The sequence below is a fragment of the Cryptomeria japonica genome, chromosome 1, assembly GCF_030272615.1.
Source record: "Cryptomeria japonica chromosome 1, Sugi_1.0, whole genome shotgun sequence".
Taxonomy (NCBI): Eukaryota; Viridiplantae; Streptophyta; class Pinopsida; order Cupressales; family Cupressaceae; genus Cryptomeria; species Cryptomeria japonica.
In genome coordinates, this window is record NC_081405.1 from 613,172,615 (window position 1) to 613,316,793 (window position 144,179).

A 144,179-nucleotide genomic window follows, 5' to 3' on the forward strand; every position below is an offset into this window, starting at 1 on the left:
ATCAAAAGTTGATAACAATTGAGACTGTAAAATAAGCCCATATGAAACATATCGTATGCTTTGAAATCTTGCTTCTATTTTTTACATCGATCTAATGCCATTTAATTGTTGCCCAAAAAGTATTTAATCAAATAACAAGAACTATAAATGAAAATAATTTATAGTATAATTAGTTCAAACAATACATTTCCTAGGTTCTACATCGTTCCAAAATAATATTTAAAAAAGGCTAATTCTAAACAAGCATTTTCATTGCATGTACATAGATATAGGTCTAAATAGAGATGAAATAATCTCAAATTGGAACCGCATGCATGCAAATAAATACCAAGTACCACATTGATCACACAGTTGAAATTGAAGCTTACCATGAAGAGGGAGAAATTACTCATAATGAGAGACACAAGACATAATAGAAATGAATGAATGTGATTTTTTATTACAAATGGGACTTACTAATAGTGTGCATTTATATAAACTACAAATTCTTGCTAGATGTGATCTAGATAACAGATGGGACAAAAAGTGTGTACCTCCACATTTACATGATGTTGCACTTTAGTTCATAAACACAAAGATAATGTTTGATAAGATGACCATTCCCATTTATAGTTAAATGCCCCCAAACTATTCATTGGCACCAAAACAATTCTAGCATTTAATACATAGTTACAAACCATTGCAACTATCATTTTTCAAGGCAACCCTCGAAGATGACCATTCAAAGAGTTGTAGGAACTAAAAAATCCTACCTAATCTCTTGCATAAAAATTATACTTTAAAGTACACTACCACACAAAACCAAACCCACTCCTTGCTCTTGTTCCTATAGGAAATTTTACATTTAACATACATGACTCAATTATCCATTGAACTCTCAAACTTTGAATAAAAGAAATGTAGCCACTACAAGGAAAGTCACTAACATTATTTCAAGAAGACATGAAACACATAAACTACGTCTTCATCAATGAGATGAGCTTGATGGGACCAAAGCTATGATTATAGATAGACAATAGACTACACAAGACATTTCCCCACCAACTGTACTTTGTGGCATATCAATAATTTTTCTAGTTAACCATGCCTGACTACTATTTGTTATGGACAAACTTATCTATACATCACACTCCAATCCCAAAATGTTATAACAATGTTTTACAATAATGTTTTACAAGTGTTACATTATAAAACATGTTTCATTGACAAGGTGACACTATAACTCAAACACAATTTCATGAAACATAGCAAATCCTACATAATGCAAATCCAATCCAACATAACTAGTAACAAATAATGAGGGACAAACAAATTACTATAAACAATTAAACAAAAAGAATTTGACAACTCAATGCACATTTTTGTTGCAAATGATCAAGTGACAAACACTATAAAAGTGCTCAAACTATTAAATATTCCAATTGCACCAAGTACTACAATAAACACAGAAAATCAAGCACTCATACTAATTGCAACCAACTTCAACAACTACTAGTGTGTAAAACTCAATGTATCATGCTAACAAGCATATGAACTCGAGCAAGATTTGTAAGTGGACCATAGATATTGTTTTCAAATTTGGCTCTAAACCACCAAATTTACCTTTGCATGTCATAATAGAAATTGATAGTAAAAATAGTCAAGTATGGTACAAAGTTGACCCAAAAACCATACCTATAATGCCCATACCATTAGGTAAACGTACACAAATACCACTATATGTGGCATGTATCTCAAGGTGTAAACACTTATAAATAAAGCTACAATTGGTATGGACAAAATAAAAAAGACAAGGCTTAACATTCAAACCATATCTAGAGTTAAATAAACAAATAACGTCCCTATAGAACTAACTTTCTCCTACAATCACTATAAAATACAAAATAATTCATTTACAAATATTTTAAAAAAACAATTCGCCTAAATTATTTTTATTATAACAAATCGAGGTATTTCCATCCACCCTCTTCCTAGTATTCTTTCAGAATATTCTTTTCATTTTCCTCTTAATTATATGACTTATGAAACCTCATTGCTTAATTAATTCATTAAAATCCTTGTGACATGTAGGCGGATAGTTGCAAATAGAAACCCAATACTAAAAGAGATTGCCCTTCTTATCCAACCTATATGTTTTTTACTTCATTCAAATTCTTTAAGATACATTAACTTCTTATTGTTTACACTTAACAACTTTATAATAATAATAACCAAAAATTTATTATTTTAGTTTAAAACAATTGTTTCCATGCAAAGGAACAAAAAGAATTACAAACAAATATAACATAACAAACTCATGTACCAAATATTAAAGCTTAACCAAAAGTAATAACGATAAATGATAATTAAAATCGAACAAATCCAAAAGTCTACCAAAAATAACCCATCAAAAGATTATAATCAAATGTATGATACAAATATATTTTGTACATCAAATATACGTTGATCAGCACACAAGTTTATTGTACTGCTAATGCACCTAATTTTAAATATTATTTTTTATAAATTACATTTGTAAATCAGATACTGTCTTTTACTTTACCATTGTTCCTCCTTACAATGCAGGTGCTAGTAAGGTAATTGTTTCCTTCCATATATAATTGTCCAAAACTATCTAAACATTTTAGTTCCTGTTAAAGGTCATTATCTTTGGATGGTTTACCGTTATATTCACAAAAGGAAAAAAACTTTCTAGTAAGCTGGCTTTTAAGAAGAATTTAAGTTCTTCGATCATACGTTTACGTTCACCTTGTGATGGATGCCTAAGTGATGCAAATTTCATATGCCCTGTTTTCAAGACAATAGGAATGGTTAAGCATAGTCTATGACTAACTGCTTTAGCTAATAAGCTAATTTATTTGTCTGAATTTATTGACAGTGGAAAAGTTTCAAGGTATTTTGTTTCTCTATTATCAGCAGGCTATTTTGTAGCCCTCCTGGAAGTTAAAAGTTCTATCTTTTTTTGGGGGGGTCGGTAAAAGGCCAAAAAATGACGTCCACGAGTTTGGCAGTCTTAAGATATCATGAGTATTTTTTCTGATGTCCACTTTTTTATTATGAATCTTGAGCAAACAAACCAAATGTTTTTTCAAATCTTGTCTCCTCAAATAGCTCATTGTGAAGTTCCTTGAATTTTGATTGAATTGATTACACTCCACACTTAAGACGGTTGCACCTGTTCATTAAATACCCGGATTCAAAACCTGACCATGAAGGAGTCTCTCCAAGCTGGCACCACAGGTGTATGTTACTGCAGTGATTGCACCCAGGATAGATGCAGTCACACCGGATCTGGGGTTTGCTTCAACCACAAACAAGAGCGGGGGACACCGTTATGTAAAGCCCATTCCCTTCCATGAACCCTAGAAGTCCAATACTGTCACCTCTGTGTACCTGGCAAAAAGGGTTTGCCATATCCAACTGGTTATTGGAGAGCTGTGGTTAGTAGTAGATTGGCAGGAATTTACCATTGCTGGCCCAGGTTGGAGTCTGGGGCTCTGCCTGGAAGCTGATCCCGAAATAACATCAGATGCTGGTGTAACAGAACTTCGAGCTAAGAAAAGGGTTTCCCTTAACCATCTACGATTCCCCATACTCAATCTTTAAAAAGTCCTAAGGAAATTCACGTAGTTGCAAACAACAAATATGGTGATTCTGTATCATTATAAAAACGAATGCATATTTTCTAAGCCCACGGAAGTCCCTGTTAAATTATTATTAAAAATAAAAACCATATGTAAATAAAGACGAGAAACATTTTTGAGAAAGGCTTCCACGACAAACCACTTTAGAGTCGATGTTCAAAAAAGTTAGAAGAAAGACTGAAATTGATCTCTCATTAAAAGAAAACAGTATTTTCTGATTGTATACCTCTATAAAACTAGATTAAAAATGAATAAGTTTCACTTTTTTCAGTTAGTGTATGTAGTCTTTTGTATTGAGAATTTGAAATCAGTAGAGAAACACTGTGCATATAATTTCTGGTTAAAACCCTTTTCAATTTTTCAAATTGTCTATTGAACTTGAGTTACTTATAAAAATGAACCTACACAAGATCAAGAAAAATTGTTAGCCGAGGCTTTTGAGTGCATTATTTCCCTCACTTCATTCACAATGCGAGGAAACTCATAGAAAATAGAGCTTTTTGTCTCTAAATCATCCCTACTATTCTTGCCAGGTAAGTTGTTACAAGTGAAACCACCAATGATAAGATCAAAACCTCCTACAGTGTCTACTAAGTGCTCCAGTACTTCTGTATTCAAATCTTGGACATCTTCCTTCTGAATCAAACTACCTGTCTGTTGGGTTTTTGTCCACCAGCTATTAAGGACAAGCCTGTTCTTTTCACATATTTCCACAGATACAACACAACTTAAATGTATCCCAAGTCTATGCAAAGCAACCTCTGCTCCACCAATACCAGAAAACAGAGAAAGAACTTTAATGCCATCAGGATATAATGCTTTCAAAACAGATAAGTGGTATGCAACTGTATCTATTTGGAATGCATTACCCAAACAGTGCAAGCGATCAGTCGCACAAGAAGTTCCACGAGTGTGATCTTTTTCAAATCCTAATATAATCTCTATCTCGTCAACCTCTAGAGGAGCCACCTGACCTGGCCCCACCCAAACCAAGTTCCATTCTTCGCACTTTTCAAGTATGTATTTTTGTTGACCATCTTGCAGTTTCCCTCGTGAATTTTCAATTATAGTACAGAGTTCTTCACGAATGACACTACCACATCGTCTAGAGTCTATGCAATTCAATTTTTTTCTCTGATCCCATGTAGGCCAATAGTCCTTTGTCTGAGGAAGTGCTTCCTGAATAGTCATGGGGGGGAGAGGTAATGCTTGAAATCGCCCTTCTATTGGGAGATTGTGTACATAACCTCTTGGTCTTCTCGAAGCTGAAAAGTACTTCGAATCCACCACCTCTGGTTCCACACCATAGAAATTTTCGGATATTGTCTTCCAAATATCCTTTGATGCAAAAGCATCATTTTCATAATAGAAAAACGGCGGCCCTTGCATGAACACATTGATTTCCTCCAAGCGCTGCCCAATAGGTTTCCCAGGAACTCCAAAACCAGTTAGTCCCTCCGGACATAAATTAGAGACCACATCACCCTTTAACACTTTCCTCTGCTTTTCTCCAATTGCTCTCTTCTGGGCCGCTGATGAGCTTGTTTCCATGTCATTCAAGATAACGCCTGCTTGCTTTCTTTTACGAAATTTACTTCCACACGACTCTTCAGCTTGCGTCTTCTGCTTCTGCACAGATATAAATTATAATTTAGGCTCAGATGATTAAATAAAATAAGCATATGTAAAGAAAAGATTTAGTCATTAGATGTTACATATTATTTGACGGAAAGATCCTAGATCCATTTCTTGGAGAAAGGAAACATCATTGATAATCTTTTTTTCAAATAAGAATCACAATCAAATAAATTAAAAATGTTTTTTGTAATTTTTAAAAGTAGAACTCATGCAATGCTTTCTGCATTATGAATGAACGGAGACAATAAAAATTAAATTAATTTAGTGAAAAAGGAAAAAGTTATGTTACACCAAGTCTCAGGACAGGGATGACAGGGTGGGGGGCATGTTTCCAGGATAAATATTTTGGCAGACAGTTTTAGCAGGCGGCTGTTAGAAAAAGTGGGAGGGATAATTTTTAAAAATTGAAAAATTTTCAAATATTTATAATAAAGGCCATTCATCTATACATTATAGAATCTTACTACGTAACATTAGTCAATACACAAATTAACAAAATTTCATTGCTTTCATGTTCAATGTGTATATATATTCATTTATATATTTACTACTTTCTATAATTATGTAACTTCCAGATTTACCAAGATTTATTCAGTCTCCATGTTGATTTTGAGTCCTTACAGAGAGGGTAGCAGCTGCAACGTAGAAAACAACCATGTGGCTGTCTTCATAACATGCAATTAACAGTAAAGAAGAAACATTTAACATAAGTCAAAAAACTGCTATAAAACTATTATCACAGAATGAACAAGAAACCCATTGAAATCATTCGCAAAGGTTGACATTTGTTTTTCTCTCATATTCAGATATATTCTGCTTTCCAATAATCAGAAAGTTGCTGTATGTTCCATTTTCTACATTCATGTATTATGTATATCTTCTACCTTGAAATGCAACTGCATCAATAATTTTCGTATGGAAAGGTTAAAAGTAAAACACATGCTCTGGTAGCAGCTCCACTAGTGCTTTGAAGGTGACCTACTATCTGTTTTATTGATCTTGTTTGCTTGCCACCAACTTAGCAGTTACTTGCTCTTTATTATGGCAAATAAAATACGGGTGGTTTTGCTTGAATTTTCTTTAACAGGTCCTCAAGAGTATAAACTGCAGAATCAGGTTGTCTATAAAGAAATCAGAATTGAGTATACTAATTTTTTTTTCTTAAATTATGTTTTTTAGAGTGCTGGGCTGTATGGGACAGCTGGTCATCCCCTGGCATTTCTAGTTTTCATATCCCGTACTGGGGATGTTTCCTATTTTTTTCTAAGCCTAGTGAATGGTGGGAGGAACTTCCCTACCCTATCCATGCATCCCTGAAACGTTTCTGGTGGGGGATGGGGTCAAAAAACATAGGGGACACATTCCCAGGGTAACTGGGGAAAAAGTCAAGAAAGAGATCAAAAAGTTGCAATAAGGAATCTAATCTAGAGAATAAGAGCAATGCCCCCAACCACTACAATGGATAGGGGTCAACGCAGAGATGGTATTCTCAAAGCAATCCAGGCATATCAAATTGTGATATTTTTTATCTGAAAAATGGGATTTGTACAACTCAATCTAAGAATCCCTTTATGTCACCACTGTGCCTAGCACATAGGTATGCTCAATTCTTAAAAACGATCACAACTCCTGATTATAGACCTTTTCTATTCAGGTCAGCCATCAAACAATCTTGTATAACTTGCATATAAAAAAAGCCGCCTGATAAGTAAAAAATTAAGCATCCAGTCAAAATATCAACAATACTGATACACCATAGTTATAGCCAAGCAATTTGTAGCTGCAGAGATAATCTAGTGAAGAACTCTTCAAGATAATTTAGAAAATTCAAAATTTTGCATTTGGAAGAGGAACCAAACTTCTCTATACTTTGGAAACAAGCAAACCATCATTCCTCAAATACAATTCATCCTAATTTGGTTCAATAAAAGTAAATTAGACAATTTATGTTGAATTTTGTTGCATAGCTGCTTTATTTCATAATAACAGATATTATTCCATCAATAATCTCTGATTGACTTGTAGTTTAAACAAGTATTTCTACTGGAATTGAAGGGCAAAGAGATAAATAGATGGGCATGTCTTCCCATGCATATCTTAGATCTCAATTCAACACTACTTAATGTTTCCATATATTTTGTTTTTTATTCCCAGTTCCCTAGAAGGTTCAAAAACTCTTAATAATCTCTTCCTTGCCAACTAGGAGATCACTCAAATGACCTGTCGATGAGAGGAAAGTCTGGAAAAGTTTTGAAACTGAGTATCACACATAGATGGTCAGTCCTGTGCCAGGTGCAATTGGCTAGAGACCAGCTGCCAAGCTTGTATTTTTTAAAGCACACATGAGCTGCTTATCTTGAATAAACTTACTCCAAGAGACTAAGATTGTAGGAGCCTCTAATAACTACAAAATGAGAGACCATTTTAATTCTACACAAGAGGTTTCCAAAGTGCTTCCCCTTTTATCATTCCCTGCTAGGGACATGTGTTCTTATGTTAGTAATATTAAATCCTACTTTTATCTTTGGCCAAGGTACATAAATAAGAAATTCCGAGCATAAATCTTTGTCCCCTCAATGTTTTCTAATTTCTTCCATAAGAATCCTCAAAGAAAAAATTCGAACTTGATAGATGCTACCATGGAGGGGGATTGGAGGTGGAAAAATCTTGGTATAGCATTTATTACATATTTAGCCACCACCATCAATTTTATTGCGAGGGAAAGGTCCTCTATCAGACCTTGAAAGACCTAAGATAGAACAACATAGAGGTCAATGGTGAGGCTGCATATGCATGACTCTATCAGTATGTACCTCGCAAAGCTCATAGTCTTGTTGATTAATTGTACTTAATTTTTAGTTGATATGAATGGTGTACACTGGATCATTGTCTTGGTTTCTTATGATCTATTTTAACCCAGGATTAATTACACTCAATGATAATCCTGTATATGTATTTACATAAATCAGCAGAGATGCCTCCTGTTTATGATATTTTCTGTTCCTGCGGAGAGAGTAAGTGAGACAAAATTAAACATATTATTTAGAGTATAGCACTTTCTAGTTCATTGTGTAATCGAATGACTGACTTTGCAGCAAAATAATGCCCAAGTTGCAAAAGGAGTATCTGCAGGGACAAGGTTTCTGAGACAATAACAAATGGCTTAAGGAAAACCCTGCTGTGGAAGTTGGAGATTATATGATAATGTATCTTTGGAAATGATGGTGAAAGCAAAATACTAAAGGAAGAATTATCTTCTGCAACTTAAAACTAGTTCAGCGAGAAAGTTATAGCTTTGGCAACTATCCAATATTCAGGTGCAAGTTTGACATTTTTAACCGTCATATTACATTACAGAACATGAAATGTATCCCTGATAGGAAACAAAATATTTTAACATCTAAGATAATACTGACACATCTTGGTCATTTGAGTATTGCAAAATAGAAGCAAGAGTGCATTATTTTATAAGGGCATAATCTATTCATCTAAATGTCCCACTAATATTTAAATAAATGAGCTTCTTTTAATTGAAACTGGCATGGAAATAAACATTTAATTTCATGTTAAATACTATGCTATTATTAAAAAAGAATGTATTTAATTCTGTTAGCATCTAGAACTGACATTTGTGATCGTGAATGCAATTGAACATTGGAAGTTAAAACTCTTGCATCGATGTTGTCCAATAAGCTTCAAGTAAAAACAACATCAAAGGCAATGGCATCCTTAACAATATATCAATTTTGAAAGGTATATTCCCAGCTATATTCTGTTCCTTGTCATGCCCGCATGCATATAAGAAACCTAGCTTATGTATTGAATACTTATCAATAACACTATCCACTAGAAACATATATCAGATATAATCCTTTCATGACAATCTATAGATAATTAATTGTGCATTCATGATATTATTTAATTATTCTTTTTGTGAGCATGCATGCCAGAAAGCTATCTGTACACACCTTAACCTGATGGTTTGCAACAACTGCATCTTTCGCATATTTGTTGCTTTCTTTCCCACATAAATGAGCGTCTATGAAGTCAACCAATTCATCTATAGGAGTATCAATCCCTGCAACCAAAAAGGTAATAAATTTTTGACTCAATATCACGTATACACGCAAAACCACCATTAAAAACAGATTGAAGAAACCTGTGACTCGAACAAAAATGTCCTCCCCAGACCCAAAAATTGAAACAAAATACAAGAAACTTCTGAGAGGGAAAGGAATAGTAACATTAGATTAAACTAAAATAAGGACAAGATATGTATTCTCAAATGCACAAATGGAAATTGAGTGATCACTACATTAGGGTCAAACTGTAAAATTTTAGGGAAAACGTCTTTTTTCAATTACAGTAAACTAGTTGATAAACATAAATCACTCCATCGCTCACCACTTAAGCTATTATGCCTATTTTAAAATTTTGCCAATATGAAACCTATAATAACATCTGGTTTCTGACTGATATTCCATAAATGAGGATTTTTTGGTACAGATTTAACAGATCTGGCCTCTCATAACTGAAAAATCAAGTATGATTGTATGAGAGATACATTTATTGACTTTACCTTCTTAAGTTCACTCTTTCTAATGCCATTACCCATTTAGCATATAGAAGGCATCTGCAAATATCTGCATTCTAACTAGTCTAAATGTCATGCCCCTCGCCATAAGAGAAGGTGATAGAAATAGAACACAGAAAACACCCTAGCAAACCGCAGCTTTAAAAAAATAAACCTAGGTTATTAAGGGATGTAGGGGCCGACCCAAAATAAAGTAATAAATATTGCCAATGATTATTTCAGGCAGGCCAACTAGATTAAGGGTAGTGATCTCTCAAAGGGAGCCGAATGGGATTTATCATTACCTTGATCGGCATTTATTAAGGGCAGTGGGTGTTAATGAAAAAGCAGCAGGTAGCGGGTGCATAAGAAGAGGGGCATCTCTTCATTATCAAGGGATGTGACCCTCTCACTTGAGGATTATAAAAGAGAAGAAGCCTCATTTGAAAGGGGCATCGATTGATCAAGAAAATAAGCAAAGAAAAGAATTAAAGATCAGAATTGAGTAAGAACAGAATATAAATAAATTATTGTAGCAGATTAGATCAAAGATAAATCTATGAATATAATGGAATTATAGGAATATTTTATGTCCACGCTATAGTAATATTGGCATCAATTAATGATCTTTGTAAGTATCTAAATGTTCCTATATATTATAGGTTGTAAGGGATTTGTTTAATAATCTATTTTGAATTTAGAGAAATGGATTGCACATAGGAAGGACGGCCAGCCTTCAGAGTTCACAAGAACCAAGTACGCCACCCTGAGATAAATGCTATGCTCGCAGGCCAAGGGGCTTAATGTGCCCTTGGGCTTGAAATCCCATCAAGTACGCTATCCTCGGATGGAATGGACAGCTAACTTTCCATACCCGTGGTCCAAGAGGTGGAATGGAAGACCGGCCTTCCATGCTCTTGGGCTTGAACAAGGTGACTTGAGGGATGGAAGGGTGGACCGCCTTCCATGCTCTCACAGTACATGAGCAACCAACCTTGAGACAGTGATTTTCAAACATTTCAACTAATTCCTAATTTCCTAATGAGGTTATGAAAGATTCCACTCAAATTTTCCCAAAATTATATGCACAGATATCAAATGACAAATATAGGAAAACTTAAGATTTATTGGCGGATTTATTCATTGGTCAGAACCTCATGAAATACATCAGAACAGAATGTGCAGAAATAGTTAATAATTTTCTATTCAACACAAGCATCTTGAATAACACTTCTGGAATGTAAACTCACAGAGGAGATATATATATATATATATATTATTGACAGTATGATTAAATAACAGTCTGTTCTATCAGACAACCTGAAATTATATGGGGCCAAAACAAATAATATTCAAGACTTATGTCATACTTGGATACTTGTGACCTGTAGTTGATTGAAATTGATTCCAGCAAACTGTAATCCTCAGATTGCTCCAGGTCAGGTAACCATTTGCTGATGCTGGTTGGTGTGCCTGGCGCCTAGTTGGATGACAATATTGGTGCCTTGGAGTGGTGTCAACTCCCTGCCAAACTTCTTCACCTACGACTGTCGTGAATAACTAGTGGGAATGGTTATGGACTGCTATCTCCTTTCTGTAGTTGTACCGCTACCCTCGCACCTACTGTCTTTGGCTATTGTTTTCAGAATAAACTCCCATGCCTTGTCCAAGGGAGCTACCTGTATATGTATCAATTTCCCACTCAAGTCAGCTCCAGGAAAACAAAACCACCTTTGACATGTTAGGGTAGGTACGCCCAGTTGGCCATGCAAATTATTTATTATTTAACATTTATTACTAATTTTATTTACTATTTATTTGCTAATTTACCCTAGTCAGCCCTTTCAGTTATTTAATTAAAATATTGGTGCTGGCCAACCAGGGACATTAGTCCTCCCATCCCAAGTTGCTTGTCCTCGAGCAATTCATACTTCTATACCAAATCAACTGCCCTAAAACAAATACCAGGTTCCCATATCATCCTCAGAGTCACTGTTCCGCCACTCCATTGCGCTGCTCTGAGAGAAATATCTCCCCTCCAAACTCAATCAACGATCTTATCACTTGTGGAGCAAGGAAATTTGAATGTTTCCTGGCCCACCTCTATGTAATTGATATTTAGAATAACGGGGGTTTCCAAATAAACCTGCAACTCCACTTTATTTCCCTCGATCTCAAACAACCCAATCTCTACAACATCACGACTAGTAGTATTGCGTGGACCAATCATTCACCTATACTGTGAATCATCATAATAAAGTGCAATTATATCCATACCTAAAGTTTGGGTTGGTGTTGCTTGAACATTACTATGTTCTACCATTGAGTAGTACTCCCATTCAACATCTTGAGATTCTGATATTTCTTTCTTCTCTACTATCATCACTTCTTTCTTGTCATCCTCTTGTGTTTCTGAATTCTTCACCATCTCAAGTTCCACCTTTGATGGTTTTAATTGTTCTTCCTCTTCATGAATAGTGGGTTGAGGCATGGTCTCTTGTAATGAAGCACAATAGTCTTCTATTGTCCCCATCAAATTCACAAAAAAAGGGAAAGACATTTTCTCTTGCATATCTTCAATCTTTTCGATAAGATCAATGTATATCTTACAACAAGAAATTACATCACCTATGTTGACAGGATCTTTCTCACTCTTGATTTACCATTTCCTTTGTGAACTCTTCCTTATTAGTTCTTCATATTTTGAAAAGGAAAGGCCTGGCTTCATTCTTTTCAACTGGTACATGTATTTTTCATACCTTTCAACAGTCTCTGCAACCTCAGATTTACGGTAATTTACCATTGTTGTCTCTTCTCCACCCTTGCCATAAAGATTCATTCCAAAATATCTCTTAAGGCGTGCCATGACCATTTTCCTCTTCAATCTGATTCACAGGCTAGCAGGATCAGGATTCCATCCCTAATACCTATTGTGACCTAATCACACATCACCCCATTCCAAATGAGGACCCCTACTGTTTAGGTCCTCTTGGTCTTGTGGTTTTAGTTCTTTGGGTCTTTTCGCAGCAGTCCCTTCAGTCTCCCCGGTCTGCAAGTCGTTTGAGCGAATTTGGCAAAGTCTGGAGCTTGTTTTGCCTATTTTAGGGTTTTGCCCTTCAGACTTAGGTTGTCGAGGAATTCCACCCTCCAAGCCAGATTCCTGCACACATGGAAAATAGCGCTTTAGAAAGGGATGGGCACCAAAACTAGGTTGTGGAGGAATTTTCCTCCATGACACATCCTCCATAGCATGCAAATTGCGCCAAGGTAAGGATAATGAGCACTAAACCCAAGGCAGGAGGGAAAAGTCAATAAAAGTCAAAAGCCTAGACATAGTATGAATTGTGCCCAAGTTGGAATCATGGCACCAAATTGAGGGGAGATTATTTGAAATTGTTGCGATAAGCTAATGAAGTGATAATCTGTGATAAATTGTTCTCTGATGGTGTACACTTGTGTTATTTCTTAGCTTGCATGGTTTCACTTTCCTCACTTAGAGTAGATTTATTTTAAGCATTTAGATGAACGGGATTGATGATATTGTTTATAGTGAAATCATACATTTTGCAAATAGATGATTTTTATTTGCAGTGTAAGGTTAGTCTAATCCATTTTATGTGAAATTTAACTTCGATCATCGGATGAGCATTGTTCTTTGATGGTGTTCATTGGTGTTACGAAAATCTCTTGCACAACTTTGAAGATTGCACCACCTTTGTATAGTTGTACGAAGTTGGTGAAACAAAGTGTGATTGATTTCACTTAAGCAATCATTGTCCCCTATGTTCTTAGATTTAGAGTAGCTTTTCTTAAACCCTTCCTCATTTACATTCAATATTTTCAAATTGAAAAGTCCTAAAAAAAGAGCCTTTCATAGCCAAATCATTCGAGAACATCCTTGAAAATTCAAAATTGCAAAATCTTCTCAAGTGTGCGTAAGTCCCCTTGGATTACCAGCATTTCACATCAAGCAAGCTGAGTTCACTTCCATTGAATAATCGAAACCTTGGAGTCAATTGTTTTAACTTATCGCAATCTTAGCATACAATTGAACTTTGATCAAGGGAGGATAAAGTGACCATTGGAAATCTTTATTCTTTGTTGGTGTGTGTAGTCACAAAATGCACGTCAATAAAATTGGCACTAGAAAGAGGGCTTGCTGAAGAACTTTCACTAAAGAAGAAACCAACTGTTCAAGGAGAAATATTCATATGAACCAAGATGGTGTTGTCGCCTAGAGGATCACCACCCATCCTGCAACCTAGTTTGGGATTCAATGATCATCAAGAAGATATTATCTCAGGACTAGTCTATCTTGCTTGGAAATTGAGTACAGGTGTACCTCAGTATACGGAAGTTTGCCTCGTGTTGCGAGAAGAACGAGCGAAAGCCATAGAGATTGGAGTGGCAATTGAAAGAGAGCTCCTTAACCAAAGATTTCCACTCGCTCCACTTTCTCCGCGTCGTTAGTAAGTTGAGAAGCTGAATTTGAAGATACACGCTATATCACATTAACTCTTTCTCACTAGAAAGACATCAAAGGATTCTGAGGTCCACTCTAGGAGCAAAAAAATTGCAAGAGTTGAAGTTTGCTCCTAAGTCAAAACATGGGAAGAAAGAAGCTTCAACAAGCCAAGATTCACTGAGTGTGGAAGATTTAACTCATTTGTTTCAGACTCCACCACCTCAGCAACCAGTGCAAGGAGCAGCTCGTGTAAGTAATCAGCAAAGACCTATTCAGATACCAACACCAGCGGTTGTTCAACAACCAGTTCAAACAATGGCTGCTTGGCGTCCAGCAAATGCTTCTCCTCTCAGGGAATTCACTGCCTATCATGATATGCCTAAGATCCCGAAACAATCTATTCCAAATTGCATGTCAATGATATTAATCACACTGCTGATGAGCATATCAAGATGTTTGAGGATACTCTCTAGAATAGAGATATCCATCATGAGGATGTCACTTGTAGATTATTTCCATACTCATTAGGCGAAAAAGCATTCTATTGGTATATCAATCTGCCTGTAGATTCAATTACAACATTGCAACAAATGAAAGACACATTCTTGGGAAAGTACAAATTGCCTATTTCTCCAGCAGAGATATACCAATAGTTCATTGAGGTAATAAGGCAAGAACGGGAACCAATTAGTGCCTTCAACAATAGATTTCAAAGGGCTTATTCAAGGCTGCATACGTCATACAACATGAATGATGAAGCAGCCAAACAAATCTATTATGCAGCCTCGGATTGTTTTACTTCCATGTTCGTTCAGCAGGACAATCCAAATACTTTGAAGGCTGCCTATCATGAGGCTCTCAAGATTGATCTCCGTTAGCCAACAACTGCTGCAGGGACACTTGCTTACTTAGGACAAATTGGCACAACCAATTATGTCCCGCTCCTGCGAATCAATTGGTGCCACATCCACAAGCTCCGATGTCACAAGTGCTGCCACCACAACCAGTTTATCTGCAGAATACAACATCTTCATCCAAGTGTCAAGAAGAAAAAGATGAAATGAAAGAGCTGATCGAACAAGTGTAAGTTGTCAACTGAGGTGACTTACCTTAGGAATCAGAACAACCAGATGCAGAATATGCAAAGGAATTATCAGGCACATCAAGGTGCCAATAGAGGATATCAAAGTAATCATCCAATTACCAAGAAAACCATCAAGAACACAATTCTGGACATCAAGATAATAATCATGGTTTTCGAAGATATAATAATCAAGGATTCCACAATAGAACGTGGAATACAACACCAAACAACGAAGGAGTGCCTTCACCGCTAGATAATCCACAACCCTCAGACAACCGACCAGTAGACAAATTTTTCCTTGCAAAAGTTGCCTTGTCACATTGGTGCAGACTCCACAATACTGATCAGCACTCTGAGCTACAATGTCGTGAATTCCAAGTAGCTGCTGATATCTTTAGAAGGGAGATGAAGAATTTTGAAGTCCCTGAGAATCCTCCAACGACGGGATATGAGTTAGTCCTAACACCAAGATATGATCAAGCTTTAATCATATAGAGGATTTCAGATTTCCACCTGAGTTCAAAGACTACATGCCACCACAAGGTAATCAAATATTCTCGCCCGAATCAACAAATGGCCCTGTGGAGGCGCCAGGATATCAAGATCCATCAATCTCACCAAATGAACCTCTAGAAAGGGATGGATATGTTTTTCCTCCATTCTACAACGTCCTAGTGGAAGGAACAAGTGAGGTTCAAGTGTTTCAGCAGTCATCTGGAAATGACAATCCAAAGTCTTATCAAAGGAATTATTGGAATCATGATCCGTTGACTACATCAATTCCTTCGAATAATTTTTCAACTCCTCTGAATCCTGGAAACAACAATCCAAAGGCTTGTCAAAGGAATTATCAGAATCAGAATCCATTGACTACACCAATTCCTCCGAATTTCAATTCCTCTAAATCCCAATGCAAGCAATGTTCCAAGTCTTCCAAGACATTCGCCGAAGTATAGACAACAAGCTGTCCCGTAGAGCGAAAGAGGACAATAATCTGTTCAGCAAGCAGAGCGGAGACAGCAAGAGAATCCTCCTAGAGAGGAACTCAAAAGGTTAAGCTCCTATGTGCTAGAAGAGTTCAAGAAGATAAAGGTGAGCTTACCTTTGTTTGAGTTGATGAGAATTCCGGAGATCTGGGATACCTTACTAGGGAACCTGAATGATGCTCACATGACAAGAAGTATTCCTAAAAGCATGTTGAACATTCAGAGGAATGCACCTAATAACTCCTAGCCTAATCAAGCACATAATACAAATGTGGTTCAGGGCACATCACAAGTGACTTATAACGCATTTGATGCTCTGCAGCAGCCCCAAAGCTTCATAGGAATGGTGTAGAGTTAGCCTGATGCTCCGAAGAGTCAGAATGCCAAGGCAAGTGAACACGCGCCACAAAGTGATCCTGCAACATAAAAGAAAGAGACAATTAAGAATGCCAGTGAACCTATGGGGCAAGCTTCTACCAATGTTGTTTAAGCACAAGCTGGAAACCATGAAGCTCAACAAGAAACAAGAAGTCAAGAGGTCAACAATACCCGTGACCTAAGAAGAAAGCCAACAATCTTCTACCAAGAAAGGGATGAACCTGCTCCTTTCTTGGTTTCAATCAAAATCTTTGGTAAACTCTTACATAACTGCTTAATAGATTTTGGTGCTTCGAGTAATGTGATGCCTTTAGCTGTATGCAGAAGGTTGGGATTGATGCCTATTCAGACTAACAAGAAGGTCAAACAACTAGACAAGACAAAAGTACCAGTTGATGGAGAGTTGAATAATATTCACATGTAGTTAGCCCCCGACCCAAGAGTCCAGAGTTGCATTGATATTTCAGTTGTTGACAACATGCTCTTGAGCAGAGACTGGTCAAGAAAGTTAAATGGATACATATCTACTAACTTCTCCCACATGCGGTTGCCCTAGAAAGGAGTCTCGAACCAAATAAAGATTGAAAGCACGCCAAGGCTACGATTGATGATCACTGAGTATGGTGAGGACAATGAAGTATTGTTTCTGGAAACAGACTTAAGTACATATAGGCCCAAGGTAGAAGAAGTCCTAATGTTGCATGGCTCAACAAATGGAGAACAAAAAGAAGAGACACTTGACTCCACCAAAATACTTATTGAAGATGATCCAGAGAAGCAACCAGGTGGAACTGAGGATATGTTTGAAAGTTTTAGAGACTTCGTCTTGAAAAGTGTTAGGCAAGAAAATGAGTTGGGTAAAGGCACCTGTGTCCGAGACTTGTTATTACCCAACTGGTGCAGAATTCACGTCTTTCACCCTGAATTCACTTGTGGAATGTGCAAGATTTTCTATTGAGCAAATATACTAAATGGTGCCACAAGCCCCAGCAATGGAGAATACTGCAAAAACTAGTAATGCTCGGAATCATTTTGAAGAGGTGTGCCAGAACCTGAAAATGGAAAAGTGGAGATTTCTCAAGAAGGAAAGAAGAAAGAGGCTGCTCAGCCATCTGAAGCTCAAGCAACTGATCAAGTCTGGACACTAAGGTTTGATGGATCAAAATCAAAGAGTGGAAATGGAGCTAGTATTGAACTCAGAGTTCTGTGACTCGCCATGACTCGCCAAAACTCGGCGAGTCACGGGCCGAGTCACCCTTAGCGAGTCCTGGGTGGCTCGGACCTGGACTCGCCGAGTTTTGGCCGAGTCATGGTGAGTCACGTGACTTGGTGACTCGGCTCGGACCCGGCGAGTCCCAATCCATGACTCGGCCGGCAGAAAAGAGCATAATTTTAATTATATGTTATTCAATTTGTTATTAATTATTAAATGAGGCTGATTTTTTTTTCCTTTTTCTCATCTCAAATAGGTGGTGGCAGATGTTTGGTCCTAAAACACCAAATCTTCAATGGGTAGTGTTGACGTGTATTTTGTACACAATCATACACAGAATAAAATACCCAAAGGCATCTTATCCTCTCTTGAATAAAGTCGCTAACTGCTGAAGATATCGCAAGAAGGATCAGTTAGGATGACTCCAATGTCCTTTTTAGTAGGGTCTCTACGTGTGGATAAGCACCAGTGGTCGTTGTGATTGCTGTGTCATCAAGGGGCCTTACGTCGCCGAAGATTTTTCCTAAACTAAACAAACTTTCAAAAAATGCCAAAAGAGGAGGGTTTGCGAGAGGTCTAATCTAATCTAACCCTAAGAATGACTTAATGTGGACAAGGCTTGGTGAGATTCTACCAACTTCAATATTGCCATAAATTAACAACTCAATTGAAATTGATGCGATCTTCTAAGGTAATAAATGATTTTCAATACATCAAAGATCAAGGACACTATCACGAAGGTACATATCCAAGATACAACAATGATTGAAGGTTTAAGCGATTCAAATATCTCCAGCCGACCACGCAAGGCGTTCCTACAATCAGCAAGAAGCTAGTGGTTTGGAAAGCGAATCCTACCAAATATCAAGTCCAACACTTTGTCCTTCGAATTAACACACTACTTTGATTGAGAGTGATTCAAGAAAAATGAACAACCATGAAGATAACCAAGAGAATTGCAACAAAACACCATAACTTCAATATTTCATTGATCTCAAAGCCATCATGTACAACAATTGTTTGAATTCCTTTCTCAAAGCTCAATCTTGCTATAAAAGTAAATTGCTTCTAAACTCTCTTATTTCTCCTTAATCTCTAATTTTTCTAGTTCTAGTTTCTAATTATTACAAAATGAAAAGAAATGAGGGTATATATAGCATCCTCAATTACAATGAACGGTCCAGATCGAAAGAAGATCAATGGCCAAGATTATGACACCTAAACCCTAATTAGGGTTTTATTACAAAAGTTCCCCTTTTATTTCACAACATTAAATGCATAGCCAATTATTAAATTTGGCACGAAAATCTAGGAGACATCAACCAATGACAATTAAGGTGCCATGTCATCTATAACAATCTCTCATCTAGAATCTTATTCCCTTTCCAATGCTCCTTTTTAGCATATGCAATGAATCTAGACACGATTCCTTCGATCTCAGCAATTGGAATCTCGGGAAGATTCTTCATTCTCTCTTCCAAGTGGATGACTTGATCAAATGCCTGGAGAAGAGCAGCGTCCCAACCAGGTTCAAGTTCCTTAGTCTTCTCAATCAAGAGCATGGTAGCAAACATCCAGTCCCGTTGCTCATCTGTGATAACATTAGCATCCTTGCAAAAGATGATTTTGACTTTATCCTCCAATTCCTGCAAATCCACATTTGTCTCAACTTCGATCCTCCTGCCAAGAATGGTACGCAATACCTCAAATACTCTGTCCTGGATTGGGTGGATAACCTCCTCAACATGATTGCACCTAGAACTGATGTCCTCGAAGAGAACTTCCTTCATCTGGAGTAAGGTTGACCACTGAAGCAAACTATGAGGTCCTCCATCCATTATCTTTTCCTGTGCCAGGACCTTCCTTGATGTTTGTCTGATTACTTGCAAGACAGGAATGATAACATCCTTAGTATGAGCAAAAGCGGCTACCGTTATCATCAAATTGTGGATAATCTCAAGAACCTGAATAGCTCGGTGAATGGTCTGCATCATCCTTGTTGCAAATTCCATGGCGACTGTATGAGATTTGTCAATCCATGAGCTCATAAGCTGGACTAAACTCCTGACTCTCTCTGCCTCACCAATTGATTGAAGGGGAAGTGCCTGTACGGGTGATCTTGTTGGATCCTGACGTCCCAAAGGTTGATTGAGATGGCTGAAGTATGTTCTCCATGCACCGACCTCTCTCTCAAGCTTTCTATTTTTCTCCATTTCTTCCCGAAGCTTATCTTTCAATGCCTCAAATGAATCGGTGGCATCATCTAGTGTCTGCTCGGCTGTGAGTGGACCAAGCTCAAATGTCTCTACATCATATTCTTCTGCAAGGATCTCACCTTCATACTTGTCCACGGCCGGTGTAGCTATCTGCAATATTCTGGATCCAATCTCATCTCTAATCATCTTGGACATCTTGGTAGCTTTTCTCTTCTCTGTCACTTCCTGGGAATGTCCAACAAGGCTCTCCAAATCAATCACATTGTCCTCATCCTCGATTACAATCACCTTCGTTAATCTTTCCTTTAACCAATCTGGGATGGCAGATCTTGTCTCTTTAACCTGCATCTCCTTAAGCAATTCTTCTTTTCTGGGAGGAGATGTCACTTCGTTATCTTCCCTATCTTCATGCAACTCATTATCTTGGAGAGATCCACCTGGTGACCTTCGAGGTGCCTGTCCTTCTTTATCATTTTGTACCATTGATTCTATGGATTCCTCTATCTCAGGTGTCTTCTTCTCCTGTCGAGAAGATGTGTCGGATGAACGATCTCGGTTGGCCTCTTGCTTCTTCTTGGAGGATTCCCTTTTCTCAGGTCTTTCTTTCCTCTTCGAGCCTCTAGGATGGAGATTGCCTTCACTTGCGCTTCGAAGGTTGCCTTCACTTGTATTTCTGGGATTAGGATTACCTTCGCTTACACTTGCCCCACCTTCAACTGGTCTCTCCTCCAAGGTGAAAGTCATAGCTATGCCCTGCTCTCTCAACTTTTGATGCTGCACATCAACCCATCTGCGAGTACAAGACAAGACTGGAGCCATCAAGGCATCTAGATCCACAACCTCGGGCTCATTCCAATCTAACCTCACTGTTTTGCTATCTCGATCATAGGATGATTGGAGATGTCTGCCACTGTCCTGAGCTTGGTCGGCCACTCTGTAAATCTTGCATTTCCTCAACTGAATTTCCTAATATGATAGGTACAGGAACTCCATTTCCATGTCTGTGTCTGAACGCCTTCGCATAAGCTGCCAACTGTCTAGTTACTTCAAGTAACACTATTCTGTCTGTCGGATATCTCGGCAACATGTATGGAGGTGAAGGACATCCATGAACTCTGATATAAGTAAATTTCGGAAATTGGATAAACCAAGCACCGTACCTCTTTACTAGTTCTTGTGCATCCTGTGATAGCCTATGGTGAATCCCACCTTGCAACATCCTGGTGATGTTCATCATGAAGGTATCATTAACTAACTTGTAGTTACTTCCTGGTGGATGATGCAAGTGGACATAGGAATCACAAACTCTGACCTCACCGGGTCCTCTTCCAATCACTCCTCTGTGAGGTAGTCCTGCGTACTCAAAGCTTCTGATTAAGGCATATATGACATATGAACTCATGTGGAAGGACTTGGTAGCTTTTCATCTCCTCAACTGTACGTCCAAGCAATGGCTAATCATTCTAGCCCAATGAATTGTTCCTTTTCCCTGAACTATCACTTGGATGAAGTAGAACATCCACTTCTCGAAATAGAAGGCTTGAGGGGCTCCTGTGACTCGGTTGAGCATTGTTATCAAATCTCTGTACTCCTCCTAGAAATCGATCCTGTGTGGTGTGTTCGGGATCTTGCTCAGGCGAGGACGACTCTTAAGTAACCAGTTCTTGTTGATGATGCTTAGGCAAGCATCTGGATCATCTTCGTACATGGACTTGGCTCCTTCTAAGCTTTTATAAATCATATCTTTATGTTCTGGTAAGTGAAGAGCTTCACTTATAGCCTCCTCTGAAAGATAAGCAAAAGTGTTCCCTTCCTTGGACACGATCGTTCTGGACTGAGGATCGTAATGGCGAGCACACTCGATCATCAACTCATGGCACTGGACTGTTGGAGGGAAGCCGGCCGCCTTAATGAAGCCACTTTCAATTATCCTCCTGGCGACAGATGATGGCTTGCCAATATAAGGGACCTCTCGAAACTTCTTCGTACTGAAGTTGCCCAAGTTGGTATCTCCAATGTTGCTCCACTTAGACACGATCTTGGTCTCCAGTTCTTCGGTCTTTTGATCTTCTTTCATAAGAGCTGGACGACTGGTGGATGCTCCCGCCTTCGGGGTCGCCATTGTAACACCTACACAACATTTCACAATAAGTAACTAGATTTTGCAAGGTATAACTATAGATTAGAGATTAAATTTAGGAAACTTCATGATAAGTCTTTGAGTTATCATTTCCTAAAAACGATTAAGATACTTGAAATTCAAAATTTAAGGATATGACGATCAAAATTCAAAATTCAAGACAAGGAATCACATCGCCATACCTTACTTGAGAGCTAACTCTAAAAATGCAAAATAAAGAAATTCGCCTAGGCAAAAATCAATGTTTGGAAGATTTCAACGTAATCTCTCTCAAACGAACGTCCTCCTTAGCAACTCCGCCACCTTTGGGGGGTCTTCAATGTCTTGATGGCAAGTTCGCTCAACTCCAACCAAACTTCGCACTCCTTTTGATGATGTTCGCACCTTGTATTCTTGATGAAATTCGCACTCCTCTCTAATGATAATTTCGCACTTCCTTGTCTTCTCCAAATCGCATGCAAAAGAATGTTCGAATGATGATTTGAAAATGAAATAATTTACCTCCCCTTTATAGGCACTCACCCTTTCAATTACCTCCAGGCCGACTTTATAAAATAAGGTAATTAAAAACAAATTTTAAATAAAATTAAGGGCCGACTTTATAAAATAAAGCAAATAAAACCCAAGCGCCCCAATTTTTATTTAAAATAATAATTAATTCATTTAATGCCTTCGTTTTTAATTAATTCGATTTTTTAAAGGCAAAAAATAATTAATTAAATGTTCATGCACAATTTTAAATGCCAATTTTAATTAAATATTTCAATTTTCATTGATCTTAGCATTTAATATAATTTAAAAAATGTCATTAGCACCAAAATTTGGGAGATGAAAAATACAAACCATATCGCTCTGGTCCCTGGGAGAGGGACAGGAGCGAACTTCATTTTGCTCTTGATTTTCACGTCCTTTTGCGTTTAAAACTACCTTCTCCACGTGGAAACTGGCATCTTCGTTGGGTACCTCGAGCTTGATCGACTCAACTTTGTGGATAAATGCCTCTTAAGGTCAATATCGCCCTGGTCCCTTGGTGAGGGACAGGAGCGAACTTTGTGTTTCTCCTTGATCCTTGTTTCTTCGATCACCAATCTTCATCACTAGGCAAGTAACAACGTTATCCCTTCATAGCACGCATAATTTACTTGTCTTTTACAAGGCACATTTGATGTTTGAATGATTTTCGCCCTGGTCCCTTGGTGAGGGACAGGAGCGATCTTTGTGTTCTAGCCAAAACTCGTCATCTCTTTACCTTAACTTCTCGTTCATGACCTTTTAAACAATGTATTCGATCTTGTGTACCCTTGCTTGACATGATCTTTTGGGACGAATGATTGATTTAATTAATATCGCTCTGGTCCTTGACTGAAGGACAGGAGCGATTTTGTCTCCTTGCTCAAGTTGATCACTTTTTGACGTTTGATTTCTCGCATATCACCTTCTCAAGAACACTTTTGCCCTTGTGCAACCTTGTACGTCCTTGCCTTGACGTGATTTTTGAAAGAACTGGCTAGTGTAGTGAATATCGCCCTGGTCCTTGCCTGAAGGACAAGAGCGATCCTTGTTGTCTTGGGCTCATCCTTGTTCCTATCAACTCTTAATTGCCTTCACAATGTAAAACAATGTCTTTTGGTCCTTTGTGAACGTATGAAATGTGATTAACATTCGAAACTTGAACCCCCATAGAGATTTCGCTCTGGTCCCTGACTGAGGGACAGGAGCGAATTTGGGCATATCGTGTAAATCCTTCATCATATTGACTTGCAATTGTCTTTGAGGCGCAAAATGATGTTCTTTACTCCCTTTCGAACACTTGAAATGTGAGTGGCAACTTAAATTTGGACACATTTGAACATTTCGCTCTGGTCCCTTGGAGAGGGACAGGAGCGAACTTGGGCATTTAGTGCAAATCCTTCATCTTTGGCGATCTTTGTAACTTCATTCTTTGTTGAGGCGTTCCAGACATCATTGCTTCCTTGTACCCTGACTTGGAGTGATTTAAAACTTAGAGGAAAAGCCACATAACTAATATTTCGCCCTGGTCCCTGGCTGAGGGACAGGAGCGAATTTACACTTGTAGGCTCAATCGTGCTTTGCTAACTTCCAAATTTATCTTCAACGGACTCGTTGTGCCCCCTTTCACTTATCCTTGGCATGGCATTCGTTTTATCTTGTTGCGAATTTGATCTAAGGAAGAAATCGCTCTGGTCCCTGACTGAGGGACAGGAGCGCCTAAGCAAATATGGGCCTCGCTTCGGTGTCTTGCAATCTTCAATTTGTCTTCAATGGGTCCGTTACACCTTCTTTGCTTGCTTCAAACTTAATCTTCACTTGATCTTCGCCCAAATTTAGCCCTATAAGGAATTTCGCTCTGATCCCTGGGAGAGGGACGGGAGCTATCATCAAATTTCACCCTGGTCCCTGACTGAGGGACAGGAGCGATTTTGCTTCTAAGTCTAATTTTCCTCATGATGACATTTCCAAGTTATATTCAACTGCCAGGATGTACTTCCTTGGTTCTCCTCAAATCGCGAAATTGTTGAAATCTTGCAAGGACAAGGCAATGTTAGATTTTAAGCTCTGGTCCTTCAGTGAGGGACAGGAGCGATTTTTGCTCTTGGCAAATTTCCATGTTCGCGAAATTCTTCAAATTATATTCAACGGAAAGAACATGCCTCCCTTTATCTCTTCCTATCCGAAAATCATCTTGATCCTGCAAGGACAATAAAATTTTGAGAAACAAGCTCCGGTCCTTCAGTGAGGGACAGGAGCGATTTGTCTTCCACAGGCCAAAATATCACGATTTCAAGGGTTTAATCACTTCACAAGGCACAGTTAGGTCATTTCCAATACCCAGGATCAATCATCAAAATTCCAAAATTTGGTCAAAATCATTCAATCATACAAGATTCCATAACTCATCATCAACACTTAGGCAAAAATTGGACTCTGCATCAAAATTCCGACTGAACCTAGACCAACTCACTTGACCACCTGACGAATTCACCCTATTCAAAATTGCATCCTACGGGAGGAAGCTCAATAGCTCTCAAGATTAACTGGACCCTGGCCTGAAAACACTAAAACGGGAACCCTAAGGCTTGACCCTAGTCCAGACGACTGACTCACTAACCCAAAACCCTAAAAAGCAGAGAGAAAGGCGAGCACAAAAACGAGCAAAAAGAGGGAGTCCCCATTTTAATGGGGCGATGTGTGAAATGGTCACAACAGGTAGCCATTCGTATTTTGAGCCAACCATGCAGTGCTTCCGGTTGTGGGCGCAATTGGAGTATGTTTGAGCACATACACTTCAAGAGGCCCAATAGGCTGTCTGCGGAGAGGTTGAATGATCTAATCTTTGTTCATTACAACCTCCGTCTTAGACAGAAACAGGTTATGGACAATGACAACACCCCGATCACGCTAGAGGAGGTTGATCCAGAATCTGAGTGGATCAGTGAGGCTACAGATCCTATCTTTAGTGATGAGGACTTAGATTGGATCGACCAAGTAGATAGAGAGGTTGAGGTTGTAGCCATGATAGAGGAGGAGGTTAGAGCACGAGCAGAGCCAGAGCCAGAGCCAGAGCACGAGCTAGAGCCAGACATAGCTGATGTTGGTGAGGGTGGAATGGAGTCACGGGCAGAGAGTATGGCTGCTGACGCATCCAGGACCTACCTTAGATGCCTTCATAGGAAGGACTCCTCTGAGCTATAGAATTGTAGTTGATTTACTTTTGATATATGCGTGGAACTGGAACATTTGAATTTTGATGTCATGGATTTCATATTCCATGAGTTTTGTAATATTTTTTACATTTGACACTATATATATATCTATGGTTATTGGTTGCTATTTCCTTCAGCTACAATTTGCGTTTATACTAATGTGATCGATGTATACTTGTGTATGTGATCAAATTAGCTTCTATTTGATGATGTTATTGTGTATTTAAGGTTTGTTTAATAAAGGGTGCATGAAACAAGTTTTAAATCCTTAAAAATCGCTAAATTTCTTGGGTTTTTCACTTTGCTGAGTCCTGGCTGATCCAAGTCCCGAGTCCCGAGTCGAGTCACCCTTGCCGAGTTCGAATCCCGTTTCTATGATTGAACTGATTAGTCCAATTGGAGAGGCCTACTTGGCTGCGCACGGACTCTAATTTTCTTGCACGAACAATGTTGCAGAATATGAATCATTAGTCCATGGATTGCTTCTTGCTATCATGAAAGGTGCAAAGATCAAGCATGTGTTTGGGGATTCCGAAATTGTTGTCCGGCAAATAAGGAAGGTATATGCTTGTCATGATAAAAGGTTATGCCACTACTGCAACAAAGTGTGGGATCTCATTGAATGCTTCGATGCATTCAACATTAAGCCAGTATATAAAACAAGTAATTAGACAATGAATGCATTAGCACAGGCAGCCAGTTCATTAGAGCCTCTTGCCATGGAAGGTTTGTAGAAATTCACTGTGGAATTAACTTCAGTTCCCTATATACCTAGTAATATTACAAATTTTCAAGTATTTGAGGATGACAAGCACATTCTGGATTTTCTCACAAATTCGGGCGTGTTTGCCACTCAGGTCATTGATGAAGAGGAACTTGAAGACGCTGAGTTTGATGCTGAAGGGATGTCATGTCCCCTCCTTGATCGTTATATATATCCTAAATGAGGCAAGTATTACTATTGATTAATATAATGATTAACAAATGATTATTTGAAATTTATTTATTTATTAAATAAATTATTTAATTAATATATATTAATTATTATTCGTGAAAATTGATAAAGCCAATTATTAAAATGATGTTAATATATTAAAAAATGGAAATATGAATTATTAAATAAACGAATCAAATAATATTAATGTTTAATATTAAAGCATGAAACGGGAGTAAGCATTGGGTAAAGAAATTTCTTAAATACATTTACGTGGAGATAACCCCCTACGTGGAGAGCTAACTCCACGGTGGCCCCTTCCCGGCAGGAAGTGGTGGGACGGGGGTTGCAGCTGGGCTGCGACCACCGTCACACCCCTTCCTACGGAAGGGACCCCGTGGGGGGATGCGACCTTTCCCCTCCACGGGGTATTAAGGAAGACCACCGCAGAGCTAAGGAGGGGCACAGAGGAGAGGGAGTCAAGAGGACTTCAAACAACCACCGCCAATTGCGAACTGCAAACTACAGGCTGCAGTTCACAAACAGGTAAGACAATTACTGGTCACAAGGTATATATGCGTGTGGACGTGTGTGCCACACACACACATATATATTAGTGAGTATTTCGGAATATATGTTAATTTCTGAATATATATTAATGAATATTTCTTAATGTATATTACTAAAGATTTCTGAGTATATATTACTGGATATTAATTGATGTATATATAGCAATGAATATAGGTATGCATACAGAATATTTATGTATATCTAGGATCAATAAAGAGGATTAAGGAATAGGTAAATGTAGAAGTAAAATATGGGATGAAAAATGATAATGAATTGTAAAATGTAATATGAAGAATGTGATTATATGATGGAGGCTATTGGGAGGAAATTCCCTTAGCCTAATGGAGGGATTATGATAATCCCTGGTAGGCAGTATCTACTAAATATCTATATGCATATATGTTATGGCTTGGTTGACAAAGTTCATCCAAGAAGAGACGGATCTGGCCGGTCCTTTCTGGTAGACTTGGATGATGAGATGCATCATCCAAGGCAAGGAATTGATCATGTATGATGGTCCTCCTTGGTATGGCTTGGGTGTAAGAAATTACATCCAAGACAGGAATCGAATTACCCTTCGATTTCCTGGTATGGCTTGGGTGTAAGAAATTACATCCAAGACAGGAATCGAATTAACCTTCGATTTCCTGGTATGGCTTGGGTGTAAGAAATTACATCCAAGACAGGAATCGAATTAACCTTCAAATTCCTGCTATGGTTTGGAACCAAGATGGGTTCCAAGAAGGCGAGCTTCACAGCCGCCTAAGGACATGTCCCAGTACTGCACTCGTATCCTTTTATTAAATAAGAATTGAGATTAGTGTTAATTAAGTAATTGAAGTTTAATTGCAAGTTAGATTAGTTATATATATATTTGTTGTATTCTAACAACCTGTTTTGCAGGACAGTGATCTCTAACTAGTAGGTACATTACATGGGATCATGAAGCTGAAAATGAATACAATTCCCCGAGGAATGATTGAGCTAGAGAGAATCTTTGATCCCGACAAATTAAGTAGAAATCAAACAATTGAAGGAAGCAAGTGTGCAGCGGTGAACCTGGGAACAGACGAGCAACTAAATAATGTTTTTTTTCGGAAAGTCTATACACCAAAGGACAAGGAAGGTATCCTGAAAAATATGAGAGAGTTTGTCGATGTCATTGCGTGGGGATCGAGGATCTAAAGACTTGTGACACTTCTCTCTTCACACATACAATTCCACTTAAGCTAGGAAGCAATCCTTTATGGCAAAGGCAGAGGCAAGTTAATCCATTGCTAAAGCCATTGATAAATCAGGAAGAGATGAAATTTCGTTGCTATATCAGGAAGTGAAGAAATTGCTCTCGGCAAGGATCATCTTTCCAGTTAGGCACTCCACATGGGTCGCCAACTTGGTTTTGGTAAGAAAGAACAAATAAATAAGGTTGTGTGTAGACTTCAGAAACTTAAATAGAGCTTCAGAGAAAAATAATTACGCGTTGCCATCACTTGATGAAGTATTACAGATTGTTAAAGGTTCACAGATGATGTCATTTTTGGATGGCTATTTCGAGTACAATCAAGTCATGGTGGAAGAAGAAGATAGACTAAAGACTACCTTTGCCACCAAGTGGGGCACTTTTGCCTACAAAAGAATGTTGTTTGGCCTCATCAATGCAGAAGCCACCTTCAAGAGGGTGATGGACATTGCTTTCCAAGACTTGGTTGGAAAATGCACAATAATATACATGGATGATCTTACTGTGATTTCCAAGAGAAGGGAAGATCACATTGATGATTTAAGGAAGATTTTTCAGAGATGCAGAAGATATGGGATATTTTTCAATCCCAAGAAATGCGTGTTAGTGTCACTGAAGGAAAGGTCCTGGGACACATTATTTCTGAAAATGGAATTTCCATTGATCCTGAACGCATAGAAGCTATCTCAAGAATTGGCCTGTCCGCCAGTCAGAGAGCACTGAAATCATTCTTTGGTAAGATTAACTTCGTAAGGAAGTTTATTACTAGATTTGCTGAAATTGTGAAGCCTTTGAATGATATGTTAAAGAAGGGAGCAAAGATAGAATGGACAACTATAACAAGGACTTTTGAGGAAATCAAGCAAGCTATTGTGAATGCCCCAATCCTAGTCAGCCCTAATTATTCCCGACCCTTCTACCTATATTCCTTTGATTTGGAACACACATGCGCAACGGTTCTCATTCAGAGAACAGATGAGAAAGATGAGCATTCCATTGTATTCATGAGCACACCACTAAAGGATGCTAAGCTGAGGTATCCAAATGCTGAAAAGAAAGCCTATGGCTTGGTCAAGGCTATCAAGAAGTTTAGACATTACCTCCTGAGAAGCAAAGTGTATCCTATAATTCTTGATGCGACAGTGAAGACCTTATTGATGCAGAGTGAGTTGGGTGAAAGAAGAGGCAAGTGGGTTGCCACAATTCAAGAATATGACATAGAGATACAACCAATGAAGATAGTTTGTGGGCAAGCCTTAGCTCAAACAATTGCCACAACAAGACCCGGACTAGTGCAACAAACTTATGTCTTAGATAAAGTATCTCCAAGAGAGCGGTATGACAACACTATTTATTTTTTGTTGAATCACAGATGTCCTCCCCATTTGAGCCTCGTTCAAAAGAGAGCCCTAAAAATGAAGAGCCAAAGGTATATGCTTCAGGGGGCCATATTGTATAGGAAAAATCATGAAGTGATCTACTTGATATGTGTTGGGAAAAGAGAAGCTAAGTAGGTCATGGAACACTTTCACAGTAAATTTTGAACAAGTCATGGAGGTGGTATGGCAACTGCACATCAAATTGCAAGAGTAGGATACTGTTGGCCCACGCTTTTTAAAGATGCATATGAACATGTGAAGGCATGCCACACATGTCAAGTGGCCATTGTTCATGAAAAGAATCTTGCCATGCCACTTCAACTTGTCATTGAAGTTTGGGCTTTTGCTAAGTGGGGACTAGAATTTATTGGGATGATCAATCCACCTTCTTCAACTCAGCATAAATACATCCTTACTGCCACAGATTACTGCACAAGGTGGTCAGAAGCCCAAGCCTTGAAACTTTGTGTGATTGATGTAGTAATCAAGTTTTTGGAAGAGAATATCATTGCAATGTTTGGATGTCCTCACGCATTGGTGTGCGACAATGGCCCTGCATTCTCATCTCTGAAATTTTCTAACTGGGCATTTGAATATGGAATCACATTGAAATTTTCTTCAAACTATTACCCACAAGGTAACAAACTGGCTGAATCAACGAACAAGAATTTGTTGAGTGCAATCAAGAAGCTGTTGGATAAAAATCCTAAGGACTGGCATACACAATTGAGATTTGCCCTTTGGGCAGATAGGACACGAACGAAGATTTCCTTGGGAACATCTCCTTACCATCTGGTTTACGGGCATGATCCAATTTTCCCTCTTCAGTTAAGGATCCAGACTCTGCAATTTCCACAAGAATATTTAAATGGTGAAGACAGAGTTCAGACACGTCTCTCCCAACTGTTGCACCTAGAAGAGAAAAGAGATCAAGCTTTGGAAAATTTTGTGAAGCATTAGGGAGTGATCAAATGTTGGTTTGACAAGCAATCAAAGATTAAGTCATTTAGGATTTTTGACTTAGTTTTATGTTGGGATAAGGCCCACGAACAAAGAGGTGATCATGAAAAGTTTGACAAGCTATGGATGGGTACTTTTCGGATTTCTGAAATCCTAGGTGATAATGCATTAAGCTAAAGACTTTGACAAGAGAGAATATTCCATTGCCCATCAATGGACGGTTCCTCAACCATTATTTCCAGTCATAGGTTTCCTTTCTAGACCTGCATTGTACTATATTAGAATAGGTTTCTCTTTTGTTTGCGTTGTTTGTTTTCCCATTGCTTTCTGGTTTTGGTTTGTTTTGTTTCCCTTTCCCGTTTTGGGCTTTTTGGCTTTGGTTTTCAGCCTTTGTGTTGGTTTCCATTGAGCTTGTCCGCTCATGTGGTTTTGCTTAGGTTTGGGTTTTTGAGTGGCTTGATTGTTTGGAGTCCCCATTTGTGAGTAGGGTGATGATGTTTTCCCTTGCACAAGTCTGGTTGTATTCCACTCATTTTATTTTTACACAAAAATCTTGAGATTGTCATACTTTACACACCTAATCAATTTCTCTAAGTCATTTAGATCTCTTGGGAGAAGTTATGGTCGATGAAAACCTTACATCTTGCTTCAGTGCCACTGAAATTTCCAAACCCTTAGTAGGCTTCACTGCATACAAGCCAAACGAATTGACAGAAACAAAAATGCAATATCAAAAGAAAAAAAAAGATGAAAAAATGAAAAGAAATATCAAATTTTTGGCTTTGGGAGTATGCAGATAACTCCACCGAGGCTATGGACGCTCGACTGGCAATGGAGCAATATTCGTGGAATTTTAGAGACAACCTCATCGGAGCTATGGACGGTTTACTGGCAGCAAGCCAATGTCTCGGATGCTTTGAATTATAGATACCTTTAGGTTGCCATGACTAATCTTAGGAGTTTTGGATGGTCTTTTGAGATGGAATTAATGCATATGCACACTTAAACAATCTCGGATGAAAGTGCTTTTATCTAGGTTCTAGCCCTGAAGTGTTTTTCAACTCTTCCCCATGGAGTCGCAAGATGTTGTGACCTAATCACACATCACCCTATTCCAAATGGGGAACCCCTACTTTTTAGGTCCTCTAGGTCTTTTGGTTTTGCTTCTTTGGGTCTTTTCGCAGCAATCCCCTTGGTCTCCCCAATTTGCAAGTGTTTCTGATGAATTCTAATCAAGTCTGCAAGTCGTTTGAGCAAATTTAGCTGAGTCTAGAACCTATTTTGCCTATTTTAGGGTTTTGCCCTTCAAACTTAGGTTTGAGGTCTTTTTCTTAGGGTTTTGGAAAAACTGGACATAAAATGAAGTCAGAGCCCTTCAGAGAAGCTACCAGTGAAATTTGAGTGAATTTTGAGCACTTGCTATTTTTAGTAAGTTTCAATACATCTCGGATTGTCTTTATTTGGCCAAAAATCAAACTTACTATTTTTGCAGCTTCTATTTTTAGTAAGTATCATCCTGCCCCAATTTGCCCTAATTTTGACATTTTTGAAGTACTTACTATTTCTAGTAAGTCTATTTTTGGGAGGTTCTTTACAAGAAGAGGTCCCGACACTTAAGACAGAGCATTCCTGAAAATATTTGTCTAAATCCAAAAAGTCGAAAAAGCAAGGTTTTGATCAAAGAAATGGTTGTGTGAAATTCCTTCCTAAAGTGGAAAAAACTCGAAAAAATGTCCTAAGGAACGGAAAATATACTTTAATCCCAAAACGGCATCCCAATCTAGAAAAGTGAAAAAATGGCTAGGTCTGAAGGAAAATCAAGCAAGAATCCTTCACCCCATGGAAAATTCATTCTAAAAGAAGATGGGCACTAGATGAGAGTCTTGGAGGAATTTTCCTCCAAGACAAAGAATTCTCCACAACACCTAAGTGGCGCCCAAGCAAGTATATAGAGTGCCAAAGTGAGATCAAGAAGGAACTTTCCTCCTAAGCAAAAAACCTTCACCATATGAAATTAGCGCCCAAGCCAGAGATATAGCACCAAATCCACCTCAAGGAGGATTTTCTTTTTCGAGGCAAATTTCCTGCAAGGCATGAAATCCACGTCCAAGTTAGAATATAGGGTGCTAAAGTAAGGTTGTGGAGGAATTCCACCCTCCAAGCCAGATTCCTACACACATGGAAAGTAGCGCTTTAGAAAGGGATGGGCACCAAAACTAGGTTGTGGAGGAATTTTCCTCCTTGACACATGCTCCATAGCATGCAAATTGAGCCAAGGTAAGGATGGTGAGCGCTAAACCCAAGGCAGGTGGAAAAGTCAATAAAAGTCAACATCCTCCATATAGTATAAATAGTGCCCAAGTTGGAATCATGGCGCCAAATTGAGGAGAGATTGTTTGAAATTTTTGCGATAAGCTAATGAAGTGATAATCTGTGATACATTGTTCTCTGATGGTGTACACTTGCGTTATTTCTTAGCTTGCATGGTTTTGCTTTCCTCACTTAGAGAAGATTTTATTTTATGCATTTAGATGAACAGGATTGATGATATTGTTTATAGTGAAATCTTTTGCTCATACCTTTTGCAAATAGATGATTTTTATTTGCAGTGTAAGGTTAGACTGAGCCATTTTATGTGAAAGTTTAACTTTGATCATCGGATGAACATTGTTCTTTGATGGTGTTCATTGGTGTTATGAAAATCTCTTGCACAACCTTTGAAGATTGCACCGCCTTTGCATAGTTGTACAAAGTTGGCGAAACAAAGTGTGGTTGATTTCACTTAAGCAATCATTGTCTCCTATGTTCTTAGATTTAGAGTAGCTTTTCTTAAACCCTTCCTCATTTACATTAAGTATTTTCAAATCGAAAAGTCCTAAAAAAGAGCCTTGCATAGCCAAATCATTCAAGAACGTCCTTGAAAATTCAAAATTGCAAAATCTTCTTAAGTGTGCGTAAGTCCCCTTGGATTACCAGCATTTCACATCAAGCCAAATGAGTTCACTTCCATTGCATAATCGGAACCTTGGAGTCAATTGTTTGAACTTATCGCAATCTTAGCATACAATTGAACTTTGATCAAGGGAGGATAAAGTGACAGTTGGAAATCTTTATTCTGTGTTGGTGTGTGTAGTCACAAAATGCACGTCAACAATACCACTGAAAGATTCCACTCAGATTTTCCCAATATTATATGCACGGATATCAAATGACATAGGAAAACCTTAGATTTATTGGCAGATTTATTAATTGCTCAGAACTGTAAACTACATACATACATACATATACATATATATATATTCAGGTTACTGACAATACGATTGCATAGCAGTCTGCTTGTCACGCCCCCGAACTGAGAATGAATCAGAAACTGTGTTCATAATTCATATAATTAAGGCTTGAGAAATATTCTTTTAAGAGGCTGACCAAGATAAAGGAAAAATGATAATAATTAAAACAAACTAATAGCAAGGGCCGAGCCCTCTATTGAAAACCAAATTAATCCATTTTTACTCTTGGCCAACTTCCAGATTACAGCCCAAAGATAATATTTGAAATTAACAATCTTGTGAAGGCTGACTTCAAGAGCACACAGTTATACAACAAATTTTACCAAATTAAACTTTTTCAACTTCAATCACAAGTATATAACTTATCTCATTAACATATTCATCGCATATCAACATTCATATCTCACCTAACTAGTATGAACACAAATAGAACACAAGATATATACGTGGAAACCCTTACGGGAGAAAACCACGGCAAATCAATGCTTTTATATAATTCTTCTTTTACAATGTTTGTAGGCGCCAACCTACTAGAGGCACCAACCCCTAACTCTATTTGTGAGCACCAACCCACTGGAAGCACCAACTCCCACTTCAGATTTTGTGAGCACCAACCAACTCCCACTTCTGTATTTGTTTCCACCTTCTAAATGTTGCTACTACAATGGGTGATGAACATCTAATTTCCATTTTTATTCTCCTCTTTCTCCTTTAAACATGCTATAGAGTCTTTCTCAAATCTGCTATAAAGTCTTCTTCAAATCTGCTATAGAGTCTTTCATAAATCTGTCAAAACTAATCACTATCCCTTCTTAAATCTGCAACAAAGCTTCACACAATCTCCTCCTTGATTCTGAAAACTATATCCTCGTATATGTGTATTCTCCTTTGACAATTTTCTTTTCAAATGACCTAGGTGCATAAGCCTTTATCTTCATTACACACACCACTTATATCTCCTTCAATAAATCTGCCTTAAAAGAGGATATTTCATTATTCACTTTATATTCTTCCTTCAAATAATCTTTTCTCTACACATGAGACTGCTGGTGCATATGAGATATATTCCTTTTATAATACCACACTCATTTCTTCCCTATCACGCATCCACTCTCTAAAAATATATTCTTTTTTTTCCTATACTCCACACTCTTGAATCAATTCTTCTCTTTATGGTTTTATATCTTTCAAATGCCCTTTCACATGAGCTGCGATCTTATTTCATGAATAGTCACCACCATTTGTTAATACTAATTTTTTTAATGAATTGATTCTTGTCTCTAATGAATGGTTTATTGACTTTTCCTTAACTAATTCATAATATTAATCTTGAGCCTTTGACCACTATTCACTTCTTAACAAACATTCATATATTTACTTTTATTATTGCTGACTAATCGTTGTCCCCTTTATTATCAACGCAGTCTTCCTTATCAACCAAATTAGCTGCTTATTATATCATATGAGGTCACGATTATATTTCTTGATATTACTTTAATTATAATCATTGCAATTTATTTCATATACTAATCGCTGTATACAATGAATTTTCATACTCCAAACATTCACTGCCCAAATAAAATCGTTGTTTTTATTATCTATCATTGCCACGTCTTCCAGCACATAGAATGACTATATGATCACTGATTATGTATAGTCATTTGACTCTTCTAACTCCTTTATTGCTGTTTCATGTATGCTGGCCATCTCAATAGGATGTAGGAATCGCAGAGGCTTAATATGAATCGGCTGTCTTCTTATCTTCAAGCACTTTCACTCTTTTATGTTAATCAATGGCAATGTAGTTTATTTTAATCACCGTTATTAATAGGCTTCATACTTTGTTGTCTTTGAGTTATGCCTCTTTTGGAATCACTGCATTATAAATAAAATAATATAATCGCCATAGTTCTTTGTAGTTGGCATATGGCTGATTGCTGTTGTTTGTAGATGGTTTTTCTTCAAACCACTCAATCATAGCCCAGCATTATGGATTAATAAGAGAGTGGACCACTGTCTAGAGACACTTCCAACTTGTTACTGTGTTCTATGATCGCTGCATCATTATCATAATTACTTATTAATATATCACTGCATCTTAATTACTGTGTTTGTTCAAATCGTGGTTCATAAAGAATTTATTTATTACTCAGCACTATATCTTTCTTTAAGCGCTGCAAATGATGATTTCTGCATTAACTAATTAATGCTGTGTAAATGTAATCGCTGACTTTTCTTATATATATTCAAATCGCTGCCAATGCATTAGTTACTGAGTTCGCCAATATATTAAGCCTCTTTTAATATAGTCTCCTCCTTATAGCGACACACATACTTGAGCATCCCATCAGATCCGAAGTTGCCGACTTATTTGTATGAGTCAATCATTCTTGATAAAGTTGTTGTCATGACCATCATATGTAGTCGCTACCTTCCCTTATGCACTTTTGTAACATGTCTTATGTTCTGTACTTTTGTCTTCAACCTTCCTTATTGCATAATTCATATCTTTATAAGTTGTACGTGCACAGCTCCTGTAGTACCACTTCTAACAACATCGAAGAAAGCTCGTCTTCTACTTCAAATATGTTATCTTTACTCATACTCATTTGTCATTCATTAATTTTCTCAATGATATTTATGTCTTTCATTTTTGACATCAATGACAACTATTCCAACATGACTTGGTAAACAAAATAAGGTCAACTTCTTGAAAGGTTGCCTCCTTTCAAGGAAGAGGTACGAAGGGGTATAAAAGGAGGGTAGGATAAGGAAGGGGGAGCCAGAAAAAAGGAAGAAAAGATAATCATTATAGAGAGCAACCTCTGATTAAGAAGCAGACATCATATTCAGAAGAGCAGTGAATTCACAAAGGCAGCCATTATTATAAGTGGTGATTATGATTAAATCTAAAAGGGCAGCAATCTCATTTAAGTATGAGAATTAAAATAATAACTAAGTTTAAGCTGCAACTAAGGGGAAGGGTTGTGACTCTTTCAGAGAAGCATACCTTGAGAAAGCGGCGACTCTTCATCCCTTCTCAGGGTATATATATATATATATATAAGGAGAATCACTTCATGGGAAGAGGGAAAAATAAGGGAATGTCATTCTAATTTTTGAGTTCAGAGCAGGTATAAAGGAGAATAGATCGATGAAGAAGTTAATCTGATATAAGTGAAAAATCTGATATAAGAAATCAAGAAGACCAAGCATTAAAGCGGAGCAGATCAGATACAAATCACTAGATTTCAGTCATACAGAAGCTAATATTCTAACTGAAAATTGGGCAAACTAGGGCATTTAATAGAAAAGGACATTACAAGTGGTATTAGAGCATGTTCCTGCCAACCTGAGGGAAAGCAGTTAATGCAACTCAGTCAGCGAGCAATTAGGGCTCTAGAAAGGGAAAAGAGGAAGGCTACCGACCAAAACAACACAAAGGACTCAGAAATGGAGTATGAATTGAGGGGTTTCATGGAAAGAAATGAATAAACAACCCAAGCATTACTTCAGGCCCTTCAAAACATAAACAATACTCTTAAACCAAACCAAAGGCGAGAAAGGGAAGATACCCCCTGCCAATCCGAGAACAATCATGAAACTACAATAGGGTCAAACCAAAGCACAAATATACCCCCCTTCTTAAATGAGGAGGGATCATCAAGGGAAAATAGAGAAATCAATAACCCAACTATGAGGGAACTTGCCATGGAATATGCAGGATTGGATCCTGAGGTGAAAATAAGTATTCCATTCACAACACATTTTAGGCTGGAATGAGGAGCATCCATAGGAAAGGAGATAACTGGCCTAAACTAAGTGTACAAAATAAAATAGGGAAATTGTCCATCTCAAATTTTGATGGGTTAGGGAAGGTTACAGCCCATGCATGGCTGCAAAAACTAGAAACACGCCTAACCCTTTGTCCCATGACAGAAAGGGATGCCATCACATTTGCCATTTTACACTTAGAAGGAATGGCACACGATTGGTGGCATCATGGCCTAGTTACCCAAGACCACAAGAATATAAAAACCTATGGTACGTTCAAGAAAAGACTTGTTGAAAAATTTGATCAAACACATCCCAAAAAATATTTCAAGGAACTTACAAGGATCGGGCAAAGGGGGACTCTTGAAGAATATATCACAGAATTCCAAAGGTTAGCCGTTATTGTTCCCGGGATATCTAAAGAAAGGTTCACCTACCTATTCATAGAGGGACTAACGAATACAACCCAAGGACTAGTGAGTGCTTTGGATCCCTCTTCTCTCCAAGAAGCGATCCTTAACGCTACTTGGCTGGAGGCTACCCAAACCAAGGAGCGAGATCACTCTAACAAGACAACATGAAAGGATAAGCACTTCCATGATAGGAATGACTGTAAGAGGACATTCATTCCTCATGATGAACGAGAGGAGCTAAGGAAGAAGGGTCTATGCTTTGACTACAAGAATAAATGGGAACCAGGACACACTTGTAAACAAGATGAAATCAAAGAGAAAAAGGTGTGCTACAAATGCAAAGATGAATAGAGGCATGAGCACATTTGTAATCCAAGGGACCTAAAGCAGAAAAACTTGTGTTTCAAATGTAAAGAAAGATGGGAGCCAAGGCATAAATGTGGGAATAGAAGCCAAGCCCATAATATTGAAGCGATATCCAATAAAGAAACAAGACATGAAGAAGAAGGATGGTAAGATGGGGAGAAATGGCTATAGGATTCCTCACTAGGTACACCACCTCATATGATATGGCAGAAGGTCACATGAGGCCAAGAGGGATGGTATACCTGCTCTTAGGCCTAGGGTAGAGGATCTCTTGGGTACTTTATCATGCCTCCTTATCCTAACCCTTTATAATTGAACGCCCTTAATAAAACTAGATTGGAACTTCTCGACTCTTGTGGGCTAAGTAATGAGTTGATTACCCCAAGAGATAGATCTGCTGCTGGTTGGACATTTTTGCCTCTTTTGGGCTAAGTAATGAATTGATCACCCCAAGGAATGGATCAGGTATTGATTGGACATTCCTGCCTCTTGTGGGCTAAGTGATAAATTCATTACCCCAAGGGATGGATCTGGTCCTGGTTGGACGCTCTTGCCTCTTCGAGGCTCCGGCTAAGTGATAAATTGATTACCCCAAAGGAAGAATTTGGTCCTGGTTGCATGTTCCTGCCTGTAAGTCGGCTAATTAGTAAATAAGACTTTTTAAAAATGTATTAAAAGAAAACAATAGTTTAAGTCATAACTAAGGGTTAGTTGTATGACGGTTGATGGCCTAACCAGCCGCAAACTCTTTATATGCAGACTTGTAGCACATTTGAAGGTGCCAGATTGTGGAAATTAAGATGATATATCTTTGTGTTGCATATAGTACATTATTGCATACTATTTTGTGATCGATTCATGTTCCATGTCGGTGTCGTACTATGTCATGATTGTTGTAATTCAGATCAATGTTCTGTATGCATATAATTCAATCCACTTAGGCTACTAACATTTTGGTGCCATTGCCTAAGTCGAATCCGGAGGTCTCAGGAGGGAAGGCTGGCAAGATGGAAGCATAATGGGTCGTTCGTTCGACCAAAGCGTTCTTGTAGTAGACAGTGACGTAGAGGATGATACTGAAGTAACCAGGGAGGATCAATTGACACAAGACCTGATTCACGCGTGGGACGTTTTTGTGTACCGATACATACAACGAGAAGTGGAATTGAGCATTGTCTCAGCCGATACGGTACGGGCAGAACTCAATGTGAACTAGGCGGTACATGATCTCCTGGGTAGTCTTCCACGGTTGTTGGCACGTGTACTCCTGGAACTTGAAGAGGAACGAGAAAACGTGCAAAGAGAGTGTAATGTCCCTACTATTTAGAGATCATTTACCTGCAAAACAGATTGTTAGAACACAACATATAGATATATATATAAATAAACCATTTTAATTAACAATCTATTTTTAACATTAAATTAGCATGTTCATAATTTTTATCTAAAAAAGGATACGAATGCCATACGGAAGTATGTCCTTAGGCGGCTATGAAGCTCACCTTCTTGGAACCCCTTGGTTCCAAGCCCTTCAGGAAATCGAAGTTGCGTTCGAATCCTGTCTTACACCCAAGCCCTTCAAGGAAGACCCTTGTCTATTCCTTGCCTTGGGTGATGCCTTCATCATCCAAGTCCTCAGAGGGGACCAGCCAGATCCGTCTCTTCTTAGTTGATGTTTAGTCAACTAAGCCCTATATATGCATATCAACCTTCAATATATACTGCCCCTGGGATTATTATAATCCCTCCTTAGACTATGAGAGTTTCCTCCCTATAGCCTCCCTTGTGTGATTTCATTCATAATACATTCCTTTGCATTTTCATTTACTATTTCCTATTTCATAATTCACATGTACATAGTTTGTATTCATTACCTATATTCATAAAATGTCATTAACCATTACTCACATGTATTCCTTACATACATTCCTATTACCCTGATATGTATTTTTCCTATCATTCTTTACTATTTAAGATTCATTCATCATATATGCTTACAACAAGTTCTTCCTATATATATATATATAATGTCCCTATCTATCTTTATGCATTTGTACTTATCAATGTATATATATTAATTATAATAATTCATTACCTATCTTATATCTCTACATTCATTATTACATCCTATCCCTATTATCCTATATAATACATATAGGATAGCATTTATAAATCTTAATGCACAAACCATTATTATATTCAACTCCTTACCTAGTCTGCACGTAACCTCCTCTGCAATCCCTCGTCGCCTCTGCGCTCCCTCCTTTTTCTCCCCCCCCTTCGACAGCCTGCATTGGGTGGGTTAAATACCCTCCCGTGGGGAACGGGGTGACGGTTCGCAGCCTAAGCTGCGGCTACCGTCACACCATTTCCCTTCCAAAAAAAAGGGGTGTGGCGGTAGACGCAGCCTGGCTGCGTTTCCCGTCCCACCATTTCCCTGCGGGGGGGGTGGGCCTTACCAAGCACTTTATTAAAGTGTGTTTCATAGTGCATAAATATTAATAATAAACTTTTAAATATAATAAATGAAATACTAATTTCTTAATCCTTAATCATTTAAAATATTAAATGGAATATATTTAATACACCTTAAACTTTTAATTAAATTACATTAATTAAATATCAATGTTAACATAATTAATTTTGTCTTTTATTTATATATATATATATTTTTAATAAAAAGCAACCTTATATTATGCGATGAGATGGGGATATCACAGTCCCTCCGTCTCAACTTTGCTTGTCCTCAAGCATCTTTAAGTCCTCTTTTTCCCAAGTGGCATCCTCATTGGGAAGATTCCTCCATTTAATAAGATGTTCAATGATAGTTCAGTTCCTGAGCTCTCTTTTCCGTGTCTCCAGAATGATCTCTGGGTATAGTGTAAGTTTCCCTTCATCATCTAGTGGAGGTAGTTCGCTGCAAGGAACTACGTGTTGCCCGAGAACCCTTTTAAGTCGGGAAACATGGAAAACATTATGTATTTTGCTGCTTTTGGGAAGTTCAATCTCATAAGCTACTTCCCAAATCCTTCGAATGACTGGGTAGGGCCCATAAAATCGAGGTTTCAATTTCAATGTCCCATTCTTCTTGAGGGATGATTGCTTATATGGTTGTAACCTTAGGAATACTAGATCTCCGGCCTCAAATGTCCGTTCTACACGTTTCCTGTCGACGTAGAGCTTTTGTTGATTTTGAGCTTGTTGTAAATTTTCTTTCAAGATCTTCAAGATGTCTTTACTCTGTTGCACAAAGTCTTGCACCCTAGGTACTTTGCTTTCTTGGTTTGTTAGTTCCCCAAAGCTTGTGGCCTCATAGCCGTATAAGGCTTGGAAAGGACTCATCCCTATTGACATGTGGTGAGTCGTGTTGTAACAGTGTTCTCCTAGGTGTAACCACTTAATCCAAGCAGTCTGTTGCCCTGTAACATAATTCCTTAGATAGCCCTCTATCCATTTGTTTACTATCTTTGTTTGCCCATCGGTTTGAGGGTGATAACTGGTACTAGGGGTTAAATCTGTTCCCGCCATTCTGAAGAGTTCTTGCCAAAACTGGCTAATAAACTTGCTATCTCTGTCACTGATAATATTTAGAGGGAGGCCGTGGAGTCTGAAAATTTCTTTGAAGAATAGGTCTGCTATCTGGTGGGCTTTATATTCGGTGGAGACTGCGAGGAAGTGGGCATACTTTGTGAGTCTGTCTACTACCATGAAAATGCTATCCTTCCCTTGTATCTTTGGCAACCCTGTTATGAAATTCATAGAATACTCTCCCACTTTTGATTAGGAATAGGTAATGGTTGAAGCAATCCAGCTGGGTGGGTAAGTTCAGTTTTGTTGCGTTGACATGTTAAGCATTCTTGGACATATTTTTGGATATCCCTCTTTTGGTTCCTCCATGCATATCGTTCCCTAATATGCTTATATGTTTTGTAGTATCCTGGGTGTCCTGCAAGGGGGTTATCATGAAATTCTTTGAGAATTTTGTCTTTGAATTTGATCTGAGGGGTCAGGTATATCCTCCCTTTATACAAAATGAGGTCTCCTTTAATCCTGAAATCTTCATTGGGTAGATTCCCGGCTAAAATTTCCTTTGTTTGGGGATCCTGGTCATATTCATTAAGGATCTCTTCCCTCCAATCCTTTGAGATACTGGTAATGGTGTTGATATGAGCTCTCCTGGATAGTGCATCTGCTGCCCCGTTGTTCACCCCTTTCACATATTCTATATCAAAATCGTAGGCTTGTATTCTGCTCACCCATTTTGTTGCCTGTCATTTAGATCCTTTTGGCTCAAAAAGAAGGGTAGACTGTTATGATCAGTCTTTACACCAAACCTACCACAGACCAGGTATTGGCGAAATTTAGCCAATGTGTGCAATATGGCCAGCATCTCCTTGTCATAGACAGAGTAGTGTCTTTCTGCATCGGTGAGTTTTCGGCTCTCAAAAGCTATGGGATGTTTCTTTTGCATAAGTACGGCCCCAATTCCTTCCCCTGATGCATCACACTATAGTTCGAAAGGAATAGAGAAATCGGGAATGGCCAATACTGGACAAGAGCTCATGGTTGTCTTAAGTTGTTCAAAGGCCCCTTGGGCTTGGTCATTCCACGTGAAAGCCCCTTTCTCAGTTAGGTCAGTGAGGGGTGCTGCAATCTTGGAGAACCCTTTTACAAAGCACCTATAGTAGCTGCATAGCCCCACAAATCCCCTTAATTGGGTTAAGGTTCTACGGGTGGGCCATTCCTTGATGGCTTTGATCTTTTCTTCGTCCACACTTACTCCTACCTCACTAATTTTGTGCCCCAAGTAGATGATCTCTCTCATCCCAAATTCACACTTGGAGGCTTTAGCATACAATGATTTTGACTCCAGAATACTCAATACCTCTTCGATGTGCAGGAGATGCTCTTCCCATGTTTTGCTGTAAATGAGTATATCATCAAAGAATATTAGAAGGAACTTCCTCAATTGTTGTCTGAATGTATGATTCATGCATGACTGAAAAGTGGCCGGGGCGTTAGTGAGACCAAATGGCATAACCAGGAACTCAAAATGTCCATAGTGACATCTGAATGCTGTTTTGGGAATATCCTCTTCCCTCATTCGGATCTGATGATACCCTGACCTTAGATCAATCTTGGAGAAGTATTTTGCTCCATGGAGTTCATCCATTAGTTCATCAATCCACGGAATTGGGTATCTATTTTTTATAGTCTTTTTATTCAAGGCTCGGTAATCTATGCACATTCTCAGTGTCCCATCTTTTTTTTTGACGAATACTACCGACGAGGCAAAAGGGCTGCTGCTGGGTTGGATGTGTCCCATCTCTAATAACTCTTTTATGGTTTTTTCAATCTCCTCTTTGAACTTGTGGGGGTGGCGGTAAGGAGTGGTAATGACGGGTTTTGCTCCATCCTCTAATTCAATGGAGTGCTCAAATCCCCTTTTTGGGGGTAATCCCGGGGGAATATCCTCGAAGACCTTTTTGTGTCTTCTCAAGATAGGTTGTATATCATTCTGAATGATCTGGTCTTCAGTTGGGGATTTATCCAGGACCATGCATTGTGCGACCCACTCTCCTTGATCGTGTCTAAGAATTTTCTCCATTTTGTTGCATGATACTATTTTTGGAGAGCCGTCAGGAATTCCTTTCAATATTATTTCTCTCCCTTCATGTTGGAAGCATATCTCCCGATTTGGACTATCCATGGTAAATCGTCCCAACGAGTTTATCCATGGCATGCCCAAAATGATGTCATTCTCTAGGTTTACCACAAAGAAGTTTCTCGTGATGGTATGTCCTCCCAGGGTGACTTCCAATTGGGGTATAACTTTAGTGCATTTGTCTATGACCCCGTTGCCCATGATCACTTCAAAACCTCCAAACTCCTGGGTTTTTAGTCTTCTCTTTGCTGCTAAATGTTTGCTAATAAAATCATGTGAAGCTCCGGTGTCTACTAATGCGATTACTTTTTGTCCCTTGATAATCCCTTTTAGTTTGAAACATCTATTCTCATTTCCTTGAGTGATGACTACCAGGGTACTGGGTATGTTGTTTTCAAACCTGGTTCTTTTATAGGGTCTTCCTTCATCCTGCATTTCCTCGGTGTTATTTAGCTGTCCTCTTTTACACTCATGGCCTCTCACCCATGGGGTCTTGCATTTGAAACATAGCCCTTTCTCCCTGAGTTCATCTCTTTCCTTGCATTGGTGATTATAAACTAAGATCCTTACCCACAAGATGGCAGGATTATGCTCTGATACCACTGTAATGTCCCTACTATTTAGAGATCATTAACCTACAAAACAGATTGTTAGAACACAACAAATAGATATATATATATAAATAAACCATTTTAATTCACAATCTATTTTTAACATTGAATTAGCATGTTCATAATTTTTATCTAAAAAAGGATACGAATGCCATACGGAAGTATGTCCTTAGGCGGCTATGAAGCTCGCCTTCTTGGAACCCCTTGGTTCCAAGCCCTTCAGGAAATCGAAGTTGCGTTCGAATCCTGTCTTACACCCAAGCCCTTCAAGGAAGACCCTTGTCTATTCCTTGCCTTGGGTGATGCCTTCATCATCCAAGTCCTCAGAGGGGACCGGCCAGATCCGTCTCTTCTTAGTTGATGTTTAGTCAACTAAGCTCTATATATGCATATCAACCTTCTAGTATATACTGCCCTTGGGATTATTATAATCCCTCCTTAGACTAGAGAGTTTCCTCCCTATAGCCTCCCTTGTGTGATTTCATTCATAATACATTCCTTTGCATTTTCATTTACTATTTCCTATTTCATAATTCACATGTACATAGTTTGTATTCATTACCTATATTCATAAAATGTCATTAACCATTACTCACATGTATTCCTTACATACATTCCTATTACCCTGATATGTATTTTTCCTATCATTCTTTACTATTTAAGATTCATTCATCATATATGCTTACAACAAGTTCTTCCTATTTATTAATATATATATATATATATATATATATATAAACTATTCCTCTATGTATTGACGTATATATATATATATATATATATATATATATATATATATATAATGTCCCTATCTATCTTTATGCATTTGTACTTATTAATGTATATATATTAATTATAATAATTCATTACCTATCTTATATCTCTATATTCATTATTACATCCTATCCCTATTATCCTATATAATACATATAGGATAGCATTTATATATCTTAATGCACAAACCATTATTATATTCAACTCCTTACCTGGTCTGCATGTAACCTCCTCTGCAGTCCCTCCTTTTCCTTCTCCCCCTTCAGCAGCCTGCATTGGGTGGGTTAAATACCCTCCCGTGGGGAACGGGGTGACGGTTCGCAGCCTAAGCTGCGGCTACCGTCACACCATTTCCCTTCCAAAGGAAGGGGTGTGGCGGTAGACGCAGCCTAGCTGCGTTTCCCGTCCCACCGTTTCCCTGCGGGGGGGTGGGCCTTACCAAGCACTTTATTAAAGTGCATTTCATAGTGCATAAATATTAATAATGAACTTTTAAATATAATAAATGAAATACTAATTTCTTAATCCTTAATTATTTAAAATATTAAATGGAACATATTTAATACACCTTAAACTTTTAATTAAATTACATTAATTAAATATCAATGTTAACATAATTAATTTTGTCTTTTATATATATATATATATATATATATATATATATTTTATAAAAAGCAACCTTATATTATGCGATGCGATGGGGATATCACAGGGAGCAACGTAGACAGCAAGTGCTCCAACAGTGCGAAGAAAGGAATCGAAGGGAAGAAGAGCACAGGGACACAACACGGCGACGCAACCCCCGTAGTTCCAATAATTAATGCCAAACATACTCAACAAAGATCGAAGATGACAATCTCGGGAGGAGCAAGAAGGGAACCAAGAAGACATAGTGAGGAGATCCCTGTGCATTCAAGAGCAACCAGAGAGACGCCTGAAACTCTATCAGATAATTGAAGGAGGAGGGAGCTCGACAGAAGGTTCTGAGCAACATACACAAGAGTGGGATACGAGTCACAACAGCCTGCAGGCAATAGCGGTTAGTGATAATTGGGAACAAACAACCGAACCAACCAAGTCCTTCAACAATCCCCAGAGTAACCCTGGGAGTACGAGAAAGATGGCACATATCCCTCAAAAGAAGAAACTTCCCAGATTCAATGGAGTAGGATCAGAGGATCCCACCCGTCACTGTAAAACTTGCGTCACCATATGGCAGGCCAATGGCGAGGATGATGAGGACTACTGGCTGAAAGCATTCCCAGCCACCCTTCGTGGAATTGCCATTGACTGGTACACGGACCTGCCCACCACTTCAAAGGATACTTGGAAAAATCTTACTAAGGCGGTTCCAGGAGGCGTTTCGGTTACTTCGGGACGATGACGAGATCGTAGCAGAAATATACAACACCAGACAGGGCAAGAGTGAGACGGTAAGATCCTACTACCACAGGCTGAAAGAATTGATTGGAAAAATATACAATACCCCAGCCGATGGTCTAAAGAAGCGATGGTTAATCGAGGGGTTGAACCCATCCCTACGGAGAAAGATGAAGGTAGTACCTCCATCTACTTTCATGGACGCGTACAATAGAGCCATGGACATTGAAAGCGGGAACAAGACGTCGAAGGGTAAGAAGCACACAAGTGACGAAGATAGTAGTGATGGAGAAAGCGAGGAGTCTTGGACGATACAAGCACTCCGGAAGGATATGAGGCGGATGATGTGGGAAATGCGGACTCAGAAGGAATAAAGTAGGGAGGGCATGGAACTCTGGTGCACAGAGTGCAAACTGGAACTGCCAAGTGTTGGGACATTCCATTAAGGAATGCCCCTACAACCTGAAGGCAAGGAGTGCCCAGGTTCTCTACAAGCAAGAGCAGGCAATACCACCAACTACACCCTCAAAGAACACAAACTCGAATGCCTCACCAGGTGGCTATAGGAATAGTCGGAGGGGTAGTAACAATAAGAACAATAATAATACCCCACGCAATCGCATCCAATATGATGCAAAAGGCAGACCAATGATACAATGCCGAAGGTGCAACGAATGGGGCCATTTTGCATGCGACTGTCAGAGTGGTGTTGGACAAGGAGGAGGGCTACTCTGCAAATGGTGTGGGCAAGGCAACCACGAGGATGCGGAGTGCCCAAGACAAAAGGGCATGAACATGCTAGAGGTAGCTCGGCCAGAACCATAAGTACTGGCCATTACCCGATCTCAGCAAAGAAACTAACGTACCCTAACCTGAGTACAGAAAAGGAAAGGTTGAAGGAGGCACAGAAGGAAGTAGAATCGGAAATGAGTGAGGAACGACGAAAGACAGTATCCAACAAACCCACCAACACCATACGAGCCACCTCTGAAGCAACCATAATGAAGCAGCTGCTACAAACCACCGTGGCAGTCCGAATAGCGAACTTGTTGCAGACACTGCCACAACTGCGAATAGCTATAACCCAGGTGGATAATCAAATCACATCAGAGGGGACCAAGAAGGAGGAAAAGACGCCAGGCGACAAGGAGGACGTGGAAGAAAGGAACCACTCGAAGGAGGCTGCTAACCCTATGTTGATGACAGTAGGTGTGGGCAAAACACCAGCTGTAGTAGAAATGGAAATCATGGGCTACAAACTCACCAATACGATTGTGGATGGAGGATCAGCAGTAAACGTGTTACCCAAGGAGACATGGAAGGCCTTGGGGAAACCAACACTATGGCCACCCACATTCCACCTGGTAGGAGCAAACCAGCATGGAATAAAACCAATCGGCACACTCATGGGACAAAAGGTAACCATTGGAATCCAACAATTATTTCTAGATTTTATGGTTATATCTTTAGAAAGGAAGGGATATGATGCACTCTTGGGAAGAGGATGGCTCATCATGGCCAAAGCAGATCACAATTGGAAGAAAAACACTCTCTCGATCGAAAGTCAAGAAGTGGCTTCAGACTTTGGGTCCGAGAAAGATACACCGGGGAAATGGTGAGATGGAACCCGATGAAGAGGGAGTACTCTGCTTAGGGAATTGCTCGGAGGACGAGACAAGTTCTATCAATGGGCTATTCCACTGCAAATGGAGGATTATGAAATCTTCCACCCAAAGTGCAATGTGTTGGAGATCCTTGAGATCGAGGAAGACAATACCTACCCGCCCCAATTTGCCGAGTACAAGGAAGGGGAGGCACAGGTAGATGGGGCCCCGGCTCAACAATTTGGAGAAAATGAGGTCATACAATATGTGGAACCGAAGGTACGACAAACCAACCTTGGGGAAGAAAAGGATCCAAAAGTAATACTAGTGGGGGATGATTGGGCCCCCGTACTGAAGGCAGCAGCATTTAAAATATTCCTCGAATATAAAGATGTGTTCGCTTGGACATATAAGGATTTGAAAGGGGTACCTCCAGTATTATGCGTACATTGTATACCATTTATACCAAGGGCCAGGCCGGTACGGAAACGCCCCTACCGCATGAACAAGAATTATGCGGCTAAGGTGCAAGAGGAAATAGAAAAGATGTTAGAGGCCGGAATCATATTTCGGGTACAAACCAATGAATGGGTCTCACTCATTGTGATTTCACTCAAGAAAAAAGGGAATCAGATCCGTATCTGTGTAGACTTCAGATGTTTAAATGTTGTAACTGTCAAGGATCCGTTCCCGATACCTTTCACTGATAGTATACTAGAAGAAGTGGTGGGGCACGAAATTTATTCCTTCATGGATGGCTTTTCGGGCTACCACCAGATCAGCATAGCAGAAGAAGACAAGCTGAAAACCACATTTATTGTGGAGGATGGAGTTTACGCGTACAACCGGATGCCATTTGGATGGTGCAACACCCTGATTACATTCCAGAGGATCATACTGCATATCTTCGACAAGATGGCAACTAGAAATTTTAAAGCATTCCTTGATGATTGGTCAGTATACAGCAAGAAGAAGGATCATTTGAAAATATTGGGGGAATGCATGGAAAGGTGCCGTCGAGCACGACTTGCCCTCAATCCGAAGAAATGTCGGTTTCTCGTTCCACAAGGAAGGTTACTTGGCCACATAGTCTGCAAAGCAAAGCAGGGTTGAAGATTGACCCAGATAAGGTAAGAGTCATCATTCAAATGGAAAGCCTGATGGATGTTACAGGAGTAAAATCCTTCCTTGGCCATGTGGGGTACCATTGGCGGTTCATTAAGGGATTTGCTGAGGTCTCTTGTCCGCTGGAAAAACTCACGAGGAAGGGGGAGCCATTTGTATGGCACAGAGAGCAAGAAGAAGCCTTCAAGGAACTCAAATCCAAACTTGTAAGTGCACCTATCCTAATATACCCAAATTGGGACAATAAATTTCATGTGCATGTAGATGCCTCCAACTTTGCCATTGGCGCCACTTTGGCACAGGCAGGAGCCATGGGCTTGGATCACCCTATATACTTTGCCAACCGCCTATTGTCAAAAGCAAAGAAACTATAGCACCACAGAACGAGAGGCCTTAGGGATGGTGTATGCAGTGCAGAAATTCTGTCACTACCTCCAGGCCACACCCTTGACCTTCTTCGTGGATCACCAAACACTCATGTACCTGGTTAATAAACCGGTCATCCAAGGGAGAGTAAGTCAATGGCTGATCTTACTTCAGGAATTTACCTTCAACATTATGGTACGACTAGGAAAAAGCCATGTAATGGCTGACCACCTCTGAAGAATAAAAACAGGAGAACAGGCAGAAGGGGGAGTGAATGAGGATTTTCCAGATGGCCACTTGTTCCAAATAGCAGTCTTGCCATCTTGGTACGAGAAGCTTGGACAATATCTCTCCACAGCAACATTCCCTAAGGAGATGCCCCCAAGCAAAAGAAGGAAGCCGGCACTAAAAAGCACAACGTTCCAATTGATCCATGGGCTTTTATACAAAATGGGCCCTGACGGGATACTATGAAGGTGTGTCTTGGAGGAAGAAATTCCTGGGGTTCTTAGGGAATCACATGAAGGACTTGCGGGAGGGCATATGGGCCCAGATGCTACGGCAAGAAAAATATTGCTAGTAGGGTTGTGGTGGCCTACACTCTATGCAGATGCGCAAGAATGGGTGTCGAGTTGTGACACTTGCCAAAGGGCAGGTAAGCCACTCAAACGAGATTTTATGCCTCTTTTGCCATCCCAACCTCAAGAGTTGTTCGAGAGGTGGGGGCTGGATTTTGTAGGGCCACTCAGGACAAGCAATGTGCATAGATGCCAATACATAGTCGTGGCTACAAAATACCTTACAAAGTGGGCAGAAGCCAAAGCTCTCCCGGATAACACAACACTCAATACTGCCAAGTTTCTATATGAACAGATCGTAACTCGGTTCGGAATGTAAATGTTTTCAATTTTCTATTCAATGAGCAAGATGTATAATGTTATTGTATCTTTCATGTAATTGTCAATTCACTATATAATAAATCTGATTATTATATTGTATGTTGCAGATGGAGAGAGAGCATTAATAAATTTCGATGATCTTCCAACATTCACCGATCGGTATATATGCATGTGAGCAAAGGAGATCAAGTAATACCTTGACCGGTCATGTCTATTAGACATGACCGATCAAGATATTACTAATAGACATGACCGATCAAGATATTACTTGATCGTACCTCTTCAAACCATAATCATAGTTAACCGATACCAATCGGTGTGTAGTATTTAATAAATACAACCGATACTAATCGGTGTTTTGTGCATTACGATTTATAACCGATGTTAATCGGTATTTAAGCATTGGTTAAGAACCCGATATTAATCGGGATTTGTTTGCAAGGTTTTATATATATATATATATAAATTGAGGAATACGATCATAGCAAGATCGTGTATGTGAATATCAACATAAGTTTAAATGATCATGCAGACGATCATCATTATTGGTATAAGAAAAACCGAAAATAACATATAGAAGAGTAATTATAATAATCATCAAACAAAGGAATGATAAATGAAGTCTTATCATAGTCTATCGATGAGATAGATGATTGAATGAGATACTTCATTTATCTCTCATTCAATCATTTATCTTACCGAGGCTATCATGTATCAACACAGAATACCCATACAAATCACCAGTGATAGGGGTGTGCATTTTGTGAATCAAGTGATACGCACCATGACAATGGAATTCAGAATTTTTCACACGCTGTCAAGTCCGTACTACCCAACGGCGAATGGGCAAGCAGAGTCAACAAACAAAGTATTGGTATCCATTCTATACAAGACTTGCGAAGTAGAACAAGGGGACTGGGAGGAAAGGTTGGGTGTTGTGTTGTGGGCCTATCGTACTGCTTACAAAGCCACCACTGGGCATACTCCATTTCAACTCATGTATGGGCAGGAGGCTATGATGCCAGTATAGTATACTGTACCCAGCTTGAGGATAGCTGTCCATAACCGATTAGGAGACGAGGAGAGTCTACAGGAGAGACTAGCTACATTACTTAAAATGGATGAACGTCGTACAATGGCACAATGGGCCACGGAAGTAGCACAAAGAAGAAGAAAATTCTGGCATGACAAAAATCTACGACGGGTGAAGTTCTCACCGGGACAGCTAGTACTCAAGTATAACAGTCGGAATGAACAACAGCCTAGGAAGTTTCGAATCCAATGGCTAGGACCCTATAAAATAAGTGAGGTAGGGACAAATGGAGCTATAAAATTGTCAACCCTAGACGACAATCCTATCAGGGACCCGATGAATGGATCAAAACTCAAAATTTACAAGGAAAGAAAGCATGTTGCTATCAATATGTTGGGGTACGACTTGACAATAGGTCAGAGCAATGAAGACGAAAGTGATTCTAAACTACAAAAGCTAGGTACGTGGGCCCAAAAAATTTCTAGAAATAAGGAAAAAATTAAAAAGAGAATGGAAGTCAAAAAAATAAGAATGAAAAGATAAGGAAAAAAGAAAATAGAAAAAATAAAAATCTAGTCAAAGCAATATGGCCTAAGTATTTTTAAAAAGAAGGCAATGAGGAGGAAAAAATCAAAAAGGGAAAACTAGAAGACAAAAATCAAAGAAAAAAGGGTTGGATGCATTTTAAAAAGAAAAGTAAAGGCGTGAAGAGAGCCCATGAAGGGGAAAGGCGCGTGAGGGGAAGTGTGCGGGTGAGTGAAGGCATTGGAAGGGAGGCGTACGCCGAAATTATAACTGTAGCAAAGAGAGACTTCGAACACGTAGGGGAAGCAAGCCGAAGGGAGTGTAGGGAGGTGTAAGCGGTGGAAGGTGATGTAAGCGCAGGGTCCACAAACAGAAGAAGCCAGGCGGAGGTGCACGTCATGGAGGTGTACGCCCAGGCGGAGGTATACACAACAAAGGTGGTGTACACGGAAGGAGGCTAGGGAGAGGTGTACGCAGTGGAAGGCATACACAAAGAGGAAACCAAAGGAAGGGGTCGTGCCAAGGCGTACAAGGAAGTGGCAGACGAAGGAAGCCCTGGGAAGGTGTATGCGAGCGGAAGCCACGCAGAGGTGTACACAGTGGAGAGCGTACGCATAGAAAGCAAAGGGAGCGGTGTGAAGGTGGAAGTGGTGTACGCAAGGGAAGGCGTACGTAGAAACAAAGCAATTCTGCAAGGAGGGTGGACGGTGGGGCATAACTCCGCATACAAGGAGAGTGCATACGAACAACGAAGCGGAGGTGGCAGCAAGCGCAAGGAAAACACAAGCAGAGTGTTCACACAAAAGGTGTGTACACCTAAAGGAGGGTACGCCAGAGAGTTGAAGGCGGAAGAGCGAGGAGACATGGTGAGAGGCAGCCTTGGAGACCCTAAAAAGGGTAGTTATGAGATAAGTTACAAAGCCAGTACTTCCAACAACAAACAGACAGGTATAACGAACATGGCCACTCCCAAGACCAACAAGAAAAGCCAGGAGAAAACGCAAGAACCAGTGACTGTAGAGAACCTGCATTTGAAGGCGTTACTGGAGCCGAATGTAGAAGGTGGTGGGGAAGCAATGAGGACGAGCACCCCCTGAAAATTGCATTATGAAGAGCGGAGGTGGACAAAATCCTTTTCATGCCTATCTTCAATCTAAAAGAATTTGAGCCCATATTGCGAGCTCTGGTCCATGGATATGAGCAGCACAAGCATAGATCAGTGATTGACTATTTGGGACAGACGGTGGTCATTTCTTATGCGCCCAAGGAGTTCAAAAAGGTTTTCGGCATCCCAAGTAATGGGGATTCAGCGAAGAAACCATCTGCCAGAATGCCTACAGAAGAAAAGAAGAGGCTGTTGGAGCACATATGTGGCAATACACTAACAGAAGAACAATGGGGCAGTTTGTGGCAGAACAATAATAGAAGAGGCCTGAAAAAGTCATACACGACTTCACCAGAATGGAGATGCATGATGGACGTCCTGAAGAGCAAGCTGACCGCGGTAAGCCGAGCATCAGATGTTGCCATATGGATGCTACGCCTTATGTACGGACTGAGCAACGGCAAAATATACAACTGGGGTCGGGTCCTATCCAGTCGGGTAAAAGAGGCTATGCTCCAGAAGCATAAAACGTTGTATATGCCACACCATATCATTGCCCTCTTCTTGGAAGCATTGAGAACGCAGGTGGCGCCAAAACATAGAGGGGATTTTGTGGCCGTGAATCGGGTGGAGCCCTACAAACCAGCCATGTACCACTGGCTACACCTGGACACTTTTGCAGTAGTACACATGGAAGCACTCGGGAAGAGGAAAAGACAAGAACCATCAGGCATGGAGGTTATGAAGGTTGGAGTGGAAGAAGAAGACAACTCCCAGTAAGAGGAGGAAGAGGAAGAAACAGACGAGGAGGAGGCACTTATAGTATCCTCATCTTAATCAAACGAGGACGAAGGGGAGTTCCGCTTCGAGCGGAACCAAACCATCCTGGAGAGGGAAGAGAGAGAAGAGAGTGAACAGACAAGGAATGCAGAAGTCACGGGTATGGCACAGACAGATGAAGGAGCGAGACTGCAAGAGGCACTAGGCACATCAGTGGCACCTGGATGGGGAGAAAAGAAAAGAATACTTTTTAGGCCGCCACAAATTCCGACCACGGCACAGCTGGTGCCAAGGCCGCCACAAGTTCCGTCCACGACACACTTGGTGTCAGGATTCCAGGGAGCCTCATCCCAACCAGACTAATGGATTTACGGCGACATAATGCAGGGGCCCACACCCTCCATATAAACACACCAAGGGGTGTGGAAGCAACGAGAGCCAAAGCATTGGTGGTTACACCACTAATTGGCCTAGTTAGCAATCCAACCATGGGCGGAGGGGACACAAGAGAAACACATCAGGAAAAGGATATGGAGGGTGAAGTAGAAACACATCAAACACATCCAAGAGACTCGCATCCAAGAGAGGAAAAAGATATGGAGGCGGAAGCTGACAGCCTACTGGCTAGGTTCCAGATGGATATAGAGGTGCCACCACCCTCACCATCGTTGGGGTTTGGCCAACAGGAGGAGAGCCTGAGCATTGGAGAAACTGCGAAAGGGCACAGCACGTCTTCACCAGAAGAGGGTGCCAGAGGGTTTGAAGTGGTTGCGCAGCAAATTTTTTCAAAGTTGGAAGTAATGAGGACAGCTACACAGAGGATGATAGATCATTCTCGAGGATCCGATGTGGGTGCTATAGTGAAGGCAACAGAAGCCCTAATGGCATTTATGACAGAGGGTTGTGAAAGGGAGTTCTTTGAGAAAATGAGAAACAAAGGTTGGCCTGACAAGGAGACTTTGGAGATGATAGCAAACTGGGGGGTGCCACAGATTCTTAGAGGGCATACAGTAGATCAAGAAGTGAAGGGGACCCTCACTAACATGGAGCGGACCTTCCATACTACATTTTTACAGCTCCAAGGGGTGACATGGAAAGCTAGCAAAATGGAATTGCTGCGTCCCGATTACCACCTTTTGTGCCATGAGGGTACTGAGGGGTTTGATATCGTGTTGATCCGCACCGACCAGGTGGAAGGTTGGTGGCCAGAGTGTAGGCTTGTCGAGGCTTCACCAAGTTTCCTCCGATAGTACGTTGACTCTAGACCCACCATCAACAATGGTGTTTCTGAGCTTTTGTCCCATTATATCCATCTCCACTACTATCAGTTTCTGTCCAACGCCTATCGCAAGTAGCATAGGGTTCATGGCATCCGTACCAGGTCCCTTCACCGGGTCCATACTACATGGTTCCGTCAACGTTTGGTGTTCCTGACCGAGGTCAATGTCCCCGGTTACATTAGTCAGAGCCATCCTCAACTGTGGCATGGTCTGCAGAAGGTTGGACACCCGTACGGGCATTGTGGTTTGTAACATCTACTTAATGATAGTTTTCTCTGGTGCTGACCAGAGTGGTGTACCAGCAGCCAGGTGCGAGGCCCTCCACTCTTCTGCCATCGCCCGCTCCATATCCGCCCTTGCCTCCTGAAGCCTTTCTTTTTCTGTTCGAGGGTCAGGATACATGGCTTTCTTGTTTTGCACCCTTGTGATTGCCAATACGTCTTCTCTTGATCCTTCCACATCCAACATATTCACCCCTTTTTGCTTTGGGCAATCTATGTCCTCGTGATTTCCTGGACCGCACCACCTGCACAGCAAATTTCCTGCATCACCCCCGTTTTGGCATTCCCAGGCAAAGTGACCCCATTCATTGCACTTCCTGCATTGAATCATGGGTCGCCACTTCGCGTATTATTGAATTCTACTCCTTGGTGTGGTATTATTGGATCTATTGTTACCCCGCCGGTTGTTTTTGTACCCTCCAGGGGAGGCGTCAAAGTTTGATGTTGGCTTCGGAGGTGTCGCCGGCGGTGTGGCTTGGTCGGGTTGGGCATAGAGCACTTGTGTGCTCCGTGCTTTCAAGTTGTATGGGCATTCCTTAGTGGAATGTCCCATTAATTGGCAGATGTCACAGAAAACTTTGTGGGGACAACTTCCTTTAGTGTCCTCTTCAATCTTGCAGTCAGTGCACCATAGTTCTTTTCCTTCCTTGCCACTTTCCTTGTCGCCTTTTAATTCCTTCATCATCCTCATCATATCCTTCCGGAGTGCTTGCACGGTTTTGGACCCCCCATCACTGTCTTCGTCTATGTTGTCACTGTCGCTTGCCCGTCGCTTCCCCCAGGATGTCTTGTTTTCACTTTCAATATCCATTGCGTGGTTGTATGCTTCATCGTACGATGGCGGAGGGACCACATTCATCGTCCTTCTCAGGGACGGTACCAATCCCTCTACAAACCACCGCTTCTTGAGGCCATCCGTCGGCTGGTTCTCCATTTTGTTAAGTAGTTCCCTGAGCCTTCTGTTATATGCTCGCACACTTTCATTTTTTCCTTGTTTGGTGTTGTAAATCTCTGCCACAATTTCGTTGTCATCCCGTAGGAGTTTGAATTCTTCCTCGAAGGCCTTCTTCAGATTGTTCCAAGACGTTTTATGTTGGGCATCGAGGTCTGTATACCAGTCAATAGCTATTCTCGCAGAGTGGCCGGGAATGCCTTCAACCAGTAGTCCCGGTCGTTCTGGCTATTTGCTTCCCAGATGGTGACGCATGTCTTGCAATGTCGTACGGGGTCCTCTGACCTGTCGCCCATGAATTTTGGGAGTTTCTGCTTCTCCGGGGTGTGTGCCATCGTTCTTTTCTATATGGTTTTATGTAGTGCCTGGAAATGGCTATATGTTGGGAAGGTATTATGTGTCTGGGAGGTACCGTACGCTCCTGGTCCAATTGGACTCCTATCAGTCGGGCTTTGATCACCTTCGCTTCTATAGTCCCTCCTTCCGAGGGTTTCCGGATCTGACCCTCCTATTTTGATGCCCTCTGACAAGGACAAATTTTTAATGCCAGATAACATTGCTTCAAAAATAGTGGCCATTTCCTCGTGCAGGTTGTTCAAAATATTATGACGAGGTGCTTTGCGCCTCGGCTCCGGAGTCCTCTTCACTTGACGTCGAGTGTGGGGCTTGGTCGGCGAGATCTTCCTCCGCTACGTCTGGAAGTGGCAGGTTCCTAGCAACCTCGGCCAACTCCTTCCACGTACACGGTTTTTGCCTCTCCCGACTACGACTCCAACTCACACTCCAATTTCCGTTGTTTTTCTCCAGACTCTTCGAGTCGGCAACCTCCCTTAGTCGTCGTCTCCTTTCAGCCTGTTCTTTTATGCGAAGAGATCTTCGTACAGTTCCCTCATTTACTCCTTCAATGGTAGCGGTACATCCGTCTTTGTTTGGCCGTAGGGGCATCAAGTGCCAGAGGTATGACGCCGACTAGCCTCCCTCTCCTCTTCCTCCCTACGACTCCGCTCCTCGTACTGTTGAAGGACTTGTTGCCGCCGAAGTTCCTTTGTCGTCTCCTCCCTTTGGTCTTGGAGTGCAATCAGATTTTTGGCGAGTAACCTTGGAATACTTCCGAGCAGGTCGAAGACGGGGGTGTTGACGGTGAGTTCACCACATACCGTGCCTTCTAAGACGGCTCTCTCCTAAGCCTCTCGCTGCACATACTGCGTGACCAACACGTCCCACAACTCCAAGTTTGTCGTCAGCTGATCCTCTCAGTCTTCTTCTGCGGTGCTCTCTTCATGCGTGTCGCTGTCCACGACAATTAATTGCTGGTTAAATGGCCGGCCCATTAATTGCTTCCGCCTGCTGCCATAGTTATCTCCAGGTTCGTTCAGGCAACGGCGCCAAAATGTTTAGTCCTAAATGTATGGCTGGTGAAGAAACAGATAACACAATATTTCCCACATGTACCAAGTATTCATATAACAAAACAATCGCACATCACACAGAATAAATGACAATGATACTAATTAGACCAGAAGAATTATATCTTTATTCCAGTGTCCAGAAATGTCCATACATTATTCCCCCTACCGAGGTTCTAACCAAACAATATAAAGACCCGACGGTTGGTCAAGTTGCCAACCATCACCAACTCCCAACTACCCGAGCACCTCTCGATGACAACATAAACATAGCATAACATAACACACTTACTAACATGCGTTATCTACCCCTAACAAAATCCAATGGCTGCACTCCTTAGGGAAATATTACCAACATTTCCAGAAGATGGAGCTTTGTTTTCAATATAAGGGCAAATAAGTGACCTTACAAGGTTTATTGAGTGGGGCACCAATGGTAGTATCATCCAAAAGAACGGAGAGAGCCATTAGACATGGACAAATAGAATTGGCTGCCCAATGTATGATACTTGACAAGTCTTTAACCAAAGGAAAAACTATGTGTAGATATCCAACCTATCTTGAACAAGCACAAAAAGACTTTTGGTGACATTCCTTTGGGACTTCCACCACAAAGGGGCTTCGAACACAATTTTGAACTTGAACGACCAAAACTCGTTGTCACTACACCCTATTGCCATCCAAGAAAATATAAAGAAGAATTTAAGAAAACCATAAAAGGAATAATTGGAAATGGATCATATTCAGCCTACCTATCTCTAGCCCCTTTGCTTCCTCCATAGTATTAGTAAAGAAGAAATATAGTACCAAGAGGATGTGTATTGGTTATAGGCCCTAAATAAAAAGACTATTAAGAACTAATACTCCATACCTAGGGTAGATGAGCTAATTGATGAGCTTCATCGGGCACTATACTTCTCAAAAATTGGCCTACGTTCAGGATACCACCAAATAAGGTAAGGATGGAGGATGTACACAAAACAACTTTTAGGTGTCATTTTGGGCACTTTTGAGTTCCTTGCCGTACCTTTCAGACGACCAATACCCCTGCAACCTTTCAATCTTGCATGAATCACCTATTTAGCAAACAAATAAGAAAATTCCTCTTGGTATTCTTTGACAACCTCTTATATATAGCAAAATTTGGAAGGAACACCCAAGACACCTAGATGAAGTGTTGGGAATACTTGAACAGCAATCATCATTTGCCAAAATGTCCAAATGTGAATTTGGAATAGAGGAAATTTTATACCTATTACACAAAATCAATGCCAGGGCGTCAGCATTGATGAAGAAAAGATTAAAGCCATAAGAGATTGACCAAGGCTAAGAACTTTAACACATCTAAGAGGATTCTTGTGACTTTGCAGCTACTACTAGAGATTTGTTTAAGGCTTCTAACCACCCCTCTCACAAACTTGACCAAGAAAGGTGCATTCTCATGGAGTACAAATGAACTGCTGGGAATACTTGAATAGCAATCATTATTTGCCAAAATGTCCAAATGTGAATTTGGAATAGAGGAAATTTTATACCTAGAACACAAAATCAATGCCAAGGAGTCAGCATTGATGAAGAAAAGATTAAAGCCATGAGAGATTGGCCAAGGCCAAGAATTTTAACACATCGAAGAGAATTTTTTTCGGACTTTGCAGCTACTACAAGTGATTTGTTAAAGGCTTCTCAAAGTCAACTGCCCCTCTCATAGACCTGACCAAGAAAGGTGATTCTCATGGAATACAGAGGTCCAGCAAGTCGTTGAAAAGCTAAAGAAAATAATGAGTTATTGCCCAGTTTTGGCCATCCATGACTTCCCATTACCATTTGAGTTAGAATGTGATGCTTCAAAAGGTGTTGGAGCTGTATTATTGCAAAATAAACATCCAATAGACTTTGAGAGGAAAACTAAAAGAACCCAAAAGGAACTATTCCATATATGATAAAGAAATGCTAGCAATCATGCATGCCCTAGCAAAATTTAGACAATACCTAGCTTGTGGGAGGGTCATTGTAAAAAACAATCATAATAGCTTGACATTCTTCTTAAGCCAAGAAGATTTATATGACAAACAACAAAAATGAGCAAGCATATGACTTTTACATTGATGGCATGAAAGGGAACAATAATGTTGTTGCCAAAGCCTTATCACAAATACCCCATCAATGTTCCATGATAGATGTCTCCATCGAAATGGAAATATTCCATAATTGCAAAATATGCCAAGGACACACTCTCAAATGATATATTACAAGGAAAGCTACAAGATGAAAGGTACCAAGTATTAGATGAGCTCATCCTCTACAAGAATAGAATATGTATCACTCTGGGATCAAAGATGAAGGGGAAAATTACAAAGGCCTATCATTACAATCAGTTGGCAGGACATTACAAAACTTACAAACAAATAAGAGAGAGATTCTTGTAGAAAGGCCTCAAAGCAAACGTCCTAAAACACGATAGAGAGTGCATGGTGTGTCAAAGGAATAAAGAACATACATTTCCTATACGATTACTTCAACCCCTACCTATACCTAATTAGAAATGAGAAAGTATTTCAATGGACTTTATTACATGGATTCTTAAAGGTACAAGGAAATTATTATGTATACATTGTGGTAGACCATTTTGACTAAGTATGCACATTTTCTTACAATATCCACCAAGTATAGAGCCCCTCAAGTAATTGATGTCTTTTTCAAAGAAATTTTCAAATTATATGAATTACTCAAAAACATTATCAACAACTGGGATAGCAGATTCCTTAGTTTGTTTTGGCAAGAACTTTTTAGACTAGCAGGGACTAAAATCACCCAAAGTAGAAGCTACCATCCACAAATCGATGAACTGACTGAAATTCTCAATTAAAGACTTGAGCGATATCTAAGAAACTATGTCACTGAACAACAAAATCATGGATCAAATGGTTACACTTTGGGGAATATTGCTATAACACTACCTATCATATGTCAATAAGAAATGATTCCTTTCAAACTCTTGTATGGGTACAGGGAAGCCTAATTTAGAGATTTAATCCTCTCCAAAGCTCGAGTACTAGGAGCTTGAGACTTAGTGCAATAAAATGTAGACATTATGAATACACTTGAAGAAAAATTGTACCAAGAACAAAATCAGCAAAATATGCATGCTGGTTGAAGAACTGAAAGAACATTCGAAGTTGGGGACTTAGTCTTCCTAAAATTGCAACCCCATTAGCAATCACCAATCAAAGTAAGTGGAGCCGAGAAACTGAAACCAAGATTTTATGGGCCTTAAAAGATTATGAGGATCAGTGAAATTGCTTGAGTTGGAATTACCAGCATGTAGCAGAATTCATTATGTCTCCCTTTGTAATGTCCCCTTCTCCTTAGCACGTGCACTGTGTCGAGGTTGGCCTATATTTGACCCTCGTAGGCCAAGGAGTTGTTTAGGGGGTCGACATGGCGGTGATTGGTGACTTCACATCTCTTTATTATTTGTTATTTTGATGTTATAAGGAGATAACACGTATCAGGAGACGTGTTAATTTTATTTAATTATTATATTAAAAGGTACACTAAAATATCATGTTTAATTAAATAATATAAAGTGTACCTAAGCTTATCTTCTAGAAGGTGGTTGTGACATACTATGTAATGGATAAATAGAAGAGAGGAAAGACATGTTGGGCATCACTTGTTCATGTTATCTCTTGTTGGAGTTGTGGAGCCACAGGTTGTCCGCAGAAAGATCCTAGGGAACGATACCTCCCTATTGGTCAGCATAACTGAGGGGGTGAAAGAACCTCAGAAGGGTTGCGAAGAGAGTGGTAAGCATCCAGCTTTTCATACTGAGTATAAGGAGTATTTAAATCAGACCTCGTTTGAGCTTCAGGTTTTCAGAACTTAACAGTTTGGTTCATAGTTGATGGCAGAAGTATTCTATATGTGATTAGAAGGTAGCAATTTCATTCAAGCATAAGGGCGATATGCATTGATGATTAGAAGAGGCAAATCGAAGGTATGAAGTTATATTCCCATTGCTGTCCCAGACCCTAGTGACCACGTTTTGACTCATATCCTATCATTCATGTATCGATTTTGATTACTATTGGTGCGCAAATATATTTGAGGACAAGGCGATTATTTTGTAATCTTTTATTGGGGAATTTGGTGTCTATATTATTTCCTTGGTGAGGCCGAACTTCTGCAGGTTCGGTCCCTTCTTGCACCTTCGATTTCATCATTCAATGATCAAATTTGTACCAAGGTGGTCTAGAAAGCTGGGCGCTATCCTCCAGAAGAAGATCAGATTATCAAGAGGCACGATAGGAATGTTTGAAGGCAACTTGTCATTGTGTTCTCAGATTCACATTCTTACAGCAGTAATGGCAACCTTTTAGATGACTTGACTCGGCACTTGGAGGTTCGTTGTTGGTTGGAGATTGCAAGCTTCATCACCACAGACTGCCAGGTTCTTAATTATCAAGTCTTCGTTGCATTTTCAGTTGGTTGTACTATATAATGACAGTCATATGTCCTCAGACTAAACTGAAAGAGTCCATGTCTCATTTGTTGATATGGTGAATGTATTAGATGGTCAAGAAGCCTTGATTCCGATTGTCACTTTTAATTGATGTTTGCCAATTGTTTGACTTAATGACAGACTGCTGTACCTTCTTATTTCTGCATAATATTTGATGTTAGAAAGTCCAATCTTCAATATTTATGATTGTACTCTCATCATAGATTGTTATCTAGTCATAAATTCATTTGAACAAGAGTTTATAGTATCAAAACACATCTAAGGTGTCTTGGAACAGTATAATGCCAAGTGTTTGACAAAATTTCCCTAAGTGAAATATTAAGATTTCATACCAGAATTTAGTAGGGACACTAATTAAATAAAATTAGCAGGTCTCCTGATACGTGTTATCTCCTTAATAACAAATAATAAAGAGATGTGAAGTCACCAATCACCGCCATGTCGACCCCCTAAACAACTCCTTGGCCTACGAGGGTCAAATATAGGCCAACCTCGACACACTGCACGTGCTAAGGAGAAGGGGACATTACACCCTTCTGAAAATGCTATTTGATAACCTCTATCCTCCAAGGCTGAAATAGATATAAGATTCCTCTTGATTCCTAGCACGAATAAGACATCAATTAGATGAAGAGAAATTCTAGATTCTAGGTTGAGTGATGTAGCACCAAATCCTTTCACTGAATAGCGTGCATCATCTCCAATGATCACTTGGAGATTAGACTCCCTTTCCACCAAATCCGAAAGATGTTCTCGATAGCCTGTGATGTGTCGAGAAGCTCCACTATCAATTAGCCAAGTGTCGCTATCCGTGGGAAAATTACTTGATAAGGCAGATATGAAGAGGAATCCATTAGAGTTGTCTTTTGCTTCCTTTTAAGTTGAGACTTCATTAATGTTTGCCATTTGTTGCTTAGGCCTTGTCAAACAGTCTCTTGCATAGCAACCAAACTTGTCACATCTAAAGCACTGAATGTGAGAGAGATCTTTCTTCTTCTTCTTTGAATCAGGTGTAGAATCTGATCTTTGATCTCTATTCCTCTTGAAGTTGCCTTTCTTCCAATTTCTTCCTTTCTTGGTAGATTGAGTGGCAAGAACATGAGTGTCTTCATTTTGAGAACCTTTGGCAACTCCCCTTGCAGCCAATCTAATTCTTCTTGGATGAAATCTGTACGAAGACGATCAAATTTAGGCAATTTGGATCTCCCACTTATACTTTGAATAAATGGCTCCCAAGAATGAGGAAGGCCATTCAATGCCAACATGACAAGATCTTTGTCTACCACTAGGTCTCCAATAGCGCTTAGTTGATCCCTCGGTTTTGAGATCTTCATGAAGAATGACATGGCTGATTCTCCTTTCACCATCTTGACTTAATGAAGTTGTTGCCTCATGCAAGAGCCCTACTTGTGTTGTTAATCTCATATAGGCTTTCCAAGGTCTTGAACACGTCTCTTGCAGTTGTCATCTTGGAAATGAGAGGCACTAAGTGGTCCCTTACGAAGTTAATCAATATCTTTTTCGCTTTTATGGCATTCTTCTTGAATTGAAGTTTCTCCTCTTGATCTTCTGGCTCAGATAAGTCCTTTTCCTCCACAAACTGAAGAAGATCATTTTCTTCAAGTGCAATAAGCACTCTAAACTTCCACGAAGTGAAGTTTGATGCACCTTCAAGCCTATCCTCGACTTTAAGTCCATTCACCATTTTCACTTGCAATGAACTACTCCTTAGAATAAGAATAAATCACTGCTTATAGAAAAATCTGATCACGATCTAATTCACCGTGGCTCTGATACCATGTTAAGTTTTATGATCAAATAAGATAGAAGATAATTTAATCAAAAAATGCACAGCATGTACCCTGGGAAAACCTTCCAATTTGAAGGTGAAAAACCCAGCAATGAATGTCTCTGATTATATTTATCAAATATGGATATGATCTTACAAAATTGCTTCACTCCTTGAAGCTATATGAACAGATAGTATTACCCTAGACTGCTGTAGATGCACTCTGAATTGAGGAATGATCTGAAACTCGCCAATCTGACTTGTAAATAATGTTCGATCTGCTGTAGGATGACTTACTATGCTGAGGGATGAATTTGCTATAGACTGAAGAAGGAATTTGATATGATTCTCTTTCTTGCTGTATGTGTTCGACCTGCTACTGTATATATTCGATCTGCTTGAAGAGATTATGATTAATGCCGAGGAAGAGGAATGCACCCTTCCTTTATACCGATTGAGGGTGACCCTTCCTCAAGAGTCGGCTCCCTTCAAAAAGTTACGTCCCAATGCAAAGGTGGCGGACTTTCAAGTCGGCCTTGCTTGATTAATATAGATAATAATTACATAAGCAAATCGGCTTATTTATATTTAATACATCAATGCATGCAAATGTTTATGAATCGAACCTATAAAATGTCTAAGGCCGATAGGCCAATTAGACATTTATATTAGCTATGTCGGCCATAGAAGGAATCCGACCATAGCTATAAACATCAACAGTACTCATCATTTTTAATGGATAGAAAGACTCAAAAAATCACCCATTGATCAATGTAGTTGTCGCGTCCCCTAAAGGGGCAATGTTTTCGAGGGCAGTAGATTGTTAAGGAAAGATGAAGGATGGCGCATTTATTGCTACCATTCTTTGTAAACCCATTAAGGAAGTGGGCCTTCAAAATGCAATACAAGTTATAACATACAATGCCAAAAAACTTAGGGCTGTTGGATTATTGGTTGACGAAGATTATTCACACATATTTTGGACATTTTGTGCTGTCCAGTCCCTCAACCTAATGCTACAAAAAATTGGCACCAAGATTGATAGGATCAAATAGGTGTATGCTAAGGCCAAAGACATCCAAATATTCATCACCAATCACCACATGTCACAAGGCATATTTACATCATTCCCATAATTGGAGCTGTTGAAGGTAAGTTGGATAATAAATATGTTTTACTTTAGTAAACTTTTTAATTTAATTTTTATTTTTGTAAATTGAATTTTTATTTTATTTTCAGATAGGTTTTTGAGACCAATTTTGCCTCCCCAACACAATTGTTTTAAGATGCCTTGTGAAGGTTTGTGAGGCACTTTCTAACATGGTCATCAGCCCAAATTGTTCCATATGGAGGCAATCTAGCACTAAATGGGCAAAAAAGGTTAAGCAAATGACCCTAGATGACATTTGGAGCCTTGGAGGGATTGTGTTGAGTGACATTTTAATTTCACTGAGACCATTTGAGCGTGATCTGTTATACCGACATTGAAAGGACTTGTTTGGGTGAGGTATATGTAAAGACCTGAGCTAAAACTATACCAAAAAAAAAAATCTTACTTTCCACAAAACTCAAAATAGGTACTTTGTTAAACAGTTCATGTTCATATTTTGATAGGTTTTCTGTTTTGCAATATATCATAATAACAGTCTAGTATTTGGCACCATCAAAGTAATCATAAACAGCAACATTCAACTATAAATTCACTACACATTCACACAGATTGCCAACTCAATGGTAGAATTTCATTTGCTGTATAGAAAAGGTTACAAAATGATAGTTTGCGAACTTTTTAGAGCAAAATTACAGTTATAGATTTATGTGCACGAGACTCAACCAATTGTCTTCAAGGTGTGATGCTATTCTGATCCCAAACAGCCCTTGGAGACACCACTCGACTTCCCTCAGCACCTGCTATTTGCTTCTCAATTCTTGGTGCCAACGCAGATCTCTCATTGCAGCCTTAATCAGCCCCCAAAAAGGCTCAAACTGTTCTTCCTTTTGGACGCAGCCAGTAGAAAGGAAGTCTCATGCTGAACAAAGGGCATTAGGCACTCGTCCAACACATTGAAAAACACACCAACAAGGGTAAACAGCACCCAATATCTGCAATTTGTAATCACCCAGCAGCCTCATTACTTACACCATCCTTAGTCCCAATTTTCCACACTAGCAAGAACAATAGCAGCCATAAATTTGGAACTCAATTGCCTAGCAAGAATAATTCTCATGCCAAGCTATTACTCAAGCAATCCTCATGAAATGAACTTCATCTTCTCGCTTGGAAATTTCTTTCAAATATTCAATAAATTATCTTGCCTTCAAAACTTCACAAATGATAAATTTTCCATCGGTAAATCCCTACGTGAAACCTGTGATTTCATTTGCAACTAGCTAGGGAAGATATTTCACCACAAAAAATGATTTCTCTTAGGGTTTTCATCCTAGGGTTTCCTCAAGCATAAGCTCAAAACTACACAATAGAAGAAAATAACAAGCATACCAAATGAGCTCTCAAAATCCTATTTTTTATAATAATGTTAAAATAATCTCAAAGGGCTTTTCGAATTCCCACTTAATATATATTTCTTGAGTGGTGTTTTCTTGCCTTGTTGATGTTGGAGCAATATGTTTCATGTATGTCACTTCAACCTTGAATAAGATAGTTTTATCAAAAGCTTCACATTTGGTTGTTTGTTTCATGGAATGAGAAAAATAGCTATCCTCCACACTAACTAAGATTTCATTGAAACAAATCAGCTAACATGAGAACAACTTAATATCAAGGCATGCAAAACCTTATCTAGCTGCATACATTCCAATTAACATAACTTAATGAATTCGCCTCAGTTTATTTGGAAGAACCATGTATTAAGATTTCCTTTTCATGACGAGGCACAATTTCTTGATATTCTAAAATTCCTTATTAAATGGAATCTACGAGATAAATTTAGAAAGATCAAAGTTAAGGTTCGAATTCAATACAAACTTAACTAAAGCACTAAAAGTTCTCACCGTCACCTGGAAAAGAACATACCATTTATTTCAATTGCTGAAGAGACTTCTTTTTCAGAATAGCCCATTTCCAACAAAAAGGCTATGATATTATCTGCCTTTAAATCTTTTGATCGATCTTCCTATTTAATTTTAGAGAAAAAATATCAAAAACAATGGATATACAAAATATATTAATGTGAACAGTGAAACAAATGTTTTATATCCTCCTCATCCACTAACATGGTCAACTACAAACTAAATTACATCGAACAAAAAAATACTACACATGAATGGAAAATTAAATTGTGGAATAGTCATTTCATACAACCACTAGGCAAAGCTTAATAATTCTTAAAAGACAGGGCGATAAGCATACACATATAAGCTTATGGAGAAATTATAGAAAAATATTCGACCAACAGTTACTGAGTTAAGATAAATTAGGTCAATCTTCATACACACTAAAGTCGAGCACAGTTTGTCCCAAGCAAGTTTCTCAACAGCCACTTATTCCACATTCTTTCATGACCACCTTAACAAACAAAAACAACAATTATGATAGTTGTAATATGGAATACAATCCAATAGAGAAAATATCCTAACAAAACCCTCTCACAATACCCAAAAGGAAAACTTGCAAAGAAAAACTACTGCCAAACAGCATTGTAAAATTGATCATTATGAGATTGCAAATTTCCTCTAGATCATATTAATATGACTTAGATATAAAGGCACAATTAAAACATTACAAAAGATGGTTCTACAAAATTTTAAAATGCAGACAAAGGAAAACCTAAAACTCATTAAGAATGACAACTACCCTGGGGCAGAGATTGTTGGGATTTCCTGCTTGATGTTGGTAAATTGATACAGTACAGAGATCTTCAATGATGCTTTTCTATCCCTTCTCCTTCCAAAACTGCCCCAAGCACCCTATTTCAATGTCTTCAAACAAAAAGCCTATCCTATACCATCCAACACCCATTTGGATTGGAGTCCAAGTTTCCAACTATTGCTCACTGATAAACCAGAAAATAGTAATACTGATGATAATAGCAATCCCATTCCCAATCCTACTGATGACTATACAATGTATTCCACTAGACATTTTAAATCCATGGTCTCCACCATCCACATAGCTTTAGTCAATATCAATGACTCCCTAAGTGGCCTTCTCAAAGATATTGAACTCAAAAAAGCTGAGCAAGAATATACCTCTCATCTCTTCAACCTGCTTCTAAGCAATTTGTAGGTTATTCAAGACAAACAGAAGGCCAAAATTGGATCCCATAACAAACAGAAGAGGGTCTGGCTATCCTCAGGAATTGCCACCAAATATTCTCAATAGAATGGAAGCTATAGAGAGGATTCTTCACATCAATCATCTTCAAAGAGAGGGAACTGCTCCTTCCTAGCATTTCCAGAAATATTATACACCAAAATGGTCCCAAATTTCAAAGAACGTGAATGTCAATGGACCACTCAAATGGAACCTTGAAATGTATGTGTGGACATGCCTAATGAAGATGCAATGGATGGAACTTAAACACGGAAGGACATCCTCCTTTGCAGATCAATACAAGGATGTATCAATGCAATCCTAATAGGACCATACGATAGTCAGGAGTAGTAGTCGAGTAATCTTCTCGCTCTGCTCTTTGTATTAAATCTGAAACTTAACTATTTTGTAATACATATCTAGAAGATGTAGCTTACTAGGTTTATTTGACTGCTCTCAGTTAGAATCCAGTTTAACGGTTTCTCTATGGTCTCAGGTTTTATAACTTCACAAGCTGAATGCTTCCAAGGAATTTGTTTAACACTAAAAGAAAACTGAATATACATATTTTAAAAAAGTTAAAATATGTTTAATTACACAGCTTGCATGGGAGTAAAAGCAGGAGGATAGATCATGAGGTGGAATTCATTGGGGTTGTGGCAGCATTGATGCCACCAACAGCCCTCAATTCCCTTAATATCTTATTATTTGTTGTTTCATTTGCTTTGCATAATTGCGAACAATCCAAAAACAGAGTGGATATTGGAAATCTTGCCCCAGATTCAATAAAGGCTTCGGCAAAGTTTTGTAGCCATGGATGGCCAATGGGACATGCAACAAATGCACTTGCAAATGGATCCACCAGATGAGAGCAATTGGGGTTTCGGTATAGCCATTTCAGCATCCAAACAGTGCTAACAGATTTGCTGAAAAACCACCCAGTCTAACCAGGCCTAAACATGCCCTGCCCACTTGAAAGCAAAAACCAGCAAGTCTTTGACAGACTGACCAAGTTTGAGTAAACTTGCGAAACCCACTGACAGTTCTTGCAATTGATGAGAATACCCAAAAAAGCACACAACTTTAAATTCAATCAACCCAAACACTAAGAATCCATGGCAATACTATTTTCCTTCTTAGTGGCATATGAAAGACAAAGAATTCAAGGAATTGACATAATGATACAAGGCCAGGAGCTTGATCATCTGGCAAAAATTCAAATCTATGGAATACTAAGAAGCCATACTTCGGAACAAAAGATTTATAAGTAATTCACATTAAATCATTAGCTGATGTAATGTCATTGTCATAGAAAAATGAACATGTAGTGTGCAAGTAGACTAAGATTTCTGACAAGACTCCTTACAAAAGCATCCTGAATGACAATGTCAATGTCAAAATAGAAATTGTTACTTTTGCCATCACAAGTATCTTCTGTAAACCATCGAGTGATGAGATGCTATCAAATCATTTCTGTATGATGATAAACATAATCAATAACTAAGAAAAAATGGGCAATTTTGCTAAAATTTCTACCGTGATTGCAAGTGGATATTTACATACAGCTGTACCTTTCCATATCAATCATTTAAAACAAATAATTTTGGGCATAAAATCAGATATCTCATTTATTTTAATTGCGTTTTTTGACTAGCACTTGTCAAAGAAGATTCAGACACAGTAAACTAGATTGATAATTTCATAATACAGATGCCTAAGCTAGTTTTTGTGGATTGGTTTTATCCATATTTTAACCAATTAAATTGGCCCTGGATATCCTAAGCATGATTTTGTACACTGTAACCACTTAAAAATATTTATATAATTTTAAATCATGTTTCTTTAAGCTAAAATCTACTTCTGCACTCATTTTATGTATACTTGTGTGTGTGAGCAAAGTAGCATGTAATTGACTAGTTTACTTTTTTATGATGGAAACTTTATGAAAAAGTATAGAGACAATACTGAAAGGCCTTTTAAGTGAATGTTGAAGCACTTCTCAGCAATTACCAAGACCCATTTTTGTGGCCAAAGATGCAACAAGAAGCCACAAACAACTATTGGTGGACACAAATGCTTTCAAGGCCAATATGTTAGGACAACACACAAGATGATCAATCTATTTCCTACATAACCCCATAAGAGAGAAGCATGCAGACAAGTAAACAAAATAAACATATGCAAAAACCAAAGATATATCACAAGGTAATATAAGATATACCCTATGAAAGCTTTCAAAGAGAGAAAATCCTAGCCTCTAAGAGCATCCATGCTCAATGTATACACTTACAAAGTCTTCATGAACACTTTCGAAACATCAAATCTCTCCAATGCATCATCCACGTGTCCAAGCATGAATCCACGCATCCCAAGCCATGATTCACATATGCACTCCTCAAAAGCAGACTTAGTACGATGAAAGCCAAACTAAAACCCCAACAAGCCAATCTAAATCACTAAACATGTGGTTGCTTTTATAGACTCAAGCTCACACAAATACAACCAAGTGGTAAGGTAAAACCTGTTGGAATAATGGTTGATGTTTGTATTACATTGTTAGCAGTGATGTAGTTACACGATGGTGCAGTTACAACTGTTATACAATTATGTGAACTATACATCTCCTTTGTGTATATATCATCCTCGCATCTTCAAATAACATATCGAAAAAGCATTTACATTGCTCTCCTTCATTTGGTATCAGAGCACAAATCTAGAGGCAAGACATGGTGTGAAGTTCATGTAGTTTCTGTGTAGAGGCGTAAAATTTGCAAATACGTGCAAAAGGTGTTTCACAATAAGAAGACTAAGATGTGAAGAGCATATTTTTGTTAACACATTTCATTTTGCTTAGACATTTTCTTCATTCTTTGCATGTTTGGGGTAGATCCAGTGTGTGAAGATTATTGGTGCCTCCGATCCAATACGTAAATATTATTGGTGCCTCCATCCTGCACCGATTCAATAACCCCCAAACTATTGGATCTTGCATCTTTGGTTTTCTACACCGGCACAAGTTCATGAACAATTTTCTAGCATTGTTTCATTACTATTTTGTCATTTTTTAATTCACTGCCAATTCGCTTGAGAGTTCACGGTGTAACAAGTGAATTTAGGCATGACAACAATCTAGTGGTATAGATGATTCATTCATGTGCATTGATACACCTCTTAACATAAATCATCTGTGAGACAAGTTATGTAGCCACTAGCAAGGAAGGAAAGAATCACACCTTCAGTAATCAAGTTTTCACCATTCTATGCTTTCATATGGAAGCATACAATCAGCACATAATAATCTTATAGGATTTAAGGAACGTAAGTTTGATGTTTTCTTAATACCCTGTGCTTGAAAGAAGTCATTCTACTTATGGTACCATCTTAGAATAGAGAGCAATTTTATCTTTTTATTTATGAAGTCATGTGAAAAAATATTGATGTAAAAGGAAAAACCATAAAGAATGAAATAAAGGTGGTTGAATATTTCAACATTTTGGAGAGATAAGGTTGATATTAATTGTTAAAATAGATATTCCATTAGACAAGTATTGTAGATTTAATTTTCACACTTAGAGAATGAAAATTCAAATGCAATTGATGAATAAGAATTTATGGGGTATAGTAAGTGGAAAGGAGAAACCACTTACAGATGCAACCAAGCTATTAGAATAGAATAACAAAGATGATAAAGTGAAGGCTATTATTGGTCTTGCTCTTTCTAACACTTAATTGAATCACATAGATTTACATAAATCATCAAATGAAATCTGGGATAATTTGAATAAATTGTCTGGAGCCAGCAATCAATGCAAAATTCTCTCTAAAAATAATGTCAAACCATATAAGTAATTTGAGATCTCTAATTAGATAGTTTGCAGAGGTCAAGGCTCATGTAGATGATGATGATGCTAAAACCATATTGTTAAACAGCTTGCCTTCAAAATACAACAATGTTGTTTTCACACTTAGTCAAATACCATCACAAACTCCAGAAGGTATGATTTTGGCTCTTCTAGCAGAAGATAAGAGAACAAAAGAAGAATCAAGTCTTTTTATTGTAAGAAAAAGGGTCACACAGCTTGGGATTGTAGAACTCGGGCTAGTGATGTGCTTAAGGGAAAAGTAAAAGAACAATCTGATGAAAGCAATGTTGATAGCATTGAAAATGAAGATTCCACAAATGATGAATGTATTATTAATGACTCTTCTCTTGGTGTCAATGGTACATTAGTACTATAAAATTTCAAATCTTGGAGACTGGTGGCACCGGAGGATGGAGGATTTTCATCATCTCAAGTTAGCTTCTCGCTGTAATGTCCCCTTTCGCTTAAAGTCAATCATGATTAATTTTGCTAGCCTTAAGTATTCCCGAAGGCTAGAGCAAAATAAATTACAAGGGAATTAAATATGGAGCTGAGCCAAAGCATAAATTATATTTTGTTCATATTTAATTATTAAGGTGGGCCCCTTTTTTTAATGTTGAGAGCACCTAAGTTATGGACAAGCTATTTCTCCCAAGTCGAAATTAAGTATTTATTATATGACTTGAGCGGCTTATGGAAGGGACATAATTATTTCATGCTTTTATAAAATCATTATAGAAGCCCAACCTTGTGAATGAAGAGGTTCGTTTAAGCCAAAATAATAAACATCATCGGGTGTGACCAAAGTTTGGAACAAAAAGAAATAAATAAAGGAAAAGAATATTTTATTGTGTATAGTCGGTGATGCAAAAGGGAAGGCAAAATATAAATGATATCGAATTGCTGGGAGGAATCATCTTTTATTTTCCACAATATTTCTTCAAAATGAGTTCTTTCAGAGCAAGCTACTGTAGCTCAAAGTAGCCTCAAACCCTAGCCGCAGGTGTCTCTGGACGTAGCCCCAGAATGCCTAACATGATGAACCCGCAGGTTTAGAGCGAGCCCCCGTGTCTTTGAGCTGGACGCGACGCCCAGCAGTCATTCCTGTGCTCTCATTCCCTTGGTTCGCAATGGTGGCGTCTTATTCAGCCATTGAAGGCCAAGGATTCCTCTATACCGTGGAAAGGGGACATTGTTCTGGACGGCCTGCATTAATGTTCAATTCCAACAAGATAAGCCAGCATTGAAGCTAGGAACGGAAATATCTGCACCTACATTGTGATTCGGTGGAGTGGAAGGAAGCATGACTTGTGGCTTACCTGTGCTTCTGCGAACTAAGACCATTTGCAAGTCATCCAGCTCATTCCAGTATCGAGTTGCTTTCATCACAGACTTGGGTCTACATCCCGGGTATGAGAGGAAATGATTATGCTTATATTGTAGTATGTTAGGAATGCTATGTATTAGACTGCAGTCTGAAGTTACATTTCGAAATTAAGTGTATCAGTCATAATTATTCGAACCGTAAGCTCTGATTTGAGCACCTCATGTTGCAAATTCCTTAAGTGTCTATTCTCTAAATTATATGCAAGTGTTAAACAAGTTTGAATCTTCCCCTCCATAGATTATTTTATGGTTTAGCATCAAATATAAACCCTCAAACTCAAACAATAAACAAGAAGCCTGACAACAAGACATTTAATGCAAAGTATTTGACGAAATGTCACATCCAACAAACTGAAAATTTAAGGGCAGGACTAAAATAGTTCCTTACACTCGCTTTGAGATGATGTTTTTTTGCAAGAGAAGATTTTTTGGTTTTAGTCTTTCTTGTTTCTTTGTCTTATTTGTTGATGCTAACAAATTTGAAGAATACGTGTTGTGAAGGTTATATTTTGGAGACAGGTTTGGGATTTGGTGTTGAGCTCAATATAGATTGTTGTCGAGCAAGCTTTAGAGTATATGATCGAGAATTATACCCTTTCGCGGTCATTAGACAATGATAGAGATCTGTCGTATCTTTTAAGAATCATTGTTGAATAATTCAAGACTATTATTCAAGAGTTCAAGACCGAGAGCTTAAGAACACAACTCGAAGCAACACCTTTCCAAGGGTCAAGAGACAACTTGATGGAGCCCCGCTTGGTTTAGGATTTGCGTTTTCAAGAGAAGATTTTCTAAAAATTATGTATTCATATTATGTAATCGGCAAGTTTTGTTCTGTAAGCCTTAAGGGGGATCTCTAGGGCAAGGTGGATTTTATGTTTCTAGGATCAATGTAATAAGAGGGAGAATGTTGGCGTAATGGTTAATGTTTGTATTACATTGTTAGCGGTGGTGTAATTACACGATAGTGCAGTTACAACTGTTATACAGTTATGTGAACTGTACATCTCCTTTGTGTATATATCCTCCTCACATCTTCAAATAACATATCAAAAAAACATTTGCATTGCTCTCCTTCAAAACCATGTGCCTTGAAGCCATGAGTTCACAAAACTATTGAACCCACATTTACTTTTTATTCTAAATTTCTTAAACATTAATTTTTTTCCCATTTGCAACCCACATTAAATATCTAACACAATGTTGCATACAACTTTACAAGCAGCCCCAAATAAATATTTAATGTGGCTAAACACATCACATAGGGTGCACTAAAAACAAATATTTATTTATTTTACATAATTACATTAAACAAATGTTGTGCAAGGTGTACAACACATAATTCTGACACAAACAGAGATGATTGGACACAAATGAGATGAGAAGAGGTCGGTGGAGTAACTGTCAAGTAGAAATATTTACAAGCCTAGACAAATCTTGCTATCTCCAGCTTTAGTAAGACCACAACTACTATGATTGATTTTCTTTAAAAGGTCCAAACTGAGCATAGCAGTGAAGGAAATAAGTTAAGACAACTACTTACAAGGCTCCAATCTGGAATATAAAGTGTATGACACCAACATTGGATTGGTATTGGCATCTGTGAGCATAAACAAGCCTATGAAAATGCTGGAGTTGATTGTTGAGATGAATGATGCAAAACATGGACATGAAACCCAAAGCAAAAATAAAATTAGTTGGTCTGCAAATTTGAAGGTTTTGAAATTGAGACTTTCCCTTGCCATATATTTTTAAGAGATTTCATATGGTCTGATCTATCAGATTGAGGAACGATGGTTTTTATAGATATTGGTTGGCAATAGCTGCAGATTTGATGCTGGAGTTATGAAACATAAAATTATAAATTTCCATGGTGGCAATAGTTATTTTGGAAATGATAACTAGAATTAAACAAAATGCTCATATTAGTTTATGAGAATCCATCTTCAATTGATCCTCATAATCCACTGGAGCCACTCGATTCTATTCTTTGCTTTGTTGAATTCTCAATGTGCTACCAGTATTACTCTGTAGTTCAATGATATGGATGAAAAAAGACTGAGTTTCAGCAAGTTTTCTTATTTTAGGTATGGTACATAAAAATACAGATGGTTACTGCTTCTAGTGGAAGGTATTTCTTTGTTTTTAAAATCATGTCCCAGATGCTTGTTTTGATGGTACAGAGTAGTTTTTGGGAAAGGAGGAAGAGAGTTCTGTTTAAAAAATTATTTCCTTAGGTGTGCTGCTGCATATTGTTCATCTTCGCATTGCATGAATTGTTAGGAAACGTGCATAGACACATGGATAGTGTTAAAAATAATGTTTGTTTGAACTACTGAAGAGGTGAAGCAATATTGGGACATTTCCTTTTTTTTTGTGCTCAAATAAGGTGGTAAAAGTGATATTCTTGGTGCTCATCTCCTATTGATGAATGCATTTTCTATTTTTCTTACTTTTCACTTTGAAATTTAATAATTTACACTTGAAAAATACCTTGGCTTCTCCTATGAGTTCATATTATATTGTGTATGGCCCACTGAGCCCTTGATAATGACATAGATAAAAGAAATGAGATGTCTGATGTATTCATTCTTTTTATTTATTTGTTTGATTAAGTATATCCCTCTTTCTTGCAAGCAGACCTGAAAATGGAACCTAGTTCACAAGGATAAAAGTCTAACGAATTTACGACCACATCACAATCCATCTGACATTGTACTGATAAATTAAACACTTGCAGGTATGAAGTTCTTATGTGACGTTACATTAGATAACACCTAATTTTTCATTATTTTCTAGTGATTTTACCTATGTCTCATGGCATTTCTGGAACAGGGATGGTGGGCAGCAGGGGACACGTTTCAGGTACAGCAGTCCAAGGGCCATTTTTCAGGGACAGAAAGGGGATTGCAATATGTGTATATATAGAGGGAGGGACGGACGGATGGAGGGGTAGGGAGGGAGAGAGATGTACTCAAATTTCTACAAGTTAATGAACAGCAGTATAACAGCAGCGATATACATGATACTGTTAAAATGATATAGGATGATGACTGCAGAAGCCTGCATGCCAACCACATTCCAAAACTAAATTGTTTGTTTGCACTTCTTACACAATACGACAATGTACCTGACCATAGCCAATGCACCTTTAATTTCTTTTGCAACTGACAATAATAACTGCATCTAATGTTAAATCAAAAATTTTGAAGATTGAGACCTTTTTGAACAATGAAATCAGATATCCAAATTATTGCTGTTAGTGTTAAACTGTTATATAGTTATATCATTAACTATGGATCTGAATCATGATATATTTATAGATGTTAATATGTTATATTATAGTTGTTGCTATCACTGCAGTCATGATTAATCTAATTGTTGTTATACTGCTATCATGATATATATACTGCTGCTGTTATAATGATGTCATGATATATTTAACAGTCTTCTTTTAATATTATGGGCAATTTTTTTAAAAAACATTATAAAAAATTGCTTTGACGTAGGGGATGCCTGGCCATCCTCAAGATGGGCAAGAGACACCTGAAACATCCCCAGATGCCTTGGGGACGGCCAAGCATTCCCTAACTGTTTTCTACTATCCCCTAAAATAAGGACACCTTTCTAAAACGTTTCAAGAATTCACTTATTGGTGGGGTGGCCAAGGGACATTCCTTGCTGTCCTCAAAACACCCAAGGGGATGGGAACGGAGGTTGAGGGATCGGGAGACATCCCCATGCAACACAGTATTCTACTTATCACCTTCAATTAAATGTCTTAAATAAAAATTAATACTAACCAACTAACATGGCTCGTGATGGAAATCACAAACACCCTCTCCTAGTATAGATTTTGTTTGAGCCAAGTGCTGGACTAGTATGGGTATTTATGTTCTAGTTTTTGTAGCTGTACTACCCTGTATCATATAGAAAGTAACCACATTAATTTAAAATTTTGAACAAGATGTGGTCAATGGAATTGCTCCAAAAAATCATTTACACTTATAAAAAGAGAGTGCCCGAATCCTCCATTTACACTCTAAAATGTAAGGTTCCTGTTATCTGTTTTGCACTTCCACAATGTACAATCTTGTTATGGAGGGCTCTTGATAACATCATTTTACAACACAATAAAGAATTAATCAAAAAAATGTGAAAGGCATAACTTCAATATTATTGGTTGTTTACTCCCTATTTATTAAAATTCCTTCAATCCCCAAAACATAAATAGGTTATAGAGAATAATCGCTGGATATAATAAGACCAGTAAAACCTTTGTGTAGCATTTTATATAGGCCAAGGAAATGAATTACTATAAAGAAAGAAACTATATCAATGTCCATGGATGACCAAAAGTAAATCAATAGGGCTCAAGGGCATATCAGCATATAACAGAAAGTTCTAGAAAGAGAAAATCCTCGAGAGGCCCAAAAAAAGGAAGGAATGAGAACAAAAACACAATACAACTGTCATCTAGTCAGAGCTTATTCTATTATAAATGTGATTCAAATGTAAGCTTCACAATCCATTTAGTAGATGTTAAATATGTGTGGTCTACTTTGCATGTTTTACAACCGTTATGTACCATACACCCCACCACAACCATGGGATCCAGGGTATCATGCCATCTGAGGGTATGGGGAGCTATCTGTTGCAAGGTGTGCACCCTTGGTCTCCTTGTGCTGTGATGTGATGTGCAAAGCAGCACTTAGGTTTGTGACATGGCTTAACCGCCTCATGTGGATTCTATAAGTCTAGTGGTTGTATTGGGCATTAACAAGTCGATCTTTTGGTGCAACAGCAACCGCACTTGTAACAAGTGGTAACAGAGCTTGGTCTCAGGTTCAAACCCCTCGCTTGCTTGCGCTGGGGGGGGATTGTTGCAAGGTGTCCGCCCTTGGTCTCTTTGTGTTGTGCAACGTAGCGCTCGGGTTTGTGACATGGCTTAACCACCTCCTGTGGATTCTATAAGTCTAGTGGTTGTATCAGGCATTAACAGGTCGATCTTTTGGTGCAACGGCAACCGCACTTGTACAACTATCAGTCACCCATTAAGGATTTTGGGGTGGCCCCAAGAAAAAATTGTGAACCCTTATAGATAGTTTTTTGGATCCCACTTTTGGTATTCATTTTATTGCAATACTGCTTGGCAGTTTCCTATACTTATGTAGCTATAAACAGTCACACATTGATAACAGTTAATCACAAGTGCAAGGTATCTTAAGTATTATGAATGGTTGAGTTAATACAGTGAGCAAACATTGCTTTTACTGGCTTTTTTCCCAAACAATTTCCTACCGTAAATTCTCATGTTATATCGTAAGTGTCCCACTATTTTGTATTTTCTTTATTAGTACATTTAAGGTTCTAGAACAATGCCTCTCCTGCGTGGAATTATCAGTGTTTTTTCTCCTCATTAGATAGGGAAATATTTAATAAGAATCAAACTAGATGAAGTAAACATCAAGGCCAGTACTGGAAGCATGTTTGAAAATCTTTATAATCATAGGAAGCTTCCAATGATTACCTGGGGATCCCCATGTTCAGCAAATGTGTCTTCACCTTCAACTTTCTTCTCCCCGAAATTGGATTCATCATCACCCTCTAATCTCTCAGAATCAACAGTTGGATCCACAGAAACAAGATCTAAGGAATAATCAGCAACCTATAAATATTTAACAGTGTAGTTAAGACCAGGGCTAAAAGACAATTTACCCCATTCATTTGTAAAACTACAAACAAAATAAAATTGAATCACTCACTTTACAAGCTAAGAGGTACTCTAGTATTTCATTACAATTCTCTTTTCCTGACACAAGGAAAGGAGGATATTGTTAGGAGAGACTAAATGATCAATATATGCCTAAATGTATTCCCATCAAAGTGGACTTTTATAATAAGACAGTTTGAATCAATCGATCAAGAAATGTACTTATACCATGTATGCTAATAGCTTTTTCAACCATAGTAGAAGAATATCCCATGTCTACAAAGTCCCATTTAATAGAGTTTGATGATGTGTTAAATGCACTTGCCTGTAAGCAAAAAAGAAACATCAAAAAAATAAGCTTTTCAATTATACCCATTTTAGGAGATCGTATTTCTTTTAAATGAAAAAATTTCATGTTTCTCAATGTCAGAAATCTAAAGATCTATCAAAGAGCATCAAAGGATTTAAAGAAAAAATTAACGTGAATTGTGTCAAAATAGTTGACTCAGTTCACTAACCCTAAACAGCATGCTATAGCTTAACAAAAACTGAACTGTTAGCCAAAAATAATTAGGTCAACCACTTTGATGCTAGTAAAATTAGAAAATTGATAAATTCAGTTAGAATGTGGTTTTCCAGTAAAATGGTAGGAGTTTATCACTAACATGTCAGATCCGTTTCTCTGGGCTACTTGCGGGCTGTGAATCCCTGAGTGACACTACCCCAGGGGTTTGCCTTTCCTCATCAAGGAAAAAAGGTTTCATCTAACCCAAAAAAAAAATATAGAAGTAATAATATCGAGTTTGACACATTAATAACCCAAATCTGATAATGAAATATGAATTTAAATTATTGTCCCTATTCTCAATTTCTAGTCAAATGACTAAGTATGTAACTTAAAATGCTCTCAAACAACCTTGATTTGCTGATTTTCAGAAAAATAAGAAAATAAAGTTGCACAATGTTCTATAGAGGCTGCAGATGCTGCAGATGGTTCTGAAGTAAGGCAGGCACATTTGAGTCAAACATAACGGCGGCACATTTGGGGGAAACAGAACAGAAAATGAGTACAGTTTTGTTAGTAAAAAGCCACCAAAAACATAAGTTGTGTTATTGGAATCAGCATGGGCAAAGTAATGTAAAGTATTTTCAAACCCATTTCATAGAATAATAGTCCTGAAATTCAATCTTCCATTTGTGTGCCCAACTAATAAATCTAGCAATCAATGCAGTCACAACATTGTCTATTGCTAATTATGTTCTTATTGTAGTGCATTTTTGAGTCATCCCATACTATATTATATTATTAAATAAGAAAGTATTATGAAACCTACCTTTCATCATTCATAAATCTGGGTATCAATGTTAATTTAAAACCTGTGAAGGGAAATTTTGGGTTTGATGTATAAGCTGTTAAGGAATCCTCGGTTATTGCTAAACCATGCTAAAATACATAAATCCAAAGTATATCTATCAGGTTGTTATTATTAATGTGTAAATTGTAAAAAAAAATTGGCTTGCTAGACTTGAATAAAATAGGTTTAGAGTTTGTTAGATTAGGGAAAAATAATAAAATCTTAAGCATAGCACTAGGCCATTAATGTTGCTATATAAACATTAATATAATGAAAAATCTAGAGTATTATAAGGTTTTGGTTTTAAATATTTAAACCCAAATTTAAAATAGCCATAATATCTGCCTTCACATTCAACTTAAGACATTATTGTCGTATCAAAGTCGTCAATTAAATTAATATCTACAGATGGCTTTGAATATTATTTGCATAAATATTTGTCAAGTACATAACAAGGCTCTAATACCAAGCAAAGCAACCACTATGCCAAAAGCCTGAACTAATAGTGAATGGCACCCACAAGCGTTAAGGGTGAAGTTTTTGTCCCATCTAAGCTTTTGGATAACCAACCCACTTGTGAACATGTGGCTTCTCAATTGGGGTATGGTTCTAGCCTTAGGTTTTGCATCCAATAAGAATCCACCACCATCATGGCAATGTTGGGTTTTCATCCACCAAGGGCATTACAAGCCCCCCAATCTCTGCAAGGCTCAACCTCAAGATGTCAACTCCAATACCAAGCTAAGCAACCTCAACGCCAAAAGCCAAGACTACTACTGAATGGTGTCCACCAACATTAAGGGTGAGGTTTTTCATCCCAATATAACACCTATACAACCAACCCCTCATGGACACATGGCTGCCTGATTTGGATGTGGTCCTTGCTCTGGATTTTGTGTCAAGTGGAAATCCATCACCATCATGGCCACATTGCATTTTCATTCAACAAGGGCATCACAAATTCCTACACATATAAGAAATTGATGGTTCAAAAATATGATCAAAACAGCTGACAACTATCAATTGGCCAAAAGAATCAGCTATGTGCTTTTATTTCTGTTATTACCTGATTTTGAAGTTCTAGTACATGATCTGTCCCAACTCTAAATTAGACAATTACTTGTCTTATACATAAAACCTGATTTTTGGTAACATGAAACTTATATTTCTTTACAATGTCGTGCAGGTTGGATATAAATTGAACATATTAAAACTTAGTTTTCAGGGCTGTAGATCTCAGGTTCAGACTGATTTATGCTTGTGAACTTTTCATATTTTTAATTGCCAGCAATAGCACCTATAGGTGCAATATAACACTTGAAATGAATGGCCAAAGAGATTTTGTGATAGAAAATTCAATTCAGGGAAAAGGATCTAAAAACTTAAAGCATCAGCCTTTTGTCAAAGGCTAGCATATGAAAATCTTAACCAAAATAACAGTTATCATGTATCACTGAATAAATTAAAACATATAGAGTCAATAAATACAAATCATCAATCAAAACACATCTATTGTCTAATGTAAATACCACTCCGCATTATATAAAGCCTTATCCTTTACTCTCCATTTAAATTGTTGTTAATTTGGTTAAATGAAACGTTTAGTATAAATTAGACCATTATTATTACATAAAACTTAGCCTTCCATAGAAAATAAGCATTAATTCCTCTCAAATACATAAATCTATAGAAACCACAAGCCAAAGAGGGTCCACGAACAATTATATCAAACATGAGCAAGGAATAGAGAGGAACTAACACATCAAAATCACATTATATATTTTGGTGGATGTAATGTCCGCGATATAATTAAATAGTCAATTTAAATAATTTATTGTACAGCCCCGTATTTAATAATATATTTCGGGCCCTTTTTATTAATTAGTTAGTTATAAACTATTTGGTGTCGGCCCATTTGTAACCCTTCGGGAAACTTCCTGGAGCCCATATATATGGCTGAGTTAGTCATTTTTGTAGGTATGTGAGTTTTGGTATTTTTCCTTGTATGTGCGAATTCCAGTTGGAATTCAGTTATCAGCCATTTCGGAGGTGGAATATCCTCCCTACTTGGCATCCACAATTTCGGTGGGAGTAACTCCTCACCCTATTCTGCTTTTGTTCGAAGTCTGTGTAATCTGTTGTGCTTTCATTATCAATATAATTCCTCTTTGCATGTGCGAATCTCCATTCTGAAAATAAAGTCTCGTGTCTGGTATATTAATAATTCATTCCATTACCCTTCCTCTGTGCAATACTAAACTGCTGAAGTTAGAGGGCTCGAGGGGTGGGACTCGGTGGACAATCACTCACCGTACGGCCCAGCACCACCGTACATCCATCACCAACCGTACGATCAAAGACCGTACATACCGTACGGCTTGGAACAACCTCGCCGTACGGCTGGCACAAACACCACCGTATGCCTTCTTTGTGGTCCTAGCACCTTGTCGGAGGGGTTTTTGTGAGCTGATCACCTCGAGTACATTACAGTGGTATCAAAGCTGGTGATCTTGCCAGCCTATCGGGTAGTGGATGCAGGTGTACACCAGAAGGAGGTACCGTTCTGCCGATAGAATGGGAGAACCACAGGATCCTGCCAAGGAAGTTATGGCACTATTAAGGGAGCTAACCAAAAGCCAAGCTCAGCTCAACGAAACAATGATCAAAGGGGAACAACAACAAAAACTCATGGAAGATACATTGTGTCAATTGGCATCGGGAAAAACAAATGGAGAGAGCAATAATTCAATCAATGGAAGGTCAAACCCACAACGTTCAAATTCCCAACCGCTGATGCCAACTTTTCCCCAAAGAACTGAAGCATCACGTAGGGAGCAAGAGCCCACTTTCCAGGAGTTGCAAGCACAGTTGAATCAAGATTGGAGGGATGCAAACCTCGAGAGAGACATATCCTTCAAGGATTATGTCGAGCTCCGAATGAAATACTCAGGCGGCAAAAGTCGTGGCTACTATGGCTACTATAACAATGATATCAAACGGAAGGTTGGTAAGATTAATTTGTCACCTTTTGATGGGACCAGAGCAACCTCGGCACGAGCTTGGGTACAAAAAGCAGATACCTATTTCCAACTTAACCCAATGCCTGAAGATGAGGGTATCAAATTTGTTGCACTTCACTTGGAAGGAGTCGCTCACGAATGGTGGCATAATGGAAAGGTTACCCTCGGCCACGATCAGATAACTTCATATGTCGAATTCACGAAAAAGGCTTATAGACCGTTTTGACGGAAGAGATCCTAAACTCAACTTCAAAGAGTTGGCTCAACTGAAGCAATTTGGACCGGTGGACAATTACATTACAGAATTCCAGAGACTGTCCGTGTTGGTAACAGATATCTCGGAGAGGAGATTGGTGGTCTTATTCATGGACGGGTTGATGAAACCACTGAAGGGTTGGGTGAAAGGGTTCAACCCCAACACACTCTTTGAAGCGATTAAGAAGGTGCATGACATGGCGACCTCATCTTCTTCCTCCGAGAGTTACTCGCATGACAAACCACCCCTAGCCCCAAAGAAGCCATCATTAGATGACGCCACACGACAGGAACTCAGGAGAAGGAAACTCTGCTTTATCTGCAAGGAGCCGTGGGAACCAGGGCACCGATGCTTAAGCATTGAAGTGGTGGCCGACAGCGAAGAAGAGAATGAGGAAGATGGTCAACAAAGCACAAGGAAGGCTAAGGAAAACATAGATCATGTAGAGAGAATTTCCACACTGGTCCGTAGGGGAGGTGCCATTGCCTCTCTGACCAGCACTCTAGAATGCAGTGTGTTTCGAGTTCGCGGTACACTCCTAGGGCAACAAGTCGTAGTCATGTTGGACAATGGGGCCACTCTCAACTCTATCAACTCTTCACTCGTCACCAGGAGGGGTTTGCATACAGAGGAGCATGAAGGGTTCGAAGTCAAGGTGGCGGGAGGAAATCTATTGTCATGTACTCATTTGGTTCCACAACTCAGCATCACCATGGGGAACTACACAGTGACAAATGATTTCTTCGTGATTGATTTGGATGATACAGATGTCATCTTGGGCATTGAATGGATGGAGACACTCAACCAGTACACACAAAGCTTCAAGAAGATGGAATTCTCATTCGAAGTGGATGGCAAGAGGGTGGTACTAAGGGGAATGTCCAATGCCGGCAAGAGGGAAATTTCGGCCAGACAGATGGAAGCAATCTTCAGACATGAAGACATCGTCTGGGAGAGCGAACAGATCGGGGAGCATTGGAGTCTGCAATTGCTTGAGGGCAAGCCATTTTTGGGCCGGGAGAACTGTAATGTCCCCGATATAATTAAATAGTCAATTTAAATAATTTATTGTACAGCCCCGTATTTAATAATATATTTCGGGCCCCTTTTATTAATTAGTTAGTTATAAACTTTTTCGTGTCGGCCCGTTTGTAACCCTTTGGGGAACTTCCTGAAGCCCATATATATGGCCAAGTTAGTCATTGTTGTAGGTATGCAAGTTTTGGTATTTACTATTTTTCCTTGTATGTGTGAATTCCAATTGGAAATCAGTTGTCAGCCATTTCGGAGGTGGAAGATCCTCCCTACTTGGCATCCGCAGTTTCGGTGGGAGTAACTCCTCACCCTATTCTGCTTCTGTTCAGAGTCTATGTAATCTGTTGTGCTTTCATTATCAATATAATTCCTCTTTGCATGTGCGAATCTCCATTCTGAAAATAAAGTCTCATGTTTGGTATATTAATAATTCATTCCATTACCCTTCCTTTGTGCAATACTAAACTGCTGAAGTTGGAGGGCTCGAGGGGTGGGACTCGGCAGACAATCACTCACTGTATGGCCCAGCACCACCGTACGCCCAGTCATACGTCCATCACCAACCGTACGGTCAAAGACCGTACATACTTTACCGCTTGGCACAACCTCACCGTACAACTAGCACAAACACCACCGTACACCTTCTCTGTGGTCCTAGCACCTTGCCAGAGGGGTTTTTTTGAGCTGACCACCTCGGGTACACTACAGTGGATTTTCATTTAAAACATGAAATTAAACTAAACTAACACATGATCATCCTGCTACCTTATCTATCTTTTTTTTATTGATCCAAAAATGAAAATCACATGGAAATTCTAAATCCTATTGTATAACAACTTCGATATAATGAAACAGATATTTAGCTAGATTTAAAAGCTAGTCTCTATTCAAGAAAATTCTAAAACTTTCAGCTCTATTTATCAATTTAGGTTACAAGTTGTTATGCAAAACATGACATTTCCAAATATTTACTATTATTGCTGAATGAATGGAGAGGCAGGGTAGAACTCTAGTGTTTTTGCACACCAAGCATGGACACTCTCAGTAGGCTAATAAGGGAGGTCTTTTTCAAAACCCAAATATTTCGATGTGGCAACCCCCTGGTCAGACTTGGGAGGATTTGTCAAACGGAAGGTGAAGAGCTTTCCCTGCTAGAAGGCAGGAACCTGTGGATCACCTACAACAAGCCCTGAATAAGTGAGGCTTTGCAAAAATCTTCTCGAGCGTGGGAGTGGGCTTTAAACTATTGGAAGGCAAAATGTGGAAGTCGAAAGCACAATCGGTGTCAAAGATTCGAGATCAAGTGCGTATTGAAACGAATCAAAGTCGAGTGATTCTTGTTCAGATTGATAACCTTGAATGGCAAATTACTGTTAAATTGTTTAGCGAGAAAGCCTTTTTTATGAAATGGGCTGGAACTAGCCTACTTTCTCCAAGGTGAGGAAATGGTGTGACGATCACTGGGGTAAGAACTCTGTGTTGAAAACCCTCTCAAATGGTTTCTTTTTGGTTAATTGTGAAAATGCTCGTGAGAAACAATGGATTTTGAACAATGGTCCTTTCATGATGAGTGGGATGTGGTTCTATATTAAGGATTGGGTGCCAAATTTTGATCCCACTAGGGCATCCATTGAAGAAGTTCTAGTTTGGATTCAGCTAAATAATTTACCCCATGAGTACTGGGACTTGGAAACTCTTAAACTCATTGGGAACAAGCTAAGTAAATTTGTAAAAGCGGATGAGGTATTGGAGAATAAAGATTTTAGTATGTATGCAAGGATTTGCATACTTTGGAAACCATTTCCCCCACCTCCAAAAGCAGTAGAAATTCAAACTCGGGAAGGGTTTTGGTAGCAACAGATTGAGTGGAAGACATAGTAGAGAACTGTAAGGCATGCAAAGAGGTAGGAAGCACTATGGAGGAATGCCTCAAAGACAAGAAAGGTAAAGGGTTGGAACAAGATATGCTTACTAATAAGCTGGCAACTCTTGATAATGGAGTGACCAACCCTCAAGCAAAAGAAGTGCATCAAAGTGATGTCCAAAGGGGACAATCTCATATGTCCCTTGCGAGATGTCCCAAGGAGGCAGTTGTTGCAGGGAACCCTCTCAGCTATTGTAATGATGAAAATGTGGAGGGGTTTTAATGATTTGCCAAATATCAAGCCATTGGTTGTATAAGTACTGAAATGTGGGACGGTGCAACCCCTTTTGGGTGACTCAATGGCCCCAGGTGAAGCTATAGAGACACGGGACTCTGTTGGGGGAGATGCAAACAAGGAGTGTAGAGATACAAGTGTTGCTGAGCTTGTGGTGGTGGCAGAGGATAGCTTTGAAAAGCGGTCAGCATCGGCAAGCTATGGTAAGGTGGACCAAGTTTCATCTCCCGATAAAGAGGACATCCCTTTGGTTGATAGTCTCAAGCAATTGGGTGAAAAGAAAATGCATGTTGATAAATCGGCAGATACTATCTTGGGTTCTCAAAAAATTGTGGGAGACAAGGAAGTTCGGGATACAAAAATTCGCCTCTTCAAGATATTCAAATATCTCCAGTCAGATTGCTCACTTTTAACTGTGACTTGGGTGAAGAGGATTTCTCCACTCCTAGAATTACATAGGATGTTACTTCCCCCCAAGTGGAAGAAGTTGATGTGTTTGGAATGGGTGATCTAGCAGGGATTCTTGAATAAAGAACCATTAAATAGAGACTGAAATTGGTAAAGTGAATATTGAAGAAAAGAAGAAAAGAAATCTAAAGACCAATAAGATGAAACTTGAAATTGCTAGGAGTGCCAAGGGTCAAAGCAAGCTTAGATCAGAGAAGGGATACGCCCATCCTTGTAAACAATGAAAATCCTTTTGTGGAATGTCAAAGGCTGCAATGCCCCTGACAAGAGACATAAGACCAAGCATAGCCTTGATCAAACGCAATTAGATGTGGTCCTTTTGCAAGAAAGGAGATTGAATGGGGAGGAATAGGCCAAAGCAAGCTTAGATCAGGGAAGGGATACGCCCATCCCCATAAACAATGAAAATCTTTTCGTGGAATGTCAGGGGCTGCAATGCCCCTTACAAGAGGCATTAGACCAAGCGTAGCCTTGATCAAACGCAATCAGATGTGGTACTTTTGCAAGAAAGGAAATTGAATGGGGAGGAATCCAAAAAGTTTACTAGTAGTTTGATATTTTGGGAATGTGTTTTTGTTGATGCAAAAGGTGCATCAAGTGGTCTTGGTTGTCTCTGGAATACATCTTTAGTATCGGTATCTCAACTTACGCATAATAAGTGTTGGCAAATTGTAAAGGTAATGTCCTTTCCGCTATGTGGAGAGGTCTTTATTGTAAATGTCTATGGCCCAACCAAAACATACCAAAAGGAGGTTTGGTCCTAGATTTTTGAGGCACTAGAGGGTTTGGAGGACAAGGAGCTTATAGTGGGAGGAGATTTTAACGCGACTTTGCAATGGACTGATAAAAAAGGAGTATAGGGTTGCTTGGTGTTATTCAGAAATATTTTCAAAATTTTGTGACTACAAATGGCTTTATGGAGCTCAAATTCAAAAGTAGAGATTTTACTTGGACTAATCGCAAAAAGGGTTTTCTAAATATTGCTGAAAAATTGGATCGCTTCTTTTTAGCTAAGCAGTGGGCGGAAAGGTCTTGGATTTATGAGGCGAACATTCTCCCCTTATCAGGGCCTAATCACTACCTAATCTCTTTGCCAATTCAAAATGATTTGGCTCCAACAAGGTGTCCTTTTAAATTTGAATAGATGTGGTTTGGGTAGAGGGTTTCAAAGAGTTGGTCTCTAAGCGGTGGCGCAATGCTCCAGTCAGGATTGGTAATAAGACCTTTGTTTTCTTCAAAAATTTGCAGTATCTTAAATCTTGTCTTAAGGAATGGAATAAAGAGGAATTTAAACATATTTTTGCTGAAAAAAGGCTTTTGGAACAAAAGTTGGAAGATCTCCATTCCAAGATTATCCAAAAGAGAATGGTGGAATTTGATTTTGAGAAGTCTATAAATGCTCAGTATATGTAAATCTTGGCTCGTGTGAAGGTTTTTTGGCATCAAAAATCTAGAGAAGGATAATTAAAGGAAGGTGGTCGCAATATGAAATTCTTTCATAGCTCAGTGAAAGCAAGACACTCGTGCAACAAAATTTCCTCAATCAAAAAAGTCGAAGGCCTATTGTTGCAAAATATGGAGGATATAAATAAGAAAGCAACAAACTTCTTTCAAAACCTCCTCATCAATGGGGAGAATCGTGATGACTCATATGAGGATGTTTTGAATGTCATCCCTACTTGTGTTTCTAAGGAGCAAAATCAAATGCTCATGGAACCTGTGAAATTGGAGGAAGTTAAATGTGCTCTTTTTCTCTTTGAAAGGTGACAAAGCCCCAAGCCCAAATGGTTTTCCAATAGTCTTTTTCCAAAGATTTTGTGATGTTTTGAAAGATGAGATGCTGGTAGTTGTGGAGGAATCCAAAGCATGCAATTTTGTCTTAAAAGATTTGAATCACACTCTAATTGCCCTTGTTCCAAAAAGAGACAAAATTGAGTCTTCTGAGGATTTTAGACGATTTCATTGTGCAATACGATTTACAAGGTCATTCCAAAAGTTGTTGCTAATAGGTTGAAGAGAGTTTTGGGTTCTATCATTTTTTACGAGCAAAGTGGTTTTGTTCCGAATAGATCTATTGTGGAAGGGATCACTATTGCCCATGAGGCAATCCATTCCATCAGGTCCTCAAGAACAAAAAAGATGTTTGTGAAGCTCAATATTAGGAAAACATATAATCAAGTTGACAGAAACTTTCTTTTACAAGTTTTGAAGAAGTTCGGCTTTTGCCCAAAGTGGGTGGAATGAATAAAGAGTTGCATTTGTGGTTCACACATTTCGGTGCTTGTTAATAGATGTCCTCAAGATTTTTTCCAATCCTCTAAAGGGATAAGACAAGGTGACCCTATATCTCCCTTCTTGTTTATAATCATGGCTGAGGTGTTGGATAGGCTTATAGTAAAAAAGAAAAATGATGGCCTTTGGAAAGGGGTGATGGTTGTGAAAGGTGTAAGTGCCACTTCCCATCTTCAACTTGCTGACAATACCCTCCTCTTGGGTGAATCTTCAAAGAGAGAAACCCGTATTATGAGAGCAACTTTGGACCTTCACAATTCTACCTCCAATCAGAAGATCAATTGGAGGAAGTCGAAGATCATCTTTTTCAATACACGACTGGAGTTGCAAAAGGAGATTCCAATATCTTGGGCATCATAGCAGGTTCCTTCCTAGTATGTTTTCAGGTATATGCCTTTATTTGCAGGTGAAAATAAATCAAAATTGTGAAAGAACTTGGTTGACTATTGTCTCAATAGGCTAGATGGGTGGAAGAGTCGGTGCCTAGCTTCGGCTAAAAGAAATCTAATGCTAAAACCTGTTATTTCAGCAATCTCGATTTTCTCTATGATGTACCTTAGGATTCCAAAAAAGATTATCAAAGTTATTGAGCAAAGAATGAGAAAGTTCTTCTGGAATGGTAATTTGGATCAAGACAAAATCCCCTTGCTTGCCTGCGATAAACTATGTAGGTTAAAGCACACTGGTGGGGTTGGTTTGTGAAATTGGCAATTGATTAATGAAGCTATGGGAGCCAAGTTAGTATGGAATATGCATGCCAATCTTGATCATATGTGGGTGAGGATTAAAAAGGCGAAGTACTTGGATAATTCTCAAAGAGAAAGAATTTTTACAATTTAGAACCCTCTTCGAGGCTCAACAATTTGGAATTTTCTGGTCTCTTGTCGTCCGATGATTGTTAATCACATCACATGGGAGCTAGGAGATGGTAAAACAACCAAGTTTTGGAGTGATTCTTGGGAAGGGTTTCCAACATTAGAGGAGGATGCTATATTTGATAGGGTGAAGCAAATATATTGTGAGCATTGGGGATATTAAGTGAGTGACTACATGAAGAAGATGGTAGTGCATGGCAATGAGGAATGGGGATGGAAACCAATAGAGGTTTTAAGTCTTGGAGTGGATGATGAGAAACTTTTTCAGAACATTTTTTTAGAAAGTAAGATCTTTCTTCTTGATGGTAAAGATGATATTGTTTGGTGTGGATCCAAAGAACAACGATATTTGATTAAGATAGGGTATAATTTATTAGAGATGACAGTGATTGAGGAAGATTAGCCCTTCAAACTATGTTGGGATAGCAAGTGTTTATAGAAGGCAGGGTCCTTTTCATGGTTGGCCCTTACAGGTAGGATTCTTATAGGTGATCGGTTACAAAAAATTGGTTCTTATGGCCCTTTTAAATGTATATTATGTGGTGAGAATGAAGAGACCTCAGATCACCTCCTAAATTGCGAAATGGCAAATTCTTGCAGGAGATATGTTACTGAGAAATTAGAGTGGTCTTTTCCTTTTCCTCCCTCTTTAAAGAAACACTTTATTAGATGGAATTTGATCAGTTAGAAGTCTATTTTTTCAAGGTTTGGCAGATTTGCCCCTCTACTATTATTTGGGAAATTTGGAAGGAGCGTAACAAAAGCTTAGTTCAGGACAAATGGGATCCTTTCCTCGATTGTGTGGCGGGATTGAAATCACAATTTCTGAATTGGCAAGCGTAATGGCCTCTCATTGGAGTTCTAGTAAGGCAGTCTTTGGAAAGGAGGATAGCTTCATTCAATCAAGATGGCCCAACAGCAGATTTTGGCCTATTAATGGGCCTTCGAGGGTTAATCCTTGTTAGAGGTGAACAGGAATGTGGAATGGAGTAAGTCGAAGGAGGGCTGGTTTGAAGTAAATTTTGACGATGCATCACGAGGAAACCTTAGTCTATCGGGAGTTGGTTGTGTGGCACGAGATTGGACGGGGAGCATTATTGCATTGGGGGTGTCTAAACTTGCAAAAGGGACAAATAATGAGGTGGAAGCTCAGGCAACGTGCTTGTTGGCAATCAAAATAGCTAAAAGATTAAACCTTCCCATGATCCATCTGGTGGGTGATTCTCAAATAATCAAAAATGCTTTGATTAAATGTGAAATCGGGGTTCGGTGTATTAATAAATTGGTTAAAAATACAAGGGCATTACTTGCAACATTCACAAAATTTAAAATTCAACAAATCGTGTGAGGGTAATTCAATAGCCGATACACTCTCCAAGGTGGCAATAAAACTTAATGAAGAAGGTAAGTGATGTGGGGGGATTTTTGTGAGTCAAGTTGGATTTTTGACACCTTGTATGACATCATTTCTATATTACTCACGCCAAAAGAAGGTTTTAAATGCGCCTTGAAAGGTGGTATGATGAGTTGTTAAGGTTGCTGGCTATTATTACCACCATAGGCATTGACCAAAGGACAATGTGCTTGGTGGTGATCGGTGAGGAAGGTCTACATCATGGAGCCCAACTTCACCCTCATAACTATGAGACAATAGTTGGCTTTTTGGGGGCGGGTATCGGAAAAGCGCATGAAGAGTTTATGCAAATTTGATGAGCCTATTTTTCTACAGATAATGGAGGTCCTTTTGGGAGAGGAATTTCTGCAAGTTGAACATCGTTATCGGACAAATGTCGACATTATCTCAATGGTGATGGCTCGGGGGCTTGAATTGGGAAAGAAAGAATAGGTCCCATGGGTAATGCAAAAGTGTTTTGATGAAGACTGGCTCTACGGAATGGAATTATTACAAAGTAATTGGTAAAAACTAAATTGAATTAATGAATGATCAAACAATCATTATATAGATTAAAAGAGATCAAAGTTTCTTATAAGAAACAAATGATAACAGATGCAAAATTAGAAACTACTAAAATTTACAAATATATTACAATATTGACCATTAAATAACTGAATAAAGATATTATTCTAATACCCTCCCTTAATGGTCAATCTATCTAATACACCAAGTTGCCCCTTGAACTTAACAAACTTATCTAGATATAGGGACTTGGTGAGGATATTTGCAGTCTGGTCCTCAATAGGAACATACTGCAAATCCACGAATCCATCTTCAACCAGCTTGCGGATGAAGTGACAATGAAGCTCAACATGCTTGGTCCGCTCATGGAAGACTAGATTTTTGGCGAGTTTCAGCACCCCTTGATTGTCGCAGAAGAGGGGTGTAGGACCTGCTTGAGACAGCTAGATGTCTAAAAGAATCCTTCGAAGCCAAACTGCCTCACAAACTGCTTTGACTGTTCCTTGATATTCAGCTTTGACCGAGGAAAGAGCTACGACTTGCTGCTTCTTACTGGTCAAAGTGACAGAACCTGTGCCCAAACTGAAGACATACCTCGATGTGGATTTTTTGTCATCAACAGAGCCTGCCTAAATTGAATCTGTGAAACCGATGAGTCTGGGATCTTTGGTCCGTCCATAAAGGATACCAAAGTCTAAAGTGCCTTGACATAGCGCATGATCCGCCTCGCTGCAGCCCAATGTTCTGATGTAGGAGTTGTCATAAAGAGGGATATGTAACTCACTACATAGGTCAGATCAAGTCTAGTGGAGGTGAGATATATTAAACTACCCACTAGTTGCTTGAAATCGGATTCGGCCGACAACTTTAGGCCTTTCTCCATAGGTGTAGATGTAGGTTTGCAATCCTACATTTGGAACTTGTCTAGTAGAGCCCTGGCATATTTGGACTGAGAAATGAAGATGCCATGAGACTGCTGCCAAACCTCAACACCTAGGCAATAGTGTAAAAGCCCAAGGTCGGTCATGTCAAAAGACTGACATAAATTCTACTTGATTCGCTAAATGAAAGATGTCGAACTGCCAATGATGATCAGATCATCAACATATATAACCAGAATGATGATATCACTGCCAGTAGTCTTGACATACAGATTTGAGTCAGAAGGACTCCTCTGGAAACCCTGATTTGTGAGGTACTTATCAAATTTCATGTACCATGCCCAAGAAGCCTGTTTCAGGCCATAGAGTGCTTTCACCAGTTTGAGTACTTGGTGCTCTTTTCCAGCAACCTTGAATCCAAGAGGTTGCGTCATGTAGACCACTTCCTGTAACTCACCATTCAAGAAGGCACTCTTGACGTCCATTTGATGGACCTTCCAACCACACTGAGTTGCCATGGCTAGGACTAATCGAATGGTGCTCATCTTTGCTATCAAAGCAAAGGTCTCCTCGTAATCAATTCCTTCATGCTGAGAGAAGCCTTTGGCAATGAGATGAGCTTTGTACTTATCTAAAGTACCATTAGCCTTGTATTTGAACTTATAGACCAATTTGCATCCAATGGGTTTCTTCCCGAGAGGAACATCTAACAAAACCCCAAGTGTTATTTTTCAGCAAGCTCTAGTGCTCAGTTGCCATAGCTTGTTCCCACTCAAGTACCCCTTCCGCCCCTGTGTATGTTTGAGGTTCATATACACTATGAATGTTGGCCATGAGAGCAAAATTGACATAATCAGGCGGCTTGCTCTTCTTCCAAGCACTTCTACCCTCAACGAGCTCATCATCATGAAGATCAACAATTGTCTTAGCCCACCATTTAGGCCAGAGAGTAGAAGTGCTAACATCAGATGCAGGAAGTGCAACAAGATTAGGTTCATGAAACAGAAGATCGGATGACTCTTGAGGAAAATCAGGTGGAGCAGCTGCATGTCTAGGTGATCTTGCAAGAGAAGGAACCGGTGTAGGTACAGGAGTTGGAACAGCTAGAGCCCTCCCATCAGGTAGACCTAATGGAAGACGGACACCCAAGTCTGAAGTCTTCAAAGGCTGATCCTTTGAATCCATAAGAGGAGAGAGCTGAAATGGCCCTTGTTTCTCATCAAAAACAGCATCACGACTGAAGATGATATGATGTCTCAATGTCAACCAGTCGATAGGCTTTGTGCGTATCACTGTAGCCAGTTAGCATGAGTTAATAGCTCTTGGCATCAAACTTGGTGCGCTTAGCATCAAGGATCCAAACAAAAGCAGTGGAGCCAAAAACTTTCAAGTGACTGATTCTGGGCTTGCGACCTAACCAAGCCTCTTCCGAAGTCTTCTTCACAACCACAATAGGAGACCGATTCAGAAGATAGACTACAGTGTTAATTGCTTCAGCCCAAAACTTCTTCGGAACACTCTTATGTTCAAGCATAGACCGGGCCATTTCAGTAATTGTGCGATTTCTCCGCTCAACGACACTATTTTGCTGAGGAGTGTAAGGTGTAGTGAGTTGGCACTTGATGCCATGTTGTTCACATAAATGGGAGAAGGCAGAAGAACAAAATTCTCCCCCATTATCAAACCAAAGAGTAACGATATTTTGCCCAGACTCTTTTTCTACTAATGCTTTGAACTTTTGAAACACAACAAACACCTCTGATTTTTTATGAAGAAAATACAACCACATTTTTCAACTAAAATCATCAACAAAGAGTATAAAATACCTGGACCCAGTGACAAAGAGAGTAGCCATAGGTCCACAGATATCAGCATGGACCAATTGTAGTACCTTAGAAGCTCTCCAGGAGTCGCCATCCGAAAATGGAGTCCAATGCTGCTTGCCAACCTGACATGCTCCGCAAACTCCGAGGTTTTGGGTCTGAATTTCTAGCAATCCGATGACGAGCTTCCCAAACAAGCTGAGAAAGATAGTGTCCATAGCGCTAATGCCAGAGTTTACTAACAGAGGAGCGCATGGTTGCCATGGCAAGCTCCTGAGAATCGCCAGAATAAACTAGTCTAAATAGACCATGATCCTCAAGACCCATAGCAACAATAGACTGAGTTTCCCAATCAATGATACTGCACTGATGTGAACTGAAGGTCACGTCGAGCCGAGGAGAATGTCTAAGAATCTGACTGACTGAGAGAACGTTGAGTTCCATTCCTAGAACATGGTACACGTTGAGGAAAATCAATTTCCTTCCTCCAGACTAAAACTGCACATTGCCCTCTTCGACAACGGTGTATTCTTCCCCTCCATAAATAACTGAATCTGAATAAGGCTGAAAATCAGTAAACCAATCCTGGCGATGAGTGAAGTGGCGTGAGGCACCTAAATCAATACACCAGGCAAAAGATTTTACATGGTCTGCAGGGCTGTGAACCACTTTGCTTAGCCTGTGCAGCGAACCGTTTACAGCACTCAAGCTTCATGTGACTAAATTTATGGCAGTAATTGCACTGAACATTTTTCTTCTTCCAGTCTTCTAATGACGAAGCAGAGGGTTTCTACTGAGCAGATTGAGAAAATTGTGATTTGCCTTTATCCTTATGAAAGGATTTGGCTACAAATGCTTGTTCTGTAGAGGATGAGATGGTACTACTACCGAACTGTTTTTCCACCGATCCTGTTGTAGAAGTTTAGTGCATAGATCAACAAACTTCAAATCAACACCAATTGAGGTGATGTTGAGTGTTTCGACAAAATGCTCGTAGGACTTTGGTAAGCTCTTCAAAGTGATCACGACCATGTCCTCCTCCATTTTCTACCCAATGGCTTCTAACTGGTCACAGATGTCCTTGATCCAATTGAGATGATCCTGGAGGGATTTTCTCTCATCCATGACAATAGAGAAGAGCATCATATTTTTCAGAAAAAAGGTTCTGCTCTTATCAGACGACTCATTCAGCGTCTTGAGATGCTCCCATATCTCAGTAGCTGTTTTGTCAGAAGGTATTTGAGGAAGCTGAACATCGGTAACTGAGAGCATGAGCATGACAACTTCACAATTTTGTTCATCAAACTTGGTCTGATCAAGACCGGCTGCAGTGGGATGAGAGACCTTTTCAAGAACCAACTGATCAATAACGCGATACTCAAAAATTGTGAGCATTCGTTGTTTCTAGGTATTGTAATTTTTGTCGTTGAATTTCTGACCCCCCTCGAGCAGAATATTCGTCAGAGATGCCATCATTGAAAACTAAGGTCAAAGTTGGTTGACCAAATAATGGCACAAATATCGAGGCAAGAGATTGTCAACGCAACGCGCAAAAAAATTAAACTGAGACAAAATTTGTGCACTAATTTCGAGGCAAAATTGAAAAAAAATCCAGACACAGATCGCAATGTATGGACTGTTGAAGACCCATAAAATTCTGACAGAGACCCAGATGAGTTTTCGAAAAACATAGATAGTAGTTTTCTGAAAAACCCTAGCCGCGAAAAAAAACCCAGAAATTCTTTGTGACTAGCTGCTAAAAAACATAGAGGGTTGAAAATAAACCCTAGGCGGCAACAGGAACTGAGAAAAAAAATCTACAAGTAGCGGAATAAACCCAATGAAAATTGCAAGCAAAGGCATAAACAGCAAACTCAAGCAATCAAACCCTTGCACGTCAGAAACACACAGACCCACAACCAAAAATCGCCTAGGCTTTGACGAAATCGTTGTTGGAAATAATAGAACACACACAAGAAAGAAGAAATGTCGTCGCGCACAAGAAAAAACTGCAGATCGTGTGAACAAAAAAATCGCACAAGCCAAAATCCACAAAAGAAATCGAGTCGCCACAAACCCAGATTGTGCGGAACCTGACAATTGCAAAGTCGCGTGATGAGAAAACGCGAACAAATGACGGATCACGAAAAAAATCGTGTTTGCAGGTGTTAAAAAACGAAAAAATGCAAAAGAAAAATTAGTGTTTAATCACCCATGCGAACACAGGATGATGGAAACCCTAGATGGATTTTGTAGGAAAAAACTGGAACAATTTCGAAAAATTTCACTAATAAAATTAGGATTACAAAATTTTCTAAAAAAAGTTCTCCTATGCTCTAATACCATATTACAAAGTATTTGGTAAAAACTGAATTGAATTAATGAATGATTAAACGATCATTATATAGATTACAAGAGATCAAAGTTTTTAATAAGAAACAACTGATAACAGATTCAAAATTAGAAACTACTAATATTTACAATATATTACAATATTGACCGTTAAATAACTGAATAAAGATATTATTCTAATAGGAATCGCTCCTAGCAAAGGCTCATGTTATAGCGGGTTTTTTGGTAGACGAGGACACTATGAATTCGGAAGAGGACAAGCCCTCTGTGCTTCTTCCTTTCAACCATTGGAGCTTGAATTGGAGCGCAAGGAGGTGGCGTTGATCAATTGGGACGAGTTGAAGGCCCTTCTACAGAGAAAGGAAACGGAACAAGGTGGCAAGAAGGGAATTGAAGTAGGCAAAGGCAAGGAGAAGGCGGATTTTGACCTCAAGGATTACTGGGTGAATGGCCCAATTGTGTCTAGTGAGAAAAGAGTTTGAATGCCATACAAAAAATTTGTAAATTTTGTGAATTTTTGTATACTCTGTGGACGGATAAAGCAAATGTATGTATCTAGTAGGGTATTGTAATGTCCCCTTGTGTTATTCTTTATGGATTGGGGAACAATTACTCAACCAATCAATTGCGAGAGACTTGTTTCCTTAAAGTCTCTCTTTAACACTAAGAATGATGGCCTCTGATAGCACTTATGAATGTTTTTGTATATAATTGATAACTAGATCACTGCTACCTCTGATAAGTAAAGTGGAAATGTGCACAGCGATTAAGTCTCTATGTATATATATAGATGTGTGTAATCTGTATTTGCTAATGCAAAAACTGGATATAGATTGCAGTTGTAGCTGAGATGGCTTTAAGGAATTATGCCAAGTAAGGTATTCCAATCTGCCGAAAATTAGAGATCTCTATTCTTCCTGCTGTATTAATATAAACTATGCAATGAATCTCTTTTTGAAGATAGCAATAAAACTATAAAATGTCGTGTCTAATGTATCAATCTACTGTGCAAGTATGAGTCCACTGCTATGTCTGATACGTCAATATAATTATGTAATTAGGAATATGCTGCGATGTTTAATGTATTGATAGGAATGCACAGATGTATTTGCTAGTATCACTTATTGTGATATGTCACTGTCCCTGATCTGAAGTTATGTGCTTGCAACCATGCTTAACGGTGCTCTTCCTGATTTCGATCTTGTTTTCTATGCAACCTTTATTGTCACTTGGTCAATCTTCTCAACTTGGGCGATCCATAGGATAAGAAATAAGATTATATCTTGTGAATCGAAGGAAGTAACTCCCCCATCGTTCTTCCCCATGACAAATTGGTTTTGTTATACGAGGGATAAAATTGCTGTTAACTAATCTTAATGATTATTGTAAATTTGATGGTCATTATTAATTAACTGATTAATCATCTTTCCCTTAAATAGATATTGCAATTACAAGTCATTGTCTTCATGATTAAGATCGAGGCATATGACTCACTTAACATGCTCGGGTTATTGATACGATCAATCCTCTTGTTATTGGTGGTTGAGATCACTTGATCTTTATGGGTTTGAGGTTCTGATTGAAATACTATTTCTATTATTAATTTGCTCTAATTACCATCGATTATAATGATCATAGTTATTTGTGCTCTAATCACTCTGATCAGGCATTGATAATTTGCTCAAACAAGTCATTGAGTCTTCCTTCGAGGGATGGTCTAGTTCTGATCATTTTCAGCGGGAATGAAGAACACATATAGATGATTTCAAAATAAAGAAAGATTGACATCAATCTTATTGTTGCTTTATTTCACCTTTATCAATCCTCCTCATGTGTTGATAACGTGTCTTGATCTAACCGAAGAATTCTTAATAACCACTGGATCGATATGCTGATATTAATACTTGTCTAGATGGTGTTGATGAAGACACCATTCCTCTTGGCCTCCAACTTATCCTTATATCTCATAATGTTACTAAAGGAAAATCGTTTGACCATAGGGATTGATTATTGATCCTAAGTTTCTAGCATAATAGACTTATCCATATATGATTATTGAAAATTTGTCTCTTTAGAGACTTCACTAAATTGGAATGCATGGTTTCCCTGATGTTAGAAGAGTGGGAATATTACAGATCATTTATGTCCTGAAATGGGGACATTATAAGTATCTTGGTATAGGGTGTTGAATATTTTGTCATTGATGTCAAAGGATGATGATCATGGTTTTCTAGCAATTATATGTTTGAGCTACTTGGTTGCTTGGTTGAGCTACTTGGCTGTCTGGTTGAGCTGCCTGGCTGCCTGGTTGAGCTGCCCAGTTGTTAGTTTGAGCTGGCTACTTGTTCAAGTCAGCTGCTTGCTTGCATATTTTTGTGCCAAGTCAGATTGACACATCATCAATGATATATTTAATATTCTATTATTTCACAACGTTTTTGGATTGCTTGGCGTTTTTATTTGTAATGAACTTCATTAAATTATTCTCTATTGGAAGTAAGTGGAGGGAGCAGTATTGATTATAATTTCTGACAAAAGTCAGATCCAAATTTATAAAGTTTAAGTGACGCAGGTTGGGAGTAAGGTCGTGTAAGAATCCTCTTTGGTGTCGGACTTTGTATAAAGTTTTCTGAGTGCTTCATAAAACACGAACTTTTATTTGCCAAAAAAAAGGGTAAACGTGGCCATATGTACCAAACTTTGTGGGTTCTATTTTAGGTTGCTGACTATTTTGTAGAGTGTTGTTGGATATTACGAAGAGGAGTATATACTATATATATATAATGGAGTTTGAATGAAACATATGAAGTGAGAAGGAACGGAGGTTGAAATTTTTTATCTTCAACTTGTTGGTCAAGTTATGTGCTGATTAAACATATGGAACATTTATACACAGGCAGTAATATATGGTTTCAGGTTCGGAGCATGTAGATTGGTATTGCAGTACAAATAGAGAATGTGCGTAAGGGTTTTTATGGTAAGAAATTAAAGCAGTTGTGGGTCACTCTCATATATGTTGTTGAGTATGTTATTTTAAGATGTGTGTATTTCTGAGTTGGTGCTCATCAGAGTAGGTGCTCTTTGGGAGTTGGTGCTCTCTGTGAGTTGGTGCTCACTTTTGTAATCTAGGTTGGTGCCCATTTTGTGAAGGGATACAGTTTTGATCGGATGACAGGGAGGGTTTTCTATGGAATTATCAAAATATCTATTGTAATTACTTTTTTGATACTACTAATAAATTAAAAGCATATTACCGACCTATGACATTTCCAAATCTATTTTCCAGTTATCCTTTGAGAACACAATAAAGATCTTATATTACAAGATTAATCATAGATTTCTAACTTACCTACAGGTGAATAGGAGACCTAGGAATCAGTATGCCAAATATTGATGGTTGAGGAAATGTCATGTGGAGACCACAAATTTCTCTCAATTTATGTGCAATTCATTAGAAGGAATAAACAATGCAATATGCCTTTTGACATTGCTAAGCTGTAAAGTCTTTTGACTGGATCCTATAATGATACATTACCCTTTTTGTTGGTAAGAATTTTAATATGGATGGATGCTGAAATGTTTGAGAGTACAGAGGTGATGTTTATAAAATTGTACCTGGATCTTTTACACAGCAGCTCCCTGTCTTAACTTCTTGACCATGGGCTAAAGACCACATTAAGTTCAATTTTTACTTCACAATATTAATGATGCAGGTACAAGATAACCTTCTATGGAGACCTCTTGACCTAGAAAAGGAATTAGTGAATTTCAAATCAAAATTAAACAATCATAATTTAACACAAAGGATGTTGTTAGGACAGAGACTAGATAGGAATTCCATTGAGGGAGCTACCTCTTAAATTTCAAAATCTAGATTATCCCATGAAAGGTAAATATATTGCAGAAATCCAAAACGTGGAATATTCCCACAAAAGAGGAGCAACTAAGGGCAGCTTCCATGGATAGGGCCACTGCTTCAATTTTTACACCAAAGGTAACTCCAAAAGCTACAACAGGAATGAAAACTCCATCTCACATAAGACCATTTTACAGGAAAAGACAATACGCAAGACCACTTTACAGGAAAAGAGGACCAGTAAGTAACAACTGAAGAAGAAAATTTACTGTGGCTACTGGAGGAGGCTTAAAGTATGCAGAAGCTGTTTATGATTTTTATTGTCAAAGCACTGATGAAAACTGCTGCAAACAAAATAATTAAAAACAGCAGCTCAAATGCAATATTTTGCAATGTTCCACAGAGATGCATCCCGTCAGCACGAGTGCTGCCACCAATGTCCCAAGGACTTGGAGGCTTAAAGGGGACATCAACTTTTTCAAGACTGAACAATCTGCTCCAATTGGTGCATAAAAATATAGAAAGATAACTTTTCAAAGAAAAAAATTGCTAAAAACCCTTAAAAAGCTCAAAGGGGACGATTGTAATTGAAAATTCAGTACACTATTTAATTTTTAAAATATTGGTTGCTTGTAGTTTGTTTAATTTATTTTATAAAGGTCAAAGTTCGAAAAAGTTTTGCCATCCCCAAAACTATATCTCCCATCCTAGAACTCAAGGCAACGAAAATATATTGTGGAATCATTTCACTACCAAAGCTCCTGAATCAACTCAGCGGCACCTGTTGGAAAATTTAAGAAAATTGCTCCACCGGAGGATTGTGCTCTCTAGGGCAGGTTTGTGATGACTTGTCCTGTGAAGGCTGCTTATTTGGAGTTCCAAGAAAATATAGAATAATGAACTAAAACCCCGGAGCAATGATTTTATTTTGGCGGGCAAAAATTGTATGGCTAGTGGAAACATGAACAAACCTTGCAGTCCCATGGCAGGGGAGTATTAATGTATACTCAGCAGAGATCACAAAGAGAATTTTGCAAAATCTTGCAAGTATAGTTCATCTGCAGAATAAATTTTTCACTCCAGTACCAGAATTTCAGACTCGACATGAAAAAGAGCCCTCCAATAACCAATTATATAAGTAGCAACCTTAAATTACATGTAATTGCTGGTAAGGATACTCTGCAAGGTACTCTAAGTCTAGGAGGACTGGCAAGTTTCAGTTTACACTTTACACTGAAGCATGTCCCTAAGGTAAAAACCTGTGGGTGTGAAATTAAAACAACACATCATGCTAATGGAATGAAACTTATAAGATTCTTGCATATAACCAAAACTTAGGTGCACCAAACCCAAACAATGCAGTGTGCAAATGAAAAGAAATATCCTTGTCAAGCTTCATACAGTAAATTGGTTTAGCTTGGCCATCTCCTACAACTTCGAAAAAAAATCTTAGCTATAAAATCTTAAGAATATCTCACCGGATACTATAAGTTTTTAATGGCTTCATCAAACTCTCTCACAAGAAGATGAGTGCTCCGGGGTTTAAGCTGAAGATTTCATTATTTCCTTCAGCCTCTATTACAGAAGATCCCATGCTGCCACTTAGCTAAGTTTATTTAGCAGACAATTCAAAAATATTTAGGATTTTTTTGGGAAATTTCCTTTTTAATTTAAGCAATTGTTAAAATAATATCATTTTGTAATTACCAAATTTTGAAAATAAATTTAAAAGCAAATGAATAGTGAAAAGAAGGCAAAATGTGCAGCCACATGCCAAATTTGTAGTTAAACAATGATGAAAAATAACGGCTGCATAACTTCAAGTTTCAACCCCCCGCTCTATCTACATCTGAATTTTCAAATCCTAAATTATAACTACTCAACTATTTTTTTTAAATTCAAATTATAAATTATGTTAATTAAAAAATTATATTAGACCACCTGCACCTTAAAAAATTATGCCACAAATAGCCACATGGGGTCAGCCTGTTCAAGACCTTTTGCAAGGTCAAACTGCATGATGAAAAAAGGAGCAATGGCCACCTCCTCGTTATCCTTTGTTTAAAATAAATTTATTGCCAAATGGGTATTAAAAAAATGCAGTACAAGAACAGAAATATTAATGCATCATGGTATCGGTTTACCAGCAAGATGTTCCTAAATCCCTCCCACAGGATGACAACGACAATTTTCTAATGCTAAAGCTTCAACTCTTTCATTTATGGCAGAATTCATGAAATTTCTGAAAATTGACGTAACAGGGCATAAAATTTAATACAATATGGGATCATTTTAAATGCGAGATATTCTTAAATTTTCTCAGGAGCACCTGCTAAATAAAATTGAAAAGGTCCCCATACAAGAAATAGGTTAATTCTCCAGAACTTGGAGCTAGAGCTTAAACTTTTCTTGCATGCTCATTTTTTTCTTCATTTGATAAAAACCCTTCTTATTCAGAGACTTTAAAGGTTAACCCATTTACTATTTCAGACTTTCTCACATATGTTTCATAACAACAACACCTGGATAATACCTACAAGGAAACCCATTTCACATTGCACTACATTTTTCATGTTCTTTCCCAGAATCACGTCAGGGCCTCAGGAATTGAACCTCGTAAGACTTCTATAAAGTGAAACCCACATTACAACTAAACCTCATTGCTCAATTTTGGAAAATACATCTGTACTAGAAAAATATACTGCATTATACAATGTAAAGAAGAACGACGAAAAACAAGACCTCGGCTGCATGTGGCGAAAAATCTTCCCACGTAATTCTGGGAACAAACTCTTCATTTTCAATTTCGTTGGGAGCTACTTGTCTTAGAGGTAGAACTTGCTCAATTTGAATATCATCTCTCTTGGCAAATTCTTCTTCCTCGTCACTATCTTCATAGCCCACAAGATTTTCCTACCATGAAAAAATTGCATATATATAAACACATTTATATTTTAAAAAAAAATTGTGAGAAACAAGCTGAGAAATGTGTATATACATGCTGCAACTACTACAACTCCGCCATAATAATTGCATACCACTTTCATTGTGAAATTATCCTCTGCACTTGTGAGTTAAAAAGCACTGAAATGACTTGATTGTTAAATTATGCCTGGAAACTTTACTTCTACACTTTCGCCCAGCTATTTAATGATGCAAACTACACCTCACCGGCCGTCTCCTTACCCTTCGTCATTATTTTACAAGTCATGTCAGTCATATCGGTCAGAGTAACCGAGTACATTTTGAGTTTGGAAACACAGTTGGATTCTAATGCTGAAAATTAGAATTAATTTGGTTTTAAATGGATTAATAAAAATCATTCCTTATTTCTATTATAATATTATTTTGATTTTAAAAGTACAAAAAAAAAAATTCAATCACACCAAACAAATAAAGAGCTATGTAGGAGAGACAGTATATAAAGTTAAATTAATTAGTAAGCTTCTATAGATGTGTGGCATTTTATTAATCTTCCACATATATTTCTAAAGTGCATGTGTTGGTTGCTTGAATTTATTATTTTAATAAGGGTTTAACATTAAAATTTTATTGAGCATAATAATTATAGAAATATTGTTTTTAATATACATTTCAATATTAAGATGTCATTTTTATATATTTGAATTTGAATTTGAATTTCTATCATAATTTTTAATAGTTTTCAATTGTAAGGTTTTAAGAACAAATGTATTTTTATCTTCATGATGTATTAGAGAGAGAAGATGTTTGGGATCATACCTAATTTATCATTTAGAAGATGAGCTATTATTATCTATCATCTTTGACATCTCCTCCCATTAATAGATCATAAAATGTTATTCAAATATTAACATAAATATTACAACATATTTTTTTCGTAAAAAAGTTACAACTCATTTACATATACTACAAAAATATCAACCCATTTAATCACATCACTTTTAATTACGTCAAGAGGCATCTTCTACAACTACAACATGGATTTAAGGAGTCGATGTACATAAAAAAGAATTTTGGACAGTTACAAACAAAATGGACTAGTGGTAGTTAGACATGTTTAGTAGCGATGTCTTCTTGAGCGATTAGAAGGTGTGGTAAGACATTTCAACTTTTGTAAGTATGTTTAAAATAGTTTTCTCGCATTTTCATTTGGCATTCCCCCTTCACATTAGAAAGCCATGTCATGTGGCTTCAAGGTCTTTGGAATTTCAGTTTCTTCTTGAAACGGATTTTTCTCAAAGTTATAAACATTTTGTTTGTATTTTTTAATACTATTCTCCTAAGCATGTATATTTTAGGATGCCAAAAATGAAGTCTTTGAGATCTTCTTCAACAGGCATGTTGCAGACATGCATGTAATGGTTTTATATTTGTCCAGCTACAATCAGCACTAATTGAGATGATAAAAATAAAAATATAAGGTTCAAGGTTATGGATGGTGAACATTCTTTTTTGTTTTAATTAATCAAGAAATGGGGGGAAAAATGGGTCTGCTAGAGAATTCTTTGTTATTGTTTTTAAAAACGTCGTGCATTATTTATTATATCATTTTTTTGTGAAAGGTTCAAATTGTTTCATGCATAGATCTAAGATATAAAAATTAAAGATGATCCATTTGCTAACTATTAGAAAATGGAAGAAACAAATTAAAAAAACTAAGGAAAGAAGAGAGATTTGATATCATTTGAGGGCAAAAGAAGATATGAGGAAGACAAGTAGTAAATCAAATACAATCATTTACAAGAAGATGCAAGAGATAGGCAGAGGGAGGTTAAAGAAATTATTCACAATACATTTATTTCATACAAAATTAATCTAACTACCTAAGATCTTGAAGATCTATTTTTGTAATCAACCAACTTATGCCTATGTACCACCCTCGTGAAGCTATTATGATTTAATTTTAAAAAGTTTAGTCTTGTTAGTGATTAATTACGTCATTTCCACTATGATTTTTAAAATTACATTTCAAGGTTGTATTTAGCAGCAAGGTTTGATAGTCTTCTTTTGGATCTTTTGGACCCTCGTAACTTTACTACATTAACATTGAAATGTTGTAAAACCAATTTTGAATTAGAATAAATAAAGAATATAATAACAAAGAATTGTTTAACAAACAATGCACAATATGGCATCCCATTAATAAAGTAATTAAAAAAAAAAACATTACTAGGTGTGAAGTTGTGCCTTGGTCTCCACCTATGTAAGGATTTTGTAATTTATCTTTGATGGTGTTGAGAGAGGTTATTGAACACAATCCAATGTAGGGACCAATCAACATTAAGTATATGTATTAGATGAGGTTTGATCGTTATGGGTAATAAGTCAAATAATGAAATAGAAGTTTTGTTTATTATAGAAGGGCTCGAGATGGCAACTTCTTTGGCCTCCAAAAAATGGAGGTGGAAGGTGAGTGCATGTTTTTCGTTCAAGAAATGCAAAAATTTCTTTGGATGATTAGAGATTAAAAAATGTCATCAAATATTTATCTTGATTGCTCAACATTTCAAAGAGATTTCTTTCAAGTGTTGTTAGAGAGAAGAAAACACCTACCAATGTTAGTGTCAATCGATTCCCATTCATTACAAAATCAAAAATCATTTAGATGAGTTGGATTTTTTTTCATTCACTCAAGTAGAAATCTCTTCCTCATACAATAATCTATCTAAAGGATGTAGCATGGTTGTCAATAAATCAAGGCAGTGGGAACCTCTAGAAGGATATCTCTTGGTGTGTGTGTGTGTGTGTGTGTGCGCTACTTGATATAACATTTCATCTTATGCTATAATCTAGAATATTTCACATCTATTTTTTGGACTGAAAGAGCTTTAGATTTAACATATACTTGGGTATTATTGAAAAGATTAATTAGCATACTTATATTTTTTAAAATCCATGTAAAACACGCTAAGGCATATCCTTTTCGAGCTAGTGTATATGTAAACAATGGATAAAAAGTGTATAAAATAGAAAATACAGATAGGATTTTACAACCTTACAGTCGCTTCCCTCAACTATGAAAACATCCATACACAGAAAAATTCAAATATTAGAAATTGCAAGTCGTATGACACACCTAATGTCCATAATTAGTTTATTATTTCATTTGAATGTTAAGTAAAGGTATTTAAATTTATTTATGTTGTGGGATGTGTAGGTGAATGTTTACCCTAAAGTTATGAATAGAAGATTGTTAGTTGATAGCTCAGAGAATAAATAAACAATCTCTTATATCACACACTTATGGATACATAAAGTGGAAGCCTAAATAAGGCACATGAGTTGTTTAACAAAATGCCTCAAAATAATGTGCCCTCAATAGGTTAGAGCAATCTATTACATTGAAACCTCGTCAAAAAGCAAAACATTTGTATTGTGCACAACCAGCAACATTATAGCTCTTGCATGTTAAGAAACAAACTATTAATTAGAAGATTGAGATTTTCACATGTTTCCATGGTTCTTAAATCTTTTGTTTTGCCTTTGGATAAAAATATTGGATCAAAAATGAAAAAATTCTTACTTCTTTAGGAGAAACATTGAGACAGACTTTAATTTTGTCCTTATAAAAAATCATCAATTATTTGGCGGGAGCCTTGGAAGTTCTACAATTAAAACCCTGCCTCATATTAGAAAAGTAATTCTTTGTTCTCAATACCTTGCACCTCTAATGAATGTCTAGTTATTAGATACCTACACCTCAGAAATCTACAAGTTACCACAATATAGAAAGCCTCAAATCCTAAAATCCAATAATTTTAAACAAGGTAATAGCCATCAAAACTAAGAACTTCATGAAACAACATGATTGAAAATTCATTCATTTCCCCTTGTTGATCCCCTAAACATATCTACACAAAGTAGAAAATATCGATAGAGGAAAAATTTACCCCAAAACCACCTTGCAAATACAGCCCCATTCCCCAATGTTTGACATGTACCAAATAAGAACGTGTTGTGACATTTTCACACATCGCCCCATTGCAAATGGGGACCCCCTTTGTTTTCGCTTTTTAGGGTAGTGTTTTAAGTCACCAATGATCCAATCTTTGTAATTCTAGAGTTAGGGGGTTTTTTAGAGAGTTTTCTAAAAATCCTCAGGTCAATTGGATCAATTATGATCAAATGAGCAATTTGACATCTCAGAAGTGCCAAGGCAAACCAAACGACAAAAAACGCAACTACTTAGGGTCAATTCTAACAACTTCCTATTTTTGTGGAATTCTATTTTTTTGCTTGTTGCTTTTTCATTTTTGGCACTTTGGGACCTATCCAAGAAGCAACTTTTTCGCCTGCTTTTTTGTTTTTTGCTTTTTTGAGCTTTTTTGAAAGTTGACCTAGGATTGGGTCATTCAAGTCCTGGCAACAAGGTTCCTATCTTCGAAATGAAAAGTTTGTATCTACAAGTATGAAAAGCAAGGGAAAAATCTCCAAACAAGGTGTTGATCCAGAAAGTTGTAGATGAACATGACAATGAGCAAGAAAATCCACTAAGCGTTTATGACAAAGAGAAAGTTTCTAAATGGAGAAGGCAATGTCTTGTGCCATAGAAAATTTCACCAAATGTACCAAGAAAATGGCATGACAACAAGAAAACTTTATCCTACACATAGAAGAAATGGTGTGACAACAAGCAAACTCCAGCCTACACATAGCAAAAATGGTGTGAGAACAAGCAAATTTTGCCTAAGAAAGGTTGATATTGGCATGGTAATACATGAATTCTGCTTAGAAACTTAGCAAGAAATGTCTTATGCCACGATGAACTCTACCCAAACACCAAGAGGAATGTCCTAAGACATGGCAAAGTCCTCTTATCACTTGTAGAAAATGTCTCAAGACAAGGTAAAGTCAGCTCAAGCCATGAAGAAAATATCTTAAGACATGATGAAGTACGTCCAACATGATGGAAATTCTTTGTCCAAGTAACAAGTCCACCCAAGGAGAGGATAAGAAAATTGGTTGTGTTGATACCTTGGGGAGAAAAAGAAATTAGAATATTGGTTGTGTTGATACCTTGGGGAGAAAAAGAAATTAGAATATTGGTTGTGTTGATACCTTGGAGAAAATAAAATTTAAAAATTTGGTTAAGTGTCAAGGAAATTCCCTAAGCAAGAAGCAAATTCAGCCAAGGAAGATGAAGGAAAATTTGGCTAAGTGTTGGTGGATTGAAAGAAAAGCTAAAATCAAGTGTCAAGTTTGCCTAAGAATAACAAAAGTTCCTTGTCCAAATATTAATTTCGCCTTAGGAATAAGAAAAATTCTCTGACCCAACATCAAGTCCGCCCATCTCAAGGTAAAAAAATGTCTTAAGGCATGGTAAAATCCTCCTCCCACATGTAGAAAATGTCTTGAAACATGGAAAATTCCATCTAAGCCTTGTTAAAAATGTATTACAAACACATGAATTATTCCCAAACACTTAGAAAAAATTTCTCAACCACATGCAAAGTCTACCCAAGAAATGGGTAAAGAAAGTGGTCAAGTGTTGGCATTTTTGAAGGGAAAAGTCAAAATTTTGGCTAAGTATAAAGAGATGTGAAAAAATTCTAGATTCAAGATGAAGTTCGCCTTGGAAAATTTAAAAGTTTCTTATCCACACATGAAGTCCACCCTAGGTGAATAAATGAGAATTTTGTCTAAGGGTGAAAGGAAATGTGGAAAGCAAAGAGAAATTTGCCCAACTATTGAAAGGAAAATGGAAAGATGATTAAAAAAAAGGTGAAGAGCATAAGGAAATTCACCTAAGTCTTGGATGGGGAAGAATTTGAGAAAATTTGTCTAAGTATTGAAAAAGTTCAAAATTGCAAATTTCCAAGACATCTTTCGCGAGAATTTCAAAACTGATACCCATGCTTGAGATCAAAATTGGAGTGATTTAATAAAGAATTTTTCAAACTTACAAAACAACTTTCACTTCAAATGTGTTCAAATTGTCTTGTTTCTTTGTGCTTTTTAGGGGAAAATGCTTCAATTTCCAATTTTTTCATAAGTTAAAATTACCTTTTGAAGATTTCTTCAAACTTTGCACTCCAGGATGGGAACAAATATACAACCCGCTTATTATTTTTTAACTTAGAAAGTTTTCATGGTTTTTAAGAGGTGGATATCAACTCAAGGAGGACTTTCAAGGAAAGTTCAAATGAAATTCGCCAGCAAGGGAGCATAGCCAAAATCTAAAATCACTTCAAAATGGAAGAGGGTTGGCAACACCAACCTTGGTCATGTTGAATTCAAAGACAATCAAGGAAATATTGGAGAGGGGAGAAGAAAAGAAGAAACAATCCAAGCAATCCAAGACAAGGACATGGACATAGAAAGCCAAAGTTCATAGCAACTTCCTCGCTTTTATAACTCCAATCCAGAAGTAGCATTTTTAACAAGGCATCCTCATTTCCATCCATTGAGGATGGTTTTCAAAAACTAGAAATAGATTGGATAACCACTTTTGCCACATGTGAAGATGAGATGGATATTTTTCCAAATTTCACAATGGAAGAGGTTAATCCTCTTATGTCCAGGTTCATCGAATATGTCACCATAGAGAAGGCATAAGGATGCATTCTTTTAGAAGAAATATCCTTGTGCCACATGTCTTTCTTTTGTTTGCTCTTATTGGATAACTATTGTAAACCCTATTTAGGGTGTATGTGTTTTGATCTCGGTCATTGATCTCTGTTTGATCTGGGCCTTTCATTCATTTTCAAATACTCTACTACTCTCATTTGTATGGGAGAGATTGGTGAAATTGTCGCTTAAGATTACTAAGATAATAAAGTTCATTTGCATTGCTTTGAATTTCTATGTTATCTTGTGGCTGCATGGTTTTATATTTTCTTCAACATAAAATAGAATTTGCTTTATAAGTTGTTAAATGAATGCAAGATTTCATAGTATTGGTTGGTGAAATCGTTGATCATACTTTTGATGAACAGATGATTTTTGTTCATTGTGCTAAGTTAGCTTGACCGTATTATGTGGATGTTTAACTTCTTTTGAATAAATATTGTTCATTTTGACGGTATTATTCATAGTATTAAAATTATAAGCACAACCCTCTAAGATTGCACCCACTTTGTTTAGTTGTTTAATTTGATGAACCAAAGCATGGTTTACATTCACTCAATCATTACCATCTCTTAAATTCTGAGGAGTAGTATAGAATTCATGAATCCCTTTCCCTTTTACACTTTTTTATAAAGTCTAAATTGAGAAAATCCCCAAAACAAAGCCAAAAGTTTTCATTCTGATTGAATTCCACAAGTCCCCCTTTGATTGCCAGCATACATAACCAAATGAGCTATATTTAACATTAAATTTGCTAGCTCGCAGTATAAACATTGGAATCGCTATATGATCTTCTTTGCAATCTTAGTATATGCAACGATTTTATTCAAGAGAGAATAGAGTGTCTTTTGGGCATCTTTATTATGTGTTTGGTGTGTCATAAAACACGCACCAACAAGACACAACATAAACTTATTGTTTCATGACATTCATGAGAAGTCTATAATAGAGATTTCTCCTCTCCAATTCCTTTTGTATTTCTGGCAACAACTTTTGTTCTCCATAGGTGTGCTTGATCTTCCATTCTCTAGTAGACGTGCCTGGGTTGAATTCAATTCTTTTTAAAGAAAGTGTGAGTGGTCAATTATGAGAAGATTGTACTTCTTTTCTGTTATAAAGGCAAACAAAATGTCGTCGATATGAGACCTCATTTTTACTATGTTATGTAGACCAGTCCCCAAAAATTAGATGGGAAAGTTGTATATGTCATCAGTGGCCACCTTAAAATGCTCCAAATCTCCTCCACTTGACATTTATTTTGCACATTGAAAAATTGGAAACAATCATAGCTAATGTGCGTGCATCTATTGGTTCCTAATAATGCCCTAGTAATTTAGACACATGATCTTGAGTTAATGGTTCAATTCCTTGTATCTCATAGTTACTAACTCATAATCAGAAATTCATTTACTTTATCAGCCCAAGAACATATAAATTGAAATAGGTCTGCACTATACGTGCACCAAGAAACTCATGAGGACTGTTGATTTAACTTTAAGAGGCTTAATGAAAAATGAATGGAAAGCATCAAATTCTAATGTTACTTTACTGACATCAACCTAGTCTATCACAAAAAAAACCTATATCTTCATGCAAAAATGAACTAACTAACCTGTAACATAATATTCTATTTTTACTTGGCTATAGGAACAGACAAAATGTAATTTTTGTGGCAGTAGGACAGTCAAATGAAAGATTTAAGTGATAGAAATGAACTTGCTAATAAACTTACCTAATAAAGCAATAAAGCGATTAAGATAGAACTCTCCCCAAGTGGGGCCCCCTGGATGAGCTTCCATAATCCTAACCAAATCTAAGAACTATGACAACATCATTGACATAGTGATTCTTTGACAATAATGATGACGAAAATTAAGTATCTTACTCTTTATTCATACAGCAAACAAAATATACTAAGTTCTGAAAAAGATAAAATAACATTACATTAATCCATCATTAAGTCGATGGATTTATAATAAATTCTATAACTTATTACTCAGTAAATCTACTCCCAACAAACTAGGAGGATAACTCTTATTGAAAGTAAATACATAGAAAAATGAATCATCTCAAGACTCAGTCTCATGCACAAATATAAAACAAAGCTCTCTCTAGATATCCTTGATTATCTGACACATGTTCTAAAACAAATAATTGTCTCAACTACAACTAGGAGTCTTATTAAAGCACATGCTATTGGCTTGACTGGTTCGGTTAATTCCGTCATATTATGACTGCAACTCCATGAAACAACAACAGATGTCCCTTGTTGACTCATTCTTACTTACTGGCCACACACACCAAGGTTAACATGCACAACATACATATGCATAATATTTCTTTTAATCAAAATTCAATCAAGCATTCCCACATCATTAATATAGATTTCTTATATCATTTATAAGACTGTCTAGCAGATAACAAGGCTCATAAGTCAAACACAAAAAGGCTTATATCTATAATAATCACAATGTCTTAATCATGAAATGATAGTTCTAATTCAACGTAGAGTTCATATAAAAAGACCAAAAAGGTGACTCATCACTCCTCCCAACCTAACTAATGCTTGTCCTCAAGCATTAGCACTCTCCTCTAAGGTTTCTGCTCTGAGATCAGTGACTTCAATTTCCCCTATGGCTTGAACAAGTGGATCCCAATTAAAACCTTGAGTTTCTTTTATTTCTTTCCATCGGGGTCCTTAGCTTCCTTGTTGTATGATTGGAGATCCTTCCAATCTGGAACAGGCCACAACAATAGTGGAGGGTGAAATTTAAGTGGAGTCCATCTTTCCTGTAATGGTCTGCCCAACTGAATGTATCTCGCTGCTCTTCTTACTATTGCATGATAATTTTGAAGGGAGTGTGGTTCTCGCTGCTTCAATTCATCTGGTAACCCATTCCACCTTTGAGAAAGATACCAAAATACTATCTGTGATGAAGTTCTGACCACATTTTCATATTCTTGATATACTTATTCCCTTAATACCATAACAATGTCCATGCATTAGGTGTCACAAAAAATATGGTTTCATTGGCATGACACATTATCTGAATTAGATGTTTCAGCCCTCGATTCCAATGGAGTAGTTAGCTCTAGATATTTGTATTTCCTGAATTATTGTCCCCAATCATTTTAATTTTGAATATAGGACGTGAATGCTTTGATTCGAATATCACCAATATACAAAAGAGGGTTCCAATGGGTATCAACAGGGACAACATAATTGTGTAGGTATAGCTCACAACGAAAATTCTTATCAATGGAGCTTGAGGTTTTATATGCACACAAAAATTCCTTATGAGTTAAAAGAGAAGAAAAAAGAGCAAATAATTCTCTTAACAATTGATACAAAAGGTATAATTCTTTTAAGTGCAGAGAACATACCTTGGGTGGAGGTCTACATTGGAGAATTTGAGGAACTAATTCCAGAATTTCCCCCATACTGGCTTTTAATTTCAAAATTTCTTTATCCTTCCTATTAATCTCATTCTTCAAATTTTCTTTCTCTCTCCTCCAGGTTTCATGTTCTTCCTGAATAGATTGATGCATTTGTAGTAACAAATATAGCCACAAAAATGATGGAGGTATTGGTAAATTCATCCTAATTTCCTTTACAAAAGACATCTGCTCTGCAACTGCTGCAAGTTTATCTAAACCAGCCTTTCTTACCGTTTTTGATTAACCATCCCTTTTCAAAGGTGCATTTAACTCAACTGACAAATATATCCCCTCATCTCCTTCCATGGATACATTTTTTGTTGCAAAATCATCAAGGAAAGATGAAGGGATTTGTAACCTGGAAGATGATTTACCATACATTTTATTTATTGATTCCTCGATAGAATCATTGTTTGACTTAGTGTCACTTTGTATGACCACTCATTGAGGAGCTATTTTTACTTGATCATTAGTTTTTACGCTTTCCCTCTTACTTTGCCTTAAAGGAATTTTAGAAGTTTCTTGTAACACTGTTTTTTCTTTGGCTACAAGAAGAATTGTAGATGAGGGTTTCGTTTCATTTGTCCTAAGTTTTTAAGGAATACCCTTTTTGGAACCAGATACCCTTTTAGTAATTACCTCATGTTTCCTCGTTTCTTTTTCTGTCTGAGTATTTTTTACTACAAAAACCTCTTTTGTCTTTTGGCAGAGGATGAGGGGACTAGGGTTTGCATTCTTTTCACATTTTTAGGGTTAGCACTTTCTTCTTCAAAAAGAAGTTGTTCATTATGGGTTTGTGAAGAAGAAGCTCCTAGTGTTGATGCTATTGACCCTCTTAGCCTAGAAATGGCAGGTTGAAGCACAAGCCCTAAATTCTGAATTCTTTCATTCTCGAGAAAATCATCCCAAGATAACCCAAGACTTGTTTCATGCAAACTTCTTTCTACTAACAATTAAATCAACCAATGATGGGTAACAAAAAATTTCCTACCTCTTTGTATTTTTGTAGCCATCTTCTTCAACATATGATACAAGACACTATGTATGTTATGGCAGAGATGAGAGAGCAACTTAAAATGCACAACATGGGGAAGAGGTTTTCGACCTTCACGGGTGAGATATTTGATAATATATACTGCTCTAGAGGCCCATTCTTCTAGAAAAGACATCCTACTTGTGCCCTGCCTACTAAACCTTAATGGAGGATCTCCAGGAAGTGTGAATTTGGCTCTAGTTGACCTTGCATTAAATGTATCTAAACACTTTTCTCTAATTGCAGGTAGCCTAGTAACCTCTGCTATTCACTCTTCTGTAGCTACTACCTTACCATGGCTTCTCTTTGTTGAAATGTGGATGCGAATTCATAGGCTATTCCATTGTCAAAATTCTCAAGTTTGAGAAAATAATCTAGCCACCCACTTTCTCGAAATATAGGTTCACACTCACCATCGAAATCTATAGGTTCATGCCTAATGGGTGGTCCTCCCATATCTGCAACTCTAAGTCGTTCTCAAAACAAAGCAATTTCCTTGTAACTGAAGCTTACCAATTTTTTTCTACCTTACTACCCACAACTTTCACATTCTATGAAGTTAATTATAACACCCATGTTTTCACACATATAAACTGAAGATAACAGGGTTGTGTGAGGATAATTTTGAAAGGAAACATGACTCTGGGCTTAGGATAGTTCATAAAAAAAACTTGTTTGCATGCAATATGCAAATTGTTGCATATGCATTCTTAAAGTCTTTTTGCAATATAATGACCCCTCCCCCCAACCAAAAATGTCACATGGGTCCACACATGGGAAGGGATAGAAATAAAAGACATCGAGCAAAATAAATGATATAAAAGATAATTAAGTATAATGGGAAATAGCTTGAAGGAAATGCGACTAAAAGTAATAATTAAAAAGATATGTACACACGTACCTGAGATGCAGAAGCAAAAAACGTAATGAGTACTGGTGTTGATGTGATTGTTGTATAATCGAGCAACATGACAGTTGAGCCAAAGATATTTATGAAATATGAGTATGGATGAAAATGAAAGATAGGTAATGAGGTGTATCAACGACAGAGGACGGAAGAAAGTGTTTCCATGCACACATGAAAACTTTATTATGAAGAAGAAAGTTAAAACTTATTCATCACGTGGTGGACTAGGAAGCCCACCAAATGGTAATGTGGTAAATTTTATATTTGAATTGGTCGTGAATTGCTGCAAGAACTCCTATTTAGTACTAGGCTTGTGATAAAGGCAAAGACGATGATCGTTTACCAACAAATTAAAACGGATTGGATCTAGAGTGGTGAGACATACAACATCATTCTCGAAAACTTTTGCAATCTCATATGGCCCCGTCCACCTTGTCTGCAGTTTCCCTTGACTATCTTGATATCTAGAGTCATATAACAGTGTTGAATCCCCTAGAGAAAACTGCTTATGTCTGATATATTTATCATGCCATTTGACACAGTGTTGTTGAATGAGATATGTGTGATGAAGAGCTTGTTTCCTATATTCATCAAGGGCATTAAGTTGCATGATACATTCTTGTTGAGCTTTAGTAATGTTTATATCTAGATCACGGACCGTCCACAGAGTCTTATGCTCAAATTCTATGGGAAGAAGGGTTGTTTTTCTATAAAGAAGCTCAAATGGTGTAAAACCAGTTGTTGTCTTCCATGTGATTTTGTAGGCCCAAACTTCTTTGGGTAACCTAGATGCCCAATCCTTCTTATGAAGAGCCACAATTTTTGTAAGAATTGCTTCAATTTATTTGTTTGAGACTTCTACCTGGTCATTGGCTTGCGGATGGTATAGAGAGGAATTTTTATGTCTATGTTGTAGTCATTCATCAAGGTTGTTATTAAAGTGGAAGTGAATTGAGGTTCCTAATCAGTAACCAACTCCCGAGGAACTCCATACCTAGTAAGAATTTCTTCATAAAGGAATTGTAATGCCCCGCCAGGAAACCCCGAAGGGATAAGCCAAAATACAAGATTAGAGTGCAATAATTTTTATTTTTTTTAAGTTACACCACATTAAGATACAACAAGATATCAAAGATTCAGATTACATAGCGGAAGACATCAACTAACACCTAAAGAGTTTCCCAACGAGATTACTTAAATTTCACAATTCACTTAACTCACACAATTCATCCAATAAGCTGATTATCTTAATAACGAGATAATTCTTAATCAGGATAATTTCTTTCAGAAGATGGAAATATAAATCACAAGCAAAGATTCATCCATTAAGATCTATTCATAATCTTCATTCAAGCTTTTCATTAAAAATAGAAGCCATACATCTAATATTCTAACACACTAGAATTGCATCATAAACATGTGAGATCTTTTCAAGCATACTTAATTTCCTTAACAACAACTGAATATATTCCATTACTCTAAGATACATTCTTTCATATTCCAATTTATTGCATTTAAAAGACGATTACATACATGCATCTACGATACATCTCATCTAAACCACTTATGCATTCGATCAAAAAGGCATTCAAGAAAGACTGCATATAAGCATTTAAAGTTAATTCCATTTATCCACTTATCCATTCTAACATAAGCTATTCATCCATGATAAAGTTGAATAAGGGAAACATAAGAGACTAACATCACATAACACCATAATGATCTCGGAGTTCACCCCTAAAGGGCTACATCTCCGGGTCTGCTCAACTGCAAGACCCCTTTGATAAATAATAAAGTTAAGAATACATGAGGTTACACCATTACAATCCGGCCATCAAGGCGAAATATAAACAATATACAAACGACCACATCGGTCAATTAATACATAAACGATCCCTGAAAAGGAAAGGATCCAGCTGAACATAATCAAAGCTAAAACAAAGGTCCAGGAGAGCATCCACAAAACTGAGTCATCACCACCCAAGGTCTAACATGAAACCAAGTACTCACAAGGGTAAAGACAATAGGGCGACCCACAAAAGTGCTCCTAACAGGACAAAACGACAACACACTAGCGAACGTAGGGACAAGTGTCATCACACAACCTGGTATGGTTACCATGGCAGGTCTTCATAGGTTCCAGCCCCATACACTGGTTACCCTGGCAACCTAATCCGAGCCTCCGGCCCATCCAAGCCTCATGTGGACCCACACATCCTCTCGTGAAGACAAGGATGATGGTTTGCCATTTCAGGCCTTCTCACAACATGTTGGGTCTATGTTAGCACTCGTCCCATGTGTGAGGCACATTTATCTTACTTAGAAATTACATTCTAATCTACTGTTAGGTTATCACTTATTAGACTCACTTTCGATGGGTTACCCAACAACCACTTTGGGCGCGGCCCCCAATCGAAAGCCACTTTCCCATACGACACTAGACTATACTCAGACGAACTCAAAAGCCAAGGAAATAGACATAGTCAAACGAACGGAGTTTCAAAAGGAGGGAACGACCATCTGGTCAAACACGACTCAAAAGTGGTACACTTACTGACAATACTCTAACTAGAGACCTGACCGACTAAGGTCAACCACGAATCATCATTCGACACCCACACAAAGGATATGACCAATTATGACACTACCACAAAACAACAGTCAACTCGGAACTGAGGACTGAAACAGGTACCCCAAATCATTCCATACGACAGGGTCCTAACAAACAAAGCACGACTTGCCATTACATAAGCAAAAGCGAATATAGAAATTAAACTCGCATAGGAATATTCAACAGATACAATCTTTCCGAATTGATCTAAACATTAAAAGTCGATCAAGTTTTCTACATGATCTATATTAGATTACAGTTATCTACCTCATCTAGGAATAGGTTGTTCTTGGTTTTCTAACTCTCTAAGGTTCCAAAGCATCGAACATACATATTAACCAATAATGAGTTCTTAAACCAAATTCATATTAATAAAACTCAGACAACCATTAATCAATTAAATAAGATATTTAATCTCCAATTAAAACATCATTGACATACTGGTTCAAAACCAACCTCTACAGTTTCATATTTTCCAAGCCCAGTTGCTCTGTACGGATCACGGAAATATAAATATATAAGGGAATCCAAAATTAACTGTTAATTAATGAGTATATTTATTAATCCACGATAAATAAAATATACACAATTAATGACTAATAGTGCACAATAACCCAGTTAATTATTAGTTAATATATAATTATTAATCTTTATTAATAAAATATATTTTACTAATAATTAATGCATTGCACAATTTTTAAATTAAATATCGATTAGTTTATATACATATATTAATTTCCATTAATAATATATATAATAATCATTAATAAATAATTGAAAACTTTATTTAAAAAAAAAAACTTTTAATTTAACAATTTTTTTTTTTTTTTTTAATAAAAAAAAACATGAAATACTTTATTTTAAAACTCCAAGGGCAGACCCACGTGGGGGCCACGTGGGCTTCTCCCACGCGGGCCTCCCTTTCCCCACAGGAAGGGCTGGGGAGACCATGATGTGGTCTCCACCCAGCCTAGGCTGCGTGGAGAGCACGACATGGCCTCCCGCAAGCCTCTCCCCATGGTTTGGGGAAGCCTTGGCTCTCCCCAAACATGGGTCGAGGGCCTTGGCATTGTCATCCCTTCCAAATCCGCCATTAACCAATCTCCACGCACAGGTTAAATTTCGTTTAATATTATATATTTTTTTAAAAATTTGCTGTTAGAATTTCATACACAGCAAAGAAAAACACAGTCTCACAGAGACTGAAATAAATAATTTTTTTTGGTTTTTATTCTTTCATTTGCAATTGTAAAATACCCAGATCAGGAAAGGGGAAAATTTCTCCAAAACCAACAGCATATTGGCCAAATAAGATTGATCTTCACAAATTTAACATCTAATCTGCCAAACCCCCAACTAAATTTCAATTTTATTAAATTTTAAATCATTCTTGGCAAACCATAAATTGATTTGAAAACAAGGAATGAAATCAAGGAGGGATAATTCAAGATCTTATTTCCATTCTACTCTATTAATCAATCAAACCGATTCTTCAATAACAAATTCATTTCTTTCAACCAGAACAGTAAATTCTTTTGGCAACAAGAAAACAATTTAGAATCCTACCTTCATACGCAATCCTGGAAGAGATTTACTGAAGAGCCCAACCTGCAAGCTCAAGAATTCCTCCTCCTTCCAAAACCCCCAAATTTTCATCCCAAAATATTTATTTTTTTCAACAACAATATCCATCCTCCAAAATTTTCAAAAATTTAGGTTATAAGGAAGAGTTGACCAAAAATTTTATTTTTTTTGGAATTAAAATTTTTATTTAAAATAATTCACAAAATGATTATTTTCCAACTATATCAACAAATTAAATTGTTTTTCAATTCAAAATTGATTTTCTCACTCAACTGAAATTTAACCTTTCTATTTCAAAAATGCCAAAAGATTAAATTAATTTTATTGCAATTAAATTTAAATCTTTCTTTTTCAACAGCATATACAAAATGCATTTAATATTCAAAATCAACCTTTTAATTGAACTTACTCCCAATTTAAGACGAGCAATCCAATATCAACGATAATCGCATAATGAAATCCCGATTAATTTAGTGCATTAATCTTTAATGCACAAACACATATTTAATCAAATTAACTACTAAGGACTAATTAATCAATTTAACCATACACACCAAGCACGCAAACCAAGAAAGTCGATCAGACAAACGACTCACAAACCCAACCAAAAAGGGAAAACCGACGACGACTGACGATGCTCACTTGAGCACGACTATGGTCAACTAGGGTCCTACGACCACCTAATCCAACTCTAAGGATTAAAGAGGTACACTCAAACCTGTAAATCCAGGTGAAGACGAACCTCGCACTCATGCGGCGTTGTACCTGAAATCTCTTGCAACCAAGAGTCATACATGCATACATATATAAACTTAATGAAAGCGTTAGCCCGATATTAATACCACGAAAAAGGAACACTGAACAACTTGCATACAACTAGTGTGAAAACCACATCAACAGCTACGCATTAAATCAAACATCTGACTATAACATTATATTAAGATAAACTAACCAAGATTAAACTAAGATTTAAAATTGATTAGGGTAGGGGTACTATAGGAATTATTCAACTTTATTATTCCTAGCATGCATCATAGCCTTAATATCTACCCATTTGGTAACATAATCAATACAAACAAGGATATAAGATTTACCATTTGAAGGTGGATCTATAGGACAGATAAAGTCCATTCCCCATTTGTCAAATGGAGTGACATCCACCTGTGTCTGTAAAATCATCTCATAAGACTTAGTTGGCCTCCTCATCCATTGACATCTGTCCCTCTTCCTTGTATACTTTATGGCATTCTTGTGAAGTGATGGACAGTAATATCCAGTGTTTAGTATTTTCTTTGATGTCCATTTTGCAGCAAAATGTCATCTGCATGGTTCATCATGGAAGGCATGAAGAATATTATATGTTTCATCTTCTCTAACACATCTTTGCATCACTTGATCTGGTCCAGTGTAATATAAACACCTTGCAATCCAAGAGTATGGAAAGCTCTTCTCTACCAGTATTCTTTTCTCCTTAGGTGAGAAGTATGGAGGAACTTTGCCTAAAACCCAATAATTGGCTATATCTACATACCATGGTGTATAAGTACTAATAGAAAAGAGGTGCTCATCTGGGACTGAGTCATCTATAATAGGTTCATTGCTAGGTGTGGTAAGTCTTGAAAGAAAATCTGCTACCACATTGGCCTTCCATGGTTTGTCTATAATGGTGATATCAAAGTCTTGCAGAAGTAATAACCACCTAGCTAGTCTTCTTGCTACCAAAGATTTATTCATGAGGTATTTGATAGCTGCATGGTCAGTATGAAAAAATATTGGATAACTAGTGATATAATGCCTGAATTTATTGAGGAAATACACCACTACTAACATTTATTTCTTTGTTACTATGTAGTTTAACTCTGCCCCCTGCAAGTTCTTGTTGATAAAATATATGGCATGCTCACTTACCCCTTCCTTCTAACCCAACACAACTCCAACAATGTAGTTAGAGGCATCTGTATCAACATGAAAGGGAAGCACTTGCCCAATTTGGTCCCTGGAGGACAGGGGTTTTGGTCAAAGCATCCTTAAGCGTTGAGAATGCCTTATCACAAGAATCTATCCAATAAAAGTCAACATCTTTTGTTAATAAACCATATAGGAGTCCAGCTATCTTGCTTAAATCTTGAATGAATCTCTTGTAATAACCTACATACCCTAGGAAACTCCTTGCATCTTTTTGTTTAGTAGGCACTGCAAGATTTTTAATAACTTCAATTTTAGCAGGATCCACTTTAATGCCTGATTGAGATATATGATGGCCCAAAAATATACCCTTTGTCATCATCATGAAATACTTCTCACTATTTATAGATAGATGATGATCTTCGCACCTTTTTAATACCTTTTCCAAATTGGATAGGGCTTCCTCAAATGTATTTCCATAGATGGTGAAATCATCCATATATATTTATATATTGTTATGAGAAATATCAGAGAAAATGCTAATAACTGCTCTTTGAAATGTTGCAAGTGCATTGCACAAACCAAAAGGAATAATTGAATAAGCATAACTACCCCAAGGACAAGTGAAGGTAGTTTTCTCTTGATCTTTAGGAGCAATCCTAATCTGATTATATCTGCTAAATCCATCAAGAAAAGAAAAGTATCACTTCTCTGCTAAATTATCTAATACATGATTGAAAGGGAGCAAAAAGTGATCCTTCTTAGTGGCTGCATCCAGTTCCTTATAATCATTATAAAATCTCCACTTGCCTCCTTTATTTGGTACAATGACCAAAGGAGATACCCACCGACTGTCAGGGATAGGATAAATAAATCCCACATCTAATAATTTATGCAACTCTTGTTTAACAATCTCCCTTACTACAGGGTTCACCCTCCTCTGAGATTGTCAGATTGGTCTGATATTTTTGTTGATGTAGATTCTATGTGTATAGAGCATGGGGTCCAATCCCTTCATATCATGATAACCCCACGCAAATGCATGCTAGTGGGTTTTTAAAAGGGTTGCCAAAGATTCATGTTCATGCTTAGTCAATTTATTATTGATATTTAGGACTCTCCCTGGAGAAACTTCTAATTGCTCAATGAGTTCTATCATAGATGTTGGTCTGAGAGTTGGGATTTTGACTTCAAGGGGTAGAAAATTATGCAACAATTGTGATTGGTTTTGGGCTGCATGTGCATAGGATGATGGCAATAACATTTGTAATGAACATGGAAGACAATGCTCAGTCTCAATTTCCAACTCATAATCATTTTAGATAATGTGGGATAAGATTTCATCATTCTTCTTGCAATTGCAAAATAGAACTCCTACCAATCATCATAAGTGATTGAAGAGAATTGACTCCCTCAACCTCATCACCCAAATCAAGCCAAACTGGAGGATCATTTTCTCCATTAGGCTTAGCTAGAGGAAAAAGGATAAGCTTCTTAGTGGTATTACCATTTGAAATGGTCATATCTCTAGATTTGCAACCTGTATAGGCATTTGCAGTAGCTATCCATGGCCTCCCCAATATAACAGGATTCCCCCCCAGAGTAGCTTTAGGTGATAAAATCAAAAAATCTATTGGATATTCCCAAGAATCCAAGGTAACAATAAGGTCTTGTACAACTCCATCTGGTGTAAATGTTGAACTATCGGCCAATTGTAACATAATGGGTGTATGCCTTAGATTCATGATGCTTAATTTTTGCATCAGGCTTTTGGTCATTACATTTATGTCCGCCCCCAAGTCTATAAGAGCATTTTTAACCAAAACCCCATTAATGGTTACTTCTACTATTAGACTGCCAGGGTCAAAATACTTAGGAATTGCTACTTTCCCCAATATGATATCTACTAATTGACCCATTACATGAACAATTTGGGGGTCCTTCCTTTTCTTGTCTGGTTTCTTTAGGCACATTTCCCTTATGGCTTTACTATAGATGGGTACATCTTTTATGGCCTGAAATAAGGGTATTTTAACGCAAACATGTTTAAGTTGATCTAAAAAATCAAAGGCTGGTATTGTTGCAGATTCTTTTACTGCTAATCTTTGAGGAAATGGAAGTTCTTGCTCAACTGTTTGTGTTGGCTTAGGTTGTCTTATTGGAGTAGACTTGGTGGCTTGAGGGTGAACTTCTATTTGCTCTTCTTGTTCTAAGGGAATTTCAGTGATGATAGGCGAATGAGGAACCCTCAAGTCTTTTCTTGAGCATAATTGCATATTACTGATATTCACAACATAGGTAGGGTATTGGATAAGATCAGTAGCAAATACTTGCTACTACGCTTTGTTGTTAGGATTTGGTGTAGGATGTACTAGTAACTGAGTGGGCCTAGGTGCAATTGCATTTGGAATAGCTTGTGGCAATAGGGCTTGATGGGGAGGAGGGATAGGTGGGTGCATAAAACCAACAGATTGGTTTGGCCATTATTGTCCTCCCCTCCACTGAGGTGATGACTTCCAGTTTCCCTGAGGTGGCTGTCAATTACCTTGAGGTGGTTGTGTATTCATATTCTGGTAATTTGGCCACAAAGGTTGTTGGTTTCTCCAATGATTTTGTCCATAATTTGCCCAATTGGCAGGGTTTTGAGGTTGCCAAATGTTGTTATTATCATAGGGATTTACATAAGGAGGATTAAAAGAAAGAGGATCTTGAGGCATACCTTGCCTTGGTGCTCATGCTCTCCTTTGTACCACAAAGAATATTCATCCTTCCTCATCCTCTATTGGTCAAAATTCTGAATACTCATGCTTTCTCTCAATGCTTAAAATGTTCTTACATCTGCAATCCTTCTTTTTCTGCCTACAATGGGGATAATATTTTGCTAACATGGCCTCTGCCTCAACATGCTTCTTGTTGGCTTGAAGTGTATCCAGTTGTGTTTCCAAATTGTTTATAATGTCTTCTTTGAAATCCTTCAACAAATGAGTTATCTCCATCCTGGAAATTGTTGAAGTTTCTTTTCTTGTTGTAGCTCTAGTCGTATAATGTCTACCCTTCTTGATGGAAGCTCTAGAGTAATTTTGACAAATCTTGTTGCCTTCTTCCCATTCAACTTGAGTAATATCTCCTCCTCCCATAAGGTCAAGTGCTTCTATGCGGTCTTCATTAATTCCTCTTAGAGAAATTAATTTCAGTGATTCATCACTCAGAGTATTGTGCTTAGAATTTTTGACATTGAATAAAAACCTTTCAAGGTAATCCTCTAGACTCTCATCCTCTTTTTGTGAGATTCTGAAGATATTATCAACATGTCAATCAATTTTGTTGGAGTAATAAGGTTATTTACTTAATTAATTAAATCATTTTGATTTAATAATTAAGTCACATTTTACTTTATTCTCACTTAAGCTAAACTTAGGCACATTAATAATTATTTCATTTTAATTATTAATCATCTCATCCTAGGGTTTTTACTTTTAGGTTTTGATCTCCTTTTATAAAGATTGATCCCTTTGTAATCATTACTAATTATTGCATATACTTTTTTGCTTCAAGCTTTCAGAGTAGCTTGTTTGTGTTTCGGTATCTCTTGTACATGACAGGTTATTTGCATGTAGGTGTTCACTGGGTTCTGTGAGGTTGTATTTCACAACTTTAACATGGTATCAAAACTTTAGATATGTCGCTTCTTATTCATCTTTTGAGGGATATTGTCTTGAAAGAGAAGTTTTTTTTGCATTTTCAGTGAATTTTTACCTCTCCATTGTGTCCAGAACACTCGAAGTTAGTCAAGATTGACCTATGATTTGTCAATTTTGGCTTCACGATGCCAAATCTGAGAGGGTTTGAAGATTTTGTGTGTATCTAGATTCAAAGGGTACTTGCAATTTCAAGGAATTTTGAGCCCAAACGGACCTCACCATTGTGTCCACAGCGGCCAAAAACCCTAAGATTGACTGTCAAATCATCGAAATCCGAGCAGTTAACCTTTGAGGCAAAAAAAATTTGCCTGCACGGCCGCTTGTGCGTGCACTTCGAAAAAAATTCAGGTATATATATATATATATTCCATAAAAAATACAATCTCAAAAAAAAATTTACAAAACCAAAAAAAACAAAAGCAAAAAAACTTGTTTTTTAAGGGGCGTACCCCCTATAGGACCATATGGCCTGCAGCCGTACGAACTGCATCTATACGATTTCCAGCAAGCTGGCCCCATCAATAATAGTTAGTAGTCAACCACCGACCAGTAGCCAATCACTAGCCACCCTCCACCAGTAGCCAATAGCCAATAGCCAGTAGCCAGCCACCAGACTGTTGCCCCTTCATTTCCACGCCGCCACCTCCGTCGTCAAACCACCACAACGTTATCATCGAACCTTTTTCCAGCGCCACAAAATTTTTCCGATGGTATTTTCCGGCAAGGGATTTTTTTTTCCAGTGGAAGGGAATATTCTCAAAATATTTTTATGATGTCAACATGACATTGTGTTGATGTCAATGGTACAGTCAGCTAAGCATGGCCCCTTTGACCCTCTTTATGCCCTAAAAGAGGGGTTTTTTCTTTTGGCCTTAACTTGGGCATACGATCTCGCTTTTTAGCAAACGAGATATCGTCAGAAATCCGATTTCGCCAACTTTCCAATGATGTGGGTCTCATCACCTCTTTTTTTGTTGTTGGTGCATTCTACACCAATTCAAAGTCAGAGGTGTTGTTTTTATTCTCGAGCTCATAACTTTTCACCAGTTTCTCCATTTTCGCAATTCCAACAGCGTTGGGACCGTGTTTCAGAGCTCTTCACAACCATCCATGCACTTTTTCCATATTTTACTCCAGGTACATTTTATTTGGTGTTTTATGTTTTCACACTCTAGTGAATTACTTGGGCATATGAGCACGTGGAAACTTCTCGTTTGCATGGGATGACTCGTTTTTGGTTGTTCTTCATGTATTTCCAGTCTTGTGTCTTCGTTTGAAATTTCGAGTTTTCATTGTAAGCACTTATTATTTTGTAAATGCACTGAGATAAAGTGCCTATGTATTGCACATGTATTATGGGATCTTGCACATCATTTTTTGTGCCTTATTGTACTTTCACTATGATATAAAGTGTCATGGGGGTTTGATGTTTGCCTTTGTTTTGCCTTCATACCTTTCTCATACGTGTGTGCCTTGGTTTGCACACCCTTTGTATTTGCTTGTACTTTCATGTTTGCACGTTCATATGTTCTTGGTTCTTCTTCATGCACTACATTATGGCATTTATATTCAGTGTACCTATCATACCTCTCCCTTGTCAGCATTATGGGGGGTTTTCTATTGTTGGTGCTAATGCTTCCTTGGTTTCACATTGGAGTGAGCTATGTATTCAGTATTTGTTCCTATGTCCTAGGTGGATGCAACGACTAGTTACCCATGCATTTAAGTGAGATGGAGCACTTACCATATGGACACTCTTACATTCCTATTTCTAGAGGTGACCTTCAATTTTTCACTTGATCAGTTCTTTCGACTATTGGTACTTGTGCCATCTGTATCTTCGGGTTCCAGATGTTTTTCCCGTGTTTGCCATCTGATTTGGATTCGAGTAGTGTCATTGAGGCCACTCATGTAGATTCATTTATTCTTGATCCTAATCATCTTTTGTTTCAAAGGATGTTCTTATTTTAGCATCATAGTTGTCATTCTATGACATTGTTTGTAGCTTCTTCATGCTTCAATGTTTCTTCATGCTCGTCTTTTGTTCCTATCTTTTGGAACATTCTTGTTTGGAGGCTTCTTAGTCCTTCACTTGTGTTTCTCTTCTTGGAGAGGAGTTTTGTTCTCATAGGGTTTTCTCCTTTTTCTCCACTTTACAAAGATTTCATTGTACTTGGGTACCTCATCAGGCTTTGTTGTTGGGAACCATTTTTTTGCTTTCATACATCTAGTCCTTAGTTTTTTAGCTTCTCCCTAAGTTCATCTTAAGGGGGGGTGTTGGAGTAATAAGGTTATTTACTCAATTAATTAAATCATCTCGATTTAATAATTAAGTCACCTTTTACTTTATTTTCACTTAAGCTAAACTTAGGCACATTAATAATTAATTAATTATTAATTATTAATTAGCTCATCCTGGGGTTTTTACTTTTAGGTTTTGATCTCCTTTTATAAGGATTGATCCCTTTGTAATCATTACTAATTATTTCATATACTTTTTTGCTTCAGGTTTTCAGAGCACCTTGTTTGTGTTTCAGTAACTCTTGTACGTGACAGGTTATTTGCATGCAAGTGTTCACTGGGTTCTGTGAGGTTGTATTTCACAACTTTAACAAATTCCCCTACAATAGACCTTATATTTCTCCAGGAACTTTGTCTTCATTTCATCCCAAGTAGTTACTGAATCTTCTACCTAAGCTCATAAACCACCTAAGAGCAACTTCTTTCAGTGTAGCAAGGAATAATTTGAGTTTATGGGCATTAGTGGTGTAATCATAACTTCTACAGAGGATATCAAATTTAAACAAGAAGGTGTCTGGGTCTTCTGTGATGAGGCCATAAAATCTAGGGAGAGAGGAGGCTAGAATATTTGTAAGGTTCACATTGTCATGCTGATCAAGAATAGGGAACTTAAAACTAGGGTTAACGAGTGGTGCATTACCTCCACCACCAAGAGTTTCCATTGGACCTTGATAAACAACCAAAGGTTGAATATTCTCTTCGGGAGGTCCAGATAAGAAATTAAGGTCTCCTTCCACAAGTTCAAGTGAGGAAGTATTACAGTTTCCTGAGTCCACAAAAAATTCAGCAAAATGATTTATTTCCTGGTCTCGGTAAGGACTTATTTCAAGATTAGACCGAGAGAGAAGAAATCTTCCTAGAGTATCCCTCCTTCGTCCCCTATGCATGTAGAATTTTCCCCAATTCACAAATTTTGGGTAATAGATGTATTTTCTTATTCCTAAATGATTCAAAGGTGACTAAACTTGTGATAACATTGAACTAGAAACCTAGAAATCCTAAATCCTATATCCCCAATAAGTTCTTAGTTTGACACCATCCCCAGTAATGATGCCAAAAATGTTGGTTCCTAATAATGCCTTAGTAATTTAGACACATGATCTTGACTTAATGGTTCAATTCCTTGTATCTCATAGTTACTAACTCATAATCAAAAATTCATTTGCTTTATCAGCCTAGGAACATATAACTTGAAATAGGTCTGCACTATATGTGCACCAAGAAACTCACGAGGACTGTTGATTTAACGTGAAGAGGCTTAATGAAAAATGAAAGGAAAGCATCAAATTCTCATGTTACTTTACTGACATCAACCTAGTCTATCATAGACAAAACCTATATATTCATACAAAAAACGAACTAACTAACTCGTAACATAATATTTTGTTTTCACTTGGTTGCAAGAATAGACACATAATGAAATTCCTATGGTTGCAGGACAACCAACTGAAAGATTTAAGCGACATAAATGAACTTGCTAATAAACTTACCTAATAAAGCAATAAAGTGACAAATATGGAACGCTCCCTAAGTGGGCCCCCCTGGATGAGCTTCCAGAATCCTAACCAGATCTAAGAACTATGACAACATCATTGACACAGTGATTCTTTAACAATAATAATGACGGAAATGAAGTCTCTTACTCTTTAGTCAGATTGCAAACATAATATACTAAGTTCTGAAAAAAGATAAAATTGCATTACATTACTCCATCCTTAAGCCGATGGATTTATAAGAAATTATATATCTAACTTATTACTCAGTCGATCCACTCCCAACAAACTAGGAGGACAACTCTTATTGAAAGTAAATACATAGAAAAATGAATCATCTCAAGACTCGATCTCATGCGCAAATATGGAACAAAGCTCTCTCTAGATATCCTCGATTATCCGACATGTGTTTTGAAACAAACAACTATCTCAACTACAACTAGGAGTCTTATTAGAGAATCTACTACTGGCTTGATTGGTTCAACGAATTCCATCTGATTGTGACTGCAACTCCATGAAACAACAACATATGTCCCTTGTTGACTCAGTCTTACTTACTAGTTGCACACACCGAGGTTAACGTGCACAACACACATATGCATAATATTTCCTTTAATCAACATTCAATCAAGCATTCCCACATCATTAATATAGATTTCTTATATCATTTATAAGACTTTCTAGCAGATAACAAGGCTAATAAGTCAAACACAAAAAGGCTTATATCTATCATAATCATAATGTCTAATCATGAAATGATAGTTCTTATTCAACGTAGAGGTCATGTAAAAAGACCAAAAAGGTGACTCATCAACATCCTTTTATTTAATAATTACTTTTGTCAGTTATACAATGCCAAGCCTACAAATTACAACCAAGAAGACTATGTAAAGGACAACGGTTACATTTTCCTCGCTTCTATAATGCATCTACTCCTTAACACATCAAATGAGCCTTCATTAATACATCAATTTAAATTAGTCCTCTATAAATTGACATAGGTTTTTACATTAGTATAGGACTGTAGAACACCTCTCTGTGTGATAATTGTAAATTACTCTATTTTATGGTTGATAATTTTCTTGTCTCTCCTACACTTTTTTTAAACTCATGTTTATTATTATTCTACCTTTAAAATTAAAAAGTTACCAAATATTTAATTTTATCTAATTTTAAAGTGAAATTTTTGTGTTGAGTTAATAAGGTCGTGGGATTTAAGATGTAGATTCAAATTTGAAATCTTAAAGCAACATCTAAATGTAAATTTATAAATGGTCATTAAGACAATTAGTAAATTGAATATATTGAGTAAAACTACATAATGCATTAGGGGAGGATGTCCCTCTTGTAGTCTCTACTAGTATGGGTTAAGATAAAAATCTCCTCTTACCTATTAATAACTTTTTAAATGTCTAAATAAATCTAATAAGATGTATCTATAAAAACATAAATCAATTTATATTTAATTATAAAATTTTGCTTGAAATTATAATATTTAATATTTATCATAGAAAATAAATGTGAAAAAGAAAGGCACTCAACTCTAGATTTGAAGAAAAATAATTCAATATGAGATCGAAATGTAAATTCCCCTAGAATTAGAAATATTCTCCTTCTTTATATGTTGCTTCAAATCTAGACTATTATATGTACTTTGCATGAAGGTTTGAGTTCACAAGTATGGGTTACTTTTATGTATGCAAATTGCATCACTAATCACTGTATATGGTGAAAATGGATAGCAATAAACAACAAAATTGAAAGACTAAAATGGATTCAACCACCAAACCCTAGCCTAACAATGAACAAAGATCCACCATAACATATGAAGATAACCTAAGACAATGCAAAACAACTCAAAAATCACAAAGATTATACCATCACATGTCCACTAGGGTTTTGATCTCCATTCTTCCTATCTCCATTGATCTTGTTTGATATGCTTGCTCTCAGATTTTTGTATGCACAAGAGCTCAACAAAGAACGGAATGTGGTTGCAAGTAGAATTGTAGTGTAGTCAATTGATCAAGTAGTTAGAGTTCTTCCTTAGAATGCTTCATTAGGGTTTGACAATGAAGAAAGCATCTCCTTAAATAGAAGACACAATAAGAAATGGAGGGTTAAGATTGAGAGGTGTAAAAAGAGAGGTCGGCTAGGATTAGAGGGTAGGTATAGGAAATACCAAAATAATGAAAGAGGTAGGTAGTGTAGGAATTAAGAGATGAGTGACATGTGTCATGTGTAGAAAAAGATAATGAACTAATTAAATAAATAAAGATTTATTTAATTAATAGAAGAAGTAGGACAATTAAATAAATAAAATATTTATTTAATTTAGGAAAGGAATGATTTAAATAAATAAATGTATTTATTTAAATGAGAATTAAGGCTAGAAGAGGATAAATGAATTAATTAAATAAATAAAAATTTATTTAATTAATAGAAGAATTAGGCTTAGATAATTAAATAAATAAAATATTTATTTAATTAAACATGACAATTTTAGGTGTCTACATTTTGCCCCTCTTTGAGACAATGCGGCTTGTCGCGTTGTTTCAAAGAAGATAAGATGAACTGATACAGAGTTGCCCCAAGATGGGAATTATATGCCCCCTCGAGAGATTGGATGAAAATGTCTGAAAAGATTGCAGACAATCTCTCGATAAGAAAGATGGAATAGAATGGACTGAGCGAATAATGTGACAAAGTCACAGGATGAAGAATACTGACTCGGGAAATGAAGGGCAGGGCTAGGGTAGGCTATAAGATAGACCACGGGCAAAAGACATCGTCATTGTCATCCACACCCTTAGCGAGAAAAGAGCAGCAGCAGTCAGCAGCGATGGCATTCGTTCATAGATTCGACCGTGTCCGCCGATTCCAGCGACCAGCCGATGCAGGAGAGCCGGTAAGTACCCGAAAACCTCCTCGTACTTTCACGCATTTCGAGTTTTGTCATTAATGCATGTTTAGGAGCAATAAATGCGCTAGGAATAGGATAGTGTAAAAGTGCAAAAACGCGCAACCGCGTCTGTGTCAGCGCCAGGCGCGTCTGTGTCCAACAGGCGCGTCTGTGTCGGATCCAGGCGCGTCTGTGCCTGGAACCGCGTTTGTGTTGATTGCGGACGCGTTTGTGAAATGCAGAAGCGTCTGTGATTTGTAGGAGCGTTTATGTCATGCAGGGACGTCTGTGTTCCCTGGTCACGTTTGTGTCTGGCATAGGCACGTTTGTGTTCAGAAAGCGCGTCTGTGTTGCAGAGGCACGTTTATGCAGTCTATAAGCGCGTTTAGGAGTGTAAAGCGCGTTTGTGTTGTAAAAGTGCGTTTATGTTTAAATGCATGGTTTTAGTCCTTTAGGTCAAATCGGCAGTTCTGTGATGAACATACGCTGTCGATTGGATAAGCTGCTGAGAGGATACACTCAAGCAGGTCCTCTAGGAAGATTAGGATAGATTAAGGCACTTTGTGATGAACAGGGAGCACCAGGATAGGTAGCACTTTGTGATGAACAGGGAGTGCGAATGTGAGTGACACTTTGTGATGAACAGGGAATGTCATACACGTAGTACTTTGTGATGAACAGGGAGCACTACTAGGATAGATAGCAACACTTTGTGATGAACAGTGAGTGTCACTAGGGTAGATAACCATATGCATTTAGGTAGCAAGTAGCATTTTGTGATAAACAGTGAATGCCACGATAACTGACAAGATTGATTGTGTGACTGCAGGAGTATTTGCCGATGTTGGAGTCACGGGAGAGATTCCCGTCGACTCAGAGACTGCGACCAGAGTTGTCTATCCAGGACATGATTTCCGTTGAGGAGATGGGCCTCACACATATGCTCTATGTGCCCGAGTTTCGGGCAAACATGGGGTTGCTGACTGCGTTGGCTGAGAGATGGCACTCAGAGACATGCACGTTTCACCTGCCGATGGGTGAGATGACAGTGACATTAGAGGATGTATACAGGATATTACATGTTCCCATTGATGGAGAGTTGATCCCCTATGACCGTGACGGTGACAGAGAGGCCTTGAGACGGGTTTTTCAGGATCCTGAGTTGGAGATGCGAGCAGGGCATGTAGCCTGGGACACCATGACTGCCACAGGATTAGCATTGCCGGCAGTTGTTGGGGGAGTGATCAGTGAGTTCCTCTGTATCAGTTTTGTACCATTTTGTATAATGATGTAGACACCTGCGGGTGATTGTAGCCATATGATTCTTTTGACATCATTGTATCATGACACATTTGATTATATATATGAGATGATTCATCTTTGCGACAGCTATATGCATGTGTACCTTATGTGATGAAATGTTCTTATGTGATACATGTTTTATGATATGGATGCTTATATGATGCAATGCAATATATCTTGTTCTTTTATGTTGTATATGTGATGCATGATGCAAATGTGAATGTATGTAATGCAAATGAATATGATAATGCAAATGATTATTTACATAATGAAAATGTGAGATGTGCTAACATGTGTTGTATGCAGGATGCGATGCAATTGTGATATCTATATGTATGTATGAAATGCTTATATGTGGTGATGTAGGTGTAACTATATGAAATGCAAATGTTTTTGGTGTGTCACTATACTCAGTCATGTGATAGTGGGCTACACGGACTCGAGAAGGACAATGAAAGTCAATCAAGAAAGGGGGATGGAAGACAGAAGATATGAAGGTGAAAGAGCTTCTTGTGCGTTATCATCATTGAGCTTTATTATGGCAGGTAGGTTATGACAATCGAGGCATTTGTTCGGCCCAGAAAGTCATTGTACCTGTTTGCATGGAGATAAGACAGTCACAAACAAGGAATGCCCCAGTTCATACTAGACTCACAGTGTCCTCATATCCTTGGACAAGTCATAGCATTACTAAGAGACAATCCACAGACAGCAAATGCAAATAGGTGACGATACCCCATCCTCGCCTTTCTAGTCAAAGACATCCTGGAAAAGCTAAAAGACATGTCACCAAAAAGATAAAATCAAAAGAAAACCAAGACTCGACACCAACATTCACTGTGGTCCTCAAGTTTGTGTCTCTTGTCACTTGTTTAAGTCAAATTCGATTGTGGTCACAATGTTCACTTTCACAAAAAGGATAGATAGCACTGAACCATATGTTGTCTGAGTCTGTTGAAAGATTTGATTTTGTTGAAGCCCATTGTTGCTGTTGTGTCTCATCTGAAACTAACTGAATCCATGAAACTGATACTTTATTGCGGAGAAGGCGGAACTTTATTGTGGACTGGCGATGCAGATGCTGCTTTATTGCGGATTGTGCGCGAATAGACTGAAGAAAGCTGAAAGAAACTGTACTCCTCGAAGCATGTGATGTTCTCAGTTCCACACCCATTACTAGACGTAGGATTTGGCCGTAGTCACAGATAGGATCTGATTTATTATGGATGGAAAAGGGAGTGAAAAGGGAGGGTTATGGATGGCTAACCAATCTTAGGTAGATCAATAACAAGCCATGATGGGAATGGGTAAATTTATTGTGAGTGAATAAGTTGTGAGTGTGTGCAAAGTGAAAGGATGAAAGTGAATCCTGAAGGAGGGAGGAGCAAAGTCCCTACGCATGGCACTGGTGACCCAGTTTTCACCATGGTACTTGCCCAGGGCGCCACCGAAGTGGTTTTCACCGTTGGACGAAATTATTTCTCTTTACTTTTTTGATTTTTCAATTTTTTTGTTGTCACAAGGCGCCTGTTTGCCAGGTTTTCACCAAGTAACGATTTTTTTGCGTTTTATAATTTTTTTTTGTATTTTTGAAAAAAAATTTGATTTTTTTGTATTTTGTGAAATTAGGATGTTCCAAAGAGCTTATGTGTAGAATCTGCAAAGGTGCATGCTGTTGATAGGATCCTCCAAGGGTTCACCTTCTGTAGTTGAGAGCTGATATGCCCCAGATCCATATGCTGCTGTGATAATGTAAGGACCAAGCCAGTTGGGTTCAAATTTACCCTTCTTTTCTCTATCTTGCTGATTCTTGGGGTTCTCTCTGAGGACTAAGTCACCTACCTCAAATGTGCGAGGCTTGACCTTGTGATTGTAACTACGACTCATTCGTTGTTGGTAAGCCTTGAGATGATTAAAAGCAGTGTGTCGTCGTTCCTCCAGCAGTTCTAGTTCTTGTAAGCGAGAGACCCTGTAGTCTTCGTCGTCGATTATGTTTCTCAGGGAGACCCGTAAAGAAGGTAACTCGACCTCAATAGGCAAGATGGCTTCAGCGCCGTAGACAAGTGAGTAGGGTGTAGCTCCTGTGGGTGTGCGGACACTGGTACGATAAGCCCAAAGTGCGGGATTGAGTTGGACATGCCAGTTACGGCCAGCGTCGTCGACTGTCTTTTTAAGGATTTTGAGAATTGTTTTGTTAGACGCCTCAGCTTGGCCATTACCTTGGGGGTAGTATGGTGTGGAGAAACGATGAAAGATATGGAAGCGCTCACAGAGTTCACGAACATCCTGGTTCTTGAAAGGACGCCCGTTATCAGTGATAATGGAAGTAGGAATCCCGTATCGGCAAATGATGTAGTTCAGAATGAAAGTAGCGATTTGTTTCCCAGTAACTTGTGTGAGAGGCACGGCTTCAATCCACTTTGTGAAATACTCTGTGGCTGTGATAATGAATTTATGTCCATTGGAAGAAGGAGGGTGAATCTTGCCTATGAGATCGAGTCCCCACTGACAAAAGGGCCAAGGAGATGCAAGTGGCTGTAGTTCTTGCGCTGGTGCATGTATGAGGTCTCCATGAATTTGACACTGCTTACACTTCTTGACAAACTGATATGCATCTTTTTCCATAGTAGGCCAGTAGTATCCAGTCCTGATGAGTTTCTTGGCCAAGGTAGGACCACTAGTATGCGGACCACATATCCCTTTGTGTACTTCTCGTAACGCAATCTGAGCTTCGTCACTCTCTAAACATCTAAGGAGGGTGCCATCTAGACCTCGTCGGTATAGGATATCAGCTAGGATAACGTATCGGGAGGATTGGCGAATGAAAGTGCGGCGTTGGTTGTTCGATAGATCGGGAGGTAAGATATTGTCGCGAAGGTATGTGAATATGGAACCATATAACTGGGATTCAGGACTAACAACACATATCATTTCCGTAGGAGTGATCTCATATGATGGAATCAGCAAGTTGTCAACCAGGAACTCATAACGAGTCTCATTTTGCGGTAAATCAATGAGCGAAGCAATTGTAGCCATGGCATCAGCAGCACGATTATGTTCTCTTGGTATCTGCTCAAACTCTATCTTTGCAAAGTGTTGTTTCAGATCATCTACCAGTTGTTTGTAAGGCATTAGCTTTTCATCCTTTGTTTGATAATCATCAGTTGCTTGACGGATGACAAGTTGAGAATCGCCAAAAACACGAAGTTCCTGGATCTTCCACTGAACTGCAATTCTTAGCCCCGTTGTTAATGCCTCGTATTCCGCTATATTGTTGGTGCAAGGAAATGATAAGCGGTATGACTTTGGTATAGAATCGCCTTGGGGAGTTATAAAGAGTATACCCGCTCCTGCCCCGTGCTGTGTGTATGAGCCATCAAAGTATAGTTGCCATGGCTTTGCAGGTGATATTGTTAGAATGGACTCATCTGGAAATTCTGACTGTAGAGGAACATCATCTATCATGGGAGCATCTGCCAGTTGATCTGCGATGGCTTGTCCTTTGATTGCTTTTCTGTCCACGTATTCAATGTCGAATTCACTCAAAATCATTACCCACTTGGCCAGCCGCCCAGTAAGTGTAGCTTTGTTGAGAAGATATTTTAGTGGATCAATTCTGGCAATCAACTTAGTCTTGTGAGTAAGCATATAATGTCGTAATTTTTGTGAAGCGAAGACCACAGCGAGACATGCACGCTCAATTGGTGTGTAGTTTAGCTCATATCCCACCAATGTGCGACTGATATAGTAGACCGCTTTTTCCTTTCCGTCAGGTATTTGTTGTGCTAGGAGTGCCCCCAGTGCTGTTGGAGTAGCTGATATGTAAAGTAGCAATGGTTGATCCTGAATTGGTGGCATCAAAACTGGCGGGTTCAAAAGATAGTCCTTAAGCGCCTGAAAAGCCTGTTGACAGTTCTCATTCCATTTGAACTTAATGTTTTTGTGTAGCAGGTGCTGGAAAGGATTACACTTATCTGCAAGTTGTGCTATGAATCTTCGTATGGACTGGAGTCTCCCTTGTAAAGACCGAAGTTGACTGATATTCTTGGGTGGCGGCATGTCCAAGATAGCCTTGACTTTTGCTGGATCAGCTTCTATTCCTCTTTTAGACACAATGAATCCTAGGAGCTTCCCGGAGGTTACTCCAAAGACACATTTCTTTGGATTTAATCTTACCTTGTATTTTTCCAGCCTATCAAAAGCAACTGAAAGTATGTCCAAGTGTGTATTTCTGTCTATTGATTTAACCAAAAGGTCGTCAACATAATCTTCCACCGTTACATGCATGAGATCATGGAAGATAGTAGTCATGGCTCGTTGATACGTGGCACCTGCATTTTTCAGCCCAAAGGGCATGACATTCCAGCAGAAGGTTCCCCATGGACAAGTGAATGATGTTTTATGTTGGTCTTCAGGTGCAATCCTGATCTGATTATATCCGGAAAATCCGTCCATTAAAGATAACATCTCATGGCCTGCTGTGAGATCAACAATTAAATCAATGTTTGGTAATGGGAAATCGTCCTTCGGACAAGCCTTGTTGATATCCCTGAAGTCTGTACATATTCGGATGCTGCGATCTGGTTTGCTGACAGGTACTAAATTGGAAATCCATTCAGGATAATCAATTGGGCGTATGAATCCGACATCTAGTAATTTTTCCAGCTTTGCCTTGACTAATAATGCCACCTGTGGATGCATTTTCCTCAATTTCTGCTTTACTGGTTTTGCCCCCGGTTTAACTGTTAAATGATGCATTACTAAATCGGGGTCTAGTCCAGGCATATCAGCATAAGACCATGCGAAGTTGACTTGTCGTTCCTTAAAGAAGCTTATGAATTTTGCTCTCTCGGCCTCTGTCAATGATTGAGCCAAAAATATGTTGTGTGGAACCTCTGCTGTACCAATGTTTGTCTTTATAGTCTCCTCTACCAACATGGATGATTTTTCCTCGTATGATGCTAGGAGAATGTCAAGCCTTCCATCTTCGGGCGCCTCAGAGAGGTTTTCACCCTCAGATACGTCCTTTCTTTTTACTTTTTTAGAGTCAGATAGCGCCACAGTGTGGTTTTCGCCATAAGACCCTTGTTTTGTTTTTATTTTCACATTTTTGCGACTAGAAGGCCCGACACCCTCACCAAAGTATGCCATGTTATTAAGCTCTATGGCGTATCCTGCTTTATGGTCTCCAAGAGGAAGATCTTCGCGAATGCCAAGATAATCAACAATAGCTTCGTCATTTTGAAATGTATCAAACTGTGGTGGTCCATCCTGATCCCAGTCAATGAGTTGGGGGTGAACGAGGGGAAGGTCTTTAGTGTTTTTAGAGTCTGCAAGGCTAATAGTGAAGATGTGGTTATATTCAGGTATGTCAAGGTAGTCATCGAGGTCGTCAATGGCACTCTCCTCATCAGTGTCGATCGTGAGTGAGTCCAAATTATCATCACTAGTAGCACCCTCAGGGACAGGTGTCCTCATCCTATGTGATCCTGACCTAGAGCCTTGAAATGAAGCTTGTGCGGGATCCTTATGGGTCGGTTCTTGACCGACTCTGAATTTCTTGTAAAACTCCTCCTCCTCTGTAGGTTCATCTGGCTCTCTAAATGTCTCATTGAGCTCATAGTCGCTGGAGGATTTGTCTGAACCCCATTCCCACTCATTGGAGTCTGTGGAATAATTATCTTCTTGTTGAACTTCAGCCACTTTGACTCGCCATATCTGTTTTGTTCTCTTATTTTGAATCTTGGGATTTAGAAAACCAAGCCCCTTAGAGCGTTCCCTTCTTGTAGTTAGCTCAGGTTGTAAAGGCTCCACGACACCTTCTTTGCGTAGTCCGAGCGGGCTCTTTCCATCATACCCGAATCTCTGCAGAATTTTGAAACCTTTGCCATAGTTCTCACAGGGTATTATAATTTGATCATGTGTATCATCTTCAGCGTCCTTGTACAGCATTTTATATAAATTTTCTTCCTCTAGTTCGCCCCATTTTTGAAAGACGGTAGGATCCCATTTGAGTAGCATGATGGAGATTTGCTTATTAGGATGTGGCCTCCCATATTCCTTGGGGGAGTTCATGACTTGTCGTAAGAACATTGTTTGATTCAGAGTGTATTCTCCCATGCCTTTGTCTTGAAACTTGGCTCTAAGTTCACCTTGTTTGGATGTCGAGGGCTTTAATGACTCAGGATCAATATATGCTGAAGAAGGAGTAGCCTCACGATTGCTAGGAATGATAGTCTCAGTATGTGATCTCAAGTTATTGCAATATATGAAGGGATTTGGATCACCATTGACCGTTACCTCGACTCCATTATGAGGAAATTTTATGCACTGATGGTATGTTGATGGGACTGCCCTCATTTCATGAATCCACGGACGTCCTAGCAATATGTTATACGTGAGGTCTAGATCCAGGACTTGACAAATCATGTCCTTTGTTACTGGCCCTATTCTGAGTGGTAAGATGACCGTGCCCTTGGACGAGCGCTCTTCATCATCATAAGCCTTAATGGTGATTTGGTTTGTGGCATTCACAGCTTTGTCAGAATATCCCAATTGTCTGATGGTGCTCAATGTACAAATATTAAGACCTGCTCCTCCATCTATCAGGACTCGTTTTATTCGGTGTTTATGTATGAAGGCCTCAATGTGTAGAGGTGCATTGTGAGGCTGACTTATGGAGGCGTCATCGGCTTCTGTGAATGTGAGGGAGTGTGGAACGGATAAGTATCCCACCATGGCTTGAAACTGGTCCACGTTTAGATCGGTAGGGACAGCAGTATCTCTCAAGGTTTTATCAAGGATAGCTTTATGTGCAGGAGATATCCGTAAGAGCTCAAGAATAGAGATGAGTGCGGGTGTTTTCCCTAGTTGCTCTACAAGATCGTACTCAGGCTTAGTTGACGGAAGATTGGTATTCTTAGTAGAGGTACCTGGCAATGTGATCTTACCTCGACGGGTTGTAACATGACATTCGGAGGTAGATGCGGACGAAGATCCCACACCTTTTAGGACAATTTTGGGTCGCTGAGGAGGATTCTCAGGATTTTTATTTTTGATAGTAATGGTAGAAATATGATTGTCCATTGAGATGTGATTGATGGTAGAATCATAATTGTAAGATGTTCTGGTGTAATTGGCTTGATCATCTGTGACTTTGCCTTTTCCCTTGTCATGTTTTGGGAATGGTTCCTTAAACACCTCATGCTCTTGGTTAGATGAATGTCCCTCAATCTCAATATCTCCTCTGTCAATGAGATCTTGTACAATGTTTTTCAATCGATGGCAATTACTTGTCTTGTGACCCTTGCTCTTATGAAATTCGCAAAATTCATCATCATTCCACCAATTCGGTTTTACCTTTGGTTCATATGGAGGAAAATCTGGGACCGTAATCACCTTGTTTGCTACAAGCTTTTTGAATACTGATTCAAGTGGTTCTCCCAATGGAGTGTACTTCCTTCGTGGTCTAGAAGTTGTTTGAGTGTTCACCTGATTGTTGGTAGAACTTGATCCAGAAAAGACGAACTTTGGTCTCACTGTGTTGGCATCAACAACACCATCATTAACTGTGTTCTTGTTCTTGTTCCAAAATTTTGGTTTGTCCTTTCCTTTGAAGTCCTCTTTGTTTTCTTTGAATAGTTTGATAACTCCTTGTTCAATCAAGACCTTTTCTGTTGCTAGGCCCTTTTCAATGACATCCTTGAATGTAGACAAACAAGCTTTTCTGAGATCATAGCCAATAGCCTTGTTAACATTTTGTGTGAACATCTCCACCATTTGTTTTTGCGGGATTTCACAAGAGCATCTACTAGCTAAGTTTCTCCATCTTTGTAAAAATGACGCAAAAGATTCTCCTTCTTTTTGTTTCGTATTGCACAAGGTAGTAACTGAGACATCTGTTTCAATGTTGTAAGAGAAATGTTGGATGAATGCCTCTGCCAAGTCGCCCCATGACTTAATACCAGGAGGTAATTGAGAAAACCATTCCATCGCTTGATCTCCTAAGCTTTGTGGGAACAACCTCATTAAGTATGTTTCTTCTGCAGCTACCTCAATGCAAGCTGTGAAGAATTGTCTTATATGTGCCTTGGGGTCTCCTCTCCCTCTATATTTGTCAAATTTTGGCGTTGCAAAGTGCGGAGGAAACGGAGGCATTGGAATGCTCTTATCAAAGGGATAAGGGCATATATCTCTCATAGTATATGTGGGTTTTGATGTGCCCATGTCTTCCACTTTCTTTTGTAGATCTCTAATTTGTTGCTCCAAATTATTTTTGGGAGGAGATGGATTTCTTGTAGCATATCCCATGTTTGAAACACCTATTTGAGGAGGAGCTTGTTGCATGTATGGATGATACTGATCGTAGACATGTCCATATGGAGGTCTATATTGTTGCGATATGTATGGAGCACTTGGCATAACTTCTTGTTGAGGGACCCCATATCTGTTTTGTGTATATAAACCATATTCAATAGGCCTTTCATTTTCCATTGTGTTGCCCCCAATTTTGGCATGAGGTCTCCTTGTGTCAAAATTTTGAGGAGGTCCTTGAGTATCCATTTGTCTTGGTTGACCCATATCTTGAGCATGTGTTTGAACATAAGGCCTCCATGATGGTCTTTGAGTGTAAGTATCATGCATTTGAGCTTGTGTATGTGGGATTGCTGGTTTCTGAAGCAAAACTGATGGTGACTCCGGCATCATGTTATTTGGTCCTCCACTATTTGGTTGAGTTTGTTGTGAAGGTCTACTTTCCATAAGTTGAGATAAGTCAAAATCATGTGGTATTTTAGCTCCACTTTGTGCCATCATGTTTAGAAAATATTGACGATCTCTCCTCA

General features: G+C 38.2%; 2 protein-coding genes across 3 annotated transcripts; both read right to left on the reverse strand.

Moving 5' to 3' along the window:
* Positions 1-3,952: 3,952 nt before the first annotated feature.
* LOC131049414 (DNA (cytosine-5)-methyltransferase DRM2) lies at positions 3,953-105,854 on the reverse strand. Of its 2 annotated transcripts, none has more exons than XM_057983468.2 (8): positions 105,649-105,854; positions 105,353-105,523; positions 80,549-80,645; positions 80,373-80,419; positions 80,138-80,275; positions 68,120-68,219; positions 9,251-9,360; positions 3,953-5,273 (listed from the first exon to the last, which is right to left on the reverse strand). In XM_057983468.2, exons 1-8 carry the CDS (start codon positions 105,655-105,657, stop codon positions 4,056-4,058), a joined length of 1,890 nt encoding a protein of 629 aa, XP_057839451.2. In that variant the 5' UTR covers positions 105,658-105,854; the 3' UTR covers positions 3,953-4,055. The 2 variants fall into 2 exon arrangements, with proteins under 2 accessions (XP_057839451.2, XP_057839452.2); XM_057983469.2 differs by having other exon boundaries at positions 105,609-105,854.
* Positions 105,855-124,980: 19,126 nt separating this feature from the next.
* Positions 124,981-125,913, reverse strand: LOC131858191 (uncharacterized). Its single transcript, XM_059211311.1, has one exon. The coding sequence runs from the start codon at positions 125,911-125,913 to the stop codon at positions 124,981-124,983; it is 933 nt and encodes a 310-aa protein (XP_059067294.1).
* Positions 125,914-144,179: the final 18,266 nt, after the last annotated feature.

Excerpts from the sequence above, each read along its gene's own strand:
- LOC131858191 (XM_059211311.1), bottom strand. The coding sequence starts at position 125,913 with ATGCAATTATGCTCAAGAAAAGACTTGAGGGTTCCTCATTCGCCTATC.
- LOC131049414 (XM_057983468.2), bottom strand. Across the intron at positions 80,646-105,352 it reads TTTCGCCACATGCAGCCGAG|GCAAGTGCATTTAACACATC; the intron begins GTCTTGTTTTTC and ends TTTTGCTTACAG. Across the intron at positions 5,274-9,250 it reads TTGCAAACCATCAGGTTAAG|AAGCAGAAGACGCAAGCTGA; the intron begins GTGTGTACAGAT and ends ATATCTGTGCAG.